The sequence below is a fragment of the Myotis nattereri genome (genome assembly GCF_964212035.1).
Source record: "Myotis nattereri genome assembly, chromosome: 11".
Lineage (NCBI taxonomy): Eukaryota > Metazoa > Chordata > Mammalia > Chiroptera > Vespertilionidae > Myotis > Myotis nattereri.
The window spans coordinates 59,406,305-59,543,322 of NC_138086.1; the positions used below are offsets into that span (position 1 = coordinate 59,406,305).

At 39.5% G+C, this 137,018-nt stretch overlaps 1 protein-coding gene and 1 pseudogene across 3 annotated transcripts; one reads left to right on the forward strand and one right to left on the reverse strand.

Moving 5' to 3' along the window:
* Nucleotides 1–26,918: 26,918 nt before the first annotated feature.
* Nucleotides 26,919–84,897, reverse strand: HYCC1 (hyccin PI4KA lipid kinase complex subunit 1). 2 transcript variants are annotated; one of them, XM_081102190.1, is made up of 11 exons: nt 84,693–84,897; nt 68,304–68,382; nt 58,892–58,993; nt 53,208–53,387; nt 50,896–50,976; nt 50,080–50,195; nt 49,603–49,698; nt 43,272–43,388; nt 41,623–41,710; nt 40,955–41,114; nt 26,919–29,149 (listed from the first exon to the last, which is right to left on the reverse strand). In XM_081102190.1, exons 2-11 carry the CDS (start codon nt 68,352–68,354, stop codon nt 28,575–28,577), a joined length of 1,566 nt encoding a protein of 521 aa, XP_080958316.1. In that variant the 5' UTR covers nt 68,355–68,382; nt 84,693–84,897; the 3' UTR covers nt 26,919–28,574. The 2 variants fall into 2 exon arrangements, with proteins under 2 accessions (XP_080958316.1, XP_080958317.1); XM_081102191.1 differs by lacking the exons at nt 53,208–53,387; nt 58,892–58,993 and having other exon boundaries at nt 26,925–29,149.
* A 4,919-nt stretch (nt 84,898–89,816) lies between these two features.
* LOC308526536 (large ribosomal subunit protein eL24-like) lies at nt 89,817–90,411 on the forward strand (annotated as a pseudogene). The gene has a single exon. The product of its transcript is annotated as a large ribosomal subunit protein eL24-like (transcript).
* Nucleotides 90,412–137,018: the final 46,607 nt, after the last annotated feature.

Sequence of the window (137,018 nt, forward strand, 5' to 3'; positions counted from 1 at the left end):
CACCTGGACTTGTAGTCCAGCTTTCCCTCAGCTAGATGGGCCAGGAAATCTCAAGCTTTGAACTTGGATTAAACTGGTCCCAATGGCCAGTGCCCACTATGCATGCATCTGGTAGAAGAAGCCAATTGAGATTCCCTCTAAAGGAAAATACTATAGTCTTAGGTTTCAAAGTTCTCCTATAATGATTTGAAAATACAATGCCCACCACACAAAGATAACCAGTCACACAAGGAAACGAAGCACATGAGTAAGATCTATAATAAATAACAGACAATAGAGCAGACCTAGTGAGGTGTCAGATATTTCGATGATCAGTCACGGCCTGTAAAACAATAGTGCTTACTAGATTTAAGGAAACGAATGCCAAGTCTGGCCATCTGAGCAGGGAATTGGAAATTATACAAAGTGATGTAGGCAGTTTAAAAGAGAATTAAATAAAAATTCTAGGACTGAAAAATAAAGAAATAGAAGTCAAAATTTAAAATTCCATTGATAAGTTCAATAGAGATTATAATTGAAGAAATATCAGTTACCTATAGATATGCCTTTAAAAAAAACCCACAACAAAACACAGAAAACAAGTTGAGAGAAAAGATGGTAAGGAAGATGAAAAGGAAGAAAAAATATATATGATGAGCCAGAAAATAGAAAACACAAAATAATATGGTAGGTTTAGCTTAAATATCTCATTAATTATCATTACATATAAATGAACTAAATGTTCCTATTAAAGTATAAATATTGGCAAGCTGGATTTAAAAATACAACTAATATTTGGTCCTAAGAGACACATTAAAATAAAAGAACAAGAAAGGTTGAAAGTAAAAGGAAGGAATGATAAACTATGAAAATACTAACCAGAAAAAATCTGTGTCACTGGTATCAAATGGCAAAAAAAAATAAAGAGGGCCATTTCATAACAATAAAGGCTCAATTCATCAGAAAGATATGAAAATTCCTACTTTGTATATACCTAATAAGTGAAAATATATGACTCAAAATGTGTAGAATTAAAAGAAGAAATGAACAATCATTGGGGGAGATTTTAATGTACCACCTCCCTCTTAGTAATTGAACAAGCAAAAAATATTTATATATATTAAATTTATATATAGGGTATCCCAAAAAATGTATAAATACACTTTAAATAATTATAAAAGCAGTGTTTATTAAACTACATTTCATTTTCAAAATTGAGCTATCAGCTGTTAAAGTGTATACACATTTTTTGAGACAGCCTGTATTTGTATATATTTTACATATTATATATATGTGTGTGTGTGTGTGTGTGTGTGTGTGTGGTGTGTGTGTATGTATGTGTGTGTTCCAACTAAATGTTACAGTTTTAAAAAAAGTGTAGCAAACAACTTCAAAATACACATACTTTTAAGTCACAGGAAACATTTGTAGAAATTGACCAGATAATGGATCACAGAGCAAATCTTAACTTCAAAATATTGAGCCATAATGATTTTGGTTCATGTTGACCTCTGACTTCAAGGCAATTAAACTAGAAGTCAATTAGAAAAAATTCAGAAATCCCCTATATGTTTGTAAATTAAGGAATACATTTCTAAACAATTCAGAGGTCAAACTGTCAATCATAATGGAAATTATAAAACGTGTTTAGCAAAGCATATCAACACTTGTCAGATACAGCTAAAGTACTGCTTAAAGAGAAATTTATAATCTTAAATATGTATTTTAGAAAAGAAAGTCTAAATCCATATAGGTAGGAGCTGAGTGTCTATATGGAGAAGTTAGAAAAGGAACAGCAAATTAAACCCAAAGGAAACAGAAGAAAAGCAATAATAACAGTAAGAGCAGAAATAAATGAACTAGAAAAATGAAGGTGCAATAGAAAGGATTAATAAAGCCAAAATCTGGCTCTTTGGAAAACTAATAAAATCAATGGTGGTATATTATACAATGAAATACTGTACAGTAACAGAAAGTATGAAACCAGAGCTGCAACAACAGGGGAATTACCAACACAATGTTGAGTAAAAGAAGCAAGACGATAGAATATGGAAGTTCGGACTTCATTTCTAGAAAGCTCATACCAAACTTGGACTCAGTGAAACTAAATTATATCATTCAGGGATGCTACCCCACTGGCAGCACTGTAAAGAAAAGCAAGGATGTGGATGTCATAAGAGTGAGGCTCATGGCTTCTCGTCTTTGCTGAGGAAGGGTGTGATGGAGAAAGGGGTCCATGAGGGACTTCCTGGGTGCTGGCTACATCCTAGTTTCTGACTTGAGTGGTGGTTGCATGGTATTCACTTAGAATTGTTTGTTACAATTGTTTCTTATACATATTTGTTTTATGCACTTTATTCTATTTGTGCTATAATTGGTAATTCAAAAACACTTCTAACAAAAATACACACACATTTTGCATCAGTTATTTTGAGGCATTCTAATTGTCTATTACACTTCTCCTAACGATCCAAAATACATCACTTTCATTTTGATTCATCTTACCCATATGGAGAAGGCACAGCTTACACAAATCAAAAATCTTGGGCTCATGAGGTAGATCAAAGCTGCTCCTAAAACACATATATACAAATGATAAATGTTATTAAATAGCAGAAGTATATATAAAAAGCAAAATTTACCAGATAACTCAAGAGAAAGTACAATCCCTTTAAGAGGCTTTCAGGAACCCAAAAGGCAGAATAAGACACAGAGGAAGACATCAAAGTTGGACATACCATCTCCTGACCCAGGAGCACTACCCAGCCTCCTACCCCAGAGCTGGAAGACCAGTGTCTTGGGTCTTTCACACCTAGAGAGGTCACCAACCCTGTGACCCCTCTCCAGGGGCACCCCATCCTTTACCATCTCAGCAATGCCTGAGGCATCAGGGGTTTGCAGCCCGCATCACACCCTAGTACTGGACAATTCGTCCAGTGGCAGGCACTGCACTGGAGAGCAGGGTGTCTGGCTGGCATCATAGCCTGATCTGGGCCAGTACCCCTGGCTCTCAGTTGGTATTAAGAACTTATTGGGAGCTGGCCTCTCACATCAGGAATTCCCAATCTTCCATCTGGACTAGCCAGGGTAGAGGGTCTCGCCAGCGGTATATTACCCCCTTCCCGCCCCCAAGTCCCCAGCTGATCTCACTTCAAAGTCACTCACTACCTTTTAGGCTACATCCGCTTCCCCGACTGCAATTTTTATAATAATAACTTTCCCATTATCCCGACTTCTCTCCTGAAATCTTCCTCACTGTTGTGCTGAGCTGACAGCCTTGTTTCCTGTGTCACTAAAGAGATATGAAAGCAGTGGGAGAGGATTGTCTTTGAGTTCCCATCACAGCACTTGCCTACCTGCCCACACCTATGCTCGGCCTTCCTTCCTGTTCTTATGGGTGCCTGTCCACACTCCCTGCAAAGCCAACTCCTCACCATCTCTCTTTCTCCTCCTCTAGGACATTGACCCTTTTGAAAAAGAAAAAAAAAAGTAATATATCCTTATTAAAGTTAAATCAAAAGGAAATGTTTCATATAAAACATTGGAGGAATTATTTAAAAAATACTTATCCTAAGGGTTAACTCTATTTTTGGAGACAGAACAGTCACCTGGTTTCTATCAGCGATAGGACAGCTTCAAGGGGTCATTGAAGGGAGATAGGCCACAGGTGCAGCCCCAATTAGACACTTGAGTCAGGGAGCCTGGTTGTCCTTTTTGACACAGAGGAGCAGGGGGCTCTTGGGCCTGTCCCAAGCCAGTCCTGCAGCTAATCCTCCATGTAGTGATCAGTGTCATAACCAGTCACATCCCAGAGGATACTCAGAAATGGAGCAGCTAGCCAGGATATGTTTGAGCACAATGCCAGCCATCACACCAAATGCTAAGGCATTGGGCAAATGGGCCGTTGGGGTGGGGAGGGACTTCTGGACACTCGAAGACCTTCTGAGACCAGGCCATGCAGTTCTGTGCCTTCCAAGAACACGTGACTATGGCTCCCAGTGATGTTTAGGCGGCTACTACTGGTTTGGGAATTCATTTCACTACAATGAGTGTGCGGCATCTTTCTAAAGGAAAGTCTACTCTTGGATCAAAGGTTAGGGAAGGGGACATAACCAGAGGAAACTCTAGTTATGGCTATTACCTGCCATGATCAATAATTAGCTTTCATTTAAAGAGCCCAGATATTGAGAATATTCAACTATATGGCCTCACACAGGTTGGGGAGAATGTAGAAATTAAAACAGTTGCTGAAAGCTTTTCATATTCTCATTCTTTATTAAGACCAATGACTCAGACTGAATTGGGGATATTTGTGACAGCCAGGCACATTTTTCTTGCATCAACGAGAGAACATGTCACTCACCTTGCATAGAGAGGATACTCCATCAACGGTGGCTAATCCTACGATGAGTACTGGTATATATTCTGTTCTGCTGCATAATGTCCAGCACAACCAGAACCATCTTTAAAAGTAAACTGTTTTTTAGCATGTATTACCAAACTGGAAAGTGAAACAAAAGATAGTTTTCATGGGTGGGTAAAAAGTTTCTATTTCATTGGGCTAAAGAGATCATGGGCAGGAAGACAAGAAACCTAGTCCCTTTGGGCCACCATTCAGCTTCCTGTTAAACAGCCTCATGATAAATATAGTATGGGATGAGTTTTAGCTTCATTTAAAATCATTTCTGCTGGCTAGTTAAAAACAAACAAACAAAAAAAACAGAACAATTCCCTTCCAGAGAAAAAAGGGCATCTGTTTAGCCAATGGAAAGTCGCTACCATTTTGCCTTTTTCTGGTTAACAGAACATCAGTTTTGTTCAGAGTCAGTGCACCCACAGCCCAAGGGGATGAATCACATCTGACGCCATTGCCCAGACTTCCTGTGGCTGGAACTGGCCTCTGACCGTTCTAACCACTGAGGTGTAAGCAGAAGTCTCCTGAGGCTTCTGGGAAAGATTCTGCTTTCTGAGAAAAGAGGCAAGTGGGAGAGGACAGCACTTGGCTGTGGCTCACCCACCCCCTTGCCTCTGGCTGTGGCCGCGATGCCCAGAGCCAGAGCAGCTGCCTCACACTCATGAATTGACAGCTTCAGAGGCCAATTAGCTGAGGGGGACAAGGCAGATGGGCAGAATTAGCCAGGGTCTTGATGGCATCCCTGGGTTGCTGAACCAACCCTGACTTGACACCTTCTGGACTTCTTGTTTGGTAAGTAATGGATGTTAAAAGTTCAGCCCTTGTCTTTTACTTGCAGCCAGAAACATTTCCAAGGTAAGACAGACCTTCAGTTCCTGGTTCAATGACTGCTCATATACCCACTATGTGAATTTGCCTATTGCTACTATTTAACACATTAGCTCTATGTGTATATTTCTATATGTATATTTTCAATCTGTGTAGGAAATAAGTTGTAGACATCATAATACTTTACCCCTTCAGTACATATCTCATAAAATAAGCATGTTTCCCCCCATGATCACAAAGGCATTATCCCTCATAAAAATATCACTCACCCTGCTGGTATGGCTCAGTGGTCATTTGACCTATGAATCAGGAGGTCACCGTTTGATTCCCAGTCAGAGCTGGGGTTTCAGGCTCGATCCCCAGAGGGGGTGTGCAGGAAGCAGCCAACCAATGTTTTTTTTCTCATCATTGATGTTTTCATCTTCCTCTCCCTTCCTCTCTGAAATCAATAAAAAATATATTAAAAAATATTACTCATTCTCTGACATCTGAGAGCTAGTCCTTATTCAGTTTCCCCTATTATCTCCCAAATGTCCTTTTGTGGTTGGAGAAAACTTCCATTTAAATGGTGCAAATGGGATTTGGGGTTTTGTTTCACTTTTTCTTCTTCATTTAATAAGAAAAAAAAAGTATACACCATTTCCTCTTCCTATAATAACAAAATGTCATTCTCCAGCCCATTATGGCTTCAGAGCCCAGGACAGCCCCTCAGAAGATTATATGAATAGAGCTGCAGAGTTAAGATTGTACCAAATCACCAAGGAGCCTCAGCCACACATTTCAGAAAGCATTGTAAGAATCCCCCCAGGCACACAGAACCTAGACACAGAACCTACACAGAACCTAGAGACAGAAGAACTTCGCTGGAGAGAACATGGCAAAAGACCCTGGACAGAAACTGGCCACAGAACCTAGAGACAGAACCTAGTGAGAGAACCTGCCTGAAGAACCTAGAGACAGAACCTGGCTACAGAACCTGGATAGAACATGGCAAGAGAACCTGACTAGAACTTGGTGACTGAACCTGGCTGGAGAACCTGGACAGAACCTGGCTGGAGAACCTGGAGAACCTGGCTGGAGAACCTAGCAAGAGAACATGGACACAGAACCTGGCTGGAGATCCTAACCAGAACTTCACTGGAGATCCTGACCAGAACTTGGCTGGAGATCCTGGCTAGGCTGCTGATCAACTGAATGCTGTCTCCGTGTCATTCCTTCTTCGCCGACTCCGTCCACACCTTTGGGGACCCCTGGACCTGCTGGGGTTGGACCCCGGGAACAATTAATTTTAGAACTTTTCATTACTTGGAAAGGAAACCCATTAACAGTCATTCCCCATATCTCCCTCCCTACAGACCCTGCAACCATGAATCCACTTTTTGCCTCTAAGGATTTGCCCTTTTTGGACATTTCATATAAAAGAAATCACACAACAACAAAAACACGAAACAACAAAAAAAAGAATCCCCCCAGGGAACTTTCTGGGGACCAAGCTCCTGGTGTAGGAATGCTCTTCTCAATTAGATGGGGAGGCAAAGGGCTGAGAACACTTCGTGTGGCCTAAAGCTTCTCTAGTTTGGGGGCCTAACTGTATCCCTTCCCCCCAAAAGGCCCTACATATCCCACTCCGCAATTTACATGTAACAGTCTGAAAAGAAAAAAAAATAGAAGATGACACCTTTTACCCACAGTTGTGGTCATGATAACACTAACGATGTATTTGAAATTGCCAACACTCTTTATAAATGTACCTGGGAAAAAATGAAGATGCACCTACACTCCAGAAGAAAGAGACAGAAAAACAAAGCTCATTGTTTTATGACATTCAAATTAGTGACATCAATTGAAATTTTTGTTAAACCTTGTTATGTAAAAGGACGACTGTTGATTGCCTTTGATTTTTTGAAAACCTCCTGTTTTATTTAATAAAAACCACGCAGCTCAGAGGAGCCGTGCAATGCCAGGCTGCTGATGTGGGCGCAGTAGCAGTGTGCCCCTCGCCAAGCAGAGCTGCTTAATGTCTGGCCAGAGACTCACCCAAAGGACCCTTCTCTCTCTTCATTCGCCGGGCGCTTGCGGTTCCTCTCTGCTTTTTCTCATTTCCAAAAATTGCGGTGTCATTTAATTCTCCCACCATTACTACCTGCTAGGAGAAAAATATTTCTAGTAATAAGAAATGCAATTACACTACTGTAGTACGGCCATAAACTGGAGGGACCAGGGTGTTTTAACTTACTTCCCATTGGACTCCTCTAAACACATTAATATTTTATTTCAACTGCAGAACGTTAATTGTGTCACCTATTATCAGGGCTTTAGTGCATTTGAATGAAGTCCTAGCAGTTGCTATTGACAGACAGAGGCCTGGCATTAATGCTCAAAGCCCATTATTTGGGGGGAAACATTCACCAGCTCTAATCAGAGACACACATTTTTCACACAAAAATTGGCTCAAGATATGTTTTGACTAAATTATCTGTGTTGCCCTACCTGGTTTGGCTCAGTGGATAAAGCTCAGCCTGCGGGCGGAAGGGTCCCAGGTTCGATTCCGGTCAAGGGCATGTACCTTGGTTGCGGGCACATCCCCAGTAGGGGATGTGCAGGAGGCAGCTGATTGATGTTTCTCATCGATGTTTCTAACTCTCTATCCCTCTCCACTCCTCTCTGTAAAAAATCAATAAAATAGCCGAACCGGTTTGGCTCAGTGGATAGAGCGTCTGCCTGCGGACTCAGGGGTCCCGGGTTCGATTCCGGTCAAGGGCATGTACCTTGGTTGCTGGCACATCCCCACTGGGGGGCGTGCAGGAGGCAGCTGATCGATCTCTCTCATCGATGTTTCTAACTCTCTATCCCTCTCCCTTCTTCTCTGTAAAAAGTCAATAAAATATATTTTAAAAAAAAAATCAATAAAATATATTAAAAAAATAAAAATAAAAAATAAGTTATCTGTGTTGCTGTTCAACCCAGGAACAATGGTGTAAGTCATCTGTCCTTCTTTAACGTGTTACTTTTCCCACTTTAATTGTTCTAAAGGGCAGATGTGTTACGCTTGGTATAACGCATGCCCATCATAAATAAAAGCTTCGGCATGCTTTCACAAACATATATCCCCGGGAAGCGAATGCTCACTTCTGCTAGTGGCTATGGAATGTCTCAAACTGGAATATTGTGCTTACCGAACGCAGACAGCGGGGAGGGCTGGGTCTCCCACTGCACTTGGGCCATGCGGATGGATGAATCACAGAGCAGTGCAGTCACCGTGGGCTGCTTTGTGCAAACTTGCTGGAGGGGCAATGTTGCCCGTGGGCTGGAGAGAGAGGTACCAGCATTTTCTGCCACCCGTGACCGGAGGTTGCCACACTGGGAGAAGCAGACACGTCACCTCTCTTGTCTCAGCTTGGACAAGGATGAGAGATGCCCAAAACATCCCAGGGTGGGTGGGTGGGAGGAATCAAACAAAGACCTTGAATGCATATATGCAGAACCTATGAACACAGACCATAGGGTGGTGAAAGCCTGGGGTGGAGGGTGGGGAGCAGGGGCGGGGGACAGGAGTAGGCCAGAAGGGGTCAATGGGGGAAACGGGGGACATATAAAATACTTTCAACAATAAAGATTTTTTTTTAAAAAATGGTCTTCTCTGGGCCTAAAAAAAAAAAAAAATCCGTCTCAAAAACGTAGGCCATGTGTCGAAAGACTTCTAAGGTTCTTAGAGAAGAGAGTTTTATTTTGAGCTTTGCAATATGTCAGAAATCACCGAGGCAAACAAGCGCTGGCCCTCTTCAGAGTTAGGAGGCAACAGGTCCCCAGGTTGTCTTCATACTCACAGTGTCCCCGTAGGGCCCTGGCTCCCAGGCCTGCCCAGGGCAGGGCTGCCCGGCATCCTCCTCTTCCTCCCTGCAGGCTTTGAAGCACTGATGCTCATCCTCGCTGCCTCGCTGCCTCAGGAACCGAGCTGCCCAGCCCCTGAGCAGATGACTCCCTACTGAAGGTTACGGCCAAGCACAATTTCAGAGCTGGCCCTCTTAGGTTGATTGGCCTCCTCTCCAGGAGCAAGGCAGCCTGCCCAGAAGGATTCATCCTCTATGGAAATTTCAGGAATCAGTATTTTCCCTATTGAGTGGAGGAGGGCGGGGTTGAGGACATTCCCAGTCCTTTAGTTCATGACATAAACATAAGGGATAACATTTAGTGGCAGCTGTGGCCCAGCACAACCTGTATTGTGTGTTTTTCTGTCACAAAACCTTAGAGCATTGAGTGAAAAATCCTCGAGGCTCTGGTCCGCTCAGGGATGACCAAAACATTTCTTACAAACAGGCACAGAATCTTGAGACAGCTTTGGTGCTTAGTCCATACTTCCTGTTGCAGTTCCTGGTGACACAGCTAAGATAACAAGGTTTTCACTTGGTAAATGTTCTACCAAAGAAAGCCAGAAAGCCATCCTCAAAGCATTCCACTCGACACATCCCAGATACATCATGTAAGTTTAGCTGCAAATGCTTCAGCCTAAAATAGATGGCTTTGTTTGCAGAAATGTGTTTGGTACCACACATTTGTCACAGCTCCTCATCCACCTGGAGATGCTGCCGTCCTGAAACAGGGAGCCCGGCAGAGTCCTGCAGGCTGGGAGGGTGCAACGTCACCCCGGAGGGCAGGGCTCACATCGGCTGTATTCCCTCTTATCTCAGGCCCCAGGCACCGGGCTGGGCACAGAGCAGGCAGGCAAGACATGAGCCCGTTGGCTGTATGTGTAAGTGTGAAAATAGAGCAATAGCAGGGGGCCCTGAGCTTGGGGCTCAAAGATTGACAAGGACATGTCCTCCACCTTCGATGCACACACGTGTGACACCACGTGGAGAGAAAAGGGTGCAGGTGTTTTTTTTTCCAAAAGGAAAATATTCACAAAGTATATGGAAATATTAACACAACTTTGAAACTGCAGGTGGCTTCCCTAACCAGGATTTGGCAGAAGTCAAAAAAGCGAATTTAGCACTCAAGGCAGAAACTCGATGGTACTTGAGAACGGGAAAAGAACGTTACAGTTCTTCCTCCAACAGTACACACACACACACACACACACACACACAGTCACACACACACACAGATTGCATTGTATTAGAGATTTACATAGATACATAAATATACTGTATATACATAGCAAATGCATACATATATACATAAGTATATGTACATATATTTAAACACACCTTCTGTGGTATATCACAGATGCTTTGGTCATGAATAGAGAAATAATGAAATAATTCCCAATGTTTGGACAGAAGTGGGGGAGGAAAGAAAATGTTCTTATTTGGCTTAAGACAATCAGTTTCCTAAAAAGCACTTTTTCTCTACATCAACTGTAAAAACGACTTCAAAATTTACCACTTTATCTTTCCATACCTGTAAGGAACAAAACTGACAGATACAAATATTCAAAGAAAAGGAATCATTTGTCACTGGCCTCTGGGAAGCCAGCCCATCTCTCTTTTAAAAGAGGTTTCTTGTTGTTATTCTAAGCAGGAGGAACTGGTAATTGGGAAACTGTTGCAAGGCTTGAACATGATGGTAGATGGGTTCTTCCCTCACTGCGCATCGCCTGATAGAATTCTGTACTTGACTGAGTAGCCCAGCGACAACTGAAACCGTAAGCAAGCAGGCTCAGAGGACCACAAGGAGGCAGTGTCGGGGAGCCAGCTCACACAGAAGGTCTCTCCAAGGCATGCATGTTCTAGTTTAGACCGGTTGTGGGCTGGATGCACTCCTCCCACAGACACTGGTGGACAGTGTTTCTCCAAGCACAGGAAATGCTCACCCCTACCTGTGCCCAAGCCCAGGCTCACTCAAACTGCCTGGGTTCAGGTCCACACTCTACTCACCAGACATGTGGCGGCAGTCAGGTTCTCACTGATTTCTTCCAGCCTCAGTCTCTCACCTCTAAAATGGGGACAATCCCAGCACTTACCTCACAGAGTGGTTATGAAGCTTAAACCATGATAATGCAGGAAGGTGCTTAGAAGAGAGTCAGGGGTAGAGTTTAGTGCTCAAAAGAGCATAGCTATTATCATTTATGGTTAGCGGTATTTGCATATTTCATTATTATTATCATCATTATCATCATTATCATTATTATATTCAAGGATTTGGCCTGGCTTGAGGTAAAAGTTTGAAATAACCATTATCATGAGGGAGAAGGCAGTGAGCAAAGTGTGGGAAAGATAAAATTACACCCACAAACACACTCTCTCTCCTTCCCCTCCATGCCAGACTCTTGCCCTGAAAGCTTTGGGATTAATGTAGGCATTCCCCTGGGATTAAGCTAACAAACTGAGTCCCTCTGAACATGATCCACAGAAATGAGCAAAGCCATCAGAGGGACACAGAGGACAAGGAAAAAAATTAGTTTTACTCCTTTTAAATTAATTCTTAAATAATTAATGCATAAATAGATTATCCTCATAAAAATTAATACAAATAAAGACAAACTTTCCCTCGACCATTCTTGCCAATTCTAGAGCCCTCCCCAGAGGTATGGACTGCTACCAGGGTGCAATGCATCCTCCAGACCTTGTCCATAGGAAATATACACTGTTCATTTTGGTTCAGTAGTGTCTGGAGATGTTTCCATGTTAGTATATGTAGATAGTTCTCCCTCATTCATTCTTTTTTTTTTTTTTCCAAACATGTTTTATTGATTTTTTACAGAGAGGAAGGGAGAGGGATAGAGAGTTAGAAACATCGATGAGAGAGAAACATCGATCAGTTGCCTCCTGCACATTCCCTACTGGGGATGTGCCCGCAACCAAGGTACATGCCCTTGACCGGAATCGAACCTGGGACCCTTCAGTGCGCAGGCCAACACTCTATCCACTGAGCCACACCGGTGAGGGCGAGTTCTCCCTCATTCATTCTTTTCCACGTGTATCTATTCCCACTAACTGAATGGATTGTTTTAATAGGTCTGGCGAGAGTCCCTCTCTTGACGCTCTGTTGGGTCCAGAAGCAGTGGCTTTGTGGGGAAACGTTGCTGGCTTGAGAGTCTGCAGATGTGTGCTTTGGTCCCAGCCCTTCTAATTAGAAGTGAGATCTTGAGATAATCATGAAGGCACTCAACTCCAGTTCCCCTCTCGAGTTAATGAGAGAATTGGGTTACATGGTTTCTAAGCTCTGATGCAGCTACAGTAACCAGTGTTCAGCTATGGGAACAGGGAAAGCCGTGAGTGGGCAGGAGCTGATGACTCCTCAGGAGGCTCTTCCCGTGAATAAGTAACTGCTTCCCACAAAGGTAGGTCCGTTCATGACCTATAGTCTGGCTCATTCTTTTAATGCGTGTATAGTATTTAATAGGAAGTGGACTTTATTTAAGTCAAGATTTATTTATTAGTCACAGGTACACAAATTTGTCTGGTAGAAGTTAGTTGAAAATAACTGCTGCTGGGCTGTTTATTGGGGATGGAGGTAGGGTGTTCGACAGCAGATTTGGGGAAGTGAGAGCTAAAAGAGGGGGATCTGAGTGCTCTAAAACGGTTCATTTCATCATTTGTTCAACACTTCCTGAATGACCACTCTGTCTACTGGTGAGGATATTAAAGAACCAAGGCCATTAGTCTGTGTACTTCCACTGACTTAGCCATTGCCTGTTCTCCACCCAAAGGGTGTCCGCATGATGGTGAGACCTGTTGCTCCCCATCCATCACCACGCTGCCTGTGGAGGAGAGTCCAGGTGGAGCCTGTGGAGCTGCTTGTCAGCACGCCTTTTTAGAACGCTTCCCTTGCCCTGACCGGTTTGGCTCAGTGGATAGAGCGTCGGCCTGTGAACTGAAGGGTCCCAGGTTCGATTCCAGTCAAGGGCATGTACCTTGGTTGTGGGCACATCCCCAGTAGGGGGTGTGCAGGAGGCAGCTGATTGATGTTTCTCTCTCATTGATGTTTCTAACTCTCTATCCCTCTCCCTTCCTCTCTGTAAAAAATCAATAAAATATATTTAAAAAAAGACTATTTAAAAATAAATAAATAAATAAATAAATAAATAATAATAAAAAAAAAAATAAAACGCTTCCCTTCAACCCCACCACTCATGCTGTATTCAGTAAGGGGGGGGGGAGGGGTGGGGGGGGTTGGCTGACAATAACCACTTTCTCTTATCAGTATTTCTGAAATATATTTTTAAAATTGTTACTGACACCAAAAAGAAATATTCTCTCAACAGAAAACTGGGACCTATCACGGTGTCAATGAGCAGTGATAAAATCTGGAGTGTGCAGGGAGGTTAAAGGTGAAGGTCGCAGTGATGGATGGGAGGAGGAGACCCAGCAAGTCCCACCTACCTTCTCCCCTTTACCTTCTGAACTACAGTGGGTTGTAAAGACTTGGGGGGTCTGTAGCATGACTGCCCGACACCCCCTGGTGCTAAGCCCTCGGGGAAGCTAACTTCTACTCCTTTGCCCCACATTCTGTTGGACCACCTCACATCCCCAACCATGTTCCCACTATTCCCCAGATACAGTCCCAGAGCTCTAAGGTTGAGGGGCTCCCAAACTTATTTCTCACTTTACTCCCAGGATCAGCTTTGTCTGTGCAGAGTTACAAGCACAGAACCTCCCAGCCCCATCCGACTCTCTAGTCAATAAGGAAGTCCCTTAGCCTCCAGCCCTTAGCCTCCTTGCCTGCTCGCATTAACAGTGACAGTCAAGCGGGCGCTGGAATTAACCCTAGGTTTCTTTTATAGAATGCTAAACGCAAGTCCACCGGGGGCCAAGCAAATCTCCAGGCCCCATCGCCTGCCACCAGCCTCCAGCCTCGCCACACTCATCACAACTTTAGCGCCTGCTGAGATCAGGCTAGTGGTCTTCAGCAGAACTGTAAGGCAGTCCCATTGCTTGTTGTTTTGTTCGCTGGTTGGTTTGCAGCCCCCTTTTCCTACAATGACTTCCTCCTGTGCCCTCCCACTGCCCCTGGATGCCAAGGATCCTGATTCCAGGGCTCCTCACTGTAGGAGAGCCCTCCCAGCTCACCATCCTCAGTGTCCCTTCCAGGATCCTTGTGAATGGTCTGACCCACAAAGACGACGATGGGATAAACGCGTGCATCCTCATCTCCGATGAGCGGCCTGCGCTGTACCTTTCCAAGGAGTGATGCTAAGAGGGTCCCTGGAGGCAACAACACTGTTAAACCTTTGTCTTTTATGGTATATTCAAACTCTACTGGGTGAAAGGAGTTGAAGTTTTTTCTGAAGCAGCTCATACCTCCCCACTTTGGCCTGCTAATAATGGAAATTCATTATTCTGTGAGTTTCCCGAATGCCCCTTTTCATCCTCAAAACTTGAGCGCTGCAAACAGAGAATAAAATTGCCACATGCCTACACTCAGCAAGACAGGGCAGACTACAAGCTATCAATTAACAATTATGTAAGCTGAAGAATAAACTGGCTTGTTCTTGACAATTTCCCTTTTAAGTGAAAATATTTGAATTATCAAAAACTTTCATTTTAGCTAGAGTTAAAAATGCATGTGCATACTGTGTTTAATAACGTAATTTCTTTAGAATTATAATTCATTTCCGCTGTATTTAGGAGCATTCTGGACACAGAATGGTGGAAAGATAAATATGTAAAATTGAATAAGGTCTAACATTCCTTCTTCCCTTTCATTCATTTGTATCCCTCTCTACACCAAGTTCTGTTAAACTTAGTTCTACTTGAGGCATTTATGTGCAAATGTTATCTCGCAGAAAACATCAGCAGAGGTACAGGCAGAAATGTAAAAGCTACGTAAGTAGTAAAAGGAGAGACCTAACAAGCGCTAAAGCCCGTTGGGTGGGCCGTCCCCCTGGTAGCCCAAACCCCTGAATCCCTCGGGATGTGTCCCACCTCAGGGGACCAGCCTTCCCTACCCTACCCTTTTCTCCCGGTGAGCTGCACTTTTCTCCTAACTTCTATGAGATGTTAGGCATTCTTATCATTTTTCCCCTCGCATAAACCTTATTCTGCCCCCGATAGGGAGGCAAACAACCCTGAACATTTTTAAAAGCATCACTTCCACATTACAAGTCATCATATTTCATCTATTGACATCCTTTCATTGCTTCTTAGCTAGTTATCATCATTTAATTTTCCACCACTTAGATCCCTTGTGTACAGTGCTATTTCTCTAAGCAACCACATGCAGGAAATGGTGTTGGGCAAAGATAGCACCAAACCTCAGCAGGGCAAAGAGGCCGTTTTTATTATTGTGGTTTCCTTATATTGTACACACCGTGATAGCCAGCTAGCTGAGCTCTGTGGCTAATATCGTATTTGAAATGAAAATGATTCCACGTTCTTCAAAATCTGCATTCTCAAAAGCTGTCTTCTTGAATTTCTATATGTTAAAAACAATCTTCTAGAAATTAAGGTCGTTTTTAAATCGGCTTTGCAAATTCCAGCAAGAGACTGAGTCCATATCGCTCGAGGGTCTATTCTGTCGAGCTCCCTTGTTTCCCCCTAGCCAAAAAGATAAGCCATTTAAAAACATTGTATAATTACTTTTTAAAAATAAGTTTTAAGTATTCAACATACAGCTAGCCAGGCTCCCTGGGAGTTATGGTGCAGAGGGAGCAAGGGATAAAGGAACGCATGGCAAGAACTGGACGAGGGAAATTAATAAACTGAATAGGACTCTAAAGCAATGGAACAAAGCGAACGTTACTGGGTGGACTGCAATTCTGGTTGAGCTATTTCTGAAGTAACCCGGAATGAATTTGTTCAGTTTGACCCCTGCAGAGCTGGTTGAAGGGCACACAGTTCACAGTTGCATGAATTCCTTTCATATGGCAATTAAGCAGCAAGGCGAAAGCGACTGCTGCCTAGCAAAACGAAGAGCTCAGGAGGAGACCTGGGCTCCGATCCTAGTTTAGCTGCGGACTCCTGACTTAATGAAGTCTCTGAAAGTGTCTGCACCTTAGTTTTGCCTTTTGTTCAATTCTCTTTGGTTATTGCATGGACCTTTTTTTGGGGGGGGGGGAGGGGGGATATGGATCTTATAAAGGTCCACAGAGCCTTCCCTGGCAGAGCGAAGCAAGGCCTGGTTCTGTTCCCATCGCCCACCCTAAGCTTCTCTGTCATCGATTTTTTTCCAAAGAGGAGTCTTCTCTGACATCTGGGAGTCCAGAGTGCAAACCCACCCCTTGTTAGCTCTGAACGTTGGGCAAATGACTTACCTTCTCTAAGCCACTTGCACTCAACAGATACTGAGTTACTACTATATGCCAAGCAGTTTTCTAGGGGGTGAACAAGACAGAGCCCACACTTCCCAAGCTCCCAATCTTAAGAAGTGAGAAACAATGAGCAGGTGGATGAAGAGGCATTTGGTATACTGTCAGGGAACCCTAAGGCAGCCGTGGGCAAACTACGACCCGCAGGCCGGATCTGGCCCATTTGAAATGAATAAAACTAAAAATAAATAAATAAATAAAAAGACCGTACCCTTTTATGTAATGATGTTTACTTTGAATTTATATTAGTTCACACAAACACTCCATCCATGCTTTTGTTCCGGCCCTCCGGTCCAGTTTAAGAACCCATTGTGGCCCCTGAGTCAAAAAGTTTGCCCACCCCTGCCCTAAGGGCTGGGAGGAAAGTAAAGCAGGTGGCAGAAAGAGAGTGAAGGGAGGCTGTTTTAGATGGAGCCTCAGGAACAGACTCTCTGGGTGTGAGGCTGGGTCAGAGACTAAAGGAAGCAAGGGACTGAGCCATACCTGCGGGGAGAACAGTGACTGCAGATGGGAACAGCTCACCTGCACCGAGAATGGCCAGGAGCCAGCATGGCTGGAGCGAGGTCAGTGTGAGGCAGAGCAGGAGATGAGGTCGGGGAGGTCCGAGGGGCCAGTGCCTGGGTGCCTGTGGGCCTTGTGGGCCTTTAGATTCCATTCAGGGACAGGAAGTAGTTGGGGAATTTTAGCAGAGAAGTGATAAGATGTCATGTTATAAAGCTGGCTCAGGCTGATTTATGGAGAATGGACTATCTGGGGGTCACCATGGAAGCAGAAAGGAAGTTATAGTAATGACTGTGGCAAGGGATGCTGGTAGTTCACTAATCTATACCATGAGGATAATGTTAACAACAACTGCTTAGCGCTGTTGTGAGAATTAAATGAGATCATGTAAGTGGCTTACCATAGTGCCCAATACATAGCAATAACTCAATGGGACCATTACTATTGCTATCATTGACTGTTTGGGGGCAAGTCTTCTACCCCAACTGGTAGCACCTTTTCTGAGCTTTGGCACTCCCCTTGCTCAAGGGACTCCAAATACTCATTACTCCTAAAGCAGTCCGACATCCAATATGTGTTTGGTCACAGATGTTCCAAAGGTTTTCTCAAGACTATTTTTGCTGATTGTGGTAGTAAGCCCTGCCATGGATGACAGTAGAGAGGCAACACGGTGGAGAGCAACTGGTTCAGCAGCCCTTCTGGGGGCATCTGGTCATGGGGGGCGGGGTGGATTTCTGAGTGTCACAATGACAGGGGTCAGTGCTGGTGCTTAGTGGGTGAGGTCCAGGGATACTAAATGGGACAGCCCCACACAATGGCTTCCAACTCAAACTGCTCCTGCTGTCCCTCTGGGAAACAGGTAGGTGGCAGGAGAGTCTCCCTCCATGCAGGTGTACACGGCCCACCTCCAGGGAAGTTGTGCAGTGGGGCAGGGAGACCTGGAGATGCTGGTGTAGAGGAAAGAGCATTGGATAGAGGATCAGGTCTCAGTCTCAACTCTAACAATACAAGTCATGTGACTTTAGATATTTCATTCATCCAGCTTCCTATCCATAAAAATGGTAGCCCGGCTGGTGTGGCTCAGTGGTTGAGTGCCAACCCATGCACCAAGAGGTCGCCAGTTCCATTCCCAGTCAGGGCACATACCCATGTTTCTGGCTCGATCCCCAGCAGGGGGCGTGCAGGAGGCAGCCAATAGATGTTCCTATCTCATCGATGTTTCTGTCTCTCTATCCCTCTCCCTTCCTCTCTCATAAAATCAATAAAAACATTTTATAAATGTTTTTTAAAAACAGGAGAATTTTCCTTGAATACCTTTGGAAGGTTAGGGAAATTCACTAAGATAATTCCCGAGTGGGCATTTAATAAAATATTAGTAATCACAAGGCCAAACCGCCTGTCTCTCTGCACACACAAGTCGCTAATGAGATAGAAAAGTCTCTGCCCTAGAGAAATTATAATTCAATCATCATTAACAAAGAGCAGCAAGCTCCCATTAGAGAAGAAAGTAGGAAGTGTGCTTTCAAAATCACAGGCCTCGCTTCCGCAAGCCCAACATTTTATATTTAATTAAACTTTGCAAATGCCAATTATTTTTCCCCAAATTAAGCATATTTTCCCAAGTATATTCATATTGTACTAAAACATATTAAATAAAAGACACTCAAAATGCTATTTGGGCTTTTAAAAACAAAATTACAAGGAAAATTGTTTATGACACACAACTTCTTTTTAAAATAGAAAAGGAAATAATCCAAGGGCAACAGATTAAGCTTTTTCTGTTTTGCCTTGTTTTTGTTTCAATTATGAGTATCTCCTTTATGGCAAAATAGTGTTGTTGGGAGAAATTCTGATCTGCTAGAATAAAATTAAACTAATCTCTTATAAAATTTTTTTTTTTTTAGTCAGAAAATAGCCACTTTGATGCATTCATTCATTATTCATTAATTCACTAACAGATCATAATTATCTACCACAGGCCAGTTTTGCACAAACTTTCAAATTTTATTCTAAAGAGCACTTCTAGTCCAAATAAACGACAGAACAGGAATAGGAGGTAGAGGAGCAACAAACACTAAAACTTTGTGTAATTCTTTGAAAGGGATGGCTTTCTTTAGTTAGTAAAATAAATTATTAATAACAAAAATAATTGTGTTTAAATGTACTGAGGTTAAAAATTTTAGCAAACTAAGTATACTAACTAAGATTAATTACTTTGGCAGACACTGTTTACCCTATATTCACCCCTTCTTTGCTACTAACACTAAATTATTCAGGCAGCATCAGAAATCTATCTCAGCATTAGTTGAATTTTGCCTCCATTTCCAGAATAAAAATCTTAATTTGTCAAACCCAGTCACTCTACCTGTATACAATGATTGCTATGAAGGTGGTGCTAAGAGCCAGTTTTAGCCAATGAGATGTCAATAGACATCTGCTAGGTAGGCTTCCAATATAGCTCTTAATTCACTGTGTTAAAAAGATAGGCTCTGATTAGGGATGTAAATTTTAATTCCTAGAGCAACCACTAAAAAAAATAACACAAAGAGGCATAGCTAAAATGCCAACAGATAAATTAAAATGGAATACTAAGAAAAAATTTTTTAAATAAAACATTGGGAACAGAAGAACAAAAAACAGAGGGTACAAATGAGGAGATGATGAAATGATAAACCAAAATTCAACTGAATCAACAATTACATCTGGTTGATGTTCTAAACACATCATTTAAAAGGCTACAGAAGACATACTTGAAACAAAAAGATACAAATAGGTTTGAAAGTAGTGGAATTTTTTAAATGCTATGAATTCTAAAACAATGTTTAAGCAACACAGATGAAGGCAGAAAAAAGGAAAACAAATAAAAACAGAGGGAACTAACATGATCGTGAGCATATTTCTTAGCAAAAGCATTATGAAGTAATCAAGCTCCCTATCTGATTGCATAAGATATACTAAAAAGAGAAACTCTAACGATACTGAAATTATATGTCCCAAGCTATACAGCAACAAAAAACATGAATTGAAAGTGCCAGAAATGCAAAAAGAAATGGGACTATAAATATAATTTAAAATCTTAACAATCCATTATCAGAATATGGCAAAACATACACACAGACACATTTTTTTCTTAAAAGTTGAATAAAATAAACAATGTAGTAATAACTCCATTAAAAACTTAACAGTAAGGAAGAAAATATATATTCTTTTCAAGTTATCATGAATTTTTCACAAAAAGTAACCATATTTGGGGAAACAATGATGTGACTGGGAGATGCACTAAGGCAAAAATTCTACACGCAGTGCACACGGACCACAACAAAGTTATATATGACAGAACTTAAAAGTGTCCAAATAGACGTATATTTCTATATGCTTTCCAAATGCTTAGCTAAATTACAAAATAACACAACATGCAAATACATTATGTCAACATTTATGGGATACTACAAGGTCAAGCTTGCAAGCAGGCTTTCTAGGGATAGTGTCTTAGGCTTGCTATTAACTCTTTTCTGCAGGCCTTCTCTCTAGGATTTTGGCTCGGGGGGGTCCTAGTTGCCTAAAAGTTTTCCAATGACTTCAGAGTTTTGAAAAAGTTTATCCAATGTTGAAAGGAAGAGGAGCTACACAGTATCTTCTATGCTGCCACCCATTTCCCGGATTGGATTCGTAGTCTATCTAGTAAAACAGATCTTTATTCACCATCATGTGTTAGGTATCATACTAAAACTTCCACAGTGCAAGGGGTCCAGTGAGGGAGACAAATATGTGAAAAGATAACCCCAGTACAATGTGATGAGGATTATATTAGAGCACTTAACAAGTGTGAACCAAGTGTTATAGGGGTCAAGAAGCTTCAGGAAAAAATCTTTGAGATCATCAGTAGAAGCCCAAGTCACAAAAGACATACCAATATGCTATATCTGTAATACTGACCTATACTCTTTGAAAAGGGAGAGATAAACAGAGCTGAAACCATCAGTGTTGATATGGCTTAGATAAAACTGTAGTCCACCTATCAGCATGATTTAGTTGCTTATTCCAGAAAATTTTTGCCCAGGAAAGATAAGATTGTAAGCAAAACAAACAGAAATCATCTCTAATTTTTTGTTTGCATAAGGAAATTCCCATATGATGAAGACAATAATCTGCTTACCTGAGCAAACTGCCAGCTTCTCAAACAGGTTATCAAGACTCTTGAAGACCCTTGCTTGCGGTTTCCACCGATCCTAAACCAGTGGTCGGCAAACTGCGGCCCCTTGAGTGTGGCTCTTCCACAAAATACCACGTGCGGGAGCGCACGTACAGTGTGATTGAAACTTCATGGCCACACCCAAGGGGCCAAAGAGCCACAGTTTGCCGACCACTGTCCTAAACCATTTCATTAACGTTGCCAAAGCCAGTCAGTTCCCCGTTTTCACAGACGTGCCTTAAAGCATTTGGGCACAGATCCCAAAACTCTACAAATATCCAATTTTCAGGTTCTAAGATACAGCTAAGTTATCAAAGTGGTGCACTCTCTTACTGGTTTTAGTGCTTAGTTTTACTTTATTAACAGATTGTCCGATGATCTGTGGGAGAGTTCAACAATGACGTGTTGTTGTTGTTTTGTTTTTTTAAAGGATTGCTCATTTAATTGGTGTGTACTATACAGAAGATCATTTTTCTGTCAGGCCAATTCACCTTTCACTAACAGATCTATGTTGCTGTTAGTCAATGTTAATTGGCTTTATGGTAGGGAGGCCGCATTTGGAATACAAGATCTCTTCAAAAATTTGTCCTTTTTAAAACAACCTAAGTGTCCATGAGTGGATAAATGAATAAAGTGTGGGCTGTTATTCAGTCGTAAAATGGGATATTCAGCCTTAAAAAAGGAAATCTTGCCATTTGTGGCAACATGGGTGGACCCTGAGGACATTATACTAAGTAATGTAAGTTAGAGGCAGGGAGTGGGCAAAATGGGTAAGAAGGTTAGAAGGAACAAACTTCCAGTTATAAAATAAATACGTTATCTTAAAAGTCTCATCACAAGAGAAAAAAAAACCTTTTTATCTCTGTATAATGAATATTAAGTAGACTTATTGTGATCATTTCACAATATATACATTGAATCATTATGTTGTACACCTGGAACTAATATAACCTTATATGTCAAGTATACCCACAAAATTTAAAATCCTTTGTAACTACACACCACCACCAGAGACACGAAGATTCATTGTTGTCATCTACTCAGCTAAGTTTATATAAGAGTCAACCGAGGAACTCGTTAGAAATACAGGTTTCCATGCTTTACTCAGTGATTCTGATTCAGGGGGATTAGCAGAAGGCCCAGGAATCTACTTTTAAACGCACCAGTTTTTCCTTAATTCAGGTTGTCTTTAGATCACACTTAAGAGAAACATATATATATACCCATATTAAATGTTCCACATAGTTCTTAGGAAAATGGGGTTATATTCTTTCTATATATTGTTCGATGATATGCTTTTTTTCAGGAAATATTATTACATAATCTTTTTGAATAATCACAAATCTATATTGTTTTTAATGGCTACATTACATTCCACTATATGCATGTCCCATATGTTATGTAGTCCCCTATTAATGATCATTTAGTTTTTTTGTGTGTTTTTTGTTTGGTTGGTTTTTTTGCTACTACAAGCAATACTGCAATGAATACCGTTACACATTTTGTGCTAACATTTCTGTCAAATATAGAGAGTGGAATAACCATAGAAGAGTAGAATTGCTAGATCAGGTGGTATGTGCACTTTAAAGTTGTTGGGTCCTGCTGAATTGCTCACCAATTTAGTTGTACTGATTTACAGTGCTGCCAATAGTCTGAGACTAATGCTGTCAATGCCAGGATCAATCCTTTTCATCTTTATCTAATTGAAGAGGTAAAATATAAGTAAAATCTTAATTTGCATTTTACCATGTTTTTAATATCAGAATAATCAGCATTCACCGTACCACTGAAACAAAATTATCTAAAATTCTATAAAATATACAATTTATTTTTGGAAAACTGTTATTTTTAACTTAAAACTTAAGCCTATCACTTATAAGATAAATGGGGTGGATTTCCAAATATATGTCCATTACATACTATTTGTTAGTTTTGCCAAGTGATAAAAAAGAAAAGTGAGCCGTGACCGGTTTGGTTCAGGGGATAGAGCATTGGCCTGTGGACTGAAGGGTCCCAGGTTCGATTCTGGTCAGTGGCATGTACCTTGGTTTCGGGCACTTCCCCAGTGGGGAGTGTGCAGGAGGCAGCTGATCGATGTTTCTCTCTCATCGATGTTTCTAACTCTCTATCCCTCTCCCTTCCTCTCTGTAAAAAAATCAATTAAAATATATTTAAAAAAAGGAAAGTGAGAGTCATCAGTCTCATGCTCAAGCCCTAGCTCTGCCATTCAGCAGCTAGGTGACCTTGGCAAGTCGCTTGCTCTATTGAGAGCTTCAGTTTCCTCTTTTGTAAATGGAGATTATACTCATTTTATTGTTTTTGAAGGTTAAATGAGATTTTAATTACAAATATTACAAACACCACAATAACAATTGCAAGGAAAATTACCAAATGACTAGATTTGTATAAGTCTTCCTTAATAATTATAAAATAATTATGTTGGTATTACCAAAGACAGATTCTATTAGATGAGTCAACAATTAATTGGGATTAATAAAGTCACCAGGAGGGTGTATTTTCCACAAAGCTAACATACTGCTTACAAAATCACTGCTCTGGTTGTTCTGGTTCTCTGTGAATACTCCTCCAAATATTTCCTAAATTATGTAATTTCTTAGATTAAATGGAATTATCCAAATATGTAATCAACTACTCATCAAGATTTTTACTTCAAGTTTCTAAGAGGATCCTGTTTCTAAGCACACTATAATGCAATTCAAGTAATGCCACAGAGATTTCCTAGAGCCAATAAATAAAATTCTAAAATTTTACTGTACTACATTGGACACTATATCCTTGATTCTTTCCCCAAACTAACACCAACCTAACTCATTCCTTCATTAAATGTCTCAATACCTAACATGCACCAAGTCCTATGCTAGGTACTTTGGGCATATAACCTGCGCTCAAGAGATAAAGACTCATATTCAAAATAAAAGGGCAAAGCATTACCTAAATGTGCTTGTGCCTTTGAAATGACAAATAACCAGCCAAAGGTAGGTGACCCATGAAACTCACCTTTTGGATGGACACTGATACACTGATGGATATGTCACATTTCTCAACCCTCAGCCATGTAAAACATAAAGCAAGAAATGAGATGCCATTGCCTTATGACTTACTTCCAAAAAGCTCTCTCAATGGCTCAGCTTATCTAAGTCTTCCTCCTTTATTTTCTTCTTCCACATCATGATTTTTACTAAGTTTTATGACGATTTTTTTAATGAGTGAAATTATCTGGAAAAAATATTTTTTCAATTTTTATTTTAATAAAAGTCAACACTGCTGTATAAAGTATTGCATATGAAGACCATTTACACAAATATATACAACTTCAAAAAACTAAACTCCAGTTTATTTCCATAGTGTTAAAAAGTTCGAGAACACATAAAAATATCCAAAATCATAGTTTATTCTTTAGGAATGTAAACTCTGGGAATACAATTAGAAACAGGTATACTTAGTATGAAAATATTAGTATCACTACATAATTAGAAGTAAAGGTAAGAGGTACACAATAAACTTCATTTAAGAGAAAATAACTGTGTGTGAAACAGGATCTTGAATTTACTAGTAGAAACTTCACAGACACAAGTAGATACTCTAGAACTCTACTATAAAAAACCACAAAAACATCTTCCAAATGTTCACTGCTAATCTCTTTAGATATGCACAAGGTACAAAGTATAGAAGACAACATATTTATGTTCTCTGATGAAGAATATAACAACACTAAACATAATTGTGAATAACTCAAAGTATTGAGTAAAATTTTACTAAGCAACAAATCTAAAGTATAAATTCATGCTAATTAAAGGATTAGAGAGGTTTTTTTTTTCCATCCAAAGATTGGGTAAACACTATTATACATTAATTTCTATCTACAATGCTTAGTTTAAGTGTCCATCAAATTATTCCTACTTTTTAAGACTTTTAAGAAAATATTTTTCAGTTACATTATTTAACATACATATTTCCTTGAAGTGCATCCCTGTAATAAACTATACATTTATTGTGCCTATAGACTCAAATTTTAACAAACCTCTTTAAATATTTATTTAAAATTGCCTGAGGGTACATTTTTTCCATAATTTAAATTTAAAGATTTTAACACTTTTATTCTTCCAAAATAGGCAAAATCCCTTAAAACTGAAATTCTTTTTACCTATTTTCATTTAAAAAGTATTTTTCCTTTAATTCAATTTTTTGTTTTTAAATGAGTAATGTTTGCTAAGAAGTTACATCACAATTGAAAGGGCAATAAAGTATTGCTTTTTCAAAATGAACTTTGTCATCATTTAAGGACTGAGAATTTCTACTCTGCAAGTCTACAGAGGTCCTTAAAAAGTTCACTAGTGGTGTACAAAGGACTCCAGGTGCTCACTTGCCCTGGGTCCTCAGGGAAAGTCTTCATTGTTTCTCTCCCCACTTAGATTCCAAAAGGCAAATGCTGGGAACTCAGTTTCAATAGAAGACCACAGGTATTTGGGTATTTGAAGAGTGAGAGGTTTAAAATGTGGAATGGAGCTACAATTTCTGCTCAGATCCTCTGAGCGATGGGGTGTAAGGCTCCAATCTTGTGCAGAATTCTTCTCATGATTAAAAAATATATATTATTCTAGATATGTAGGAATGATGTGACCAAATGGTCACATCAGCATCTTCGTGAGAAAATGACCTATAAAAGCCACCCAACTTTCAAATTTGGAAAGATGAGTGGGAAGAGAATAGTAGGGATAATTACAATCATTATCATATTATTATCCAATATTTATAATAGCTATAAAAATTTTTAGTGTATAATCCTTATTTAAAATAGTACCAAAGGTACTGTAAAAGAATTTTACTGTTAATATATACTCCAGAAAACTAACTGGTGGAAATTACTTGGAGCAAAAATTCAGGACCACCCCACTGAGTAAGACTTCAGAGTTTTCAAAAGAATGTACACGTGCAGATTTGTTGTGCATTGTATAAAAGTGTGGTACTCCTCTGACACTTAAAATTACAGACATCTACAGCTCTGATTCCATTTATGGTTAGTAAGAAAAATATAAAATGTTACATTTTTATTGTAAAATAAATAAGAATCATTAAAATGTAGAATGAGAGGACTTTAAAAGTCCTGTCATTGACACTATTAAACAATTAATTTACCATTAAAACAATGATTATAATGAGCTAGTATCTAACATATTTGATCTAGGGTTGTGAGACCACTGAGACCTCTAAATGTTAGATAAGTGGTTTGTTTGCACTTGATACTGTCCTCTCAAACTTTATCGTATATAAAAATCACTCGAGGCTCTCGCTAAAATGCAGATTATGATTCAGTAGATCTGGGATGACCTGAAATGCTGCATTTTTAACAAGATGCCAGGTGATGTCAATGCTACTATACTTATAGTCCTCAGACCACATGAGTGGCAATGATCTAGAATAATACCAAAATGAATTTTCATTATAACAGTTGAACATTAAAATCTTATCTCTCATTTTGCCAACTAATGTCTCCACAAACTTCATCTGCAATATTTCCTTAACATTTTAACTTGCTTAAACTGCTGATCTTTTAAATTAGTTCTTAAGATTATTAATACTGTTAGTAGCTATGCCTAGGGGAAATTCTTTGTTAAAGAATTACAAAAAGACAGCAGGAAATTCACAGTGACATTTTAAATTGTACACAGGATTCCTATTAAATTAATACTATAGCAACTTCCACTGTCTGCTTGCCTTACTTTTTTTTTTTTTTTAACTACAAGTTATACCAATAGATTACAACAATCAAATTATGCTAAAAACCATATTCTATTCAGAGTTAATAAATGAAAATGAGTTCATGCCTTTTGAATAATTAGATTTAAAATGATAGCCAAAGCAGTTATGGTCAGAACTGCATTTATATCATAAATGTGTTACACTCAGTACACACATTTTTCACATATTTGAGCTCTGCATAAGCAGGTATAAGAAAAAGACTAGTATTTTCTCTGTGTGACCACAGCGAGGGACCATGAATAAGGAGACCACTGTGTACTAACAGTGAAAGAGAACAAGCGGATAGCTCTCTAGGCCTTCTTCCCCAGTCAGCTTACTCTCAGCCTTAGCCTTGCTTTCTCTCTTACTCTGAATTATTACTTATTCTTGATTCATAGGCATCCTCAACCATAGCTGAAATGACCATCACTAGCAAACACCAAACTTTAATGTCCATTTAGAAGTCACACAGCTCTCTACAGCCACACACAAGTTTGCTTAACTTCCATTCTATTGCATTTTTTATATTTGTTTTTCCACTGGGGGTAACTACATTGATTATTCTTTCTATTATAACAAAAACATTAAAAATAGGCCTGTTCATAAAATAAAAAACACATGTAATTTTATTCATATTTTATAACTTTAAGTTTAAGAATACAAACATAAATAACCCTAAATTAGTTAATGATAAATATCCTATCTTAATTTTTTCATATTTTACAGATAAAAATTTACCTAATTTCCTTCATTTGCAGACAAACAATATGGCTGACACTGGCATCTTGAGAGCTGTGTTGCAAGATTTATACAATTTCCAGGCCGCCTTCAATGATGCATGCTTTGAATTATAGGAATCCAAACTAACTAGGATTTTCAAAGTCAAGCGGCATGGTAAGTCAGCCTTATGGCCTATCTTAGAAACTGAAAGGTATTTGTACCTGCTCAGCCCAGATCGAACACTTCAAAACAATACATCTGCTAGCAACATGATTTTTGACATACAAACGTTCCAAAGATAACAATAGAAATTCCTCTGTCCATCCACTGGAATCATATAATAGTCTGTGTACTAAGCCACCAAGCACTTTCTAGTGCTTTATATAAATTCTTCTACTAATCTTAAAGATGGTCTGGTTACAAACATTCTTATCAGGCACTTTTCACATCATTTTTGTTTTTTCACATGCTCGTTTTTCCAAACTGACTTGCTGACTTCCAAGCAGCCAGATGTAGAATTCTCGGAGTTGCACCTCTGTTCCATCCTTCAAAAAAGTTCCCGTACATGGAGGTTTCCTTTTATTCTGAAGGCCACACTTACATCTACCAAAACAGGAGTTATTAGGGGGAAAAAACAACTCACATCCTCACATGAGACGTAACCAATCTGATCAGACCACCTGCCAAAATGTATTGTCACAGTGACAATCTTAGGGCAACAGAAACAAACAGGAGAAAAAAAAACACAGCCAAGAAATAACAAAACCATATTTCAACTTTACTGCAACCTAGACATTATTCCCTTCATAAAGCCTTCAGAACTTAAGACATCAGGGCTCTGTCAGGAGCAGGGATGAAAGACCCTGGCACTTTCATAAAGAAGCAAAGCCATAATTCCAGACTCGTTGGTCACATGAGAAAACTCTTACAAATTAATCTGTGGACAACGTAATGCTAATACTAGGAGGTCTCTGCTGACCTGATTGGTGCTTCATTGGAAGTTCAGTCCTTTCAGAAACATAAATAAGCTTTTCTTCTTGGAGACTACAAGCGGAAAACCTGTTGGCATCTGTCCCTGTCCCACAGCCAACAACAGCTGATGGGTTATGTGGGACTGTGACACCACTGACTTGCTCAAAGGATTTACTAAATACAGTCGCAGCAGTCTTAGCCAAACCATGGCTGTTAGGTTTAGGCAGGGACTGGCTGGTTGTTAACGTAAGTCTCTTCAAAGAGAGAAGCTCAAGATTCTCACTTTGGGCTCTCTGAGTTTGTTTTCGAGCAAAGTGATCTTTGCATGACTCCCCTGTGGTTTCTTTTTCTTTTCCTCCAGTTTTGTTTCCTCCTGACCGTCTCTGAGTCTTTCCTACACTTGTCTTGTTACTAGAATTGTGACTATTGTTTAATAAGCCTGACTGGCTGGTACTAGATGCAGCCCTGGAATAAAATCCCTCGTCAACTTCAGATATATCCATCAGTTCTTCTTGATCTGTTAATTCTGTATTTCCTAAACAAAGAAATAACAAAGATTAATTAACATCAAGTATTTTCAATAATTCTTTTTTCATGATTAATACCAAATCAATTACTTTAAATAATTAAACTTTAGCATAATTAGGTAAAGCAAAAGATTATAGACTAAAATCAAAGAATAAATCTAAACATTCTATAAAACGCCAAAAATAGTTCATTGTAATTAAATAACACTAATTTAGAGTATATAAAACAAAGAGCATGCCATAAACCACACCCCACTGTGTTTTTAGAAAGAATTTTCTTACTATCCATGCAAAGAATCAGAAACAATTAGGAAAAATACCACACAGTAAAGCTAGGGGCAAGCTCTCCTACAGTAACAAAGCAGTAGAAAAATCAAAGTTCTTACCAAAGAACTTTAAAAAAAAATTTATTAAAATATTTTCAAAAAAAACGTTCAAGATTGTATACTATATTGTAGGTTATTTTATAAAGATAAAAATATAGACTATAAGTATCACAAGCTCAAACTTGATAAAATTCTTTATATATATATATTAACCTTCATATCAACGATGGCAAAAATACAATGAACTAAATAACTTCGATCTCAAAACATAAGCAGAAAATTATTTTGGAAGCAATTTTCTGCCTCAGTTTTCATAACAATTTAACTCAGAGAATATATAGGTATAACCATTCCAAAGAGCATTAAGAGTCATTGAGAAATTATGGTGCATAATTCATGCATTTTGATTATTAGATGACATGCAAAATTGTTGTGACTGTACAACTGTTCCTTAAAACATGCAGCAGTGGCCCTTTTCCATGAGATACCTTGGAGTGCAGCTATAAAGTGCTGTGCTAAAACTGCACTCTGCCAGGTGAGTTTATTCCATCCTCCATCAGTTTTCTTACAGATTTTTGCCTCCTGATCTCTGGCAAGCCTTTGCTTTCAGTTCTAGGATCTGTGGCTGTTTCCTGCACACCCTGTATATGCTGAGCATCAATCTCTCCTAGTGTTCTGCCTTTTTCCCCATTCCCGGTTCTCTCTCCGGCCACATTTGTGACACTAATCTCAGGAATGACAAGGATGCCCAATTCAGTAGTATCATTATTGTTGTCAGGTTGCTCTAGAATTGAAGATGATAAGACAAAATGATGGCTGAAAACAAAACAAAATAAAAATGCAAAACAAGAAAAACAAAAGATCCAAAACAAAAACTGGACAACTGAATGTTACAAATCAAGTCAAATATTTGCACTGCAGAAATTTCCATAATTTACAATACTGATGGCACTGAAGACAATAAGTTCATATTGTTTTAAATGACAATGAAGAAACTCACAAAGCATCAATACTTGTTCTGCATTTTTTCACACACATATTTGACATGGACTATGAAACAGAAATTTTTTATAAATCAAACGGGATTTCTATAGTTTTAAGATAATAGTGTGACCACTTGAACCTATTTATAAAGCCTTAGGCAAATATTCAAGGATATACAGCCAAAACTCTAGCTTTTGTCAACAAAAGAAACCAAGCCACTTAGGAATTCCTTTTTGTACACTTAAAATTCTATTTTGTATTAGACTACATTAAAGCTGACTTCATAAATCACAATATTGGAAAAATGCTCATTCACTTATGATATCATAGTTAATAACACTATAGGTATAGTTTTTGTCTCACATACCAATCATCTTTTATATTAGTAAATATTAATGCAGCTGTGATATAACATTCCACAAATTTAGGCCATCTTTTAACAGTTCATTACTAAGCTGGAAAAAAGTAAATAGGATTTGGAAAAACAAATTGTGTGTTGGTCCTTTATCCTTGAAAATGGCCATTGCAATCAAAACAAAGAAATGAACCTCCTAACTAGTTTATACTTGTAGACATTTTATTCTTTTTGTCTTAAATCACAAAGGCATGATTTTACTTAAAGTAGTCAAGGAAATGCCTCTAAGAAATAGAAAAAAGTAGCCTATGTCTACCATGGGCCAGTAATGAAAATTAAAGTTCAAAACAACATAAAACTATGTAAAACATTTTATACTCTTAAAAAAAATGCAGACCACAAATCTTCTTGAGAGACATTACATATTACTTTCAAATGCTTTTCATGATAAGATCATAATGTTCCCACTGATGGTGCTAAAGCATGTGAAACAGTAACAGGTAGTAAAAAAAATGGAGGCCAGAGCCACATATTCCTAAACTTTGGATCCTGACCTTTATGGCACGTTGGTATCAGCTGGGCATCTTGAAGAACTACTGATATCTGGCTCTCACATGAGGCATTCTTATTTAATTAGTATAAGCTATGATCTGGGCACTGGGATTTTTAAAAGCTCCCAGGTATATAATGTGCAGCAAAGTTTGGAAACCACAGTTCTATTCTGATCTTTCACATTTTGAAAACTTAAAAGTTATTATAGATGCCCTGGGTAGCCCATACCCAGCACAATATGCACTTCTGGAATGCCTCAAACCTTCATGTTGCCCTGGGCTGGCTAGCCAGTGTGCTGGTATAATTTCCCATTACCTAGTGCCTCAGAAAAATTTGACTAAAGGTTCTCTAAATGAAATTTTTATTTCCTGAACAGAGCAAAGCATGTTAGTAAGGTAGTATCACACTGCAGCTTCTGGGTGTCCCTACAACACAGGTTTAATGAGAAGAGAAAGTTCCAACCAAGCCTATCCCCCATTACTAACAGCTGTGTTCAAGTCAGGGCAAGTAAAATCTTAGTGAGGTGAATGCCAGAGGCCCCTACAACTGAGAGTAAAATCACAACGACACTGTTGGGAGACAACCAAGACTTATCTATTTACAATGTAGAAGCAGTTTCACAGATATATTAAAGGGACCATCAATCCAAAAAATCATAAACTATGGAAATTATCCAGACATAACAAAGCCAATACATATTAACACAACAAAATTTTTAAAAATAAGTATAGGTGGCCTAACAGAATAGAAAATACTACTATTTGCATCAAATGGCACTAAATCATTTTTTGAGAGTGTTCACACAATATTATTCAATTATATTCTCAAAACAATGTGTTCTAGTGAGCCTCTGAAGTAGGCAATTTACTTCAAACTCCCATTTGCAGACAAGAAAACTGAAGTTTAGAAAGAGCCACAAAACTATTCGGTGGGGAGCTAAATAGAAAAATCTTTTGACCTCAAATACTAAAAATTCTAACTCTTCAATTCATTAAAATCAAATCAAGTTAAATGTTCTCTGACATCCTTCAATTAAGTTTAACTTATTTGTTAGATTCCTAGTCATTTCATAGAAAGCAACTGTGGTGAAAATTTAGAATTCTGCAAGCAAAACTATAAAATGACAAGGATAATAATATAAAGCAGCACTAGGCAACTGAATTGCTAATCGCATTTCCTGTGATAGTGGTGAAGGTCTGCAGCCCAAGAAGCATAATATTAAAAATTTTTAAACATGAAATTAGGTGGCAAGTAGAAAACATAAAACATGATTTTTCACAAGCACAAATCTTTAATTAATGTATGCATATTATCTGGTAAAAATGGAAAAATTTTAACTGCTTAGTAAATTCATAAAGAGAAAAACAGAAAACTGTTAAGAGCCAGAAACAACAGTAATATAATTCTCAGGAAAATTACAGAAAAAGATAATTACGCAATTCCAATAAACATTTGTTACATGATATTGCTCTCCATTATTTTTCCAAGATCTTCTACAAAGCTTTGTGACCCATTCTCCCTACACACACCTTCTTACTGGTCTCATTGTTCCCTAAGCCTGGAATGCTCCTCGCTTGACCATCCCATCAATATTCCCCATATTTCATATACCCTTCTCCCTACTTCTTAGCACTTTATCACTCTCTAACCTATAATTATTTATCTTGTCTACTAGATGTAAGTTCTATGAGGGCAAGGATTTTTGCCTGGTCAGTGCTGTATATACTCAGCACCTGGGAAAGTAGTTTGCATATAGTAGGTGCCCAATAAATATTTGTTTGATGGACTGAAAAAATTTCCTGTTATAAGGTAAAATTATTAGAATAAAACATGCAGAAGACATGAGAAAAGTAGGCTAGGAATGTGTTACTTAAATTTGGAAAAGGAAAAATAATATATAGCTGATATTAGTAAGAATTTTTTAGCTGACAGAGAAAGGCAAAGGCTCTTTGCTTTGGAAAAGTGAAGTCGCCATCTCTAAATGTAAGTTTAGTAAAATACACAGATAATAGGGGGGCGAGGGCATGTGCCGGGGGGTGGGAGGTGGTGATGGCCAGGGAGAGGTCAATGGGGAGAAAGGAGACATATGTAATAGTATATGTAAATCTTTAAACAAAAACAAAACAAACAAAAAACCTGGATGGGGAATAAAAAGATTTTTAAAAATCTATAGTTCATTTATTATGTCATCCATAGGATAACATACATACCTAAAAAGAGGCAGTTAATCCTTTCTTTAAGAAAATTATAGATATGTTTTAAGGGAATATAAATGCATATGAAAACAGAATCTGTTTAAAAGCCCAGAACTTAAAAATCTATGCAAGAGGTGTCATGATTGTTCTATAACTATAAAAGCAATACTTACATTTGACTTCAAATAATTCGAAAAGTTCAAAAAAGGTCCAAAGAGAAACTTCTCAGAGAGTATTTTATTTGTATACTCTCTATAAATAGGTAACCTTCTCTCCATATACAGAAATGAGGAGAGTTAAAGAATACTTTTAGTGGACATTTCCAAATTGGATCTCAAAGGCACTCAAATAATTTCTCCCTACAAAATTTCTTCTGGCTTTGAGGGGGGGAAAGGTGAAACAAATTGCAAACATTATTAAAACTGATCACGAAGAGCTGTGATTTCTCCCCGGTGTAATGTTATAATCCCAAATATCAACTTCATTATGTAACTCGTGAAACTCTTTATCCCAACTTTAGCTTTTATATTTTAAAGGCTGCCCTATTTACTAAAAGTAATCATTTAAATTAAGGAACAATATATTTCTTCATAGAATTCACACAGCTTTGTACTCACACTGCTTTATGAATCTAAAGTAATTTGGTTATAACCAAAGGCACTTACAAAATTTATCAGCAAAAACAATAAAATAAGCTGAAGCTTAAAAAAATTAATCCCCAACTTAACTGTCTACATCGTACAATTTTGACATTAATTATTAAAAGTATTTTAGAGTAAACCCCAAAGAAATTCATATACATTTATTTATAATTTATAGGATATAAATATTTAAAATGCCATAAAATATCTAAGCAACTTCATAATCCTTAGTCCAATCAGTTTAAGTTTATAATTTATCTTATTCAATGGAATAAAATGCTATTTATATTCATTAAGTTATTCATTGCAGTGTTATCTATAATAGCAAAAAATTAGAAACAAATCATTTAACAAATTAAGGGAATAGTTAAGTAAATGATGGAATATCAACTCTATGTGGTATTATGTAGCCATTAAAATAATTGGAGCTATTAGGAGGACTTGGGAAAATTTTTTGTTAACTAAGCAAAAGCAAATTTTTTAAAAATAATATTTTTAAATTTTAAAAGAACACAATTATGAAAAATATATACACATATGAAAAAAATTAAAAGTATAACTCTTTAAATACTGGAATTATAAGTGAATACCCTTCTACCCAGTTTACTATCATGTTGTTATACTGTTTTTCAATACAATGAGAAAAGAAGGAACAAATTGCTCAGTCTATATTACAAATTTATCATTCATTCACTCATTCATGCATTCAACTACTACTTATTGAGCACCTACTATGTGCCAAACATTGTTTTAGCCTCTGGGGACACAATGGTCAACCAGATAAAGACACTGCCTTCACAGAGTTTACACGGTAGAGTGGGAATTAAGTAAACAAGACTATTTTAGATAATGGAAGTAGCATAGCAATAAAGAAAATGAGAATAATGGGAGAGTAAGCAGAGTGCTAGGGGAGAAAGTCTACTTTAGATGGGTGACCTGGGAAACTCTCTTTGAGGAAGGGATATTTGAGTTGATATCTGAATGATGATATACAAAACAATATGAAGGAATTGTGCAATCTGGCACTTTTTCATCATTTAAATTTCAGCTCAAATATCCCAAATGGCTAATAAAATGCCCCTAAGGCAGAAATGGCTTAGTATGTTGAAGGGTTAGAAGGAAGGGTGACAGTAGTCTACAAATGAGGTCAAAGCAGTGGTAGGTAAGACATATCACTAGGGCAACCTGTGACATAGTACAGAGCTTAGATATCTTTCAGATTACAAAGGGCAGACATCTACAGGTACACAGATAAACTATTTGGATACTTTATTGGCATTTTTTAAACAGCAGAAGTCACATTTGTGTAACGCAAAATAATGAGGATGAAGTGTGTCTTAGGTTAGAAAGAACACCATAACAATTCACAGCCTGGGCCAATAATTTGAAGGCATGTTAAAGGAAAGTGAATCTGCCATAGAAACAGAATTAGGTCCTGGCAGTTAAAGGACTACACTATGAGCAAGTACACAAAGACTAAGAAATCTGGCTCTTGAAGCCAAAGGTAGACTTTCCAAATACGAAAGGAGAGGTACACAGAAAAATGCCATCTAAATGATTTGTTTGTAGACACATTGGTTAGGAGCTATACCAGTTTCCTTACTAAAGAAGAGTCAAGTCTTTTTTTTATTTTTTTTTATTTTTTATTGATCTTAGAGAAAGGAAGGAAGTGGGAAGGGGGGGGGGGAGAGAGAGAGAGAGAGAGAGAGAGAGAGAGAGAGAGAGAGAGAGAGAGAGAGAGACATTGATGTGATAGAAAAACATCTATCAATTGCCTCCCGCACATGCCCCGACCAGGGATAGAACCCACAACCTGGGTATATGCCCTGAACCAGAATCAAACCTGCAACCTTTTGGTGTATGGGACGACGTTCCAACCAACTGAGTCACATAGGCCGGTGCAAGAGTCAAGTCTTTAGTTTTTGTTGCATATATAGTAAATGATACAATTCTCCTTCCTGAGGTAGATTCAGTCACTCTCAATAATTTTTGTCATCTTTATTAAGTCTCAAGTTTAAAAAAAAAAAAAATCCCTTCAAGAATTGCAACATGGATGCTGCTGGACCAGGTGAATTCTTCGTGATGATTAAAGATCCTCATAACCAGACAGATCAAAAACAGGTAAGCAACATCTATTGTAAAACTATCTATAAAAGCTTATTTCATCTTCTGTGTGCAGTGTGCAACAAATGCTCCTAAAAGGGGGGTTGGGAGGATGGTGTAGTGCTCAATAATAAGTAACAATAAATAACTTCATTAATGATGGCAAGAATTACATATGATCTCTTTAGTAAAAAATATAAATCAATAATTTACAAACGAGTGTGTTTGCCTAAAACCAATATCTATAAAATATTTTACTTATCTGTATAGACAATTATTTTACTTTTACCTAGACATAGCCTAAAAGTTTTTTGTTTTCTTCTAAAGTTGGCTAAGCCAGAATTCTTTCCTCTTTAAACCTAATGTTCATTTGAGGAAATTGTACCACCATGATATTTAGCTCTTTGGTCAATAGGTCCCTTTTCTTTTAGTCATCTAATATTTCCTAATATTTTATTTTGTCCTTCATGAGTATAAAGTTCCATATCAAGAATGCCAGTTAAAATTCATGCAATGCTATCTTTGGCCAGAAGGAAATGCTTATTTTTGGTCTAAATGTTTTATCATCTATATTGGGAAAGGAAAATTTGTTCCTCAAATAGCATTTTAACATCTGACAATAATGGGGCTTCTCAAAATTATACTAAAATATTTAAACCTTTTTTAAAACTGCTAGTTTTCCTAAATTTTATTAATAAGTATAGACAACTTTTAAGTTAAAAACATAAGCTTTATACATTTCTAATTGCAGATGTAAAATTCCAACCGCCAATTCTTTAAAGTTTGCTACTTAGGGGTTTAAAATGATCATTTCTACATTTTTCAAAATGCTTTTATAACTATTAGCAACTTTGTTTCCACTAAATGATTTTCTCATAAAGTCATAAAATCATATTTACAAAATAAGTGTAGTTTCTATAGTCCTGAAGTACAGTATTCCATTATCTCACATTTATGTTACCATTAAATCGGGATTTTTTAGAATGTTATTTTAATACTTGTTTTCTCGATTAATCCCCACTTATCATGAAAACAGGAGAGATTCACCTTGTATATCTCATTTATGCAAACAGGTAGGTATCAATAATAAAAAGAAATAATAAACCAGATCCTTTCCATTTTTTAAAAAAGAAAAAGTGGAACATTTACAATGGCATATTATTCAGCCATAAAAAAGAAAGAAATCCTATATGACAACATAGATATACCTTGAGGGAATTATGCCAAGTGAAATAAGGTGTCAGACACAGAAAGATAACTCCCATATGATCTTACTTAGATGTGAAATCTAAACAAAGAAAAAACCAAATTCATAGATACAGTGAACAGATTGGTGGTTGGGGAGTACCGGGGGGTATGGGTGAAAGTGGTCCACTGGTCAATAGGTATATATATATCTCCATCCTATATAATTAAAGGGTAATATGCAAATTGACCCTAACGGCAGAATGACCAGTCACTATGGTCAGTGTGCTCCCACAGGGGGAGCTCTGCTCAGCCCCAAGCAGGCTCCTGGGCTGCCAGAGGGATGTCTGACTGCCAGCTTAGGCCCAGTCCTCCGGGGAGCGGGACTAAGCAGGCAGGTGGACATCCTCCAAGGGGTCCCAGACTGCGAGAGGGTGCAGGCCAGGCTGAGGGACCCCGAGTGCACGAATTTTCGTGCACTGGGTCTCTAGTCTATATATAAAGAAAGTCCTAGGGATGTAATGCACATGTACAACATGGCAGCTATATTAATAAAACTGTATTTTATATTTGAAAGTTGCTACAAGAGTAGATCTGAAAATTCTCATCACAAGAAAAAAACATTTGTAACTATGTGCGGCAATGGATGTTCACTCGGTATGTTGTGGTGACCATTTCGCATATATACAAATATTGAATCGTGTTGTGAACCTGGAACTAATATAATTTTACATATCAATTATATCTCAATTAAAAAAATAAATAAAAGAAAAACAGGTTAAAAAGGAGGAAGAAACTCAAGGAAAGGGGATTAAAGGAGCCAACTGCTTTCTTCTTTCCCAGCAGTAACAAAGAAAGAGGCAAGGAGAAAAAGAAAAAGAGTCTTCCTTAAAGTTCATAATTCTCCTCCCTTCTTCTTCCCCAATCCTAATCTCGTAGGCTTACAGTTGGATATTCCATGTCCCTACTGTGTGATACAGTTCAGAGTCTGGGAAGATATCCCTCTTCCTGGGAGGTTTGGTGTGGTAAGGGAGTAGTATGGATATAAGTGAAATAGGAAATGCATTAGAGTTCCATCAAATAAACTCTAAATGTGTTTTCACACAGACATAAACTAAACCTACAGTCTGTAGTACTCTGCTTCAGAAACATTAAGGGATGAAAAGCATTGTTTCTGCAAAAAATAATGTATAAATAAATCAAATTTTATTGTAACTCATATATGTAATTTATATATGAATGTAATATAATAAATATAATTTATACATACATAAATTTAAGTATCCATTTATAACTTGAGAATTATTTATATATGTAAGAACTAGAGCAAAGATATTTTATCTTCCCCATAAGAAGCCAGTGTCAGGTAAAGAGCCCAGAATAATAAGGTGTTCAAGCAGGAATCAGGACTACAAAAATGGAAACAGAAAAGTTTTTAATTCAGCAAAACAAGCTAACAGTGAAAAATATTGCCATAAAAAGGAAAGCCAAGGCTACACTAAAAAACAGGAGAATGCAACCTACCTGTAGAGATAAATAAGGACCTTAGACTAGGAATACTTTAGAGTCCACTGGAAAACGAGAACTCACACTACAGAAGTGGAAAACAAGACAGAGCTATATTCTGTATCTGCTCCATTCACCTGACTTCTTTTTATAGTTCATTCTCTTACTAAATCCTCATCTGTGACTTTTTTGTTACCATAAACAGGAGTGTTAGAGTTGTGAAGGTTGAATAAGTATAAGGGAATAGATGATAAGGAAGGTTATTTTAATGAAGCTGTAGCCCTAAGTGCCAACTACCCAAGTGGAGGCCAACATGTAATCTGGAAAATATGTAAGTACCTAATACATACAATATACCTCAAACACTCTTTTCTCTTGTTTTGGTAATTTATTCCTTTAAAATTATTTCTGGAAAAATGCCTCCTATTTTATTGCAGGGTGCACATCTTTTTCTGTTAAATGCATGCATGGGCACATTCACGCACCTTCTCTTTCTCTCATACACACACACACACAAATACAATTGAGCTTAAATATTTTACATTTTTAACTGAAGGACCCATATTTTTCTTCCTAATTCCCAATATGCCCACTTAAATAGCAAGAAAGGAAAGTAAACAAAGGAATTAAAATTCATTCTTACATTTCCTAAAGTGGTATTTTGGGAGCCATTATGTCCACAATGACCCATATGATCTGGTTCATTGCCTCTGTGCCTGTATTCACCTACTTATGCCCAAACAAAACACTGATCTCTAAGGTACTACCATATCTAATTAAATGACTTTATACCTATAATCTAGTTCCATTCAGTAACATAATTTTCACTGAAGAAACGGAAGTATCTGCTTTTAAATAGTAACGATTTGCCTTGGCAAACATTACCATCGTTTTAATGCCTTCCTAAAGGACTTCAAGAACTGTCACACTACTTTTAAAGAGAAAAAGATTCACAGTGATCATTGATTAAGCTGGAAATTTTCATCATTATTCTTTATTTGACATACTATCTCCTAGTTTCCCTGAGAAAGAACAATGACAACTTTTCTCATCATCAACTTTCTATTTCACCATAAATAATCTCATTCTTCTCACATTTGCATTTCTCTAGAGAGACCCTTGAGACAAATTTAACTAAATATACCAAAAGGAGCTAACATTTTCATCAATTTATAGGAAGAAGAAAATAGAGAACTGATTTTGCTTTACTCCTAATCAATGTTTGCTTAGGGCAAAGAAGTGCTTTTTGCTTCCCACTCTATTATTACCTTCTGAGAAAGGTGACACTGATATTTACACAGATATTTGCCACTACAATAACTTCTAGGTAGAAGGGAAGTTATAAAAAGAATAAGAAATTAAATAAGAAATAATTAATTATAAGAGAAGAGAAATAGAAAGCATTGAGAAGGCCATGGTGAATAAAATGAACTTCTAATAGAATTTTCAAATAATAAAACGAAACGGTCAAGGAAGAATATTAAACAGACAATCTTTGAAGAAAATTAACTTCCAGAAAACAGAAATGTCTAGAGTTGCATCAATACTATGGCATCCTTTACAGGAAATCCAGAAGAAAATGTTAGTCGTTCTACTTCAATATGCAAGTGTAACTGCTAGAAAGTTGAGAAATCAGAAACATTAAGAAATATTTGCAAGTAATTGTGAATAGAAACTCAAAATGTATGAATAATTTTTAAATGTATTTTTCTACTTTTCTATGGAAATATAATTTTAAAACCAATAACAATATTTAAATAAATTTTCATTCATGAATGTAACATAAGGGGCTCTATTTTCCTTATTGCCTGTCACTCATGGACAATAAATTAGAAATTAAAAGTGACCCAATAACTCTTTCTTCCATGCCACTATGATACTGTTTACTAAAGCCAGGAGTTACAGTACAGAGAAAAATGTGATAGACTCAACAATCCTCTAATGTGTAGAGTTTTTTATTTCTTACCATGTCTTTTCCACCGATGACCTCTTATTGACATGCTGGTTACTGCATTTCTTGATATTCTAGAGGAAGTTGGTGTGATTTCAACTTGAATACACCTTGTACCCTCCTTACTAGATTTCATGGCACCATGAGGCAACGAAGCTTTTATTGCATTAGCAACCTAAGAAGGAAACATATAGTTTAAGATTGGTATTAAAAAATAAAAATGTATTATTACACCTTAGATAAAACAAGATGTTAAATTTTAACACGTTTTTAAAAAGAATACTTTCGCCAAGGTATTTCCTATAAGAAAATATATAAATCCTCTGGAATAAAGAGTAAGAGCTCAGAAGAAAACTTATAGTTAAATATGATATGTAAGTGATGAAATTTCAAAAGATTAAATTATATTTCCAAATACCTAATGCTAACTAATAAGTGTAGTTCTAGCATGTTAAGGAGAATATTCTTGTAAGTTAAAAAAGACTATTTTTCAGGTATCCAAGAAGTTAGCCAAATGAAATGGTCAAATTTTATTATATGTGTACCTTTTCAAATAAAAAATTTTCCTAGTATAACAGAAGCATGAATCACTGAGTATTAATGACATATGAATGGCTACTCTTCAATTTATAGTTTGAGAATTTTTAAATTTAAAAAATTGCATAAATAAATGAGGGACTTACCAGCAATGGCTCTGGATATAATTCTAACTGGGCTCTGTAAATAATATCATCCAATGCTTTTTCAGCTAGATCCCATTCTCCATTATAACTATAAAATTAAATAAATAAAATATAATTATTTTAAATTAATTCTATATACTTGAACAAAATATAATGAGAAACTATCTTTACTGAGGAAAATAACTGGTCAAATAAGTACATTGCTTAGCATTATGCTCTCCTTAAATACATATTTTTAAATCTTTCAATTCCTTTCAATTGTATCTGAAAGCCAATTAATAGAAAAGAATATTTTATAGATGTACTTTTCTTCTCTAAAGATATTTCCATTTATGAAACAGATATAAAAATAAGCCAGGCAACCTCAAAGCATTTTACACTTTCAAAGGAAGTCAGAACATAGTAAATTATATACCTTAGACTAATGTTCAGAACACTTTATGGTTAAATTATTCTGTTAACTCCCACGGTTTTTAAAAATATTTTTAAGCCTCACCTGAGGATATTTTTTCCATTGATTTTCAGAGAGAGTGGAAGGCAGAGGGGAAGACAGAGAGAAACATCAATGTGAGAGAAACACATCGATTGGTTGCCTCCTGCATGCACCCTGACCAGGGCCTGGACCGGGGAGGAGCCTGCAACCAAGGTACATGCCCTTGACCGTAATCAAACTTGGGACCCTTCGGTCCCCAGTCCAAAGCTCTTATCCACTGAGTCAAACCGTGGCTAGGGCTCCCATGGTTTTTAATGAGAATCTACAACTACTGTGGCTTGCAATATCCTATGTAGTTACTTCTTTGTATTTTGGTAGTCATTTAGAAGTGTACGTGATGTATGTTGCAAATATTAGCAATATATCAGGAAACAAGTGTGTGTGAGTATAATGGGACAATATTAAAGGTCTAACACAGGGGTTAACTTTTTCTTAAAGGACTAGATAATGAATATTTTTGGCTTATGGCCCATACAGTCTCTACTCAATTCTGTCACTATAGCACAAAAGCAGCCATAGATTACACACACAAAAAAATTTTTTTGAAGCAGGCAGCAGTCCAGATTTGGCCCAAAGATCATAAATTCTGCCTCATTCATGAGGTTTATAATCTACTTCTACTAGGGAAAGTTAAAGTACCAACTGAATATAATAAAAAATATAGTAAGATATGTGTAATAAGAGAATTACCAAGTAAAAGATAAGGTTCAAAGAAAAATACTAGTATATAAGGCATTAAGGCTGAGCATCAATACTAGAAACTAATAATATATTATTTGTGATCAAAGAGGCTTTAAAATGTTTTTTAAGAGTTAAAATCTCTAGAATGGAAAAAGATATTCATTGGGGGGAAAAAGCTATTTGAAAATTACAGCAAAAAGAGTAATGAAAAAAGGAACTGTGCATATATTTAGGTGTTGCTAATTTTCATTCTGTTCTTAAATTTAAAAAAATGAAGTGTTTTAGTTGGATGCAAATTCTTCAGAACATTAAAAGACATTTGAAATACAACTATTATCAAGATCTTGATTGATATTCTTTCACAAATGTAGGCCAATTATTTATCTATTGAGATAAGTATATAGTAACAATAAAACAACAAACTATAATTTTCCAAAAAGATAAAATGTTTACTTTGTATATGAAATAAACTTACAAAGCAAAATAAATCCCTGTTAACATCTGCACCATGAATTCTGAAGAAACTGGTATCCTGCTACTTACACCTTTGTATTTTCTTACATGTTGTCTGGGATATCCACAAACACAGATTCTAGAAAGACCAAAATAAAAATATTTGTAAAATTGGTAAAATTTTAGGTAATTTATTTTTTAACATTTACAAGCCAACAGTATCCTGGGTATGCTCACTTCTCTAAACAAAAGAATCTTTCCAAACAGAATATTGGTCTGTAACATTTTCCTAAGCCAATTAGATTGGGGGAAAAATGCATAAAGCTAGAGGGGTGTTAATATGTAGTAAGTGAACCATATTCTCAGAGTTGATTCACTAATTTTGATCAATTATTAATAATTTTTAGTCACTGTAAAACCTAATACATGGACTCAGCACTATGTATATATATATATATTAGAGAAATATGCTAATTAACCAGGACACCGTAACAGTTGGACTGGACAGGAGGAGGTTGCGCATCAGGGGCGGGGTGGCAGGGGCCTCCACGCCTGCGCTGGGGGAGGGCCTGATCAGCAATGGCTGTGGCTGCTTCAAGGGCCGGAGAGGGAGTGGGCAGCGCCGCGTAATTTCAAATCGCGCGCTGGGCTCCTAGTTTATCATAAAAAAATTCTTTTATTTTAATATATTTTTATTGATATCAGGGAGGAAGGGAGAAGGAGAGAGAGACAGAAACATCAATGACGAGAGAGAATCATTGATTGCCTGCTACACGCCCCCCACTGGGGATGGAGCCCACAACTCGGGCATGTGGCCTGACCAGGAATCAAACCATGGCCTCCTGGTTCATAGGTGACACTCAACCACTGAGCCACGCCATCTGGGCGCTGACAAAATTCTTGACACAAACTGCAGGCTTAAAAAAATACTCTAAAATGACATTCAAACAACATATAGTACATACCTTAATAAACTAAAGATAGATTGAAATTTTTAATGTTACAAACCATAAGAGAAATAAAATAAGCAAATAGTTACATATTCTTTGAATGCCTAAATATGACAACAAAGGTAGATTCCTAGAGAAAGATCAATATATTTTTACCAAAAATTGTTAAAGGAATAAAAGGAAGTATTTATTTATTTATTTTGGTTCTTTACTTTTTTTTTATCTTTAATTTCTTTATTGGCTAAGGTGTTATATATGTGTCCTCATCCCCCCATTAACTGCTGCCCCTCCCCCCGATAGTATTTATTATAGTGAAGAATATTTAAGGTGTACTAAAGTTAAGGAGTACTTATTATAATGAATAGGAAGCCACCTAAAGTCCAATACAGCAGACCAATAATAAATCATTCAGACAATACTATGAAACAATTAAACATGACGTGTGGTTTTTTTTGGCGTGTGTGTATTTTTTTAGTGAAAGCAGTTTTATTACAGAAAAGCTCCCTGCTACAAGGAGGGGACCCAAGCAGGTTGCCCTGATGTTTTGAAAGTCTACTTAAATAACAGGAAAAAACTGTACAAAACCATGCATGTATCCTAATCTGTATAAAAAGATCATATACAAAGTCTTAGAGTTATCTCTGGGCTGTGGTATTATAGATGTACTTTCTTCCCTTTTTTTTTTTTTTTTAAATCCTCACCCAAGGATGCGTTAGTTTTTTTAATTGATTTTTTTTTTTTTTTTGAGAGAGAAACATCAATGTGAGAGAAAAAGAGCAGATGCCTCCACTGCACCGCAACCAGGGATCAAACCCAAAACCTTTTTGGTATATAGTATGATACTCCAACCAACTGAGCCACCCAACCAGGGTAATGTACTTTCTTTTTGATTTATTGTAGAGGCCCGGTGCACAAAAATTAACGCACTTGGGGGGTAGGGGGTGTCCCTCAGCCTGGCCTGTGCCCTCTCACAGTCTGGGACCCCTCAGGGGATGTCCATCTGCCGGCTTAGGCCTGCTCCCCAGGAGATTGGGCCTAAGCTGGCAGTCAGATATCCCTCTCACAGTCCTGGAGCCCTCAAGGGATGTCCAACTGGGCAGGCCTAAACTGGCAATTGGACATCCTTAGTGCTGCCACGGGGACAGGAGAGGCTCCCGCCACTGTCACTGTGCCCACCAACCATGAGCCCAGCTTCTGGCTGAGCGGTGCTCCCCCTGTGGAAGCGCACTGACTACCAGGGGCAGCTCCTGCATTAAGCGTCTGCCCCATGGTGGTCAGTGCACATCATTAGCGACCAGTCGTTTTACAGTTCAGTCTATTTACATATTAGCCTTTTATTATATAGAATGTATTTTCTAAATTTTCTATAATCAGCATGCACTGCTTTTTTTAAAAAAATTAAGTTTTCATTTTCTTTTTTTTATTGATTTTAGAGAGGAAGGGGGAGGGAGAGAAAGATAGAGACATCAATGATGAGAGAGAATCATTGATCAGCTGCCTCCTGCAAGACCCCTACTAGAGATCAAGCTTGCAACCTAGGCATGTGCCCTTGATTGGAATTGAACTCAGGACCCTTCAGTCCGCAGGCTGATGCTCTATCCACTAAGCCAAACCAGCTAGGGCTTTATTTTCAATAAAACAGAAAAGAACTGTTTTCTCATAATGTGCTGTGGTTGATATAATACAACCATTACTTAATATAGTACCAATCAATAGATTGTAATGACTTACTCCCTTCCCCAATGCAATTACTACCTGGAACTTAATATTTCCTCCACTCCAGGAATCTAAACTTTTACTTAAATATGCTCAAGTATACCACAGACCATTTCAAAAATATACTCACGAGGGTATCATTAATTCAAAGCAACTTTAAAGAGTAAGTATACATTCATTTGATATTGAGAGGATCTTAAAATTCTTTAGAACCATGGGTAAAAGGGAGCAGCGATACTTATGGACTGAATGTTTGTGTCCCCCTCAAATTCATGTTGAAGCCCTAATCCTCCAATATGGTAATATTTGGAGATAGGGCCCTTGGGAGTAACTAGGTTTACATAAAGTTATGGAAGTGAGGCACCCACCATAGGATTAGTGTCCTTAGCAGAAGAGGAAGAAAGACCAGAGGTCTCTTCCATGTGAAGGCACAGTGAGAAGGCAGTAGCCTGCAAGCCAGCAAGATGGCCTTCGCCAGGAACCAAATCTACTGGCACCTTGACCTTTAATCTGCCAGACTCCACAACTGTGAGAAATAAATGTCTATAAATGCCACTCAGTCTATAGTATTTTGTTTCAGCAGCCTGAGATGACTAAGACAGAAACTGAAAAAATTTAGCTGGACATGAAATAAAACCAACTTAAATGTTGTTTGCTGTTACAAAAACTTACATCCAAACTAAAATAGACTCCTCTAACTCTTATTATCTAAAAAAACAAACTTAGAACCATCTTACTTTTTATACCTTACACTTTTATGGTATATGTGGAAGTAAATAACAGAGAAGCAATATATGAAAGATAGAATTTTTTCAGTTTATTTATTCATTCAGTAAATACTTATCAAGGTTTGTACTGTGTCATACACTAGGGATATAGATGAAAGCTGTAGCACCCACAGGGAGTCACAATTTAACCATGGAGACTGTGTAGTAAACAAATATTTCAATGAGTAAGTTACAGAAATAATAAAAGGAGAGAGTGGAAAACTCTAGTGGAAGAAGTAGAAAGTCAGAGAAGGTTTCCCAGAAAGCTATTCCTTTGGTCTACCATAACTTATTTAACCAATCTAGTGGCTCATATTAACTTATTTAACTTTTTTTTTCTTTTTTAATCCTCACCCAAAGACTACCATAATTTATTTAACCAACCTAGAGTCTTGAAGAAAAAAGGATGAAATAGCATGACATCAAGTAAACTGGGGAAATTTTAGTAGGATAGAATGCTAGGACGCTAGAAAATAACAGAAAAGCTAAATAGGGGTCAGATCACAGAGTATCTTATACCCTGCTAGGCTTTATCATGTAGGCAATGAGAAGCAACTAAAGGTCTTGTTTTAAGCAAGGAAGTGACATGATCAGCTTGGTCTTTCAATTATATCACATACGTTGTATTGGAAGAGTTCACTGAAACAGGAGAAGAGAGTGTCAAAATATCCCACAAGTGAAATAAAGTGAGCCAAACTAAAGGAGTAAGGGTGGCGTCACATCTGAGAAGTAAAATTGAATAGGAGTATATGATTATTTCTACACTAGTGTGGATAGCAGTCTGGATGGTAGTGTCATTAAATGAACTTGGACAAAGAAGACATACTGTTTTAGAAGATGCTAAGTTTCGGATATATGGTATAGATGTCTTTATCTATATCAGCAGCTGCATTCCTGAGCCCTACTATCTAAGACACTGCTCCAGAGTAGAAGCTGGGCTTTGTAGTCTGCTTTAAGGTCTAAAGGTGAAAGTTGCTGCATCAAGTCACTCCTTAAACTAGTTTTTCTGAAGTGTTGGTCCTTATTCTCATTTTAGTCCATAACAAAGTTTTACTAGACCATAGTGAAATGAGAAACAAAGAAAGCTAAACATCCCGTTTTTAATTTATAAATTATTGTCCTTCCCTTCCACTCTCCCTGCTTTTTGATATTAAAATAGTCTCAGTTTTGTAAAATAATGTTGACGGTAGATATTTATAACATCACTTGGCAAGATAAAAAGTTGGCAACACTATGTAGATATTCTACCCACTCCATCTTTGTTAAAAATTTTACAGATCTTGTAAAATTCAGAAGTCTGGGCACCTGTGACTTTAAAGGATTTAAAACAAGAAACATATTAGAAAAACTCAGTAAGTAGGAAAGATAGCACATTGGTATCATTTTTCAAAGTCTAGGAAATATAATTATGCTAATTTAGGAATCATCTGACTCTCCAATTCTCTTATCTTCTCTTACAAGCCTCTTGCTTTATTACCAACCTTCTCCCTCTGGTCCTGTACAGTTTTATATCTTATTCAGTATCAATTTCTGATTTTCTGTTTGGTTCGTTTTGATTTCTAAGTATTGTTCTATGCACCCTCCCTTTTATTAATTTTCAAAGTTACATTTTCTAAATAAGTCCCCCAAATTTAAATTATTCTACAAGTTTCTTAATTCTCTACTATCTCTATTTACTTGAATTACCAAAGGCATTTTGTATATCTTTTTGTTTTGGTTTGTTGTTTATTTGTTTTTTAAAGGTAACATGTTCATCACAGCACAGCAAATTTAGAAAAGGACAGAAAATCATATAGGAAAACATTAAAATAAACCATAATTCTACCAATCAGAAATAACTATTATATTTTAAATCAATGCTAGAATCATAGCATATACAATATATCAGTAAATACCTTTTTAAATCACAATTTTAAAATGTTTGCATAGTATACCAAGGACTACCATAATTTATTTAACCAACCTAGTGGTTCAATTGTTTTTAAACAAGGAATGCTTAAAAACTGTATCTCTTACTTATTTCTTGGTACCAAATTAGAGCACAACAGAAATAAAAAAATAATTTTCTTAAAGCAAACAAAACAGAAACAACCACATGCCAAACACTGAAAGATTATAATAGCTCCATCCTTTTAATTATATAATAAATTTTTTTTGGTGAAATATTCCATTGAATTGCCATTCAACATTAGCTTCTTTGTTGTATTTTTTGTGACTATAATAACTTTCCATGTGTTGGCTAGGCTGAACTTCATATTAACTTATTTTTCCCATTTTTAATCCTCACCCAAGGATATTTTTCCATTGATTTTCAGAGAGAGTGAAAGAGAGAGGGAAAGACAAATAAAAACTTTGATGTGAGAGAGGCACATCGATTGGTTGCCTCCTACACATACCCCAACCAGGGCCCAGGCCAGGGAGAAGACTGCAACTGAGATATGTTCTCTTGGCCAGAATCAAACCTGGCCCCTTTGGTCCACAGGCTGATGCTCTATCTACTGAGCCAAACCAGCTAGGGTATCTTATTTAACATTTTAAATACCCCTAACTGGTGTGGCTCAGTTGGTTGGAGCGTCATCTGTACACCAAAATGTGGTGGGTTCAATTCCCTATCAGGGCACATACCAAGGTTGCCAGTTTGATCCCTGGTTGGGGCGCATGTGGGAGGCAACTGATCAATGTTCAATTCCGTCATGGCACATACCGAGGTTGCAGCTTTGATCCCTGGTTGAGAGGCAACTAATCAATGTTTCTTTCTCACATTGATGTTTCTCTTTCTCTCTCTCCCCTACCTTCTCTCTCAAATCAATTAAAAAAAGTTTTAAACAAATAATAAAACAAAAATAACTTAGATATACAACAAACTAGCAACCCTAGATTCATATATTTCAATATTTAAAACATTTAAATTTTAATTTACCTTGAACAAATCTGACACAATGATTGAAGAGAAACACTGGGCATATAGGTTAAGGCAGCATTGTAACACAACAAAAGGAATGTCAACACTTCAAACCTAAAGATAAACCAAAAGAATATTTACAAATCTTTAAAATTTTAAGTCAACCATAATTAAATTAAGCAGGCATTGGGGAGAGGTATGTTACAGAATAAACCTACACAAAATAATCACAACAATAATAATACAGAACTCCAAAAAGAAAAAAGAAGGCTTCCCAAGTAACGGTCACATGAAAATTATCTTAAAATTTGATGTTTCCAATGACATCTAAAGCAAAGTATAAGTGGCAAATCGGGACTATGTTTTTTCTCTTGTACAATGACTCTATTTTTAAAAAATTGTTATACACAACTTATTAAACATTATTTATAAGCCTACTGAAATAATGTTTTTAATCAGTGCGGTAGTAGTGTAGGTTATGTCTCTACAGCATACCTATTCTGTGCTGTCAGCATCTCCCTTTGGGGGTGAGGTCCACTGTATACAACTTTTGACAAACCATGCTGGGATAGTGCACTCTCAGTCAGAGCCATGGACCCAATGCTGGAAGGCTAAAAAAAGGACATTTGAATAAAGAAGAAATAAAAACCCTTCTGTTAAAAATGTGATACTTAGAATACATATACCACTAAGAATAATTGCCATGAAATCATATATCTTAAAAATATTCAGACTGTCTACTAAATTTTCTCCTTAAAGAATAACTAACAACTGCCCTAACCGATTTGGCTCAGTGGATAGAGCGTCAGCCTGCGGACTCAAGGGTCCCAGGTTTGATTCCGGTCAAGGGCATGTGCCTTGGTTGCGGGCACATCCCCAGTGGGGAGTGTGCAGGAGGCAGCTGATCGATGTTTCTAACTCTCTATCCCTCTCCCTTCCTCTCTGTAAAAAATCAATAAAATATATATATTTTTAAAAAAAGAATAACAACCAAACTACAAATAGAAATAATAGTTATTCAAAAATTCTGCCATGAAAATACATAATTGCTACCAAAAATAGACTAGTCTTATCCATTGGAAGAAGAGAAAAATATTTCAAAATGAATACTTCAGATTTCTTAAGAATCAGATTTTAGAGTTTAATGATTCTGAGTTCTTATTTCAAATTTGAAAACAGCAAATACTTTAGTGTTTTATACTTACAGTACTAATAAATTGATCAAAAATTTTGTCTCAATAACCAGACCCCAATTTATAGCAACTTCAAATCTTAGCAATAATAAGCATACTTTGATAAAATGTCACTTACTTCATGATATACAGATGGCTTGGATAAAGATGGAATCGTAAAACTCAATACTTTGCTATGTCCCTGTTTGTCAACTATTTCCTACAAAAGTAAAAGTATATTAAAATATTTATGTTTTGCACATAAATTTAAAAGTTAAATTTAAATTGTTATTCTAAAGTATGACCTGAAAAGAATTTTAAAGTCAACTGAAATCTTAAATTATGATAATTCATCATAAATTATTCAGAAATACTTGGAGTTAACCTTCCACTTTTGAAATATAGTAATATAACACTCTGGTTTCTCTTCAGATCGCATGAATCTTTCTCCTTTTAAAATATAAATAACATAAAAAAATTATATATAAGTAACATAATTTTAAGGATGGCTAACATATAAATATAGTCTTAATAGTCATTAATTTTTTTCATGTAGAAAGTTACATTTTCTAAATCAATTGACACAGTTATGAAATATGTCAAAAAAAGTTCTTACTTTTTTTTCCATTTTAAAAAGTAGAAACCTTAAGTATCTAGAATGTCATACTAATTAATATAAAAACACTACTAATAATTCAAACTATATGTTAAATCAATGTTATAAACTCTGGAGACAGTCCAAATTTTACAGAACTATTAGTGGCAGATGTTAGACTACATTTTTTCTCCTAAGCTTTTTGTGAAGGTCACAAACAATTTATAGACAATGGGTTTTAAGTTTAAAAACTTTTAAATTCAATAATGATATTTTCAGATATCTATACAAAAGAAATGGTCTTATTTTCAGTCTTCAGTCAATCCCAAAAGAGTTATTTACATAACTAGAGGCCCGGTGCACAATATTCGTGCACAGGTAGGGTCCCTAGGCCTGGTGGTCAGCATACATCATAGCAAGCGATTGAACTCCTGATCGAACTCCCACAGGGTCACTTTGCATATTAGCCTTTTATACACACACACACACACACACACACACATACATATATATGATTATACATATATATACATACATACATACATGTGTGTGTGTGTGTGTGTGTGTGTATATATTTATTTATATATATATATACTAGGGGCCCGGTGCACAAAATTCGTGCACTGGGTGTGGGGCGGGGGGGGGGGGGGGAGTGTCCCTCAGCCCAGCCTGCCCCCTCTCACATACTGGGAGCCCTCAGGCGTTGACCCCCATCACCCTCCGATCGCCTGATCGGCCCCTTGCCCAGGCCTGACGCCTCCGCCAGAGGTGTCAGGCTTGGACAGGGGACCCCCATCTCCCCCCGATCACTGGCTCTGGCCCCCGCCCAGGCCTGAGGCCTCTGGCCCAGGAATTATGCCTGGGCAGGGGACCCCCATCTCCCTCTGATCGCTTGCTCCACCTCCCGCCCAAGCCTGACGCCTCTGACCCAGGCTTCAGGCCTGGGCAAGGGGACCATCATATCCCCCCAATCCCCGGCTCCGCCCCCCACCCAGGCCTGATGCCTCGGCCAGAGGAGTTGACCCTCATCACCCTCCGATCACCAATCACCCGATCGGCCCCAGGCCTGAGGCCTCCGGCAGAGGTGTCAGGCCTGGGCAGGAGACCCCCAGCTCCCCGCGGTTGCAGGCTCCGCCCCTGCCCAGGCCTAACGCCTCTGGCCTAGGCGTCCGGCCCGGGCAGCGGGGACCTGCAGTGGCAGCAGGGGGCGCCGCGATCGTGGGCTCCGCTTTAGGCCCAGGCAAGGGATCCCTAGCTCCTGGGACTGCCAGCTTCGACCATGCCCAGCTCCCATCGCTGGCTCCACCCCTACTTCCTGCTATCACTGTCCAGGGCGGCAAAGGCGCCTGATTCTCCGATCATGGCTGGGGGGCAGGGCAAAGGCGGCCCCAGGGCCGCCTTTGCCCTGCCCCCCAGCTCTTAGCTCCCCCCTGGGTTTCAGATCACTGTCAGTGGCAGGGGGCTTCTTCCTGCTTTCCCTTTCGCCTCCCTGCATTGTGCCTACATATGCAAATTAGCCGCCATCTTGTTGGCAGTTAACTGCCAATCTTAGTTGGCAGTTAACTGCCAATCTTAGTTGGCAGTTAATTTGCATATAGCCCTGATTAGCCAATGAAAACGGTATTGCCGTACGCCAATTACCATTTTTCTCTTTTATTAGTGTAGATTATATGTATGCCCATATAGACTTCAACCTCATAAAGTTATGTTTGGAAGAATGAGCTGAATCATTTGTTGTACAAAAAAGCAAATATTAGCTTTACAAACATGAAAAGTAGTTGCTATTTGCTTTTGCTGAAAATGTTATGCATTTGCTTTTGCCAAAAAACATTTTGTTAACCACATTAAATACAAACCAAATTGTAAACCCCTAGAAGAAGAGCTTCAATGCATCCACTGCTGTGCACATTTCTGCTGGCTGAGACGGCAAGGTAGCACCAAATCAGTTCTGGAAGAAACTGCAGTGTAAATCGAAGTAACTGCTCCTCTCCACTGCGATAGAATTCAAAGAGCTGGTGACAGACAGGTTCTAGCAACTGGAAGAGGGCAAAATGTTAATTCAAAGATTGGATTGTATTTGAAAGACACTGATATATAAAATATAAAAGTTTTTCCTTGATTGTAACTGCTGAAATATATAAAAGTGTTTCCCATTTTTTTTTTGGGGGGGGGGGAACTACTCATTGCTAAACTATTTAGTAAAACTTTGAACTCTAGTGGAAGGCTAAAGCAAATCAAGTGTATATAGAAGTACTTCATAAACTTTAAAATATTTTATAACTAAGGTAGCATTGTTAGTAAAACCATATCTTTTTAATTTCTTAAAATACCTAGGATGTAAATAGTTTCTCCTTAATATCTTTAATACCCTTTCTTTCTAATTAAAAATAAAAATGCCAATATATAAATAATTGGCTACAGGGTTGGAGAAATTGAAGTGGGAATCCTACGTAGTTACTGTTATCTCCTGAGTTTAGAATTAGGCAGCATTTGTCAATGACTGGTGTGTGAAATAGCTGAATAATTACAGAGCCCTTAGATCTACATCCCTATTGAAACCATGGTTAATTGCCACCGGATAATCTAAACATTGTGGTCATTTTGTTTTAAACATGATTTGGAAATTATCTATATAACCTTTCCTCTCCCACCACAACCTCTGTATAATAGACATTTTTAAAAACAGAAAGTCAAGATAAGAGACCCTTGTAGGTAAGTATTATTATAAAGCACATTCAGTGATCACACAGAGTCATAAACAAATATTTGAAGAGATTCAGAGTAGTCATTTTTCACACCATCAGGCTATAAATATAAGTCAAGTTACTAAACAGATTTTCTACTACCAATAATTATAATGAACAGAAACTAATTTATAATGGATGTTTATATATATACTAGAGCAGTGATGGCAAACCTTTTGAGCTCGGTGTGTCAGCATTTTGAAAAACCCTAATTTAACTCTAGTGCCATGTCACATATAGAAATTTTTTGATATCTGCAACCACAGTAAAACAAAGACTTATATTTTTGATATTTATTTTATATATTTAAATGCCATTTAACAAAGAAAAAATCAACCAAAAAATGAGTTCGCGTGTCACCTCTGACAGGCGTGTCATAGGTTCGCCATCACTGTACTAGAGGCTCAGTGCACAAATTTGTGCACCAGTGGGGTCCTTTGGCCTGGCCTGCGGGATTGGGCCAAAACCGGCTCTCAGATATCCACCAAGGGGTCCTGGTTTGTGAGAGGGCGCAGGCCAGGCTGAAGGACCCACCAGTGCACGATCAGGGCAGGGAGAGACACAGGAGTTTGGCCAGCCGGGGAGGGACCGCGGGAGGGCTCCAGGGCATGTCCAGCCCATTTCGCTCAGTCCCAATCAGCCGGACCCCAGCAGCAAGCTAACCTACCAGTCAGAGCATCCGTGCTCTGGTGGTCAATGCACATCATAGAAACTGGTCGACCGGTTGACTGTCTGCCCCCGGTGGTCAGTGCACATCATAGAGAGCAGTTGAGCAGCCTTAGCATATCATTAACATATTATGCTTTGATTGGTTGAACGGCCGACTGGTTGACCGGACACTTAGCATATTAGGCTTTTATTATATAGGATTAACTTCAGAGAAGAAGGGACAGGGAGAGAAAAATAGAAACACCAATGATGAGAGAGAATCATTGATTGGCTGCCTCCTGCACGACCCTTACTGGAGATCGAGCTCCCAACCTGGGCATGTGCCCTGACCAGGAATCAAAAAACTATGTGTGACCTCCTGATTCATAGGTTGATGCTCAACCACTAAGCCAGGTCAGCTGGGCTATGTTGTCTTTTAAGAATATGGATTACAACATGGGAGAACATATTTGCCAATGTTATATCCAACAAGGTTTTAATCTCCAAAATTTGTAGGGAACTCATACAACTTAACAAAAGGAAGATAAACAATCCAATAAAAAAAAATGAACAAAGGATCTAAATAGACTCTTTTTTAAAAGAGGACATACAGAAGGCCAAGAGACATATAAAAACATGCTCAAAGTCACTAATCATCTGAGAGATGCAAATCAAAACAACAATGAGGTACCATCTCACACCTGTCAGAATGGCTATTATCAACAAATCAACAAACGACAAGTGCTGGCAAGGATGTGGAGAAAAAGGAACCCTTGTGCACTGCTAGTGGGAATGTAGACTGGTGCAGCCACTGTGGAAAACAGTATAGAGTTTCCTCAAAAAATTAAAAATGGAACTCCCATTTGACCCAGTAATCTCACTTCTAGAAATATATCCCAAGAAATATAAACACCAATCAGAAAGGATATATGCACCCCTATGTTCACAGCAGCACAATTTACAATAGCTAAGATTTGGAAATAGCCTAAGTGCCCATCAACAGATGAGTGGATGAAAAAACTGGTACATCTACACAATGGAATACTACACTGCTGTAAAAAAGAAGGAACTCTTACCATTTGCAATAGCATGGATGCACCTGGGCAGCATTATGGTAAGAGAAATAAGCCAGTCGGAAAAAGATAAATATCACATGATCACATTCATTTGTGGGATATAATGAACAACATAAATTGATGAACAAAAATAGATCCAGACCATCCAACCTCAGAGGGAAGGCAGGGTGGGGGGGAGGGAGGGTAAGAGAGCAACCAAAGAACTTGTATGCATGCATATAAGCATAACCCATGGTCACAGACTGTAGGGGGATGAGGGAATATCCTGGGGGGTGAGAACAGCTGGTGAGAGGTCAATGGGGGGAAAAGGAGACATACGTAATACTTTCAACAATAAAGAATTTTAAAAAAAGAATACAGATTACACACTACCTTTACCACATTAATCAGGCAAAAACCATAAAACAAAATTATATGCAAAACCTCCTAAATCAGTGCTTCTAAATGTGTGGCCCATGGACTGAAAACCATCAACAAACTGTTACCAGTCCCCAACAATATAAATACAGAAACTAAAAGGAAGAAACTTTTATAGCAACTTGATATTGCTCCAACATCTAAGTGGGTGATCAGCAGACTTATTCAGAGTATAGATTAGTTAGAGTTTATCAAATCTGTGTGGGACCTCATATGTGATGTGAGTTGCATGTTCACCATGACCATTAGGTATACATATTCTGTGGCATATTGGAAAACTTTTAAAATCTGGTCTTTCATCACAGTTTGAGAAATAGTGCTATGAACGATTAGAGCTATTTTCACTGATAATTTGAATAAAAGAAATGCTATGAACCAAACTAGCCTATCAGAAATTTACCTTACAAACTCTATCCAAAGTAGCCTGGTTAAAACACAGTTCATCAGAAAAATAATTTTTAAGTCTTTTAAAAATATTAAGCACAAAATGATAAATAAGATTTATCATTATAAATTTATAAAATTTTATAAATTTATAAAAAATTATAAAGCACATAGCTATACTTACTCTACTTGGTGAAATAATTCTCAATTAAATATGGAAAACTTTAAAACAGCTTTTACCCAAACATTAAAAACTAAAACTCTTCAAGGAAACAACTTACACATACTATACAAATTAAGATGCTTTGGGGAGGAGGGAGGGGCAAGCAAAATATGAATATTCTATTCAGTTATTCCAGTTAACATTTTTGTCACTATACTCCCTATTCTTTCCTTCAGCACTTAAAATTCATGATGCACTTTATAGCACACTCAGCAGAAGCTGAGTTATTCCAGATCCCCTCCAAAAGAGGGGAACTACTCAAATAACTAAAGACTCTAGTTTTGATAGTTTCATCCCAAAGGCACATAGGTCTATATAGGACTGAACTCCAAAGTATAAGTTATTTTAGCACTGAGTAATAATAATATTCATGGTATGCAGGGGTGGGCAAACATTTTGACTCGAGGGCCACAATGGGTTCTTAAATTGGACCGGAGGGCCAGAACAAAAGCATGGATGGAGTGTTTGTGTGAACTAATATAAATTCAAAGTAAACATCATTACATAAAAGGGTACGGTTTTTATTTCAATAGTTTTATTCATTTCAAACGGGCCGGATTCGGCCCGCGGGCCGTAGTTTGCCCACGGCTGTAATTAGAGCCTATCATGTCTTCTACCAAAATCAAGTACAAAAGAATCACATGCCTCATATTCCTCCCCTCTATTCCCCCTCTTTCCATTCTTTTTTTTTTTTAAATATATTTTATTGATTTTTTTACAGAGAGGAAGAGAGAGAGAGAAAGAGTTAGAAACATCGATGAGAGAGAAACATCGATCAGCTGCCTCCTGCACATGTCCCACTGGGGATATGTCCGCAACCCAGGTACATGCCCTTGACCGGAATCGAACCTGGGACCTTTCAGTCCGCAGGCCGATGCTCTATCCACTGAGCCAAACCGGTTTCGGCCCCCTCTTTCCATTCTAACTGGCACAGCTCAGGTTCTCAACAGCTCCCTCCTTGGCTATTTTCATAGCTTCCTACTCTCTTTTTTTCAATTTTTCCATTCTCCAAATCTATCCTCCACATAGCCACTTTCTTAAAGGAATAATCTAATCAAGTCATCCCTTCAGTGCAAAAAAGTCTATACTGTTTATGACAGATTTCAAGATCCACAATGGCTACAACCCAATCTCTTTCCAGCTTCAGTTCCTACCAGTCTTATCCTCTCTTAACTACTGCATTAGCCTATGTATTTGCTTTTTTTCAAACTGCCATGCCTTTTTATTGTCTACACTATTTCTAACCCTTTTTTATTTCTACTATGAATGGTGGGATTTATAAGCATCAGAATCTGGAATATAGATCATTTTATCACTTTCGAACTAAATTTGCTACCAAGAAAGGAAGAAAAGGAGATGGAAGCAAGAGAAAAGAAAGAAGGACTGGGGAAAACACCAGCCGGTGCTTGCCTTTCCTTAAATGCCTTACATTTTTTCAGGCCTCTGTAAACTATCCCTACAACTTGGAATGGTCTTTTATCTTGCACACCTAGCAAATTCAAGCATATCCAACTAGCATCAGTTAAGAATTGCCTTGGAAGTATGTGTTTACTTACTTTCTACTCCTTCCTCTTTTGAGAGGAATGCTATTCATCTTTGAAAGATGCTACTTATCTTTGATTTTCTATTGCCTAGCATTGCAGCTGGCTCATAGTGAACACAAATATTTGCCAAAGGAGTAGATGAATGTAGTGACCCAGACTTTTCTAGGCTACCTCAAGCAAGATAGAGAGAGAGATAAGGAGAAACATGTTCAGAAATGGCTTTTGGATTTTGGTAATAATTTTATTTATTGGCCTGGGGGTGGGTACACTGGAGTTCATTTTATTATAAATGTTTTTTTACTCTGCCATTTTTGAACATAAAGTATTCTTCTCTTACCCCTTCTACCCCATTTCTCAAAGGCAATAATGTACACTATAGTTGTTTAAACACATATGTTTCTCACTCTTTTATATATGTTATATTTCAAAATAAAAATTTAAAAATCAATCAACTGTACTAGTACAATCAATAGTTCTAATACAACAAAGTGTAAGAGTACTTACCTCACTTTGTGGCTCCTGGATAACTTTATAAAGAGATGAAACTAAAGAACTCTTATCTTTCAAATTTGTGGCATAATTTGGTAAAGATGCTTCTGGTAGTGTCTAAACAAAATAAAAAATACATTTTATTTTTATGAAACGTCCAGAATAGGCAAATCCATAGACAGAATGTAGACCAGTTGTTTTCAGAGATTGGGGGAGGGGAGAGTTGAGAGTGACTAACAGGCATAGAGCTTCTTTTTAGGGCAATGGACATGTTCCTAGAATTAGATGCTAGTGTTAGTTGCACAACATTATAAATATACTAAAAATCGCATTTTCACCTTAAGACAAAAAAAAAAAGTTATGTGAATTATTTCTCAACAAAATAATTCAAAAATAAAACAAAAAATATCTTTAGTCCTCTTATCATCAACGGGGACGTAAATTAACATCAACACTTCATCTTTAATCGCCGTGTATGGTAAAAAATGAGAATACAAACCATGTGTAAAGCCAGAGATACATTTTTCTGTAGCATTATATAAGTTAAAAATCTCATTAGCCATATTGATCCTGCTTTTTAATAAACATTATATTAATAAACATTGTTGTATAAGGATTGAATGTTTCAAACCTGAAAGCTACAGATCATTATCAAAGTAACTCTCCTGGGTTACATATCGTGACTGTTAAATTAGGTAAGGCTGTTTATAAAATTGGGGAGAAATTTTAGACTTCTCAGAACTGCAAAAAAAGGTAGCCACACTACCAACAAACCAGTTTTCCTAATGACATTTAAAATATAGACAACTAATCACAGCTTTCCAGCATCACCCATTCAGAAAGCACACCATGACCATAGAGGAATGAGAAAAGATAAAACTCCAGGAGTAAGTCAAATGGTTTGGGATAAAAGTAGTAGGAAAACCTAAAAAGCAAAAACAGAACACTTCATAACAAAGGATAAAAACCTATCCTCCTAGAAAATACCCCTTCCTTAACAACATGTCTGTCTCCCAAGTCATTACTTCCTTCAAGCAATCAGCAAAAATCCAGCAGTAGAGATAATCTATATATCTATATATATAAAAGGGTAAGTGAGTGACTGACCAACCAACCATCCATCCGACCATCCAACTGACGGGACGGTACATATGACACACATCTTCTTCTATATATATAAAAGGCTAAGTGACCAACCACACGTCGGTCCAACTGCCCAACCAACCGGCCGGTACATATGACGCGCACTGGCAATCTACACTAATAAAAGAGAAAGATGCAAATGACTGTACCTTTGTGATACTCACCAGCCAATCAGGAGTATGCAAATTAACCCAACAAAGATGGCGGGTTACTTTGCATACGAAGGTGTGAGCAGCCGGGGCAGGGCGGGACGCAGGTGTTCTGCCCCTCCCCAGCTGCTCCAGGCCTCTGGGCAGCGTGGGAAGGTGGAAAGGCAGCTCCGGGCCAGAATGAAGGCAGAAAGGTGGCTCCAGGCCAGAGCGAAAGTGGTACCAGCAGCCAGGGGGAGGAAGGCCCATTTTGTGCGTATCTTCGTGCATCGGGCCTCTAGTTTAAAAATAAATGATTCATGCATGCGCGATATTTGTCCCCGTCTGACACTGGCCTCCCATTTAAATTAATTCAAAGACAGTTTCCCATGATGCCAGCATTTGTGACGACTATTAATAAATCACAAGGACAAACTCTAGACAGAGTAGGAATATTTTACCTGAACCTGTTTTCAGACATGGTCATTATACATTGTTTTCTCTCAAGTTCAAAGAGTGTGTAACATTAAAATAAAAGTTGGAAATACTTCATCACAAGAGAAATTAGTCAAGCACTCTGGAAGTGTTTTTAATCTTAATGTGGTATACAGGGAGATAATAGAATAAGTTTAATCAATTTATCAGTCATTGTTTTTATCAATGTTTTTATATCATGTTTTTGTTATTTTATATCATGTTTTTGTTGTTTTTATATCATGTCTTTGTTGTTATATCATGTTGTAATTGTTTATTATTCAATTTATATATTATTTTCATATACATTTTACTAATTTTCTTTCATCTCTGAAACTTCTATTATAGAGAAAGGGCGAATAGTGATATTAAAATATTTCTTCTAATTAATTTCCTTTCAATGTGCACAATCCGTGCACTGAGCCTCTAGTGTCTCAATATATTGCTAACAGTCATTCCAAGATACACTATTTTTTACATGTCCCATATCCTAGTATTTCATGATTTAAAGTGGGTTATGGTTGCCCAGCCGGTGTAGCTCAATGATTGAGCATTGACCCATGAACCAGGAGGTCATGGCCCGATTCTGGGTCAGGGCATATGCCCGGGTTGCAGGCTCCATTCCCAGTGTGGGACATGCAGGAGGCAGCCAATCAATGATTCTCTCTCATCGTTGATGTTTCTATCTCTCTCTCCTTCTCTCTTCCCCTCTGAAATCAATATATTTGAAAATAAATAAACAAACAAATAAATAAATAAAGTGGGTTATGGTTAGTGTACATAGCTGTATGTGTGCATAAATACACATAGAAAATTAAACAGCATAATTTTTATAATAAGGATATCTGATTCATTTTCACTCTACTGTGAGCTCCTTGAGGATAAGAACTATCTTATTGCCTCTCTATCTACAGCACTCAGCACAAAGCCTGGTACTCAAACTTTTGCTGAAGGAATTTATTATAGATGAACTCAATAAGAAATGAATACGGTCACTATTTACACACCAGCAGATTCTTTATAATTAGGTCACATCTCACTTTAGGTTATATAAGTAAATAGATTGTTTTAAAATTTAATAAAATAGTTTTGTTCAGCAGAGTGTTAAGTAAATGTGAACTATCTGGGAACCTTTCACCATTCTCAGGTGTTGGTGGAGGGGAGGAGTTTTACTGCAACTGTCTACATAAAGAGGAGATTAAGGCATTCTTCAATATTTCAAAAGCATGTAACAAAAGATCTCCAGACAACATTTCATTTCCCTTATTTGATCAAGAGTAACCTAATATTGGAGGAATTTATATCAAAGGTAATAATAGTCAAATAAATAGCATATTTCTAATCCCCTGGATGGAAATGAACCTGAATTATATATGCAAAATACATTATTTTATATATGCATACATATGTATGTCTAGCTATAAAATTTTAAATTGAGGGAATTAAAATATAAATCATAAGAAATTAGTGAAAAATATAGATTATATTATATATACTATTTAAACTAAAAATGGATCATTCATTTAAAATGTGAACTATAATTTTTAGTTTATGTGCCAATTAAGCCTCATGAGGTAAAATATTTTCTGTGAAACAGCCAAAGACAAAACAAACAAACAAAAACAGCTCTTTTTAGAAAAGCCAAGTCTAGAAAATACCCTGGACCAAACTACTACTGGTAAAAATGACAGGACAGGTCTCCTAAAAATTAATGCCATGAACTATTGCATTTTATCACAATTTTATTATTATTTCATTTTGTGAATATAGGAGAAGTTAATTTTGTTTATACAAGGGGAGAAAATATAATTGCTGTATTTATGAACAGTGCTTTGAAAAACTTAAGATCTAAAAGATCCTAATGATTTAAATAATGTTATAGCAAATCTTTGTATTTTTCTGCACTATATCAGTTCAAAGGTACTGGCCTTCTTTTCCCCCCCCCCAATAACTGTTTTTTAATTCTTTTTTTATATATTTTTTTATTGATTTCAGAGAGGAAGGGAGAGGGAGAGAGAGGTAGAAATATCAATGATGAAAGAGAATCATTGATTGGCTGCCTCCTGCACGCCTTCTACTGGGGATGGAGCCCGCAACCCGGGCATGTGCCCTTGACTGGAATCGAACCCGGGACCCTTCAATTTGCAGGCAGCTCCATCCCCACTGATTTTTAGAGAGAGGGAAAGACAGAGAGAAATATCGATGTAAGAGAAACACATGGATTGGTTGCCTCCTGCACGCACCTGACCAGGGCCCAGGCCAAGGAGGAGTTTGCAACCAAGGTACGAGCCCTTGACCGGAATCGAACTCGGGAACCTTGGGTCCACAGGCCAACACTCTATCCACTGAGCCAAACCAACTAGGGCGGTACTGGCCTTCTTAAATACCAGTTAAGCTTTCACACTTTTCAGAAGGCAGAACTGGAGACAAAAAAGCAATTATTGGAAATTATGTTGGAAAATTAGTCTTGGTAAAATTTGAAGACAGATGCTTCATAAGAAAGAATCATTTGGGAGATGGTTTTTTTTTTTAAATGTAAGGATGTGATATGGGTTAGGTGGAAGAGAATTAATGAAGATGGACAGATGGGTGGAGAACCAATAAATAAAGCAACTCTGTTCAAAAACGTTACACATAAGACTGGATTTTGAGTTGCACTGAGATTCAGTGATTACCAGAAAATTGGAAAAAATAGGAGTCTGGAAATCTGCTAGATAAATCTATATAAAGCATCAAGAAAAATGATACAATCTGAAAGATAATATGGTACAAGTAAAACTTTGAAAAGCTAGAGGTTGAAATTCATGAAATCTTAAAGTAATGAAGTCCCAACCTAATTATTTTGTTGGTATATAAAGTGTACTGAAAAGGAGAGCCCAAAGCCAGAGTATACACTGAATGGTTCTTCCAAAGGGGAAAAAAAATCACACAGAGAAAACTGAGTTGTCTTTGTACATCTGAGAGAATGCTGAGTGAGGTTATGGAGTTGGGAGTTCAGACTGTGACCATGGAACAGTGTAGAAAGTGCTAAAATCATCTTCACAGACTTCCCAGACTTAAAATTTTCTGATGAGAATAGTGAGACTCAAAGAAGTTATATGATTGGCCCAATATCATAAAACCATCCAGCAGAAGAATTATAATTAGATCAAAGTGTTTCTGACTTCTCAGACCAATATACTCTGTACCACTTTACCAATCATGATGACTTTGGCCATATTAGCACATGGTTATTAAACAACTAACCCCCAGCCGGCATGGCTCAGTGGTTGAGTGTCAACCTATGTACCAGGAAGTCATGATTTGATTCCTGGTCAGGGCACATGCCCGGGTTGCAGGCTTGATCCCCAGTGTGGAGTGTGCAAGAGGCAGCCAATGATTCTCTCTCAGCATTCATGTTTCTCTCTCTTCCTCTCTGAAGTCAATAAAAGTATTTCTTAAATTAAAAAACCCAGCAGAGGCCTTTTCTAAAAGTATATACTTATCTATCTATAAATATAAGAGCCTAATATGCAAAGTGTCCCCTCAGGAGTTCGACCGACCAGGCGTTTGATCGCTTGCTATGATGTGCACTGACCACCAGGGGAGGGCATGGAATGAAGGAAGGCCCCGGCCGGCAGCCACAGGGACCCTACCCAGGCACAAATTTTGTGCACTGGGCCTCTAGTCCTCCTATCTAATAACAGACAAACATGGTAATTGACCGAACCTTCACTACACCTCCCATTGGCTAATCAGCGAGATATGCAAATTAACCACCAACAAAGATGGTGGTTAATTTGCATACGTAGGCACAAAGCGGCAGAGCGAAGACTGAAGGCGTGATCGGAGAATCAGGCACCTTTGCCGCCCTGGACAGTGATAGCAGGAAGTAGGGGTGGAGCCAGCGATGGGAGCTGGGCACGGTCGAAGCTGGCAGTCCCAGGAGCTAGGGGTCCCTTGCCTGGGCCTAAAGCGAAGCCCACGATCGCGGCGCCCCCTGCTGCCACTGCAGGTCCCCGCTGCCCGGGCCGGACGCCTAGGCCAGAGGTGTCAGGCCTGGGCAGGGGCGGAGCCTGCAACCGCGGGGAGCTGGGGGTCCCCTGCCCAGGCCTGACACCTCTGCCGGAGGCCTCAGGCCTGGCCAAGGGGCCGATCCGGTGATTGGTGATCGGAGGGTGATGAGGGTCAACTCCTCTGGCCGAGGCATCAGGCCTGGGTGGGGGGCGGAGCCGGGGATTGGGGGAATATGATGGTCCCCTTGCCCAGGCCTGAAGCCTGGGTCAGAGGCGTCAGGCTTGGGCGGGGGTTGGAGCAAGCGATCAGAGGGAGATGGGGGTCCCCTGCCCAGGCATAATTCCTGGGCCAGAGGCCTCAGGCCTGGGCGGGGGCCAGAGCCAGTGATCGGGGGGAGATGGGGGTCCCCTGTCCAAGCCTGACACCTCTGGCGGAGGCGTCAGGCCTGGGCAAGGGGCCGATCAGGCGATCGGAGGGTGATGGGGGTCAACGCCTGAGGGCTCCCAGTATGTGAGAGGGGGCAGGCTGGGCTGAGGGACACTCTCCCCCTCCCCCCCACCCCACACCCAGTGCACGAATTTCGTGCACCGGGCCCCTAGTATTTATATAAGTATATATCACTCAAAAATCTAATCTCATGTGTAATGTTTTGAACAGAGTTTTTTTATTTATTGGTTCTCCATCCATCTGTCCATCTTCATTAATTCTCTTCCACCCAACCTATATCACACATCCTGACATTTTTAAAAAACCATCTGCCAAACGATACTTTAGTATGAAGCATGTCTTCAAATTTTGCCAAATTTTAAACAAAAATGTAATTAACATCACAAATCATTTCCAAAAACAAGACACTCTAATTTTAAAAGTACTTAAGAGGTTTGTTCTAAAGCACTTTTTTGCACTCTACTACCTCTAGTACACTACTGATTTTGCCTGATAACCTTAATTTTTTTATCCAACATAAAGAAAACCGAATTAAACACACATTAACATAATTCAAAATAATATTCAAATAATTTTCAGGAATCCATAGCAAATTAACCAAGGAATAGGAAATATCTCTTTAACTGGCTATAATACAGACTAGGCAATAATTTAAAACATTTGTTATACCAAATTGACAGAAAATTGGGTAATTTTAATCTTGCAGGATTAGGGGAAATTAAATTAAATTACTTTTTATTTCATGGGGCCCAGGATTTCACTCCTCTCCTTCCCCTGAGTTAAATTTATAAAAATTCTAATAAAATATCACTACCCACATAATACAGGGTCGGGCAAAAGAAAGTATAAAGTTGTATGTGGAAGAGCTTATTCTTGTATTATTATTTATTAATTATTGTATTATTTTCCATACAAACAACTGTAAAAACTACCTTTACCCTATATATGTTATATTAACAAAATATTACTTACTTTATGTCCTAGATCATGGTATTAGAAAATAAGACCTGTGTGCTTGGTGTATTCATTACTACTGGGGTGCCATTGCTTCTTTAGTGAAAAAAAACTAGGAAATATATGTATACACATATGCATGTATATACATATCTAAATATATCATCTACATATTTAGATCCATGAATTCATACTGATTCTCCTAATTTCAATACAACACCTAAGGGTTCTAGGGTTCTTTCTTGCCTTTCCCCATTCCATGTTTCTAATTTCTTTCTCAGACACAGAGAAATCTAACTCCCATTATCCTCCATATTACTTATTTGCTCAAAGTAACCAACCTACCAATGTAACCACTCTGGTTGACTCTTCTACATGCCATCTCTGTAACCCTCCCTCCAAAAAACCCATTTCCTCAAACACTCGGCACATTACTGCCCTTACTGCTATACTGCCCTCTTACCCTCCTCACTGCTACACTTCCCAGGGTATCTATATAGTCAAGGCTGAAGGGAAGGGGAATAACAAATAGAGGTGAAGGGAAGGGACTCAGTCATTATTTTAAATTATATGCCTTAATAGTTGACTCCTCTCCTATACTCCATCTTTCAACATGATATCTTTCCATAACTCTCCTATTAAAGAATGGCTAATTGGCTATATTTGCTTTTGCAAATTTGACTTCACCATTAAACATAAGAATGCTCTAGAAGTGGTACTCAATTGTTAAACTTGACAATTTCCATCAAACTGCAAAAAAAATAAAAATCATGATATAATGAACCATATTGAAACCTCTTGAAGCAGAAAAAAAAACTTAAAAACACCTTGAACACTTAATTCACAAAGACAACATATGCATCAAAAAAGCACATAAAATTTAGTCAATCTATTACAATATGTAAAATTTATACAGTGCACTTTTATAATATTCTAATTTATTTTATAACTACTTAGGGGTTCCATAGAAGGATAGTCAATTCTTGACTATGAAAGGTGAAAAAATAAAAATCTGCTCAGCCATTCATTCATCAGGATGAGGTAACAACGACTGATAAGGCCAGCTGCAAATTTAATAGGAAATATTGTTTCTCTCAAGGACACACGGTAGCCGAAAAGTATCATAACAATCTCCTTTTTTGAGTGACTATTATGTTGTTACTCACTGAGAAATCTTATTGTCTAAAATCAGAAATATCAAAAAAATTGCTGTTTAAACATTCATCAGTAAGAATGAAACATCCCACTTTTGCCTGGAGGAGCTACTTCACCTTGACACAGAGAAGCAGGCTCAATTTCCGACTTAGGTACAAAGGTTCAGAGGAGGGGTTTTTGAACACAACATTCCATGTAAATGTTAACTTTGTAGTTTCCAAGACAACAGGACCCTGGGTCTATTTCAAAGTTGAGACCAGATATTGACCCTATTTACACATAGCTTTGCTTTGTTTTAAGTCTGTCAGAATACAGCTTCATTTAAATTTCATCTGAACTCCACCCTTCCTCTAAATCCTACAACAATTTTATCTTTTCCTTTGGCGAAATGCCTGCCTGGTACCTGTTATATAATCTCCCTCACTGAAACAGGCCAAGAAGTCTGACTTTGTCAGACTATATGTTTGTCCCTGAAGGTCTTGGGGTGGTAGGGCTGAACAAAAAAAGTGACAGTCGCAGCCCAAACTTTTCATTCCTGTTGTTCATGATCATGAAACTCACATAATTATGTGTAACAATGAGACCCAGAAGACAAGGACAAGGTAATTAACTGGTTAAAGCAACACAATTTTAGCTATCATAGACACAAGTCATGAAACAAGAAAACAGGCTTTATTTTCATCATCTAACCAAAAGTTATACACCCCTATATCGTCACTGCGTTAGCCAACTAGAGAAAGATCTACTGGTAGAAAATTGGGTGAATATCCTCTCATTTTTCCTCACTGTTGATCATGCCCACTCCCACGCCCACTGTTGGGAGTTTGATGGTGGTTGAAGAGAGTGACATCAACATCCAGACACTAACCATTCGTTGCAGTGTTGCCATCAAAGGAAAAAAACAAACAAACTGTTTGAACCACTTTTAAGAAAAAAGGAATTGATCTCCTAGAAAAGATTACTATGTGTAAATAATTCCCTATCAAGATTTGTTGGGACATACTTCTGCTTCCACAAATATTTAGCTTTTCAGTCACAAAAAAAAAAAAAAAAAAAAAAAAAGCCACTAGAATTTAAACCCCAGACAAAAGTTCTTTGGTATATAATAATTATATTAAAATAAATTTTACCTTAAACTCTGACAACCATTCCTCCACAACCCCTTTCTCTGAAGTGAACATCTTTCCACATGTGTTCTAAATCTTCAATCTGAAAATTAACATAGAAAATTGTTAAAATTTTAAGTACATTTTCTTTATAGTCAGATTATTATAGATAGAAATGAACCTATAAAATTTAGTTATTTCCTATTAGTAAAAGTAAAGCAATTTCAAACAGAAATTACTGGGTTCATTTCAAAACCAATGTGCACAAACAAGCATTAAAATGCAAGAATTTTGACAAAAGTATAAGTGTCATAATATGATGATATTGGCTCTGCAATTTTCTTTCAGCTTTCATGAATGCCAGCTGCAAAACATACTGAACATTTTTTCCTAGTTTCAAGTGAATAATTTCAAATAGATGATGCATCGCAAGAAAATTGCAGAAAATATTTTAAAACTGTGTTTTCAAAAAGACATGCATTCAAAATTGACTTTATAGAAGGCATTAAAGTAATTGAATTTGCTTATATTTCAGTTATTTATAAGAATAACAGTCTATTAGGCAAGCCACTTGGTTCCCTTAAAGCTTAATATTAATAAAACAAAAGTAAAAGTGGTAATATCCAAGATAATCACTGTATTCAACACTAGTTGATTGGAATTCAGAAGATTGGAATTACTTAAGTATAAAAAGAAAAAAAAGGAAGCTTAGGAAATGAAAAACAAATTTATCTCCAACAAAACTTGTCAGAGTACAATGTAGTTATCTTCACCCACCCATCTATATGAGAGTAGACTTAGAAACTGTTTCTTGAGGAAAAATCTTAGCTCTACCTAAATTTCCTAACCTCCTAATTCAGGTACAAAACCTGCATTAGGCTTCTTAATTTTCATCAGCATTATCAAGTAGTAGAAACTGAGACAGAATTGCCAGAAACTGAATCCTAATTCTATTAGAGGACCCTTCAGTCTGCAGGCCGACATTCTATCCACTCAGCCAAACTGGATAGGGCAGAAGAAAATATTTGTAAAACTAATTTTCATTGGGCTTATCAATGTTTGGTTATTTGGTATGAGTACTTATGGATTTTATTAATTTTGTATTTCTCTCTGTGTCTGGTGACTCTCCTTTTGTCTTGTCATATGTCCTGAAGAGCTTGGCCTTATGACCAGTGAGAATACTTTCTCTCTGGCTTCCACGTGCTTGTGTGTCTCCTGCTCTCTGTCCAGCCACGCTAAGCTCTCAAGGGAATTTTCTATGTATATCCATTTCCTCCCAGAGATGATAAAAACAAGGCCCCTCATTCTTGTTTTCCATTAGTTGAAGAATATATATGCATATGGCAGGCAGCCAAGTAGGATGTGGATTTGACCTTAGGAAATCTAAACACCCAATTCAAAAGGGAGAAAACATGATTCCCCATATTTTGGAATGGCTGTTTCTAACTCTGGGAGTCAACTTTAATTTGAGAGGGTTGCATCTTTTTGCACTCTCCTTTGGCGATGTCTCTTGCATCCAGAATATTGGTTTGAGTAGCTATTAAGATCCTACTCATCAATAGACAAATCCTTTGAATTGGAAAACTTTCTAAATGAAAAAGAAAGAAAACCATTTTCAGAGAGTTCTCATATTGTTATACTAGCTAGTCATTTAAGATTCCTTTAATAAGATGGAGGGAGAAAAATCAAAATAAACTCAGACACCTTCCTATTTGCCTTCAGACATTTGCAGATTAGAGAAAGCAAGACCGGCAGGCATGGCTCAGTGGCTGAGCATTGACCTATGAACCAAGAGGTCAAGGTTCGATTCCTGGTCAGGGCATATGCCGGTTTTGGGGCTTGATATAGTGTGGGGTGTGCAGGAGACAGCCAATCAATGATTCCCTCTCATCATTGATGTTTCTATTTCTCTCTCCCTCTCTACTGTTTTCTGAAATTAATATATACATATTTACAGAAAGAAAGGGGGGAGGGAGGAAAGGAGAGAAGGGAGGAAGGGAGATGGGATATTGGAAATATAACCATTCTGCACTTATGAAGAGAAAAAAACAAAAGGCAAAATCTTATTAAAAGACAATTTATACATTTTTATGTCCTAAGAACTGAGCTTGGTAACTGTCAGGTTGGAAGCTCCAACGTATGGCCAGACAGAAATGTGGGCTAAACTCCATTTATGGCTACAGTCCTACCAAACTGCTGCCAGCTCTCAAGGAAATTATAACCCAAAATTACAATGATTATTATGAGGAATGTTCCAAATAGATTAGATCATTAAAAGCAAGGGCTTCCAAATCAAATAAACAAAATGAGATACCTATATTTTAATACTGATAGAGGTAAAACAAAGAGAAATTTATAGGACTCCTTGACATGAGAATTCCATGAACTATGGGAACAAAAACCCATTGGTGAAACCCTAACTCAGGCTACAATTAGGTTAAAAGAATATAGTAATGTAAGGATTGATACAATTATGAAAACTGGAAGGTTTAAACAGGCTTTATGTTAAAAAGAGTTATGTCAACTTTATCTGAATGTTTTATGGAAAAGGATGTCTGGCAGGGAACAATTCATCTACCCAAAACCTGTTGATAAAGTTCTAATAGAGGCTATAGTTAAGATTTATTTAATGGTTGATGGAGTTAAGATAAAAGATTAGAGGCAAGTTGTTATGTTTTGCACAGGCTTCATGTAAAGTAATTGCATCTCCTTTATCTGATTGTATTGTGGAAATAGACATTGTCTCTCACCAGGAAACATTCCCCTGCCTGCCTGGGACATGAAGGCTGTCAGTTCTTTCTTTTGGCTATCAGAGGGAATGATCTGGAAGGTAATGACCTTTGCAGCCTCTTGAGTCCATGCAATTGTTTAATACGGCCAGAAATATTTACCATTTATTCCAGCTGAAATTTGACAAGCTATTTGAAAAGATTTAATAACTATTTTTTAATCAGAAATTTGGCAAAATTGGAAGCTGAAGATTAAAGAGTGTGATAGGATTTCTTAGAAATCATCCTCTCTCCCCACCCCTCACACTCCACAGGTTTAGCTTAGTTGGTTGAGCTTCGTCCCATATACCAGGAGTTTGCATGTCAGGGCACATGCCCAGGTTTCGAGCTATCCCCAGTGTGGGGCAAACAGGAGGCAGTGATCAATGTTTTTCTTTTATCCATGTTCCTATCTCTCTCTCTTCTCCCTTCTTCTCTCTGAAATAAATGAAAAACAAAACATATTTTAAAAAATACATCCTCCCTATGCTAAATAAAACAACACAAAAACGATGTACCCAGAGGGAAAAAAAGCTAATTAGGGATGAAGTGGCTTGGGAGGAAGGTCAACCAGAGCAATTGTCCTTATCTTACAAAGGACATTGTGAAACCAGAAATGCAGCTCTAGAAGCAGTCCACAGCCCACCTATCTTTATCATCCTCAATTCCTAAATATCTAGATATGGCTAGACATCTAGAAATCTTCTCTACTGCCTGTATTCTGAACTCAGAAACTGGGATTATAGTTTTCTCCAATCATTAACTTTCATTTTTCTTATTGCCATAGAAATGCCTTTTATTAAATACCTGATTTGCTTGCACCATAGGACTAATTTTGGGAGCCCACCTGCATCACCACTTCCTGAAATGAATAACTGTTTAACTGATCTGACCTATACTTAGACTGGTTTAATGAGATATGGAACAAACTCTATCAATCCAACTTCTGGAATATGATACTTCTCTCAGGAAGTTTCAGAGGAGGGAACTGTTGGGGTTCAGAACAAGTCACCCCAAGATGTGTCTCTGCGGTACTCAGATTATTCTGAGCTAAAGACAACTGAGACCCTGTGGGCTCATAAGAAACATCTGTCCCCCTCAACTCCTTTAACCAACTAGAAGAATTTTAGTTAGGGGTATTACCCATAATAAGAGATAATCAGAGACCACGTGTCTTGACCTATCTACCTGGCAGAGCAAACTACTAATTATTGAGCATCTCCTCTTCTTCTTGTCCTGTAATGACCCAACGCAGTACCTCACTGTTAGCTCAAATGCCCTATATACATACCTCATTTTAACTTTCTGTCCCTGAACCTCTCCTCTATGTGGGGTCTTTGACGCTCTCCTACTCACATTCTGCCCACATTCAAGAAAAAAAGGATAAGGAGGAGAGAGAATGCCTTCCACCTAAGGAGACTTCCTTCCCTGAGCTCTTGATAACTTCCATATATAGCTCATTGGCCAGAGTTCAGTATTAATGGCCACACACAGCATTATAGGAGGCTAAGCAAAACAATCTTTAACAGAGTGACACACAGCTAAAAATTTGGGTTCTACTTCTGAGAAAGAAGTGAAAAACAAATAGTTGTGAACAATTAACAGTATGTTCTACAAATGCCTTTTGTTATCTGATAGGGTCTAGTTTATGTTACTATTATAAATGAGCTCTTCTCTTTTTTTTAAACTTTATGTTTTGTTCTTTGTAATTATAATTGCTAATTACAAGTATTTAGGAAAGCAATCCTTTTCCTATGTATTCTGATTATTTCTACCAATCTTAGTGAATTAGTTATTCAGACTTCTAGTAATTCTTGTCTATTATCTTGAATGTTCAAGATAGACAATCAAGTTAATTATAAATAACTGCTCTGACAGTTAAATTTTTTATTCTACTTCAATATTAATCTCCAATTAATCTTACATATAAGAATTTTGTCATTTGATTGTCATGACATATTTTACATTTCAAACATTTTAAACTTACATGTTTGGCTCAGTGGATAGAGCGTCAGCCTGCCCACTGAAGGGTCCCAGGTTCGATTCCGGTCAAGGGCACATGCCCAGGTTGCGGGCTCGATCCCCAGTTGGGGGGCGTGCAATAGGCAGCCAATCAATGATTCTCTCTCATCATTGATGTTTCTCTCTCTCTCTCCCTCTCCCTTCCTCTTTGAAATTAATAAAAAAAATTTTAAAAAAGAAAGAAATCAAGGCACATACAGAGGTAAAATATAAGATCACTCTCCTAGTTACAGAAATATCAGAATCCCCAACTCCTGGATCCTTCCAACTAAACACCATATTGTTATTGTAAATTATAATCAGGAAAAATAAAAGGATAAACCTCTGTATTAATTCACTAACTGAGGTAAATGCAAATACATTAAATAATTTAGGCAGTGGTTCCTGAGTTGATAAGAAAACTATTCAGAAAGATATTAACAGTGGTACTAAAGCTATAAAAAAAAAAAAAAAAAAAAAAAAAGGCGTTCCCCATGAAAATGTAACTATTCAAGAAAGTTAAAGAAGTTTCTTTCTTTTAAGCTTAATCAAAGGACTTTTCAGGGCCTTTATATGTTAAATCTGTGTTATAAGTCTCCAAGAAAGGTGTTTAGAATGAAGTATTTTCCCAAGAGCATTTGACCATGGAATCCTTTACTGTTCAGACACATCTGGCATCATTGGGAATAAAGTCTGGAAAACACTTAGTGTGAGTCAAATGTCTCATACATAGCAATGATGGATGTCCATGGATAATATTATGATAATGACTAATATTCCTCAAGCACTTATGTATCTGGCACCATGCTAAGTGCTTTATGGGAATTTTCATTAAATCCTCACAGTCTTCACAAGTGGTGAATTAATATAATCTCTACTTCACAAAAGAAGCAGACAGAGGAGGAAGAGGAGGAGCAGGAGGAAGAGGAGGAAGAGAAGGAAGATGCAGAGGATGAGGAAGAGGAAGAAGAGGAAGAGGAAGAGGAAGAGGAGGAGGAGGAGGAGGAGGAGGAGGAGGAGGAGAAGGAGGAGGAGGAGGAGGAGGAGGAGGAGGAGGAGGAGGAGGAGGAGGAAGGGAGGGAGGGAGGGAGGGAGGGAAGGAGGAAGGAAGGAAGGAAGGAAGGAAGGAAGGAAGGAAGGAAGGAAGGAAGGGAGGAAGGAGCAGCTGCTGCTAGCCTAAACAAATAACCTATCCAAGGTCACATACTAGTAAGTGGTTGAGTTAGGGTTAGACCCCAAGCAGTCTAACTCCAGAGTCCCCATTCTCAATCACCATTCAATAATCCAATACTCTTTTATTCTTTTTTTTTCTCCCTAATATTTTCATTCCAAATTAAAAACTAGAATATTTTCATTCCAAAATAAATTGGTAGGGAAAAATAAATTACATGGATGATTCTCTTTGGCAGCCAAGTTGAAAATTATAGGGTCATAGAAAAATCATGGTAGGGTACTGGAGTCAGTCTTTATTTCACAGTTAGACCCAGCTCTGGCACCTGTTAGTATGTGACTTTCAGAAAATTCTTGGTTTCAGTATTTTTTTCAATGACTGGAATGAAGAAAAAGAAAAGAGATGAAAAAGTGTATCACTGGTATTTACTATAGTGATCTCAGAAGTGTTAATAAGGATGCTCCCAACTGTGAAAAGTAGTTATCAACATCTGCATTACAGGAATGTCTTAGGTATTAAAAACAATACAAATATTAAACAAAGAACTTATATGCATATATGCATAGCCCCTGGATAAACATTGGTCGGGGAAGGCCTGAGGAGGGGGCAGCAGCAGGATGGAGAGTGTCAAAGGGTGAAGGGAAGGAGGAGGATATGCAATACTTTAAACAATAAAGTTTTTTAAAAGGTAAAAAATAGCCCTAGCTGGTTTGGTTCAGTGGATAAAACATCGGCCTGCGGACTATAGGGTCCTGGGTTTGATTACGGTCAAGGGTACATGCCCGGGTTGCTCGATTGCTAGTCGGGGGCGTGAAGGAGGCAAACTATCAATGATTCTCTCTCATCATTGATGTTTCTATCTCTCTCTCCCTCTTCCTTCCTCTCTGAAATCAATAAAATATAGTAAAGATTATAATAAAAATGCTCTCTTTAAAAAAAAAGGTAAAAAATAATAATACAAATAAAGCACTGGCACACCATAGACGTAAATAATGATAGCTCTCATCATCACTAACAAAATATTTATCAATTTGACAATTGAGAATAAATTTCAGGATCTTACACTTCCTGAAAAGGGATGGAGGGAGAATGAGAGGAAGGCTTTATTAGATTCTAATGCCCTCCAGTTACTGCCATCCTTATTTATGCTTCACTGATTAACTTTCTGATTTAGTAATCTAATCTACTGTCACTGCCTCCAATTATTTCACCACCAATGTATTCCTCACCCCCTTTACAGTATATATTGGTTCTCATCATATATTCTCCATGGTCTTATAAATAAATCAATTGGTTCTTCCTCAATACTCATTCTTTCTCTTTAACCTTGTCACAAGTGTCTTCCTTTCTGAAACTCTACTAAGAAGACATCACTGACTTCAGTATTCTGATTCTATCACCCATGTAACCATCCTTCTGATTTTCTGTACTTCTCTAGTAGTCTAGTTGATTTGCACAGTTCTACCTTTCCTACTTAGTGGATGCTTTCCCCCAACTCATTTTTAAAGTATTTTCACCTTCTTCCCTATTCAACGTCTGGAATGAAGTCATTCCTCTATCAGGACCCACTTGAAGTTTCATAATTTTCCCAAAAAGTCTCTCCCTCTTCTAAACTACAAAAGTGTTTACGTTTTAGGGGCTATGTTGTCACTCTGTCCACCACTGTAATATCTATGGGTTAACAAATGAGCAGGAAACTTAAAATTTAGGGGGGAAGAGGGTGTATATGTGCCTAGCAAGTTTAAAGAGGCCAAATGGGCAACTTGTTATGCTCCACATGGGCAGAGGAGGGGAGTGTAGTATATGTATGTTAATTAGAACCAGTACCCTAACTCAATTAATTAAATGTTATCGACATTGAAAGGGGCAAAAAAAAGAGGGGCTCAAAAAGATAAAAATAGAGTTCATATTGCTTGCCCAATTGTAGCACTTTTAAGGCTTACATTATTCTCTAAATTTTCAAGTCTATAAATCACTCTATAACCTGAAATAATTTTCATAGTACAGTTTAAGAACTCAAATACAATGTTTTCATTAAGTCTTGTGCAAAGAACTAAATGAATCTTTATGCATTTATATGAGAAAGCAGCTAATGTTCATCAGCTAATTACGAGACTTTGTTCAAGATACACACACCAAACAAATATCACTTAACATTTACTACTACAAGGCTACACTGATACAAGCCTCAACAACGGCAAATATTTAAACTACAGTAGGAAAGTACTGTTTCCAAAACTCCTTGATCTTACATCACATTCTTTACAAGGTACAAACGAAATTCAGAAATACAAATTGTTTTTGAACACCAATAAATTAAAATGTGAATTATATAAAGTGCATTATATTGCCCAACCAGCGTGGCTCAGAAGTTGAACACTGACCTATGAACCAGGAGGTCACGGTTTGATTCCCGGTCAGCGCACATGCCCAAGTTGCAGGCTCGATCCCCAGTGGGAACGTGCAGGAGGCAGACAATCAATGAGTCTCTCTCATCATTGATGTTTCTCTCTCTCTCTCTCTCTCTCTCTCCTCTCTGAAATCAATAAAAATATATTTTAAAAAAATAAAGTGCATTATGCAAATATTATCTCATTCCCATTCCAAGATCTTCTACTTAAAGAAAATGCAAAACTATTTTCTCAACATGCTAAAAAAATTGTCAAATGCACAACTTTGAAACCCTAAAATTATTCTTATTTAAATGAGAAACAAGCTAAAGATGTTTACTATTCACTACCATAATTTAACATTATCATAGATGTTCTGATAATTATAATTTTTTTAAAAAGGAATAAGTATTAGATATTGGCAAGAAGACAAAACTAACATGTCCAATGCTCTGCCTTATTACAAAAATATGAAAAACTATTAGAATTAAAAGCTCATAAAATGACCATTTAAGAAAACAGTATACACAAATCACCGACTTTTCTATGTCCACACCTAGAAGATGTAATCCTCTTTGAAATACAATGAAAAAAGATTACATTCACAATAGCAAAATAAGTTTTAAAATATCAAAATTTAACTTTGAAGACAGGCAGAATCAAATGAAGAAAACTATAAAACACTGAGTCATTAAAGATGACTTGGAAAAATTATAATTATATTGTAAAGATATCACAATTACCTCCAAAATATTAATTTAGAAATTCCAATGGGGCTCTTTTAGAATCTTAATAAAATGTTTTCAGTTAAAGGTAATCTGGAAAAATAAATATATGAAAAATGCCAAACATCTTTTGAAAAAGATAATAGGGATTCACACAACCATATAATAAGATATATTAAAAGTTCTAATAATTAGGACTGTTTGAAATTACTGGATCAAAAAATAAAGATCCCAATGAAGCAGAATAAAAGGCCTAGAAAAAATCATATAGATATATATAAACATAATTTGTTATATAATAAAGATGACATTTAAAACCTCTGAGGAAGGATATGAAGAAAAGGGAATCCTTGTACACTGTTGGTGAGAATGCAGATTGGTGCAGCCACTATGAAAACAGTATGGAAGTTACTCAAAAAATTAAAAATGGAACTGTCTTATGACTCAGTAATTCCACTTCTAGGGATTTATTCAAATAACCCAAAACCCTAATTTGAAAAAATATATGCACCCCCATGTTCATTGCAGCATTATTTACAATAGCCAAGATTTGGAAGCAGCCCAAGTGTCCATCAGTAGATGAGTGGATAAAAAAAGCTGTGGTACATTTCCACAATGGAATACTGCTTGTCTGTAAAAAAGAAGGAAATCTTATCTTTTGCAACAGCATGGATGGACCTGGAGAACATTATGCTAAGTGAAATAAGCCAGTCAGAGAAAGATAAGTATCATATGATTTCACTCATATGTGGAATCTAATGAACAAAATGAACTAACAAGCAAAATAGTGACAGAAGCATATATACGGAGAGCAGGCTAACAGCTGTTGGGGGTGAGGTGGGGGGCTAAGTGGCAGGGAAGGGAGGATTGAGCCAAAAAGAAAAGAAAAAAGGAGAAAAAACTCATGGACATGGACAACAGTGTGGTGATTGCTGGGGAAGAGGTAGTTATGAGGGTGAAGGAAGGTGAAGGAGGGTATAGGGCAATAAATGGTGATGGACGGAGACTTGACTTGGGGTGGTGAACATACAATACAATGTACAGATTATGTGTTGTAAAATTGTGCACCTGAAACCTGTATAATTCTGTTAACCAGTGTCACTCCAATAAAATCGATAAAAAGGGGGAAAACTGACTTTAAGAAACAATAATTGTGAAGCTAAAGAAAAAAATGAAATTAAAAATAAATCCTTTGAGGAAAGATAATTGTTCAATAAAAAGTATTAAAATGATGGACTTGCCACTCTACATTAAAATACATCCAAAATAGACTAAAGATGTGCCCTAACCGGTTTGGCTCAGTGGATAGAGTGTCGGCCTGCGGACTCAAGGGTCCCAGGTTCAATTCTGGTCAAGGGCATGTACCTTGGTTGCGGGCCATCCCCAGTGGGGTATGTGCCAGAGGCAGCTGATCGATGTTCCTCTCATCAATGTTTCAAATACTCTATCCTTCTCCCTTTCCCTTCCTCTCTATAAGAAATCAATAAAATATATATTTTTAAAAAAGATGTAAATGTTTTCTAAAACTGTGAAAGTAATATAAGGAAATAGAGGTGAATAGTTATATACTCTGGAAATTCGAGAAGGCTTTCCTAAGCAGGCAGATACCAAAAGAAAAGTTGATAGATTTAACTATACTAAAAATGTTTTAAAATCTGTGTAAAAAGCCCTGGCCGGTGTGGTTCAGTTGGTTGTAGCAATATCCTGTACACCAAAAGGTCTCATGTTCGATTCCCAGTTAGGGCGCATACCTAGGTTTAGGGTTTGATCCCAGGTTGGGTGCATGGAAAAGACAACAGGTTGATGTTTCTCTCTTCCTATCCCTTCCTCTCTCTCTCTCTCTAAAACCAATAAAAACATATCCTTGGGTAAGGATTTTAAAAATCTGTTTAAAAAGAAAAACCTACACCAAAAACAAAATTAGGATGCAGATGACAAACTGGAGAAATTATTTGCAATGTAATTTGACAAAGGTATAATAGTTTCACATACAAAGAGCTCTCATAACTAATTTTTTTAAAATCTCTAATATCTTAATAAACAAAGGACACTAATGGATAATTCACAAAAGAAATACAAATATTTAGTGTCACTAATAAAGAAAAAAAATTGATATAAGATACAACTTTTCATACTAAATGGCAGTTTTTCATTGCTAGTGCTGAATATGAAGAGGTTGTTGGCTTTCTCAAAACAATAAATGTGAATAGTAATTAAACCTTTCTGGAAGGCAATCTATTAATACCTATTTAAAATAATTTAAATATGCATAACTTTTGACTTCAGAATTTATCCTAAGGAAATAAAAATATAATGATTAAACTGTTAAGAACCTAACTGCTACATTATTCACTCACATTTATTGAGAAAAGCTTAAATTTTCAACAATTGAAATGGTGGTTAAATAAATGATGATAAATCCATTTGCTGAATATTATCCACACATTTAAAATAATGTTATATGTTATAAACAAATAATATGTTATTGACTTGGGTAAGCATTCATTCTATTAAGTGAAAATAAGACAAGAAAAAACTCATACCAAAAAATGAAACTATATATGATATGGTTTCTTAAAAAAAAAAGTAAATACCTATTAAAAAGGCCAATAAGACCAAAGTGATAATAATGATTATCCCTGGATGGAGGCATTATAAATGTTACTTATAATTTATGCTTTCCTGAATTTTACAGTATTACTACAATTATTATGTATTACATTAGTAACTAAGAAAATACAGAATGTTTACAATACTGCTGTGACTATAGCTACAATGGTATCCAAAATCAGGGCAACATTGATATTCCCACTCTATTTAGGCTGCACAAAAATCAGGGATGCCAAGCCTGAATCACAGTGAAAGAAATGTTGAGAACTCTAGAAAACAATAAAAAGTTTTTCACTCCACCTTTATGATCAAGTACAATGTGAAAATAATATTTAGATATTAGCCATTCTGCTTTTAGCCTCATGCCAAATGTAAGAATCAAGAGTAAGGAACAACCCCTGGACCTCAAAACCAATAGGACTCAGCTTTTACCTACATTCAAATTGTGAGCCAGAAACTTTTTTCTAAAAAGTGAATGGGGGGAATATAGGTATTATCTTTCTCAGTATAGAAAGCATGGGCCTTCGACACTTTCTAATCACAACTCTTCTCAGTCTCATTTGAGAGACAGAGAAATTATTTTCTCCCCCAATGTATTTAAAAGGCATATATCCTAACGGCAAGCAAGCAGGATTTCTTCTGAGCAAAAATGTTGTAAACAGGAGATTTTCAAATGTTAAATGTTCTCTTTCCTCAGTGCAAATATGCAGCCTAACTCTGCGAGGGCCAAAAAGACTCTGGCTCTCAACAATAAGCAATAATCAAACTGTTAATTCCATCTGCTCCCCTCCAAAAAATGACAAAACATTACACGGTGGTGCCAGGGTCTCAAGCTCCATTTAAGAGGTTTTCTGAAGGGCATCCATTTTCACAATATCAACATGCTAATTTTTTTAGTACTTCGGAAACCAATCCTGATACTATATGATGACAACTTTGATGCTGATAACAAATAAATACACTATCTTTAACATCTTTGTTAGAGATGTTGTTTCCAGAATTATCTTCCTTTCTTATTGGTCAAAGCACTAAATTCCAACCACTTCTATTGTCTCAGGGCCTTAGTTCCAATAAACATCTATCTAATCTTTCCTGAATATCTTATTTCTTGCTTTCCTTAAGAATGTAAAGAAACAAGCATAACATTTCTTCAACCTGAATCCCTTTGTAGTGGTTTCAACATGCCTGCACAGTGGAATTACCCAGGGAACTTTAAAATACCTATGCAGCTAATCTATTGTAACAGAAAGTAGAGCAATAGCTTACAGGGATGAAAGGAAAGGGAGGAGAGAAAACTTTTGGAGGTGATGAATCTGTTCATTATTTTGATTGTGGTGATGGTTTTGTGAGTGTAAACATATGTCAAATAAACTACACACTTCAAATGTGTAGCTTATTAAATGCTAATTATACTTCAATAAAGCTGTTGAAATAAATACTGATGTCTGGGTCCCACCCACAAATTGATATGGGGGCTCCCCTGGAAACTGAAATTCTTAAAAACTCTCCAGATGATTGTAAATGTGCAGCTAAGATTGAGATCCACTGCTCTATATCGATCTTTATCTCCTCTCTCCATTCTTTCAGTTTTCTTGAAATGCCTCATTCAAGCATGTTTACTTTATCATCATCACCCATTCTTTCTCAATTTTCTGAAGACTGGTTTCTGAATCACCACTCAGCTAAAACTGTACTTGTTAAAGTCACCTATGGACTCCTGACAAATACACTGGTTCCTGGAGTCCTCTCCTTACTTGATACTTCTTTACAGCATTCAAAACTGTCCATCCATTCCTCCTCTATGTGAAAATCTCTCCACCCTTAGCATCTCTCCTGATGGCCCTCCCACCTTTCTCTGACTCCACCTTTCTCTCTATCTCTTTCACACTATTCTCCTACCAACATCTCCTCTTTATCAATCAGTTCTCTGCTGCTTTTATCATGCTAAAGGCTTTCCCTGACTTATTTCAACATAACTAAATCAATACAGCTTCAAATTAACCCCCAATTTTCCCTCTAATCCTGATTTCCTTTACAAATTCCACATCCATAGATCCAAACACCTACATCTTCACCTGAATGCTCCATAGCTTGGTCAAATTCAAGAAACAATGCCCTGGTCCAGCCTTCTATCACCCTCACTCACTAGTGTCATCTTCCACCACTTCCCTAACCCCTGCATTCAATGTCAATGTTATTGACTTTAGATTTGTCATTGAGAATGACCTCTCTAATCTATCATGGTTTCTCATGCCTCCTTGCCTTCTCACTTTCTATATTCTCCTCTTGGAAAGTGACTCACTGCACTTGGCAAAATTATATTATACTTCAAAACTCTACTGCAGTGGTTCTCAACCTGTGGGTCGAGACCCCTTTGGGGGTCGAACAACCCTTTCACAGGGGTCGCCTAAGACCATCGGAAAACACATATATAATTACATATTGTTTTTGTGATTAATCACTATGCTTTAATTATGTTCAATTTATAACAATGAAAATACATCCTGCGTAACAGATATTTACATTATGATTTATAACAGTAGCAAAAATACAGTTATGAAGTAGCAACGAAAATAATTTTATGGTTGGGGGTCACCACAACATGAGGAACTGTATTAAAGGGTCGCGGCATTAGGAAGGTTGAGAACCACTGTTCTACTGTGTGCTCCTGACTCTACCTACACCAAGCGTTAGCCATCTCCTACTTTGCTCCCTTACTACACTAGGCATATCACTTACCACATGGTTGTATGATTGTTAATTTACTTACTTGTCTTGTAAATTAGTAAATTCCTTGATGACAATAGCTATGACATTCATTTCTGTATCCCTAGTGCCTAACAGCTTGGGTCAGTATAAAATACATTTGATTGACATAATTTCAATTATTTGCAAAATATAAACCTGATACCCTAAACATGATCTTCATACTAACATTATTTAAAGATTTCTTAATTTCATTATAAAATAAATATCAGGCAACAGGATCCTGAATAAAACAGTCAAATATCTTGACCATAAGATATTTTTAAACTTTGTCAAAATGACACCACTCTAAAAAAATGCAACCAACAGCAGACTTCAAAAAAGATAAATACAACAAAGAAAGGAAGTAGGAATAACATACTAATCTAGCCAATGCTTTATGTGGATGTCCATACCCAGGTACCGTTAAGGCTGATACCTAAGAGGGTTTATAATCCCTCTCTGGTAATAATCAGTGTAAATCAAAAAAGAGTAAGCCAAATCCAGAATTTGTTTTCTAACCATGTGATGGTTTTCTCCCTTACTATTTTGTTTACGTGAATTATCTGAATAACCAAAGGTTTTCCTTTTTTCTTTCTGGCCTTTCCCTGCACTTTAAAAATGTGGTGCTTTGGACTAATACGGATCTTGCAAACCTTAAAATGTTATTAACCTAAAGGGGGGAAAAAATGCTTCTAAGTTGGGGGAGCTTGAGGGGGTAGAGTTTGGATGTTAAGACAATATTCGTAAGGAAAACAAGCCTCCCAGGAATATAACATTGACTCAAAGTGAAAAGAGATCCTTATGACTTTATGTAGATGAGATTTTAAAAGCTGAAAATCTCCAACTGTAAAGGGTTACATGAGCCAAAGAGGTGGGCATACCAGCTCCAAAAACTACGTGTGACTCAAAGGACAAATAATTTGCGAAAGGACTGCGTGGGCCCTGCTGCCTGCAGTCGGGGCTCTGAGATAAGTGGCAGCTGCCAGGCCAGCGGCACCAACTCCCCTACCTGCAGCGGGAGCGGAGCGGCTGGGCTGCCGGGCGGGGGACAGCGTGTGTATCAGACACCGATTCTGTGCCGCCGCCGCCGCTAGGGTTGCAACGTTCAACCTTTCGGAAACGTCTACACTCGGAGTGTACAATGCACACATGTGCACACTGAAGGGCGGACACCCAGCTCGGCCGAGGCGTGCAAACTTGCGGTCTCCCCATGCAACAATGTTCAGACAACACCCAGGCGATCCTCGAGAATGTTAAAAGCGGCCTCGGGGAAGTCATAACTCAAAGAAAAAAGGAGGCAAAGGCTGAAGAGATCTCCCGAGTAATAACCAAGGAAGGAGTCGTGGCTGCTTTCTGAACCCCTACGTCCTGCGGGGGAACCACAGACCCCAGCGAACGCTTCCAAAGAACGAGGGGCCGGAGGGGGGGGGGAGGACGGGGGGGTCGACGGGACCATGTTGGCCGCTAGACTGGACCGAGAGCGGTAGCCTCGCTGGACTGGGAGGAAAGGATGGGAGAGGTCAGGCCGGAGCATCAGCCGCGAGCGGGGGGTAAGGAGCTCCCGGCCCAGGTCGACTCCGCAGGGGGGCGGCCGGCCCCCTCCACCCCCCACCCCCCGCCCGAGGCAGCGGCACCCGGGTCACCCCCGCAGTCTGGACCGCTCCTCGCCGGGAAGAAAGGCTCGAGTCCGCGCGCTCAAGGCTGCCGCCGCCCGGGCAGCAGCAGGAGGGGGAGCCCAACTTCGGGGCGAGCAGCCGCCGATCGCAGCCCCTCACCCGGGCCCGCCGCTCGCGGCCCGCGACGCCCCCCGCGCCCAGCAGGGTCCTGCGCCCACCCGCGGCGCCTCGCGCGGGAGCCGTTACCTCCAACGAAGCCGCCGCCCAAGAGACAAAGTCCCCGTCCCCTCCCCGCCGCCGCCTCGCCCGGCTCCTCCCTGACAAAAAAGTTATCGGTCGTCGGCCGCCTTGGGGGCCCGCCGTGGGTCGTTCGACCGGACTCACCAGAGCGGCTCCCAGACCTCCACTCCCAGAACTTCACTCGTCTGGCTCGAAGCGACAGCGAAGGCGTCGGCTCCTCCTTTTCCCGGGCAGTAGCAGCACCTGCCCCCCTTCTTCCTAGCAAAACGGGTCCCGACGAGCCATCTTCCCCCTCTGCTCACTGACTGACAACCCAGCTCCGAGAGCTGCCACTGCCGCCAGCTACTCTGACGGGCAAGGCTAGGGACCCGTCCCCAAGCAACCAACCACCACCGCCCCACTCCAGTTCGGCCTATGGCCGTCGCCAGGGGCGGGACCAGAACAACTTCTCCACCAATGAGGATCTTCCTCTGCTAGGTCTGGGGCGGAGCCGTGAGGTGGGAGGGAGAGCTACTTCGGTGGGCGTGGTCTCCGCAGTGGGCGTGGTCGGAGCGCCCAAGTGGAGATGATTGACTGTCAGATTTGCGACAAAGAGTGATCCGTGAAGGTCTCTAGACGCTGAGCCGTTAGGATTTATGGCCCGCTCAGAAGAAAGCAAGCCTTTCGGAGTGACGTTAACCATAACCACAGAAGAGAAACTAACTGATATTTTAATTTCTTGATCAGAAGGACTTACTTCCCAGTAATTGGAGACACAAGAATTTATCAAAATTTTACGAAATTCTAAGCCAAAAAAAAAGTACGTTTTTATAAAATGGTAATAATAACTTTTCCCACTTAGCCTAGAAAAAGTCAAATACAATTTCCCAATTTTCTTTCCATGGACTCCTCCCCCACCCCCCACCCCTCCATCTTCCTACTTGCCTACTCTTCTAGACACACATTATTTTGTGTAACGATTGGCACCTGAGCACATCTGAGCCAGCTCCTACATACATTCCCTCTTTTTTTGACCTTGTCAACTCCTCCTACCACATCCCTCTCAAATCCAATCAGAATTAATTAGAAGAAAAATGGACCTTCAACCTGGAAGACAGGAAGTCATTTTAGGTTTTTACTAGAAAGAGGAAAGACTTCTAAAGCAACAAGTAAGCTTTCCAAATATGCCACACACAAATAAGAAAACATATTACTTGATATCAAAAGGGCATTAAGCAAACAATTTTAGGTAATCGTTTGGGCGGATCTATAGAAGAATCAGACAGGATCTCCCAAGAGCATAGCCATGATTGTTAGCAAATAATAACAAAATGCAGTGATAAGGGCAACAGAGCTGGGTTCAAAGAGCAAGGAGAACACACAGGAAGAAATTATTGTGTTTAAGAAAGGGAACTTCACAAGGAAGGTGATGTTTGAATAGGCTCTTAAAAGATAGATAGGAGTTTACCAGGGAATAAAGTCAAAGGGCATTTCAGGAAGAGAAACTGCATGTTCAGAGGCATGGAGTTGTGAAAGGGCACTGGTTGGTTAGGGAACATTGAAAAATGCGTAGGCTGAAAAGTGAGTCGCAGCCAAAAATTAAGCTAGAGCAAAAGGTTGAAATTATAGTAAAAGGCCTCATGAGCTACACTAAGGTATTTAGATGAGCATTGTCCAACAGAGCTTTCTGCAAAGATGGAAATGTTCTATATTTGATAGCCGTTATCCACATGTGATTATCAAATACTTGAAATATGGTTTAGCTGAAGAGCTCAATTTTTATTTGAATTCTAATAACTCTCATATTGGACAGCTCGGATTTAGACTTCATTCTACAATGGCAATGAAGGACCAACAGAATCTTTTAATCATGTGGACAACACAATCAGGTTTCCTTTAAAGGATGAAAAGCCTAAAGCCAGTTTAGAGAGTATCTGTTCTCTTTAAGGGGAATCTTGACAGATCAGGCCAGGGTATTGGTGGAAGATTGGGGTGATAATTTAGATCAGCTGGGCCACAGTCTAGCCAGGGCAAGTGTTTACCCAAAGGATAGGGACAGGAAGATCTAGTGAGTATGTTATACTCTGACATCTTAAAGAACACAAGTAATCAAAATCAGAGAAATTGAATTCTGCTCTCAAGTCATGGCAGAACAGGGAGTAGGAGAGTGAGAGGCCAAAAAGAAAAAGAAATCCAAACCGTCAGTTAGCTCATGAAACAGGGAGAGAGCAAGAGTGAACAGAGGAGTATACACACACGCACACAATCGGTTTTACTGGCCATTATCCATGTGAGCCACCATGTGTTGGCCCGATTTAAAGAGCCAGAGTCTCCAGTGTCAGGAAGACCCATTAGGACTAGGGCAAAACTCCAAGAGAGATGAAGGCCTGAACCACACCTGCGGAAGTAAGGATAGGAGGGAGAGGCAAATGTTTATTGACTTTCTGCACAGTACAAGGCATTCAGCTTGACCAGAATGCAAAGGAATGCTAGAAGCTTACAGTATACATAGCTGGATAGCAGGTGAAAAGTTAAGCGAAGATTAATCATTCGGCACAACAATGAAAGAGATGACACAAAGCAGAACATGACTGATTAATTATTCAGAGGATTTCCTAGGCGATAACCGCTGTGTGAGTTCAGAAGAGGGAGCAAGTCCAGCAGTCAGGGAAAGCTTCACAAGAAGGTAATACTGTTCTGAGTCTTGAGAAATGAACAGGAATTTGAACTGGGGGGGGGGGGGGGGGGGCTGGGGGGATGTGTGAGGAAGAACCTCTTGGAATGCCTAGAAACGGAACAAAAAGGAGAAGCACAAGCAATGGACAGAGGGCATGGAAGGCTATTTGGGCTGGCCAGAGCCTGGCAAGCTAGGTTGGAGATAGAAAATAGAGTGCCTTCAATGCAAATTCAAATGTTCAGATTCTGTCCTTTTGCCTAGTGGCTTCCTGCCTGCTTCTTCGAATTACTTAGGATGCCTTCTAAAAATATAAATGCCCAAACCAAGACACACCAAATAAATCAGAAAATTGGGGTGTGGAGCTTGGATGTAGGGTTTATTTTAAAGGCTTCCCAGTTGATTTTAACCTATACCCAGGGTTGAGAACATAGAAATGGCAGCATAACATTACTAATGCCAACTCGGGACCGTGCATAGGATGGATTGAGTAGAGGGAGAACTGAAGGCTGCCTAGTATATTTACATATCTGTTTCCTTTCTGCAAGAAGACAGGAAGCAGTTGACTGCCTGACTTCACTTCCTGTTGTGCAGTGGTAAGATGACACAGAAGGCATTTTAAGTTGTCTTTCCTCTAGAGTAAAACCCAAACACGAATTTACATTTGTAATCCACTCTCCTTTTTATCACAATTTGTGCATATAAAAATAATTTTCAACAATAACAGTCTGCAGTTAACTGTTACATACAACTATTAATATTTTAGCAACAAACCACCAGAAAGATGCCTGAGAACATTCTGTTTTAAAAGATAAATGCTTTTAACCTACTTTATTAAAGTCAGCATATTCCAGACCTTCCATGGTTGCTAGCCTCTGATAGCAATAGGCACAATTCTACATTAAATATTGAAATGCATTTACCCTCTTGCCAAAATGTTTATTAAAATGTCAGTTTTAAAAAAAAGAAAGTAAAAAATAAACAAACAAAAAAGAATAAAATGTCCGTTGAACATTATAAAGCATAAACATCTTCCCTATGATATTAAATTTCTGGAACTTTAAGGAAATTTTAGCTCAAACATACTTCTGTTAAAATCAGCCAGAAAATCGCTAGGTAACATGACTATTTTTTTTTTCAGCTTTATTGAGATATAAGTGACATATAACATTGTGTAAGTTTAGGGTGTACAATGTGATAATTTTATTTATGTGTGTGTGTGTGTGTGTGTGTGTGTGTGTGTGTGTGTGAATATAGTGAAATAACTCATAAGCTTAGTTAACACATCCACATCCATCACCTCATATAATCACCATTCTTCTTTCTTTCTGTGTATGTGTGTGTGTGGTGAGAACATCTAAGACCTACTCTCTTACCTTTTGAGTATATGATACAGTATTGTTCATTATAATCACCATGCTGTACATTACATCCACAGAACTTATAACTAGAAATGTGTACCCTTTGACTGTAACCTCCCTGTTTCACCCAATCTCTAGTCTTTGACAACCACCAATCTATGCTTTGTTTCTGTGTAACATGACTATTTTAAGTGAAAGAGTCCGGAGAATTTTGACAAAACATGAAAAATATATTACTTTAATGGTCAGTATACTTTTTTAAAAATCAAGATAAAAGAATGTGACTAAGAGGGCGTTCTGTCTTGCTGTGCCAGATTTCCCTTCTTGGAGAGCCTCTCCAGCCAGATCCCCCCTAGCTGAGGCAGCAGCCTATATGGTCTATGCCAGCTGTGGGCAAACTATGGCCTGCGGGCCGGATTCGGCCCGTTTGAAATGAATAAAACTAAAAAAAAAAAAAAAAAAAAAAAGACCGTACCCTTTTATGTAATGATGTTTACTTTGAATTTATGTTCGTTCACACAAACACTCCATCCATGCTTTTGTTCCCGCCCTCCGGTCCAGTTTAAGAACCCACTGTGGCCCTCGAGTCAAAAAGTTTGCCCACCCCTGGTAATGCCCTTCATTGAACAGATAACCAGGCCTAAAAGGTGGCCTGATGTGAACACCAACTAAACAGGGATGATGGGGACTACCTACCTCCATTCTCTTTCAAGAATATGAACTGGAAATGGAAAGAAAAGTCAATCACCGGGTGGGAGTAAGGAACTAGGAAGAAGCCCTGAGAAGCCCTAAGAGGGGCAAGTTATGAGTAAACCGAAGACATTCGGCAGAGAAAAGACATATAAAGTGGAGGATGAAGTCATTGGTAACAAAGTAGGAGAAGCAGAGACAGTACAACGAGTCACTGTCACAAAGATGGGGATCGATGAAGTCCTGCTGTCCAGGGGACAATGAGACAGCTCATTTCCTACAGCGGCACCAGTGTTTGTGTTCAACAAATGTAAGACCCAATGGCAGCTCTTCCCGGAATCCTGTAAGATTCCCCTCTGCCTCACCTAAGATATTCTAAGTGAATTGCTGTACCTTTCACCTTGTATAAACCAATAGGTGGACTTCCAGAATTACAGACCAAGCGAAAGAAGCTGGAAACCAAGGAAGTGTGTGACCTGTTTGCTACCTCTTCTCTCTGGGTGAGAAGTTAACACATAGGAAAAAATCTGGGACCAAATCTCCTGCTCTCCGGCGGCCACAGCCATGAAGGTCGAGCTGTGCGGCTTCAGTGGGTACAAGATCTAGCCCGGACACGGGCGGCACTACGCCAGGACCGACGGGAAGGTGTTCCAGTTTCTTAATGCAAAATGTGAGTCGGCATTCCTCTCCAAGAGGAATCCTCGGCAGATAAACTGGACTGTCCTCTCCAGAAGAAAGCACAGAAAGGGACAGTTGGAAGAAATCCAAAAGGAAAGAACCCGCCGTGCAGTCAAATTCCAGAGGGCCATCACTGGTGCATCTCTTGCTGATATAATGGCCAAGAGGAACCAGAAGCCTGGAGTTAGGAAAGCTCAGTGAGAGCAAGCTGTCAGAGCTGCCAAGGAAGCAAAAAAGGCTAAGCAAGCATATTCTAAAAAGACAGCAATGGCTGCTGCTAAGGCTCCTCCCACAAAGGCAGCACCTAAGCAAAAGATTGTGAAGCCTGTGAAGGTTTCTGCTCCCCGTGTTGGTGGAAAATGCTAAGTTGGCAGATGAGATTCTTAAATAAAGACCTAACTATAACTAAAAAAAAAAAAAAAAAAATTGGAAATATTCAAGGTGATACACAATGAATTGCGGCACTGAATACAACTGACATACTTTGCTTCTGATGCATACCAATGATCAGAAATGGGAGAGATCATGTTTCCACTTGGCCTATGGACTTGGGGATGGGTGTGCAAACGTGAAAAAGAGTGATAAACCAAACCAAGACAGCAAAGGAAAAACTGCCAACTTTTCATGTTCTCCTTTAGCCTGTATTTCAGAAGTTCTTCCACGGGCTGAGCTATTATTATTACTATTCTGGGAGCCAAAGATGACAAAGCACAGTTCCACTTGGAGGTGGTGGTGTCCCTGTTTATTACCGTTATCTTTATATTTTTTCTGTGTTTTCTGTTATCTGAGCCCCCATTTGGAAGAGACAATCTACTTACAAGTTTGTGCTTCTGTATTAAGTACTCACTAGTGAGGTTTTTTTTGCTTCCAGCAGTAACAAGAGCTTCTCTGTAGGATTTCTGAGGGCACTTTACAGAATTTTGTACCATGAATTGACAGAAAGTAAAAGGAAGAGGGTCATTTGGGCAGAATTAACAATAAATGATATGCAGTTTGTAGTCTAGTTTAAAAAATAATGTATACCTCTTTTTTTTTGTTATAAAACTAACTCCTGTTTATCGTAGACCATTTGGTAAGTTAAAAACATATGAAAAAGAAAAGAAACTTCACCCATGATTTCGCCATGCTTACGTGTTGCTTATACAGAGTCCTGACACAAACATTGCTCTGGTCAGTGTGGTTCAGCAGTTAGAGTGTTGGCCCATGCACTGAAGGATCACGGGTTTGATTCCCAGTCAAGGGCATGTACCTGGGTTGCAGGTTTGATCCCCGGCCCTGGTTGGGGTACCTGCGGGAGGCAACCAATTGATGTCTCTCTCTCACATAGATAATTCTCTCTCTCTCCCCTTCCTTCTCTCCTTTCCACTCTCTCTGAAGAGCAATGGGGAAAATATCCTCAGGTAAGAATTAACAACAACAAAAAATTAGCAAAATTGTGACCATGTCATGTATGCCGTTTTGTACCTATCTTTTTCCCAGATCATAAAATATTTTTCAAAAACAGGATTCATAAAAGCTGCATAAGTAGACTCATCAACAATTCTTCTAGAAGACATTGATTAATAAAATGTTTTAGAAGATATATGTGGGTATTTTCATTTCCAATTACTTGAGGGTATCAGTTAGTCATTAGGTTTTCCATACCCATCTACATAGCTTTCTCACAAATATGAACAAAATTGGCTCAACTATTAAAAGACAAGGGAAAGAAGATTTTTTCTCTTAAAATATCTGTTATAAAGATATTAACAAGCACAAGTAATGGGAATGGGTAGATGAGTCTGGGAAGAAGAGCCACACCTCCAAAGAGTTTTGCTAGCACATTCACTCTGGTATGTAATTCTTGGGTTAAGAGAGTCCAGTGTATGAATAATACTTCCATTTTTCACATTTTGTTCTCATGTGCTTAGTCATCATCACCCCACCCTGATATTTATGCCAATAAAAAGTTTCAGTGAGCGATTCAACCTCATCAGCAATGTTCAGTAAGGACGCTGTGCAGCTGGTCTATCTTCATACCCATTATGCTGCAGAACCAAGGAACACCTTCTCAAGACGTCTCTGCTTTCGCTGGGGCAGGTCCTGCGCACAGGCATGGGGTGCATGTCCAGGCCCAGCTACCTTGTTTCATTTAATGGGCACCATTCCAAAACAACCTCCACCTCTATGCCCTGAACCATGATACTAATCTCTAAAGTCACTCTCGAGGATTTCTTTTCCAAATTTGAATTACACCAAGAAGAGAAAATGTCACATCGGTCATCAAAAAGTTGGCAGATATTACATGATTATGTCCCTAACAAAGGAAAAAAAATTGGGTGTGTGTGTGGGGGGTGGGGGGGCGGGTGGCGGGGAAGGAATGTAGATGTCTGAGCCTGACAATATCTAGGGAGGTCTCTCACTCTGGAGACCGTGGGCACTAACAGGAGCTAAGAAAAATCAGGGGGACTTTTGAAGGAAATATATGCTAAAAAGGGTCAAGCAGGGGCAGGCTATGTTGATTTGCACCATTCCTGCCACTCTACATTCTAATTTTGTTTTTAGTTGAAGTATACATATAGAAAAAAGAGAAAACAAAAATATAATTATCTCAGGGGATTGTTACAGATGAACACTACAATCATTGACCCGGGCCAAGAAAAAAAAATTGACAACAATCCAGGAGTCCCATTGGGCCTGCTCTTAATCATTACTTCTTTCTTCTTTCCCAGAAATAACCTCCATTTTGCCTCCTACAGCTTTAATAGATCTATGACTATTAAATTTCATATAAGTGGAATCATTCAGAATATATACTTTTGAGTATGACTTTTCCTCTCCAAGTTATGTTTGTGGAGTCTATCCATGTTTCTTGTTGTAATTATAGTTTATTCTTTTTCATTGTTGCATGGTTGTCTACTATATGAATATGTCACAATGTATCTGACAAGTCTCCAGTTGATGGATGTTTGGGTTGTTTTCAGTGGAGGACTATTACAAACAATGCTGCTTGCAGCAGTCGTGTACATGTATGTGCACTTTTGTGGTATAGTATATCCAGGAGAGGAATTACTGGGTTTAGGGCTAGCATGTGCATCACACTGTCAAATCATTTTCCAAAGTAGTTCTATCACTTACACACTCAGCAGTGGAATATGAGAGTTCCAGCTGCTCAATATCCTTGTCAATATTTATATTTTGAGTCTTTAAAATTCCAGCTATTCCGGTGGGTATGTAATGTAGCTGGTTGTGGGTTTAATTTGCATTTCCCTGAAGAATAATGCAGGCCCTGTCTATGCTCTGCAATTTAGTTATTTTTTTAAGTGGAGGAGGGAGGCAAGAGAGGAAGTCAGAGCAATACAGAATAAGAAGAACTCAGCATGCTGTTGCTGGCTTTGAAAATGGGGAAAGGGAACCACCAGACAAGGAACACAACAGCCTATGGAAGCTGGAAGAAGCAAAGAAACAGATTCTCCCCCAGCACCTCCAGAGAGGAATGTGGTCAGTAGATATGGATTTTAGCCCAGTGACACCCATGTCAGACTTCTGACCTACAGATAAATTTGTGTTAGTTAAAGCAATAAGTTTGAGGTAAATTGTCATGGCTATGATAGGAAGTAGTAATGACATTCAGAAGTATTAATGACATTAAATACTGATTAAAAAAAAAACAACAGTATCCAGTGACACATAATTACTTTATTCATGTTTCAGAATCCAAAGACGTGGTCACATTTATGGGGCAGCAGTCAGGTCTAGAAGAGGGCACGGCTATTGCACACAGCACAGGCACCTTTGAACTAGCAAGGGTTTTGAACTAGCAGGGGTCTATACCTGCTTCTAAGAAAAGGATTTTAATCACGAATAAGAGTGCCAACAAGTGTACCAGCTATACAGGTGGGAGGAAGCCAAGCTCCACTACTGGTTCCCATGTGAGCACCATCGAGAGTGAGTCCAGAACTCATGCTCTGCAACTTTAAACCATTTCTTTGGGTCTGTTTCATTGCAAATTGCTTCTCAGCCACATTTCAATTCAGAATCAATGATCATTTTCTAATTAAAATATATTTGACATATAACATCAAATAAATTTAAGGTGCACAGCATTTTGACTTGACACTTTTATATATTGTAATATGATTACCATTGTAGCTATAGTTGGCACTTCTATCATGTCACATAATTATCATTTCTTTTTTGTGGTTGGAATAATTAAGATCTAAACTCTTAGCAAGTTTGATGATTATAATACAATATTGTTGTCTGTAATCACCACACTGTACTATACATCAGATCTCTAGGACCTGTTTTTCTACACGTTGCAAGATCAACAATCCAATATAATAGAAGGGTAATATGCAAATTGACCCTAACAGCAGAACAACCGGGAACGACCAGTCACTATCACCTGCACTGACAACCAGGGAGCAAATGCTCAATGTAGGAGCTACCTACCCCCTGATGGTCAGTGCGCTCCCAAGGGGGAGCTCTACTCAGCTACAAGCCAGGCTGAGGGTTGCTGACGGCTGTGAGCACAATGGTGGTGGCAGGAGCCTCTCCGGCCTCCTCAGTAGCACTAAGGATGTCCAACTGTGATTTAGGCCCACTCCCAGGCGGGCCTAAGCTGGCAGGTGGACACCCCCCGAAGGGTCACAGGCCGGGTTGAGGAACCCCACAACTGCATGAATTTTCGTGCAACGGGCCTCTAGTAATTTATTAAGTCCCTATTGTGAGCCTGAGACTACATGAGTTAGTTGCCTTCATGTACGTGGCCTGAAGATTTTTCTGGTCTAGGTGAGTTCTGATCAGCCCTGCTGGTTTAGCTCCTGTATACTGTTGTTGACAATGTAGAGAACATTTCTGAGAAAAGAATGTGCCAACAGGGTGAGGGCAGTAGAGAGGGAAAGGGTTTAAGTATAAAGAATAAAAACCAGCTGGGTTTTCAAACTTTACAGCTTGAAAATAGTTACTTACAATTTCTATAACTAAGTAATTTAACCTAAGAGCCATAAAATACGATGGTGATTAATCCTGATACAGGTAACACTAGTCTTTTTTAAAAAAATATTTTTTTTATTGATTTCAGAGAGGAAAGGAGAGGGAGAGAGAGAGATAGAAACATCAACGATGATAGAGAATCACTGATTGGCTGCCTCCTGTACACCCCCACTGGGGATTGAACCAGCAACCCATGCATATACCCTGACCATGGCCTCCAGGTTCCTAGGTCAACGTTCAACCACTGAGCCATACCAGCCGGGCGATAACACTAGTCTATAAACAAAGGGAAAAGTGAATATTGAGAGGTGTTTGATTGTATTATAAAATAAAAATATCCTAGAAAGACCTTTCTTTAAATAACTCATAGACAGAAGAGGTTCTCTGAAAATGTGGGCAAATTTTGATACTGTAATGCTCTCTGAGGGCCAAAGAAGGGTTTAACATAGCCTCAAATCCCATCGGACAGAGTGTTTTCCAGAGCTGGCTGCAAATTACCTTCTTCTGCATCTCAACCAAGAAGTGGTGCTTGGTGACCCTCTCCTCGCCACCGGTTGACTGGAGTATGTGAATATCTCATCGTAGGCTCTATTTATCAGATTGAGATACTGTAAGTGTAGAGACAGTGGCCAGGAATGAGACTATGAGGAGAGTACTTTGGAAGGGTAGCACATGACATGCTAAGTAACAACCTTAAGCAATTAATAAACACACCTTTATTTAGCAGATCTTCTGCTGAAATCTCACTGAAAGGGAAGCCCGAAAGGACAGGTAGACTTCCACAGAGCAAAGGGCCAAGGACAGTCTGAGATGCTGAGCCACATTCAAGACGGTTGGGGGGAGACCAGCTAGCTAGCTCAGGAAGTAACTCTTGGTGATAAGGAATGAAGGGGAGGAAGGAACCTTGGAAGGAGGAGTGGGCATAAAATGACTTAAGGCAAAAGTCAAACATTTTCCAATTCTCCCTAAGCCTGGCACCAAAGTATTAAAACCTAAAGTATCCTGCATTCCCAGGTTGGCCAAAGCCACCATTGAAGCTAATAATAGACCCAGCACTTTGACCACCTTAGTTACTTACTACCTGTGGTGCGTTTGGAAGGATGGAGTTGACCTCTCCTGGTGAGCCAGTTTTCTCTTATTCATCCAGATTGCCCAAAGAGATGCAGGTGAGCCTTAATATAATCACATTTTCATGTCTGTGCAATTTGCACCTTATTCAGATAAATAGCCTAGTGTTGCTGGCATACATCTCCTGGGGAGAAAATTTTCATCTCTCCTTTTCCTCTCTAGGAAACACAGAAGATCTAGAAACTGAATATTGAGGTAGACCCAGAGGGTCTAAAAGATGCAGAGTGGGACAGGGGCAAAGACACATTGTGGAACTAGAAGTCGGGATTAAGCTGAAACCTCACTCTGATCTTGTAAGATGTGTGACTTTGAACAAGCTCTGTGGAGCTCAGCTTTGTCATCTGTGAAATGAGGGGATTGAACTCTGTTCCGAAAATAAAATGTCCCCTTAGTTGACATATTGAGGTTTTGCTCAAAGTTTGTCCCCAGAAGTTAGGAGTGTGGCTAAAGAGACTGGTTATTGTCCATCTGGTCCCTGAGAGGCTCACTACTCACATTGCATCCCCTGGGCTCCTTTGATTTCTGGATTTCTGGTTCTGTCTGGCTTGAGCCAGGGGGAGATACCTTCAGGAGAACTGAGGGGAGGGAGGAGAAAGAGAGAGAGAGAGAGACTTCTTTCCTGCTTTGATGTCCTGCATCTACAAGTCCAATCTCTAGGGAGTGGACCCTTCTCCAGCTGCTAACCCCTTCGTTCTCCTTGCCTCCTCAGACCCACAATGGTAATAGCTTCCCACTGTGGCTAGTACCTCAACATCCTTGCTGGCTCCCTTACCCATGCCCTCATCTCTGTAAATAGTCCTTTTACTAATTAATGCCTCTTCCATGGAATGACTTGGAGTGGAGAATTCATTTTCCTATCAGGATTCTGGCTCATACAAAAAAACCTTCTGTTCAAAAGGAAGCTGTGAATTACAGAACTACCTTCATCCTCCCCTCCCCACTTGATGTTAGCTATTACTCCTTTTCTCATTTGCAGAGGATGATGAGGTCTGAGGATGTATTGGAAGAGGAAAAGGCATACAGAATTAAGAGTTTTATTTTTTCTTATTATTACTTATTGTTTTCTAACTGGACTTCGTCAGAACAGCAACTCACAACAATATACAGGCACACACTTTACACAAAAGAAGTCCAGGTTTGGAGATGGTTAAATTATTTGGCTAATATAAATGCCAAATTACAGGATCCACGTTCCAAAGACCATTCCCTCCCTCTCCACACGTTTTCTGATAAGAATTATTGGACTTGACTTTGAAACATAAGCAGATTGAGCAGGCAGTTTCCAAGGTTTCCCTTTCACTTTTGCATCCAAGATATCATGATCCATGACTTTAATTTTATGCATTTTGGTTGTTAGTCAGGAGTTGAATGTTTTTTAGAACTTGGCTGTACCAAGCTTCATTTATTTACTGACATTTATATATTTTTTTCTTCCGGATCAAAACCTTCCTCCCCATATCCTCTTCTTCCCTCCTCCCCCAGTCATCATGGATCGAGGCCACCATATCATCTAAAAATACAGGGATTTGAGAAGCTTAATGTCTGTTGTCGCTATCTCAGATGTGACTGGAAATGTCTGTGATGTCTGAGAACTAGATGGGTTGTTGATGCAGGAGATTGGCAGGGAGGTGGGGACTTTGCAGCTGTGGAGAATAACAATTGGAGCTCTTAGAGCCCTAGGGAGCTGTGAAGTGGAGGGAGGAATGGAAAAGCTTTCAAAAGCAAAAATAGCTTCCTTTCCCGAGGTGTGTGCCATAGAACCCTAACACTGTACCTCCTGTGGGGGTAGAAATGGGGGGGGGGGGTTATGGTAAAATAAGTTTGGAAAATACATAGTGCAGAGTGCAGCACCTTCTTGGAGAGCCCAAAAGCACCTTAAAGGCACTGAGAACTCCTGTAGTAGAGAATTCTGTTTGCACTACCCGTGGTCGGCAAACTGCGGCTCGCGAGCCACATGCGGCTCTTTGGCCCCTTGAGTGTGGCTCTTCCTAAGCCTTAGGAGTACCCTAATTAAGTTAATAACAATGTACCTACCTATACAGTTTAAGTTTTAAAAATTTGGCTCTCTAAAGAAATTTCAATCATTGTACTGTTGATATTTGGCTCTGTTGACTAATGAGTTTGCCAACCACTGCCGCCGGTTTGGCTCAGTGGATAGAGCATCGGCCTGCGGACCAAAGGGTCCCAGGTTTGATTCCAGTCAAGAGCACGTACCTTGGTTGCAGGCTCCTCCCCAGCCTGGGCCCTGGTTGGGGTATGAGCAGGAGGCAACAGTTGTTGTGTTTCTCTCGCATCAATGTTTCTCTCTTCCACTCACTCAAAAAAAAAAAAATCAATGGAAAAATATCTCGGGTAAAGATTAACAAACAAAAAGACTTCTGCTTAATGGTTGAATCCCCATGTTACCCCTCAAAATTTTTAGTCATAGAAACATTTTTTTTAAATATTTTAAAATTGATTTCAGAAAGGAAGGGATAGGGAGAGAGAGAGAGAAACATCAGTGATGAGAGAGAATCATCAATCCACTGCCTCCTGCACACCCCCCATTGGGGATTGAGCCCACAACCCAGGCATGTGCACTGACCAGGAATCAAACTGTGACCTCCTGTTCCATTGGTCGATGATCAACCACTGAGCCATACTGGCCAGGCTAGTCATAGAAAATTTATAAATTACCTATTATCATTCTCTTGTGGAAATATCAAGAAATAAACTTTGAAAAACACAGCACACCGTATTGGGAGCAGAAACTCAGGGAATAAAAAGGAGAGAGCGTGACTTCTATCTTCTCCATCGCCCACCTCCTGAGCAATATGGCTCTTGCCCTGGGATCCCAAATTAGACTGCTACTCTTCCCCGCCCTGAGGAGCATTCTAGCTCAGAATGGTCTGTAGAACCAGACTGGCAAATGCTATGTGTTCCACAATGTTTGTTGAATGAGTTAATGGTTGGATAAAATGAGATAATCCCTGTAAAGCCCTTAACATAATGTCTGACACAGAGTACTAACTAGTAATAGATGTTGTTATTACTACTTATTATAATTTTTGGTAAAAACTCAAAACTTGTTATTGGCTCCTTCCAAAATAACTGAAAAGGTTAAGTAGGTTCTGTCCTCAGGTAACATAAAGAGAAACTAATGTTCACACCACAATAAAATGGCCTTTCACAGAGAGAAGTCTTACATGGAAATGTATCAGAATCATGGACAAATATGTGCTCGCTTATAGTCATAAAGAATGAATGGCATGTTTGTACATGGAAGAAATGAACTGGATAAACATATGCTTTTTTTTTTTTCAGTTTTGTGGTGCAAGAAGAAAGAGCAAATACATTGAGAGTTTTTGCTTTTTTATTATTTATATCCTTCTCATAGTTGCAGTTATTTAGGTAACAATATGAAACATGAAGGAGGTAAAGTAATTTATTTCACTTATGCTCCTACCTGACTTACAAAACAGAATGGAGGCTCTGACAAATGGCAATTAAGATGACGTGGATCTGCTTCTTTAGAAGGAATTTGTCTTGTCTAAAACTTTCAAGTGCTTCCTAATTTAGAAATGTACTGGATGGAATATGTTTCTCACTGACAACTCCTAACTAATGACATTGAATCTTTTGAAAGAAAATTGTTTTTTCTGCTCACAGTACATTGTGAAAGCATTAAGAATAGGTGTGTGCTTTTATTGAGTACTTTCAGTGATTGAAAGCATAGAAATGGATTATTATTTATATAGGTATTATCTCATTAATGAAAGATAACATTGTCAATTATTTGGGAAAGAAAAGACTGGTATTAAATTTAAATGATACTCATTTTAAATACAGGTATGTTGCCCCGGTCGGGTGGCTCAGTTGATTGGAGCATAGTCCTGATAACACCAAAGTTGTGGGTTTGATCCGGGGTCAGGGCACATGCAGGAATTAACCAATGAGTGCATGGATGGCTGGAACAACAAAAATTTCTCTCTCTCTTTCAAGTCAATAAATTTTTTTAAAAATACATGTATTTTCATTTTATTGAGTTTAAGACACATTTGACATTATGTAGTTAGTTACATGTGGCCAAAGTAACAGAAGCTCTGATTTAAAGTAGCTTAAACAAGGAAATTTGCAAAATCTTACATACCAGGAGGTGCTTGGTTGGTTCAGTGGCTCAATAACGTCATCAGAGGGTTGGACTCTGTCCCTCTCTCTATTCTGCCATCTACAACACTGGCTTATTAGCGAGGGTGGTTCTCTCCTCGTGGCAATAAAATGGCTGCCAGCAACCAGCAATTGTCCCCTGTTCTTCTACATCACAAAAGAATAACCCCCCCCCCCCCATCAGAGGAATGACACTGTTGTTCTAAACCAGTGATTCTCAAAGTGCAGTCCCCGGGTCAGCAGTTTAAGCTCCTGAGAACCTGGAAATCTGTTAGAAATGCACATTTTCAGTCCTCACTCTATTGAACAAGAAATGCTGAGGGTGAGGTCCAGCAATCTGAGTTTTAATAAGTGTTCCATGTATTCTGACGTTTGAAGACCACTGCCTTAAAATAAAGGAATCCACCCCTGGAGATGGGGAAGGATGGATACCCAGACCAAACTGGGGTTATGTTAGGAAATGAAAAGAGAAAGTTATGCCTTTTGAGATACTAAGAGTATACACATCCTGGATTTTTCAAGAACAGTACTGGTTTCAAATATTCCATTCCATGGGGTTTTCAAACAAGGTCATTATTAAGAGGACTATCTCAAAAACTCTCTTGAAATCCTCTTTTGAATATACTGTCTTGGAAATTATATATATCAGGACTCAAAAGAGCTGAGCTGCAATTCTAGTTCTGTCACTGATGAATTCTATGTCCTTGAGAAATTCACTTAGACTCTCTGAACTCCAGCTTTTACTTCTGTAGAGTGTTGGCAACAGAAGGTCTTTAAGTTCCTGAAGATCAAAACAATTATAACCAGCATTTATTAAGAACTTACTATGTGCCAGGCACTGCCAAGGATTTTATTTAGTGCACTATCATTTAAAACTTAGAATAGCCTCTATGAAGTATGTAACTTTCCCAAATTTACTAGGCTGCTGAGTGAAGAATCTGGGATTCAGGTCTATCTAACCCTACAGTCCATGTGCTAAGCCTCCGCTCTATACTGGCCCACTCTCTTCCACTCCCACCCCCATCACACTAACTCTTCGTGATTCTATAATGTATTTGGTTTCATATGGTTTAGGTCAGCATGCTTCTTCTTTTTTTGAGAGTCATCAACAGGCTTTAATGATGAAAGAATACACAAAATGTGGTCCACCTACACAATGGAATATTATTCAATCATAAAAAGAAATGAAGTACACAAAAAAAAGAAATGAAATATTGACATATCACAATATAGATGAGCCCTGAAAACATGACACTAAGTGAAAGAAGCCAGACACAGGTCCCACACTGTATAATTTCCATTTACATGAAATGTCAAGAATAAGAAAATCTATAGAGATAGAAAGATTAGTGGTTGCCAAAGAATGAAGGGGAGTTAGGAGGAAATGAGGGGTGACCGCTAATGGGGGGATTCTTTTGGGGCAATGAGAATATTCTAAAATTGATTGTGGTGATGGTTACACAATTCTGAATATACTACAACCACTCAATTTTACACTTAGATTGGTGAATTATGTCTAATAAAGCTGTTATTTTTAAAATGGCATTATTGACCCTAAAGATGGCCAAAGTCCAGGGATTCCCTATGCAGAGGGTTCCAGAGCTTCTTTCTTCAGCCAAAGTGGGATCTGGCCGCTCTGATGGTGCCATTAGCACAGCCCTTCTCAAAACAAACTTGCCCTCATCCCAGAATGGCTGGAAGCTCAGGTGAAAGATATGAGTCCTAAGCATGTGGGTTTAACTGCAGCCAGGAGCGGGGACTGTATATCCAGCAGCTGCTACAGATTTTCACTCTACACAGCAGCTTGGGGCGGGGGCAAGGAGGGGAGAGAGAATATAGATTGTTCTCATTTTTAATCTTACATGTTTCTAAAATACTATTCTTCTCTTTGGACAAATGATGTATTCATTTCCCATTGCCATGTAATAAATTTCCACAAATTTATTGGTTTAAAATGGTACCTGTTTATCATCTCATAGTTTAGGAGGTCAGAAAGCCAGGCATGGCATGGCTAGGTTCTCTGTTCATGGTCTCACCAGCTGAAATTAAGGCATCAGTTGTAGCTTCGATTTCATCTGGGGTTCTGATCCTCTTCCAAGTTCACTGGATGTCGGCAGAATTCAGTTCCTTTTGGCTGTAGAATGAGGTCTCATTGGCTTGCTGGCTACTGGCTGGGGTTGGCTCTCAGCTCCTAGAAGCCATCCTCAGGACTTTGTGCCCTGGCTTCCTCCATCTGAAACCTCGCAGCCAGAGTGGCAGAGCCGACTTGCACACCTACCCACCATGCTACAGGGGAAGGAAGGTGGAAGAAGCAAAGTTCACCAGCAGGTAAACACATGTCTGTGTGCCAAATCCAAGGCAGGAGATGAAAGGCAGCCTTGGTAGAACATGGAGCACATCTGGGGCTTGAGCTATGCATGACCCTTGATGGAAGAATCAGCAACATTCACTGTGGGATAGCACTTGGCAAGGCTCTGCTCAGTTGACAAAAGCTGGAAAAAGCTTACAGCAGGCCTGCTCTCTGCCCCCCCTTTCCCAGAGGCCTCCAAGAGGCTCAGAATACTCTGGGCACCAGTTTCTTCTTCTGAGAAGCCCCAAGCCTGGGTTCCTTCCTCTCTGATTCACCCCCAGATTCCAGGGTTCTGTGCTGGGGGCGTAGGCACCTCTCCTGCGTGCGGCTCCGACATGCACCCGTGAGGTCGCATCCAGGGCATGCCAGCCGGAAAAAGTCATCATGCTTTTTTTTTTTAAATATATCTTATTGATTTTTTTACAGAGAGGAAGCGAGAGGGATAGAGAGTTAGAAACATCGATGAGAGAGAAACATTGATCAGCTGCCTCCTGCACACCTCCCACTGGGGATGTGCCCGCAACCAAGGTACATGCCCTTGACTGGAATCGAACCTGGGACCTTTCAGTCCGCAGGCCGACCTCTATCCACTGAACCAAACCAGTCAGGGCAATCATGCTTTTTTAAAGACAGTTTGGTACAAGGAAAAGAATGTGGACATTGAATTCAGGCGGCAATTTGAACCTTGGCTTCACCACCCTCATGATCTATGACTTCAGGAAAATTACCTAGCTTCTCTGAAACTTAAATTGTCTATCTATAAAATAATATTTTTGTTTGGTATTTGTAAGGATTAAAGGAGATGATACATATGAAAGTGCTTAGCACAATGCCTGAACTATAGCTGGCATTCAATAAATGTGCATTTCCTCCCTGCCTACTGCCTGTTGGGAAATGTCATTTGCTAAATAAGGAGAAGAGGGTTGTAGAACATTTATTTATTTGTTTATTTGTTATTTATTTCCCAAAATATTTCCATTCCTTAATGACCTTACTGAGCAGCACAGGGGATGGAAAGACTACCTGTGACTTCTTGGCTGAAACTTTTCTAAACGTAAGAACCCAGACAGAGAAGCTGGTCCAGGACAAGAACAGCCTAGAGCAGCGGTTCTCAACCTGTGGGTCGCGACCCAGTGGTTCTCAACCTTCCTAATGCTTCGACCCTTTAATACAGTTCCTCATGTTGTGGTGACCCCCAACCATAAAATTATTTTCGTTGCTACTTCATAACTGTAAATTTGTTACTGTTATGAATCATAATGTAAATATCTGATATGCTATATGTGTTTTCCAATGGTCGCAACCCACAGGTTGAGAACCGCTGCGTGGGGGGTCAAACGACCCTTTCACAGGGGTCACCTAAGACCATCGGAAAACACATATATAATTACATATTGTTTTTGTGATTAATCACTATGCTTTAATTATGTTCAATTTGTAACAATGAAATTGGGGGTCACCACAACATGAGGAACTGTATTAAAGGGTCGCGGCATTAGGAAGGTTGAGAACCACTGATGGCCTAGAGCTTCCTTCAGCCTCCCCTCCCCTCATGCAAGCTCTCGTAGCAATCTCTTCCCCGAGTGTTTTCAAGTAGGCTGTGTAGGTCTACATTTGAATTTGGGAGACCATTTCCAAATTGCAGTATTCCTCTTAACCTGTGTTCATCTCAAAATAGAACAGTCACTGTGGGGTAAGGATTCCCCTCTTTCCTTTCACAGCCTCCCTTGCCACGAAGGGGTAACAGCACCCACAGGCAGAGCTTTGAGAAGGTTATTAGGCTCATGGCAACAAAGGCCACGGCTCCCTAGGAAAGAACCTTCCCTTGAAGCAGCTACATCAACAAGGGACAAATTTTACCCTCCAAGACCACAGTGTGTGCTGTGAATATATCATGACTCACTTCCATGGGGTTTAAAGGATTGTTTATGCCAATTGCTTTATGGCTCTAGCAACACATGATTTTTAAAAGCTAAAAGGTAATCAATTTAGGAAACACACACCTTTCAAATACTTAAAAAGTAAGAAGCTCTTATGTTTGCTTTAAATTTTAATGTTATAGTTGGTTTGAGCTGTTTAATTTTGTCATCTTGAAGAATAATGGACTTTTAAAGTAAGTTTACAATAAATGGCTCCTGAAGTTATTTAGTGCTTATACTTTCTTACAACATTATTCAAGCAGAGTGGACATTTACAGCCTTGTGATTTTCCAAGGCCATGACCAATACCCCTTATAGTCATATTGAGAAGCAAGTACTTGACATTTGAAATTCATTCAGAGACTAACTCTCTAAAATGTTCTTTATTGAAATCAGGAAGCAGTAATAGATCATAAAGATAAATGTATGTGATTATCCCTCTGGTTAACATAAAAAACACAAAATGAAAAAAAGGTTGTTTTGCATCTCTCATTATCTAACACAATGCCAAGGAAGCCTATGGCCATATATCTTGTGTCTTCACGAGCAGAAAAGAATATAAAATTGGGAAACAGCCAAAAATGTCATTATTGATAGTCATTCTTAATACTTCAACTTCATAATTGTGCCAAGTTTTCCTATAAAGTTTTTATTTATAATATACATTTATTACATATATGAGTATATGTATAGTTATATAATACATAATTGTTCTGATGTTACAATATAGAGAGCTGGGTTAATGGCCAAGAATCTTGCAACTCTATGAGGTGAAACCCAGACACAAGTATTTTTTAAAGCTCCCCAGGTGATCATAATGTGCAAGCAGAGTCAAGAGCCATTCATCCCAAAGGTTCTACCAACCACACATGAACATGCACACATATGCTTTCTTAACTTCACTGGGAACACCTACTACTAGTAATAAAATCTCATAGTACAGACAAGTTCAAGAGCCTTGCTGCTTGCTCTCTGCCTGCTCCCTCTTTCCATCATCCCTCTTTAATTTCCCCTTGAGCAGAATATCCAAGACTGGTTTGGGGTGTGTGTGTGTGTGTGTGTGTGTGTGTGTGTGTGTGTGTGTGTGTGTGTTTAGCAGCAAAGCCCTGTTCTTTTGCCAAATTGTATTTCCCCCAGACTCAACAAATGAACCTGAGCACAGCAGAATTTACAGAATGGAAGTGGATTAGCTCAGGCCCCTTCTGCTCTCCGATTCCTTTTCCATTATCATTGAAATTCAGGGCTTCCAAGAGCACCATGTGTTTGTTTGTTTGTTTGTTTATAGTACCATTTAAAAACCTCCCATTCAGACACTAGAGAATGTGCCAGAAGAAGGCTAATCTCAAATGTGAGAGAAGAGCCCAGAGCAATCTGCTGAATTATACAATAAGCAGCTCCATGCAGGCAGGTCCTGGATCGACCTCTACTTGCCCAGGACCACACCATGAAATACCAGTAATTGTGGATTTTTAGAAGATTGTTCTCCTCCAATGATTGGTTTGAATAGTTCTAAGTAGGGCTTTTTCTACTGGGTAGTGGAGTGACGCAAACCATACCTGTTCTCCCCGCCCTGCTGCCCCCCTGCATGGAATTTAGGTCTCAGGGAATGTCCCAAGAGACCAGAAAAGTGACCACCAGTCATGAATGAGCAGTATGCAGCCCAAAAGGGGTGTACCCTCTTTGCTTTGGTAATTTCAGGAAGTAGTTGTGGGCAGGTAGCATAAGAGTCTTGGTCTATTTTAAAAACAAAACAAAGAAAGGCTGGTTGCCATCATGTCCTCTCTCTGGCCACCTCTGAGTCTCTAACACTGGCCTTTGTGAACCTCCCTGCAGGGCTTTAGACCTGGACTAATCATTTTGATTCACGAAATAGAAGAGGGCTTGGCTGAAGCTGCTGCCTGAAAGTTAGAGGGTGCACAAATGTTCTGTGACTGCAACAACCCAAAGGTTAACCTAATACCAACGCTTAGAGAAGTTAACCAACCTGGCTAAGGGCACGAAGTAGTAGAGATGAAATTCCACTCCACACTTGTCTATCTCCAAAGCCCACCAGCTTTCCACTGCATTTCCTTGTCCTTGGGGCAAGAAGTTTTGATCAGAGGATGGTTGAGTCACGGTTCGATTCCTGGTGAGGGCACATGCCTGGGTTGTGGGTGCCATCCCCAGTGGGGGGTGATTCTCTCTCATCATTGATGTTTCTATCTCTCTCTCCCTCTGCCTTCCTCTCTGAAGTCAATAAAAATAAATTTAAATTAAAAAAAAAATGAAAGCCCTGACCAGTTTGGCTCAGTGGTTAGAGCGTTGGCCTGTGGACTGAAGAGTTGCAGGTTTGATTCCGGTCAAGGGCATGTACCTTGGTTGCGGGCACATCCCCAGTAGGGTGTGCAGGAGGCAGCTGATGGATGTTTCTCTCTCATCGATGTTTCTAACTCTCTATCCCTCTCCCTTCCTCTCTGTAAAAAATCAATAAAATATGTATTTTTTAAAAAGATGAAAAAGACTGGCTGAGTTAATAATTGAAGAAGCTGGATGAAGGGAGCATGGAGTTTCATTATATTATTCCCTCTTCTTTTGTTTATGTTTAAATTTTTTATTTAAAGTTTTGTTTTTCTGTATATAGATCTAATCAGTGTGACATAATGGAAATGTCAAGGGCTTTGGAGTCAGGTAGACCTGAGTACAGGTACTGATTCTTTTCACCAACCAGTTGAGACTGGGCAAGATTCTTAAACTCACAGAGCTTCTTCTTCATATTTAAAGTGGTGAGACTAACTTAATATACCTTATAGGTATATTAAGATTTAAGAAATAATATCACCAAAGCACGTAGTGCAAAGCCTGATACATGGTAGACACTCAGTAGCTATTGTTATAATTACATATTGTATATTGAAGAAGTAGGCATTTCAAAGGAACTTGGAATATCATGTTTGGAGATTTCAATGGAAATAAATCTCAAAGCGGAATGAAATGAACTACCAAAGAGGAAGAGGTGGTACCCTATCCCAGAGAGCCTGAGGTTAGAACTTATCTTCCTAGGCAACAAGACAATTATTTGGAACACAAAAGGGAACAAGTTTTGTTTATCTCATCTCTAAGGTAACCATTGTATCACTAGTGAAATAGCTCAGGCATAAATTGGACATGGTTTTCAAGGTCTCAGATTCCATTCCGTTTCCGTATTTGAATGAGAAGGAGCAAAGAAATGTCCTTGACTTGGGGAAGAGAAAAATAGGATCCATAATTCTTTTATCGACATTTTTCTCTAACTTAAATTTGTACTTTTATGTGAAAATGGATTACTAGACAATTGTGTTTAAAATTTGCTCTTTCTTCTATAATAAATTAACCAATTAATGGCTTTACCATTCAGTTACTCAAACCAGAACTCTGACATACATACTCAATTCTCTTTTCCCTCTAACCCAGCTGTGGGCAAACTACCCGTTTGAAATGAATAAAACTAAAAAAAAAAAAAAAAAAAAAAAAGACCGTACCCTTGTATGTAATGATGTTTACTCTGAATTTATATTAGTTCACACAAACACTCCATCCATGCTTTTGTTCCGGCCCTCCGGTCCAGTTTAAGAACCCATTGCGGCCTTCGAGTCAAAAAGTTTGCCCACCTCTGCTCTAACCTCTTCTCTCCCTATATACTTTCAATTAATCCCCAAGTCCATCAGCTTCACTCTCACATATCTTTTGAAAGTGCCCCTTAATCTAGACTTTCAATGTCACTGCCTTAGGCCAGGGCCTCAGCACCCCGCAATTCAATTTCTGCAGCGATCATCAAACTGGCTTCCCTCTCTCTAGTTTCTTCTTTCTTCAAATCATATTACAAAATGCTAGCAAAACGGTATTTTTACACTCAAGTCTGATCATGTTATTACTTTATTACTCTAGGTAGAATATTTCCGTAGCTCCCAACTGTCTACGGAGGTCCAGATCCCTGAGTGTGGCACACAAAGACCCTTTGCCCACTTTTCTAGCCGCATGTCCTCTTAGTCTACGCATTTACAGGCACCTTGTCCCTCGTCCTCTAGCCGCACTGAGTGGCTTGTCATTTTCTCCGAGTGCATGTTCTCTTCTGCTGCTATCTGTATTCCCCCTGCCTTGCAAGACGTTAGTCCCCAGTCTATTTGAAAAGCCTTGCTTCTACTTCATGAGCCAGCTTGAATGTCCTTCTTGGGTCAAGTTTACCCTGTTGCTCACAGCCACCATATTGAGTTAGACCCTCTAGTCTCTGAGCAACATGTATATGTATGCATATATCTCTATTTTAAAATCTTTTAACAGTAACATCTGTGTGTGGTGTGGTGTGTGTTGTGTGTGTGTGTGTGTGTGTGTGTGTGTACTAGCCCATGAGCTCCTGGAGAACAGAAATGACAGCTTATTTGTGTGTTGTTGTTGTTTTTTTAAAAAACACAAACACTTTTATTGATTTCGGAGAGGAAGGGAGAGGGAAAGAGAGATAGAAACATCAGTCATGAGAATCACTGATCAGATGCCTCCTGCACGTGCCCTACTGGGGATTGAGCCTGCAACTGGGGCATGTGCCCTTGACTGGAATCGAACCTAGGACCCTTCCGCCTGCAGGCCAATGCTCTATCCACTGAGCCAAACCAGCCAGGGGGGATCCATTTATTTTTGATGAATGTGCTGAGGTTATTCAATAGAGAAAGGATAAACTTGAAGTACATGATAAATAAGCTGTGGCCCTGTATAATTATGTTAATTATTTGGCATTAACATAATTTACTTAATGAATGGATGAGCACTTTAAAAATTAAAACAGGCTTTTTTTCTTGTACAAAATTTTTCTTATATCAGAACAGAATAGTCTCTGAAACAACATAGAAAAGGCTAAAATTTAAGTCTTTCAAACTGCTACTGGAAGTATTCAATTTGTCTTTGTTTTTTTATAGGGAAAAAATCTTGATGTTATTGAATAAAAGTAATGGTTATTGTTAGGTTTTTGATATATGGAGGCTTTAAGTCTCCATTATCATGTTGAAAGGTTAACAGTCTCAAGTTGCCTGCTATGTTATATTTCAGGAGTTATAATAGAGTTGAATATATATATATATTCCTTTTGTAGAAATGTGTCTTAGTTAGGCTTTGAGATCTCCTTTCACTTTCAAAATAACCACGATTTTACACTAATACTAACTTTGTGTGTGTGTCAGTAAGAGAAAAAAATTACATGATGCCTTTTTAGTATGTATGTGCGTCGTGCATCAAGACAAGAAAAATAAAACATTTTTTTAATTCCATGCCTTCAGGCTAGCTGATCAGTTATCTGGCCTACACTACAATGACATCTACTGGCGCAACCAGGACTGAACACCCAGAGGTAATGGGAACTGACAGAGCATCTTTGGGTCCACAAGTCTGACTTACTTAAGAACAAAGATCATGTTTGTTTGACATCTGTACCTCCAGTGCCTAATATTGTGCTTGTCATCTTAAAGATGCTCCTGAAATGTATTAGATGATCATGAATGTAACTGCCTGTAGTCTAAGCTTTTAAAAAGCCTGGTGTCCAAACAATACTATAAAAGTGACTTAAATTTTAAAATAATAATAAAATGCACTAAAAGAGAGGCTCTTCACCTTTGTGAGATAAACTTCTTTTAAATTCTAATAATGAAAATGTCCCACATTCCAGAAAAACCATACACAATTTTACATACAATATCATGAAAGTCTTAAACCTTATCTCTCAAGTCTAGAGCAGGAGGTAGCAATATGTTTTTAGACACTTTAGTTAATTTATTTTTTTGGTTAATCCTCACCGGAGGATATTTTTCCCATCGATTTTGAGAGAGAGAGAAATATCAGTGTGAGAGAGCCACATTGATGGGTTGCCTCCTGCATGGAGCCAGGGATGGAATTGGCAACCCAGGTAGTTGCCCTTGACTAGGAATCAAACCTGTGACACTTCAGTGTGGGGGCCAACTCTCTATCCACTGAACCACACCAGCCAGGGCTGTTTTGACCCTTTAAAATGCATGTGGACAAATTTAAACAATGAAATATCACTACATACTTATTGGAATGGCTAAAATCTAATGGCTAAAATCTAAACACTAAAGGCTGGCAAATATGTGGAACAACAGGAACTCTCGTTTATGTGCCCCTTTGTAGTCAATCTCCAGCCTATGTCTGTCCTTATAGTTTTAACTTTTCCAGAGTGTCCTATGAATGGTGATGGGAATGTAAAATGTTGCAGCCACTTTGGAAGATAGTTTGGCAGTTCCTTACAAAATTAAGCATATCTTGCATATGACAGAGGAATCATGCCCCTTATTTTTACCAAAATAAGTTGAAAACTTATGTCCACACAAAAACTGGCACGTGGATGTTTATAGCAGCTTTAGTCATAATTGCCAACACTTGAAAGTAGCCAAAATGTCCTTTAGTAGGTGAATGGAAAAACAAAGTGTTGTGCATTCATACAGTGAAATATTCAGCAATGAAATATTTTCCAGCAATAAAATAAATAAACTATCAAGCCATAAAATGATATGGATGAACCTTAAATGCATATTGCTAAGTGTAAGAGCCAATCTGAAAAGGCTATATACTGTATGATTCCAACTATATATGACATTCTGGAAATGTCAAAACAAAAAGTTCAGTGGTTGCCAGGGGTTAGTGGGGGGGGGGGAGGGGAGAGATGAATAGGTGTAGAATGAGGATCTTTAGGACAGTAAAGCTATTCAATATGATACTGTAATGGTAGATACATGTCATTATACATTTGTTCACACTCATAGAATGTACAACACAGAGTGAACCCTAATGTAAACTATGCACTTTAGCTAATAACAACATATCAATATTGGTTCATCAATTGTAACACATATCACACTAGGGCAAGATGTTAGTAATAGGAGAAACTGTGAGGAGAGTGGTATGTAGAAACTTTCTGCTGAATTTTTAAAAGATTTTTCTTTTATTGATTCTTTTTTTAAATATATTTTATTGATTTTTTACAGAGAGGAAGGGAGAGGGATAGAGAGCTAGAAACATCAATGAGAGAGAAACATTGATCAGCTGCCTCCTGCACACCCCCTACTGGGGATGCACCCACAACCAAGGTACATGCCCTTGACTGGAATCGAACCTGAAACCCTTGAGTCCGCAGGCCAATGCTCTATCCACTGAGCCAAACCGGTCAGGGCTCTTTATTTGATTCTTAAAGAGGGAGGAAGGGAGAGAGAGAGAAATATCAATGTGAGAGCAGAACATCAATCAATCAGCTGCCTCCTGCATGCTCCCCACCAGGGATTGAGCCTGCAACCTGGGCATGTGCCTGAGAATCAAAGCAGCAACCTTCCGCTGCACAGGACTATGCCCAACCAACTGAGTCACACCAGCCAGAGCTCTGTGCAATTTTTATGTAAACCTTAAACAGCTCTTAAAAACAGTCTATTGACTTTCTTTTTAATTAAAAAGGTAAACATCTATCATATTGAGACATTGTAGGATCTATTTGCTATAGTAAAAAAAAAAAAAATGCAGTCCCACAAGAAATGAATAGGCTTATATTCCAATGTTTTTCCCTACTACATTTTAAATGATACATCATCTATGCCAGAAGTTTATTTTATAAGTGCTCATGTAATCAGGTCTAACAGAAGGTTATTTTGCTGTTATAAGCCCAAAGGAGAAAAAGGCTTTTTACTTAATCCTTGGGTTGATGAAATTAAACACTTCATTTGGTGTGCTTTTCATTTTGATGTCCCTTAGGACTGAGAATTGCCTTTCTCAAAAAGTAATATAAATCGACTATGAATTGCTGGAGTGAGAGAGGGAAGAAGGGCGATTCTATTATAGCTCCTGCCAAGAGCTCTCAGGCACATCGAGCAAGCTGCTGCCAAGCAATGTTTAATAGTGCAGCAGGGAGTTCTACTCCCTGGATCCTTGTGAAAAACTGAAAATTGCTTTTGGTCTGTCAGTTTCATTATAAAAAGCCATAGGCTTTAAAATGGATTACCATTTTATCTCAGAGAGCAGAGTGGCAGCCCAGCAAATCATTCCTATAAGTCCTCACCTGAACTCCTAATACTTATGTCGGCGAGAGAGAAAATGCCTGCCTCCTACCCTGCTTTATTTCTTATGGCTGGACTAATAATAAAATAATAAAATTGACACAGTAACAAATTAACAGGAGGAAAAAAAACCTATTTAATACATGCACACGGAAAAATCACAATATGATCAAACCAGGCATTTAAAAAATACTTTTTAGACAAAGAAACAATAAATCTGTTAGAAATTGGCAAGACAAAAAAAGTTAGTGCTCATTAGAAAGGACTCTAAGCAAGGTTTGGGCTTGGCAGTAAATTAGTAAAGGCGTTACAAGGTTTACTTATACGGGCTTTTTTGACTCTGAATGTTTTTTAACTCTTTTTTTGGGGGGGGGAGGGGAGGGGTGGGCATGGGGGATTGAATCTGCAACCTAGGTATGTGCCCTGACCAGGAATTGAACTCTCAAATTTTTGGTGTGTGGGATGACACTCCAACCAACTGAGCCACCCGGCCTGGGCTTTTTTAAAAAACCTCTTGTGATGAGGTTGTCTCCCAGCCCTGAGGAGCAGGGAGGGTATCACATGGAGATTTATTTCCTGCTTTTAGAGAGACAGAGGAGAGTCAAACAGCTCCTCCCACTCCTGCTGCTTCTTCATTGAATTTAATTCAAAGTGATCAGTATGCCATTGTGGGATATCTTGGGGTGGGCTGCCCTGCACCCCCACACTTACCAAAGAGGAAATATTTTGGGGCCAGCTCCATAAAGCTCAAAGGGAAGTGGACATTTGGGTAATGGTTGAACAATTTCAGGGCAGCGATTTGTCCTGGCTTGAGCTATTTGGAGTTTGGGTCTGTTGTAATAAAAATTTTACAGAATAATTTTTTGCCTTCACTACTGAGAAAGCCTAACCTTAACTAACAGGAAAAAAATAAAAGCTGATACAATAACTGTTCGTATTATCCAGGTTTAAAGATATTGCTTTGGCCTGAGGTTAGTAAATGTGCTATACTGAGGTCTAAGGAAAATACCCCGCCACAAATGAAGATGTCAAATCTCTGCATCCCTGAGTCCTGCCTTGCGCTTAGCTTGCTCAGGGTGTAACGGTGCACATACTAAGGTCTAGTCCAGTGACGGCGAACCTATGACACGCGTGTCAGAGGTGACACGCAAACTCATTTTTTTGGTTGATTTTTCTTTGTTAAATGGCATTTAAATATATAAAATAAATATCAAAAATATAAATCTTTGTTTTACTATGGTTGCAAAGATCAAAAAATTTCTACATGTGACACAGCACCAGAGTTAAGTTAGGGTTTTTCAAAATGCTGACACGCCGAGCTCAAAAGGTTCGCCGTCACTGGTCTAGTCCAAGAGGACTCCGGGACCTTTCTGACTGAGAGGGTGGACCACGGGAGATGTGAGGGGCCTTAGAGTCTCCGATTCTACAACTTCTACATAAACTCCTGTTAGAAATGCGTTTCTGTATCTTCCTTTGTAAGTGGCAGTTCTGTCCCTTCACTCACTGTAAATGGCCGTGATCAGGGCCCTGACACTAATGGGTGAATTCACTTGTCAGGTTTCCCTCTTCTGTAGCATTTGGCCAAGAACATGGCCCTGAGGCAATTATATAATCTGATATAACTGTTGAAGATATAGAGGAGGAATAATTTGGAGAGAAGAAAGTATGGGGGCACTGGTGTGCCTAAATGCACTGTACTCTAGCAGCAACACTCTGCTTCAGTGTATTTACTACAGCTTTGCCTTCTACTCAGCATCCAGATTCCTTTGCTGAGAATTTCAGAGGATAAAATGCCTAGTGGATAACTGTTATCACCTTTGCTAACATTTGCCCCTTCTTATAGTACTAAATGTTTTACGTGTTGTGGCACTCTTTTGGCCAGATGTTAATTTGAGAAGCTATACTGAGGTCTAGATATCTTTAAGGTAGGGGAATATGAGTTGCTATACTCAAAGCAGCACCAACCTGATATTAATAGGTCACATGGTATCAATCAGACCTATCAATATAGAATTATGATGACAGGGAAGGGGTGATGTTGTAGACATACTATTATAACAGGTCATATTCTTTTTTAAAATATATTTTTATTGATTTCAGAGAGGAAGGAACAGGGAGAGAGAGATAGAAACATCAATGATGAGAGAGAATCATTGATCGGCTGCTTCCTGCACACACCACACCGAGGATCGAGCCCTCAACCCAGGCATGTGCCCTGACCGGGAATCAAACCGTGACTTCCTGATTCATAGGTTGACACTCAACCACTGAGTCACACCGACTGGGCAAAACAGGTCATATTCTTAAAACTTATTTATTAACACAGTCATATGTTAGGCACAGAGAGTCTAGCATTTTGGCCCAAGTCACCCAGATGTTAAGTAACAGTTAGGATTCAAACCTTAGCCCATCTGATTCCAGGCCCACATTATTTCCACATCCTCTCAATGACTCATTAGGTTCCAGCCACTGTTTTAAGCGCTTTGTAGCCATTAATTCATTTAATCTTCTCTATAGATTTGTGAAGTCAGTACTATTCTCCCAAGTTATACATGAAGGCATGAGCAATGACAGCTGAAATAATTTGCCCAAGGTCATGCAGCTAGTAAGTGGCAACGCTTGGATTTGACCCCAGCTAGCCTTGACAGTATAATAGTGCTTGTCTAAAACTATAACTCGAGATTTTCCTTCTTACAAATGAATGTTGAATGCTTCCCCCATGGTGGTCAGCTTTCATTATTAGAAACATCGTCCTTCCCTTTCTCTTTCCCCGCCCTGGCTCTTCCTCGGCAGCAGGTGGCAAACATCCTGAGCTTACTGCAAGCCGAACACCATACTCATTCAGGAAGCTTACTCTGAGCCAGTCCGCAGGAGTCAAAGCCTAGATCTCAGCCCTATCGACAAGTCCTATAACCTCTCTCTTAGGTCTCCCATCTGTAAAATGGGGATATGCAACCCAATCTCATGGATATGTTATGAGGATTAAAATGTATGTTTGTATAAATATTCTCATTCCAGTAGTTGACACCATTCGATACATGGTAGTTATTATTGTTATCATTATCATTACTGTTGCAGTTATATTACTGTGTTATTAGTATACCAGGGGCACAAAAACATGAGAGTGCTTGCCATTTTTAGTTATACATTTCTGTGCTATTTCCAAAGGGAGGTACTCACATTTCCAATCCTGTGAGAAATGACTCATTGTTCTTTCTTCAAAAACATTTGAAGCAAAGCAATAAGAGTTTGGAATAATAATGTGCTTTATATCAAAACACCATGTACCCGAGAATGGCAGCTATTTCTCACAAGTGCAAAGCCAGAAACTTGAACCCAACTATTTGCATTTAGCCATGGGGCAAGGATGACAGAGAGGAATCAGTTATTTGGAAGATCTCCAAAACACAAGCACAGTGACTCAGCTTGTGGCCCTGCCCACACAGGTCCTCTGTTAGGAGCCTTTGGCATAGAATCCTGCAGCAGACACTGTGGATCTAACTGCCTGTCTTTCCTTCTCCATCGCTACTAGAATGCCAAGTTTGTTCAAGTACCAGGCAACAATCTGCTCAGGGGAAGTCCATCCTGCCTCTGGGAATTCATCATAATTGGCCTAAGCCAGTCATGGCATTTTCATTTCCCTTTACTTACAATGGTTTAAGAATGAAAGGGGCCCAATCAATTATAAGGAAAATCAGCTGAGGGTTATTAAAAAGATTTTCTTCCCTGATAAAAGAGAAAGTCATATGAGAACAAAATCCTTTCTTTTTGCTGGTATTATTAGATGAGGGTGCGATGCTTAGAGCAGTGGCAGCTATCTTGTGACCACGAGGAGAAAGCCAAGAGAATTTCAGCCTAGCTGACCAAGAGCTCAAGTATCATTAAACCTTCTGGAACTTCCTACCTCTAGACTTCTTTTTATGCAAGATAATAGACCCCTATTGTTTAGCAATGTTTAGTCAGATATTCTGTTACTTGTAACCAAAAGCTTCCCAATTAATTCAAACCTAAACTAAAATCATTGATGTGTGAAGTTAGGAGAGTTCCTAAAGCTCTCTATGCAGGCATATATTATGGGGAAATAAGCATTACACAATTTAACTAGGCTCATATTAACATTATGTTGTCACACACACCCCAAACCCTCATACGGTAGGATGAGAAAAGAATGAAAAGAAGATGAGCTTTAGGATGCGACAGGTATGGATCTGAATCTTGGCTCTGCCACTTACTAGCTGTGTGACCTTAAACAAATTATTTAACTTCTCTGAGACTCACTTTTGAAATGTGTCAAATGGGAAGTCCAAGCCTTACCTGGTAGCACTGGTGGTAAGGATCACCTAGAAATACATAGAAAGATTCTCTTGCTTAATCTCTCTTTAAACTCTGCAGACCTGGCACATAGGAGGGCCTTAATTCAGTGACTGTGTGATTTGTTGCTTAAACTGGGAGTGATCCAGGCAACCAAGACATAGTCATCCTATGTTAATACATGCATTCCCTTCCTTACCCCCAACTCACTCTCTCTCTCTCTCTCTCTCTCCTCTCCCTTTCCCAGTTTTTCAATTTTAAAATAATATTATTTAAAATCCTCATATTTCTATGTAATGCCCATTATGGCCGGAGGCACCCCAGCCTCTCATATCTCTTGCCACTTCCTGGCCAAGGGGAAAGTTTGAAGGCCTCTCCAAGATTTCAGTGAATTAGCACCTTGGAACCCCTCAGCTCCAGTCACCCACGTCCTCTGGAGCTGCTCTGGCCCCACAGTCCATTACCTCTCATGTCAAACTTGGGACAAACGTCTTCAGTTTCTGCAGCATCAAAACCAAAATCACTCACACCTAACATTCCAGAAGGAAGCAGATTCTCCTGCAGATTTCATGGGAAACAGGGAGGATTTACACTCAGGTAACAAGCACTGTCATTCTCAAAAGACCCTTTGGTCAGGCTGTTACCATGTTCGTTCACTGGCTTTGCCTAATCCCGGCCTCTATCTTGCTGGCTCTTTTCTCCACTTACTTTTTTCTCTCTCCCCTTGCCTTTCCTTATCCTAGTATGATACCACTCACCCACCAACCCCTAAATCTGGACCTTATGCAATATCCAAACCCTCAGCAGGACTTACCTTCTCTCCCAAATGTGGCAGCCAGCATCTCTGGGATGGTCCTCATGACCCCACCTCACAGTGTTTATAATACTTGTATAACCCCCTCCTGCTGCATGTGTACAAGACCTGCGACTTGGTACTAATCCATAGAATGAGACCAAGGTGATGGGATGTCACTTCTGTGACCATGTTACATTATGTCAGACTTTGTCTTGCTAGCACACTCCCTCTAGACCAGCGGTTCTCAACCTGTGGGTCGCGACCCCTTTGGCGGTCGAACGACCCTTTCACAGGGGTCGCCTAAGACCATCCTGCATATCAGATATTTACATTACGATTCATAACAGTAGCAACATTACAGTTATGAAGTAGCAACGAAAATAATTTTATGGTTGGGTCACAACATGAGGAACTGTATTTAAAGGGCCAGAAGGTTGAGAACCACTGCTCTAGAGACTCTCCTTGCTAGCTGGATGAAGTACGCAGCCATATTGGGAGGTCTCCAAGGCAGGCAACTGCGGGCAACTCTAGGAACAATACGGTTTCTGGGAGTTGAGGACAGCCTCCAATGGCAGCAAGAAGCTGGGGCCCTCTCACTACCAATGCAAGGAAATGAATTCTGCCAAAACAATCTAAGTGAGCTCAGAAGTAGTTCTTCCCCAGTCAAGCCCCCCAATGAGATCACATCTGGATTGCAGTTAAATGAGTCCCGAATCAGAGGACACAGCTAAACTGTGCCTAGACTCCTGGCGCACAGAAATTGTGAGATAATAAATGTTATTTAAAGCTGCTAAGTTTGTGGTGATTTGCTACACAGCAATAGAGACTTAAAACACCAACTATTTAGCCAGGTGTTTTTCCAAGTGAAGATTATTCTCTTGCTTTCCTGATGACCAGGAGCAGGTTGGGGATGGGATGCTCATCTAAAGCCATAAACTGAGACAGGATGTCTATACCCTGGGGATCTGAACGCATAACTTTAGCTCCACTGGCCTTGTGCTTGTGCTGAGTTCATATTGTAGAGAGCGGTGAGTAATACAGTAATGGTCCCTAGAATGCTGTTTCTCTCTTTGCTGAGAATGGTTCTAAAATATTTACAACTCTCCTCTTGACTAGATAATCAACCTGACAGTTTAGATTTTCCCATAAAGTTTATATCAATATGATTTTGAATTTTAAAGGGATTTTAAAGACCCAGGGGTATATATGAGGGAGATAGTATCTTCTACTGAGAAGGTTGTAACTCTTAGAGTATCACTCCACAGGGCATGATGCTATCAGTGTTTAGTTATCAAGGTATCTCTGCTAGTCCTACATGCCAGCACAGTGATAGAAGAGAAGCAGTAGATGTGGCCTTCCCCTCTCTTTGGAGAAATCAGTTCATCTCCCAGATCATAGCAAGTCCTGATGAAGTTGGGGATTTGTTTCCAATCTCCTCTAGGAGACTCTACAGAACTCTACTCCGGAGAGGATTCGATAAGCTGAACACTAAGTGGGAAGTGGTTTCCGTTTCTTAAAAAACCTGAAGAGCAGGGGCAGCATTCATTCTGTGAGTTACACTCCTGTTAGAATAGTGCTCCTGATCTTCCCAGGCCACTGTCAAGAAGAGCTGGCGTCTCCCTCTGAGGTGCTGAATGCCACAGGCAGTAGCTTATTGTCCGAAAGTTGAATATCCCAGAATCTGGCCACAGAGAGAGGGTGAGGGGAATTATGACAATGCATGTCTTCTTTTGATCAGAGATTAAAGGTGGGTGATATACCTGACAAGGATTCCTATTGCCTAGCCGGTAATGACGGATAATTTGGAGATGACCCATTTATTTTTATTTCTTATTTAGGTAGTCCCCACCATCCCAGCCCCTCAAATGCACACGGACATAAAGTTAATGGCTGTTTACAAGTGGATGTCAACCTTCATGTCAAGTATGTCCCAGATTGCTCTCCACAGTGTTGCCTAAGGAAATCCCTAGACCTAACAGTGGAACCAAATCTGACTTTCTGAACTATTACTCAACTTGAGCCCTGACAAATGCAGTGTCAGTGTACCAGCGGCAGAACTCTGAAGAATCCACATGTTTTTCTCTTTTGCTTTTCCTAGTCGTGACTTTCTCTTTACAATTCTAAAAGCACCCATCTCTGTGCCTGTCAAGGGGGAGGATGGTAATTAGGAATGAAAAAAGTAAGCCAGCTTCTGACATATAAACTAGGATTTTGCAGTGAGAAACTGTCAAAGTGAAAAAATTTTTTCTACATCACTTTGGCTCCCAGTTAATATGTTAGGAGCTAGACTTGGCAAACCAAATCACAGAGCTTTTCCTGTTTGCCTATAACACTATGCCAAGAAACACCTACTCTGTGGTAGAAAGAGGATGTGATAGAAGTAAAAGTAAACTTTCCCACTTGTAGCCCAGGGGATGGTGAGAAGGAAAGGAGCGATCAGAGGAAGGGAAAGGCGAACCGTGAGAAACTCATGCTCTGAGGTGGTCATCTGGACCCTTTCTGTGAGATTCTGGGATAGCTATGCTGAGCGGCTTAATCTCAACACGAGTGTGAGTGTCCCGGCATGATTAGGAGACTGGAGTGCTGAGGTACCTGAGAGAGGGGCGGGGGGCGGGGGGGAGAAGGAGGGAGAGAAAGAGAGAAAGGCTGAGGGGGAGAGAGAACACACCTCAATTGTACTCCCAAGCCTCCCTTGGTGACACAGAGTTGAGAGCCAGCAGCCTGCCATGGCCCTGTTGTGTCCATGGGGGAGATGACCTCACAGGATGAACAGCCTGGCCAGGGGCTGAGTGGAGGGATGCGTTTAAGGGTCTGCAGCCAGAAAGAGCAGAAGGGGCCCAAGTCAACAAGGAAGGGTGACTAGACCTTGACTGAACCAGAAAAAAAAAAGAAGATAATTTTAGCAGCCACTGAAGTCTATAGCCAAAACTTGGATGAACTGAGCAGTACACAATCAAGAACCAAGAGAACACTACAGGGGCCCCTCTCCCCTCCCCATATCTTCAGAATACAGTAATCTATACTCTTCAAATAAGAAGGCAGTGGGGTGTGAAAATGTGGGAAATCCAAGAACCTGAGAAATTACCTAACGAGGTGGTTTAAATTACTAGGTCAGAATACATTTTAAACCAGATTAAATTGAGTTTGTTTTGATTTTGTCCTTTCCAGCTACCTACCAGGTCACAAGACCAAATCAGCTATAGACAAAATAAAGAAACTAAACCCCTCCTAAATTTCTACATCATGAGTAACTTTGCAATCCTGCTACAAAAACACTAAGATCAAATAATGTTAAGTTCTCATCATATTGCATTTGACCCCACAAAAATAAATAGCCTTTCACTACCCAGAAGCTGGCTATAGAAAGTCTTTAATTTATGAGAGGCTTTTGTGCATGGAAAATAATCACTGCTATTTGTGCTTCGGTTACTATCCAATATTTTGATCTCAGGGATGTACTGAGTGTGGTAGATTGCTTTATTTGCTCACGATTCTTCCTTCCCTCCCCCACTTTGCTGTGGTTCAAGAATGCAGGTAGAGCCGAAACCGGTTTGGCTCAGTGGATAGAGCGTCGGCCTGCGGACTGAAGGGTCCCAGGTTTGATTCTGGTCAAGAGCATGTACCTGGGTTGCGGGCACATTCCAGTGGGGGGTGTGCAGGAGGCAGCTGATCGATGTTTCTCTCTCATCGATGTTTCTAACTCTCTATCTCTCTCCCTTCCTCTCTGTAAAAAATCAATAAAATATATTTTTTTTATAAAAGAATGCAGGTGGAGCATTTTTCCCTACCTTTTTGATGTGGGCCTTGACCATGTGACTTGCTTTCGAGATAATGGAATGTGGACCAAAAAGAAAGCCTTCCAGTTTTGAGCCAAGGAATCAAGGCAGTCACATGTTTCCACACTCTTCTTTTGTAATTCTGCCATCTGCCTTGTGAAGAGCCCTGAGTAGCCACTGGTCCCACAATAGAAGCACATGGAGCATACCTAAACTCAACTCACAGTCTAACGGAGAGCCTCCCCAGACACCCGCTGGCCATGAATATGAAATATGTGATTTGGAGGTTGCATTTCATGCATCAGTATTGCACAAGAAACTTAACTGATGTATTAAACAATTAGCATTTATCTAAATACTAAACAATCAACATTATCCTAAATATTCATATACTAATCATATAGCTGATACACCAAATCACAGATTTACTAGTAACTACTTAAAATTTCCCAGATAATTAGTGATTATAAACTTACTTAATTATATGCTCTCGATAATTACTTAAAATCACAAATTTAACCTATCAGGTTTTTATAAATATTTTAAACAACTTATAATAGAGACAAACACACTCACAATATTATATTGATTACCAGCACTGCAGAGTTAGGGGAGTCAAATGATTGCTACTCAGCTGGATTTGGAATCTGATCACAGCCCAAAATGATTCTACCCCATACCACTAAGTTATTAAATTAAGCCTTTATTTTAGTTAAAACTTACTTTTACTTTTAACTAGTTGCCTTTCCTATAGATATTGATTTTTTCTTTATAATCCTCACCTGAGGATATTTTTCCATTGATTTTTAGAGACAGTAGAGAGAGGGAAAGACAAAGAGAAATATGGATGTGAGAGAAACACATTGATTGGTTGCCTCCTGTACGCGCCCCACCCAGGGCCCAGGCCAGGGAGGAGCCTGCAGTGGAGGCACATGCCCTTCACTGGAATCAGACCCAGGACCCTTTGGTCTGTAGACCAAGGCTCTATCCAAGGAGACAAACCAGCTAGGGCTAGATATTAATTTTGATACATGGTTTTTCCTCTATAAAATCATACACTCTTTCACGTATCCTAGGTCTGGCAGTATCTAACCAATAACCTTACCACTGTGATATAATAGTCTGACCTGAAAGCACAATAAAAGACTCTGGACAAGATTTGAAGATGGCGGTATAGGTAAACGCCTGTACTCACCACCTCCCACAACCACATCAAAATTACAATTAATATACATAACAACCATGATCCAGAACCACCAGAAAGCTGGCTGAACGGAAGTCCTACAACTAGAGAAGAAGAAAGCACCCTGAGACAGGTAGGAGGTGCAGGGGTGCAGAATGGGCTGGCCCAGCACCCACGTGTGCCGCCTTTTTAATCAGGAGGGAGATCGTCTCTACGAGGAGCAAAGGGTCCTGGAGGAGCAAAGGGTCCAGCCCCACAACAGACCCCCAGCCCAGGCTCCCAGAGCTGGGAAAAGAAGTCTCTACGGGCAGTAAGAACTACGGGCTATAAAAACCAGTGCAGATGTAAAAATCAGTGACACAGAAGCTACTGGAGACCCAGCTGTTCCTCTGAAAAGGCCAGCACCACAACCTGAACTTACAAGGTCCTGCTTCCTCTGAGCTCCAGCACCAGGACGAGGCTCTGGGGGACACAGACACATGAGGAGGAACTGGATTGTCTGGCATCAAGGCAGGAACTTGGGGGCGGCTTTCTCCCAGACGAAGGTGCTCACAGAAACCATTGTTCCTATGCTGGGAGCTCCTTCGTCAGGTGGCAGAGCTGACTGGCAGCCATTTCTGTTTGCTCCTCCCTCGTGATTCCCTAAGACCCTGCCTCATCCAATTTACAACCCCACCCAAGCTGTTTGCAGCAGCTTTTGCAAATGAGTGACCTCTCCTTGCTTAGGGTAAAATCTGTCAAACAAGCTGCAGCTGGGTCAGAAAGCCCCAGACCTATTAATAAAAGGCCCAAGACCCGGCACCAGCAACAGCCTGCCTTGCTGCACAGAGGTAAGAGGCCAACCGAAGGACTTGTATGCATGCATATAAGCATAACCAATGGACACAAGACACTGGGGGGCGGGGGGGGGGAGATAAGGGCATGTGCCAGGGGGGCAGGGGTGGGGGGAGACGGGTGAGTAGGGGAGGCCAGGGGAAGGTCAATGGGGGAAAAAAGGAGACATATGTACTACTATTTGTAATACTTTAAACAATAAAATAAAATTTATAAAAACACACACACACACACAAAAAAAACACCCAACCAGAAAAGCAAAAAGAAAAAAAAAAATCCAAAAATATGAAGATAGTGTAAGAAACCTCTAGGACAACTTCAAGCATACCAACATTTGCATTATGGAAGTGCCAGAAGAAGAGAAACCCTATTTGAAGAAATAATGACAGAAAACTTCCCCTACCTGGTGAAAGAAATAGACTTACAAGTCCAGAAAGCACAGAGAGTCCCAAACCAAGACTTACTAATTGAGACTAACCAAGACAGACCTAATTGCAGATTCAGCCTCTCCCTTAACTGTCACCTTTATTATTTTTTTTTATTAATTTCAGAGAGGAAGGGAGAGGGAGAGATAGAAACATCAATGATGTGAAAGTATCATTGATCAGCTGCCACCTGCATGCCCTCACTAGGGATCGAGCTCACAACCTGGGAATGTGCCTTGACCAGGAATCGAACCATGACTTTCTGATTCACAGGTCAACCCTCAACCACTGAGTCATGCCGGCCAAGCATAACTGTAACCTTTAGCCAGTTTATCTATAACGAGTGGTCCCGTGCACAGATTCATGCACATTAAAAGGAAATTAATTAGAAGGTGGCTGGCAGGACGAGACTGGGCAAGAGGGGCCGGACACACCCTGGAGCCAACCTCCTGAGGTCCCTCCCCGGTCGGCCACACCTGGGGCAGTGCCGGGGCTCAAAGGGCATCTGCGGAGTGAGCAGGGTCCCTCCGGCAGGTGGGGTCCCTCGGTCTGGCCTGCGGGGATCAGGCTGAAACCAGCTCTCCAACATTCCCCGAGGGGTCCCAGAGTGCAAGAGGGCACTCTGTAAATTTGCTGTCACTGGGCAGTTCCTGCATTGAGTGTCTGCCCCCTGATGGTCATTGCATGTCATAGATACCAGCCGGCCAGTCAATTAGGCTTTTATATATATAGACTAGGGGCCTGGTGCACGAAATTCGTGCACTGGGGGTGTGTGTGGGGGGGGAGTGTCCCTCAGCCCAGCCTGCCCCCTCTCACATACTGGGACCCCTCAGGCATTGACTCCCATCACCCTCCAATCGCAGGATCGGCCCCTTGCCCAGGCCTGATGCCTCTGACAGAGGCGTCAGGCCCGGGCAGGGGACCCTCATTTCCCCCCATCACTGGTTCTGCCCCCAGCCCAGGCCTGATGCCTCTGGCCCAGGCATCAGGCCTGGGCAGGGGACCCCCAAACCCCTCCGATTGCTGGCTCTGCCCCTTTCCCAGGCCTGATGCCTTGGCCAGAGGCGTAAACCCCCATCACCCTCTGATCGCCTGATCAGCCCCTTGCCCAGGGTTGGCGGCGTGAGTGGGGCGGACACCGCAGCCGCCCCGCCGGCCCGCATCCGGATCTGCCAGTCGGATCGGGTCCGGGCAACCGCTGGCACTCACGCCCCCTACCCGCTCTCTGATGGCGCTGTACCATCCTGCCTGCAATATGCAAATTAGCCGCCATCTTTTTTGGCGGTTAACTGCCAATCTTAGTTGGCAGTTAATTTGCATATCTCACTGATTAGCCAATGAAAAAGGTATCGTTCGTACGTCAATTTCCATTTTTCTCTTTTATTAGTATAGGACTAGAGGCCCAGCACTCAAAATTGGCGCAAGACCCAGACCCCCCCCGCCCCCCTCCGTGCTGCAGGATCCCAGACTCCCTCCTGCTGCTGCTACGGGACCCCAGACTCCCTCCCACCACCGCCACAGGACCCCAGAGTCCCGCCCGCTGCAGACGCCGCGGGACCCATCAATGCACTTCCTGGTGAGTCCCATTGTTGGTCATTACGGCGTTATGGCCACAGGCCTTTAATAATATAGATTACTGGTCAGCACAAGTGAGGTAATCTACCTGATAGACCCCTTCTATCCCCAAAAAAAGAGAGACCTTGCCTAAAACAATTCACTCTTTGCTAGAGCAAAGTCCTTGCCCTGCCTTCTTCTGCTTATAGAAGTTTTCCATTTTGTACAGCTCCTTGGAGCTTCTTTCCATCTGTTACATGGAAGACTGCCCAATGCATGAGTCATTAAATAATACCAATTACATCTTTAAATTTACTCAGTTGAATTGTATTTTAATAATATCTACATGTGAGAGCCATATAAATATAACTAGAGGCCCAGTGCACAAAAATTTGTGCACTGGCAGGGGGGGAGAGGGGGTCCCTCAGCCCGACCTGTGCCCTCTCACAGCCTGGGACCCCTCAGACTGTGAGATAACCAACTGCTGGCTTAGGCCCGCTCTCTGGGTGGCAGATGGCAGGCCCGATCCCATGGTGCCTGCCCCGCCTCCCCGGGTCACAGATGGCAGGCCCGGATCCCATGCTGGGTCACAGATGGCAGACCCGGATGGTGGCGGGGCATGTGGCGGCTCACGCTGTCCTGCCCCACCTGCAGTATGCAAATTTAACGGCCATCTTTGTTGGGTTAATTTGCATACTCTTCTGATTGGCTGGTGGGCATAGCGAAGGTACAGTCAATTAGCCTCTTTGTCTTTTATTAGTGTAGATGCCCTCTTTTAAAAATTATTCTTTAATAAGGCATAAATTGAAAACAAAAAACTATCTCATTTCATTAAGTAAACATTGAACAAACATATTCATAGTCACCATTCTTTTGTCTCATATCCACTTTTTTGCTTACATTTTAACCTTGCTCTTTGTCAACATCCAAAATATTTTTAATGACAAGCTAGGATCTGGGGTTTTGTAGCTGTGGCTGGCCCCTTGGACCCTGGCGCAGGCAGGGTTTGGTGTGGTTCCAGGAGCCTTGGTGAAATCCCCGGACAGCTCTCCGCCCTTGTGAGGACCAGAAAGCAGGACCGTGCCACAGCCCTTCGGGGAGTCCAGGGCCAGCTAGTTGAGGATGAGGATCTTGTGTCTGGCCTTGAGGATTCGGCTCCAGCGTGGCTGCTCACACCTTCAATTTGGGCACCTCCTTGATGCACGTCATGGTTTATTGTCCCTACAACTACAGCGGTTTTGCCCTCCCCCACCCCCCTCCCCCACTCCACCCCACCCCACCCCCAGCCAGGAAGCATCATCTTTTGGATCATCCGGGAAAGGAACAGGGGCAGCCGGTAGGTGCCATTCCTGAACCTCTTCTATACGACTTGTAAGGTGAATTGGCTCATCTGGCCCAAAACCTGTACAGTGTTTTCCATCCAGCCTCAGGTGGATGTCCTGGCTCGAGGGCTCCTAGCGCCAAACCTTTTGTCTTCGTTGTGGGGGTGTCCACTCCCATGATGGCGCCTCCTGCTCCATCTAACTTTTTGCTTTTGAGTTTCATTATGAACTTAAATAGTAAAAATAATCGTTTGATTCTTGTGATTTTTTCAAAAATTTAGTCAGTGGGAAGACCTTTAATGTGCTCCTTTTGCCCTGCCCGCACCAACTTTACTGTATTTTTAAAGAATCCTCGTTTTCTGGCAACAGAAGGACATTTCCTGCCCGTTTAACCCCCCCGCCCCCCCCCCCCCCCCCCCATTTCTAATCTTGGAAACTGCTACAGTCGGAGGAGTCCAGGCTCCTTCTAGTGGAGAAAAGCATCAAAGACCCGAATGTGAGCATTGAGAGTTTGTGGTGAGTGCGTGCCGCTTCTTGCTGGGGCAGAGCTGGGAAACACGCCTTTGGTAAGTCTTGAGTTTATACTGACTTTTCCAAGCCGATTGAGTTGCTATGTCCTACTTTTCTTAGAGGCTGGAGGTTTTCACTGACCTCTGAGACTTTCTACCATGCTTCTACTAAGGAAAAGATACTCATATGTAGAAAAACACAGACATAAATTTTCAGGTGCCAAGCAGGGTTTGAGAAAGGGCTGCAAAACAAAAATGGGTATTTTAATTCTAATTTATTTTCTTGCTTTAATCTCTTATGGATATTGATTGACATATAACCAGAAAAAGGAAGAGGATGGGAAACCACAAGGATTTGGGGAAATTGTTTTAAAGGCAGAAAGAGGACAAGATATGAACCAGGAGCAAGAAATCAAATATTCTGCCTCAGATAATCTCTATTCCTCTGAGGTTAAACAGGGTTCCCAAATGGATGAAGTAAAATATTCATTTTCGCCTCCTCCTGGGCAGCAATGGGGAAGTCAGTGTTCTCCAAGGGCACTGTAGCTGTGGCTTGTGATCCTCTAGCAGTGGTTCTCAACCTTCTGGCCCTTTAAATACAGCTCCTCATGTTGTGACCCAACCACAAAATTATTTTCGTTGCTATTTCATAACTGTAATGTTGCTACTGTTATGAATCGTAATGTAAATATCTGAGATGCAGGATGGTCTTCGGCGACCCCTGTGAAAGGGTTATTTGACTACCAAAGGGGTTGCGACCCACAGGTTGAGAACCGCTGCTCTAGAGCTTTCTCTAAAGCAGGAAATACACTTTTTCCCATTGTGGGGTTTTTCCTTTGCCTGTGACAATTAGGTATCACTTGATTCTAAGGAGTTCTCTTACTAGCTCATCCCCTTACTAGTTCCTCCCCTTAGCTGCAGTTTTCATCAGAGCAAATGGCATCCTGCCCCACCCAGAGGACAGGAACCCTGGCTAATGTCAGATTATTGGATCTGAGCATTACATACAGCCACTCGGAGGTGGAGGGTCCAGCCTTCTCCCAGTGCCGTTGTGAGGCAGCCAGAGGGCGGAGAGAGAGCACGTTCTTGTCCCATGGATTTGTTATGCCTTCGCACAGAGTTCATGTGAGCTCGGCCCAAACTCTCTCTAAAAATCTAGATTGTTTCTCAAGCAAAAATCCTACATAATAAAGCATAGTATGCAAAATGTCCCCTTGACCAGGAGTTGTCCAGGAGTTTGACCAGGGGGCAGTGCCGGTCGGGGGAAGGGAGGGAGGCCCCAGCCAGCAGCTGGCAGCCGCTAGGGACCCTACCAGGGCACGAATTTCATGCGCTGGGCCTCTAGTAATCAAATAAACATTTAAACACCTCTCTCTCTCTCTCTCTCTCTCTCTCTCTCTCTCTCTCTTCTCTCTCTCTCTTCTACACACAAACACACACACACACACACACATGTGTAAAATGCTGTTGTGTTACAAGATTCTTCCTAAGACTATATCACAGATTACCAGATAAAGAATATGATTTTTATCCACTTTGAGGGAATACTATAGAATCTGTCAACTGATGTTATTATATTTCAGTCTTGAAAACTGCTTTTTCCCTGCTTGTCTGAAGCAAGTAGCAGCTAATGCCAAGTGAGCAAGTAGCAACAAGTGCTGTGTTCATGTCCAATCACTGAGAAGCTCATAGTGCCCCAAAGAAGAGGAGTTTTCCTTTAAAAATCATAAATGAACCAAATTTTGGGACATAGTTAAGTTACTATATCTGTTGAAGCATTTATAAGAGAGAGAAAAATTAGCAGGAGGATGAAGAACTGTATATAAGATTTTCTTTTGCTTTTAAATCTATTTTATTGATTTCAGAGAGGAAGGGAGAGGGAGAGAGAGACAGAAACATTAATGATGAGAGAGAATCATCAATCTGCCACCTCTTGATGATTTTTCAATAAAAAAGAACCAAAAACAGTTTTTTCCTTAAAAAACAAACAAACAAAACATGCATGTGAGTTAACAGGATACCTGATTGCCTTGTTTTCTGAAATGATACTGACATTTGAACAGGCATTTCAGAAACCCCATTTATCCCATTTCATCACATTCCAGCACTAGGTAACGTTCATGGACGAACAGTATTTATAGTCTGGTGAAGTTTGTAATGCTTACTTCATTTACTGAATGTGCCATGTTGGGATAAGAATTCCAAGATAAGGAGAACAAATAAATCCCTGCCATCCACAAGATTTCTCTTGGTCCTGGTTTTATAAACAGTTCTCTGACTCTTGCATCCAGGAGAAGCAGCAGTGGCTGTGAAGGCAGCTAGAAAGGGGACTGTTTTTTTGTGGGGTTTTTTGTTGTGTCTTTTTGTTTGTTTGTTATTGTTGTTGTTTTGCCTAAATAGAAGTCCATGGGCAATTAGCTGGTGAACAAAAGAGGTTTCTGAGTAGCCAAAACAGATTTCACACAAAACTGAAAGTCATGGGCTACATCTCTAAGTATGCCTCCTAGAGCCTATTTATTCCTACTTTTTTTTAAAAATATATTTTTTATTGATTTTTTTATAGAGAGGAAGGGAGAGCGATGAGAGTTAGAAACATCGATGAGAGAGAAACACCCATTAGCTGCCTCCTGCACACTCCCCACTGGGGATGTGCCCGCAACCAAGGTACATGCCTTTGACCGGAATCGAACCCGGGACCCTTCAGTCTGTAGGCCGATGCTCTATCCACTGAGCCAAACTGGTTAGGGCTATTTATTCCTACTTTAAACACAATTCTAGCAATGGCGGTACAGGAAAGTACCGGCTCCCTTACAAAGATTAATGTTGGGAACTTTCAAAGTTAATACTGGAAGAAAGACTGAGTGGAACTCTGCAGTCCCGATTTACCCTCCTCCCATTCGAGTGGGTACGGCCACTTTGTTTTCAAAGTATATTTGACTAACAATCCCCAACTGATAAAAGGGAAAGTGGTGCTACTGCCCTGTGAAGTTAGAGGTTACCCTGAAGGCTTTGATAAGGTGTTATGATTTTACAGCCTTCAGAGAAACCAGACCCAAAGATGTTATGGTTTTATTGCCCTGTAGAGTGTTCACCAGTTTTGTAGGGAAACAAAGAAGGAATAACAGAAATAGTGAATATAAGGAAGTTATAAATGTTTTAAAGTTCTTTCAGTAAAGGCCCTTGGACCCATTTTTTCTTACACAGAGCTTTGGTATTTTAGGATAGTGAGATGGTTATAGTGAGTTGTATTTAAAAGTCCAGGTCATGTCCTTCATGGGGGCAGGCAGCTGATGAGAGGCTGGGAAGGACAAGTCCAGACAGCTGCTGCAAGGAAGAAAAAAAAAGAAAGAAAGAAAAGAAAAGAACTTTAAAAATCATATATAGAGATATATAGAGAGATATATAGATATATATATGTCTCACAACCTCAAAGGCATCAAAACTACAAAGAAAGCAATACCCTTGGGTGCATATAAGGATGGCTCCCTTCTTCTATACACAGGTAGGAGCTAAGAAGAAAGTGACATAGGACAAGTACCTGGGAACTTCTGTGTTTGAAGGGCAGGTAGGTATCTCAGATAATGTGTGGAACAGTACAGAGCTTTAAAGGCAAAATTCTTTTAAAAATATGTTTTTATTGATTTTAAAGAGAGGAGCATGGATGAGAAACATAGATCGGCTGCCTCCTGCACGCCCCCAACAGGGGATTGAGCCTGCAACCTGCCAGCAACCTGGGCCTGTGCCCCAACCAGGAATCCAACTGGTGACCTCTTGGTGCACAGGATGATACCTAACCAACTTAGCCACACTGGCCAGGGCTAAAGGCAAAATTCTTGGATAAAATTACTTGTTAAAATAATTTGTTTTGTCTGATTTTTTATTGAACACAGTGAGGGAACCAGAAATTACATAGTAAGACAAAAGATTTTTTTTTCCCCTTAAATGCTTACACACACAGACACACACACACACACACAGACTTTCCCAACAGATTTTGAATGTTGGTACAGCAATAGTTGGGGATTGTGTTCAACCTATTTGGGGGATTTAGAAAATCATCGTTTGTAATTTTTCTGTGTGTGTTGTCTATTTTTAGAAATGCTTGTGGAGTGTGGGGAAAGGTATGGGAAATGTAGAGGGAAATAGGATAGAAAATAAACCTAGAGAATCTGGGAAGAGTTACCTAGAAAGTCTGTGAGAAGGAAGTGGGGGGAGGCAAAATTCCACTGATTTTACAGAAGGCTCTGATGTGAGTGTTTGTGGGATAGGGGGAGGGCAATGAGGAAGAACGAAGATAAATATAAGCTCAGGAGAATACATCTGTCCTTAAAAGGGTGGGACAGGCAGCAGATGGATATTCAAGATAAACTGGAGAAAGACGAAGCTCAGTGGGAAGGAATTCAGAAAGAGCATGTTCTTTCGCCAGCCAACTTGACCTGAGTTCAGAGGCAGAACGAACGCCTTGGGCTGAAATCCTTTCATGGACGGATTCATTGTCATGTTGTCTTCTTAACTAAAACAGCATTTTAATTACAAGCTACGGTTACAGGGAATTAGTGTATGACCCACGGGCAAAGCAGTCAATTAAGCAATTATAAAAAATGTTCCATGGGTTTCCTCTGTGTTCCAGATAATTCCTTGAAGGTATTTGAAGTATTGTCTTTCATGCCGAGTCTTTTTCACAGAGCATCTATGTACATAATTCATCTTTTAAGCTGAGGATGTGACTAAATTATCATATTTTTAAAAATATAGTTTTATTGATTTGAGAGAAAAAGGGAGGGGAGCGGAGAGAGAGAGAGAGAGAGAGAGAGAGAGAGAGAGAGAGAGAGAAACATGAATCACAACACCCAACCAATTGAACCACACCAGCCAGGGCTAAATCATCATCTTTTTTCCCATGAGTATGGAAGACTAAGTATGTTTGGCATTTTAATTGGGAACACACACACACACACACACACACACACACACACACTATATTTCCGGGCATGGCCACTTGACATATTGGTACATGGGCTGAAGACCACCACCTTGTCCCTTTCCATCACATTTCAAAGAATATTGACTCCTCATTATACTTTCAGTATCAGATTTTTCCCTTTGAGATTTAGACCAAAAGTGAATGGTTTTGAAAGACATTTTCTAGCCTTCTTGCCTAGATATGAATTGCTTTTGTAATATAATATTGGGAAAGTCAAGGCAATCTAATCATCCAGAAAACCTCAGACTTGAGATATGAACAAAAAACTTACTGCCTGGCAATGGAATAACTCAGTTAGGAGTTCAGAGCAGAGCCCCATTCTTCTAGCTTCTTCTTCTCGTGTTCAAGGTTGTTTTGTTTTTGTGTGTGTGTTTTTTGTCACGTCTAGGTAAGAAATGAGAATAGATATGTAGAAAACATGGGAAATAAGTTCCCACTCCTCCAGAAAAGGTATTTTTGCAGCAAATAAATCAATAACAACATACAAAACTTTTGATTACCTACTAAGTGCCAAACACCATTCTAGGTGCTTTAATCCCCACAACAATTCTGGAAGACATACATTATTTCTCCATTTCCTAGCTGAGGAACCTCAGGTTTTGAGAAGTTAAGTAACACACACAGCATTTCACAGCTAGTGAGAAATGGAATCAGGGATCAAATCAAGTGGGTTAGATACTATTATGCTACTTTACCTCTTAAACGTTAAAACAACAAAATAACTTTTTTTTACAAAGTTTTGCCTAAGATCAGGGATGGGTCCAGGTTTTGCAGAGCCTGAAGTTTTTATAAGTGGGAGGAGAGAGCTTTGAGAAAAAGAATACAAAAATATCTACTTTTGCAAATGTTACAAAAAGATATGAGCTTATAAATACATTCTGAGGCTCCTCACTGGGTAGGGACCTCGTAGAAAGCTCACCTCTGCTAGGGGTCCAACATTTTGGGTAACTTTGCCAGGGTAAGAGAGTGAGAAAGGTGCTGATGTGATGCAACTGGATTTTTTCTTTATTTTTCAATTTCAGTTGACATTCAATATTATTTCGTATTGTTTCAGGTGCACAGCATAGTGGTTAGACAATTACATACTTTACAAAGTGTTCCCCCCCCCCCGATATTTCTAGTACTCCCTGACTCCGTCCATAGTTATTACACTATTATTGACTATATTCCATGCTGTACTTTATACCCCCATGACGATTTTGTAACTACCAATTTATACTTCTCAGTCCCTTCACCTTTTTTACCTGGTCCCCCAACTCCCTTCCCTTCTGGCAACCATCAGTCTGTTCTCTGCGTCTATGAGTCACAACAGAACATTTGGATAGCACTCTCCCACCCCAAACAAATGCTGCTGGGAATGAGAATGCATTGGTCAGAGCCCTCAACACATGATGGTGCTCTTGGGAGGAATGGAAGTGAGAACTTGTCTCTTTCCCTCCCAAGTTCAAATGAATCACAATTGTTCGATGGACTTAAATTAGGCGACAGAAAAGAACAACAAGATCCCTAGGAGATGATTTACCATGAGGACGGGTGGAGATAGGTGAGGCAATCAACTAGGAAACCTGAATCCTGGCCTGGATTCATCAGTGGATCTGCCCCCCACACAGCCACCCAGAGGCAGGCAGGGGCCCCAGAGAAGTGAGTGTGAATCGTAACAGTTTGAAGGTGATCAGGCTTGGTCATATTTTATGTAGATCCCATTTGACAACACATTGTGCATTTCTCTTCTGTACTATAAAGAATAATCATAACCTGGGTTAGGATCTGCAATATCCCTGGTGGCACAAGTAGAGCCATAGCGGTTTGCTTGGCCTGGGTCAGCAGATGACAACCCCGAGGTTCAGCTTCAGCAGTAGTGGCGATAGTGCACATGGTCAGCGGGCAAAGAGAACCTGGCCTGGCCAGGGCTCGGGTCTCAGGGGGGGCAGTGCAGGGAGTGTCTTAGTCAACACTGCATCGGTAGCACATTCTGGAGTTACACCATCAGGGAAGCTCTGTGGCATCCTCTAGCCTCAAGGGGGCACACTGAGTTTTGGACTTGCTAAGAAAAAATAATAGCTAGGAGGACAAACATCTGGACATGAATCAACACCCCTGGGGCTTCTTGGGGAGTAAAACTCAAAAAAGACCGGACTCCCTGCAGGCATGCAGCCCACACTAAACTGTGTAGTAAAAGAACGTCGGCGGCTAAGGGTCACATGAGGACATGTTTTTCTAGGTCACTCTGAATACTGTTTTGCCTCTGCTGGATCCTTTTCCTCCCTGAGCTATGAATCAGTAATGTGCTTTTGCTCATTTATACTCTTTTCTTGGGACCTCATCCTGAGTTTTCAATGCTTACTGGACATTTTTCTCACATCTATTATCTAAAACTCAACTTGCCTAAAACCTGCCTCAAGAAAGAATGCTTACAAATCAATAAGGGGGGAAAAATGAAAAGAAAAAAAGAACAGAGGACATAAGCAGGCAATTCATCAATGGCCAATAAACATATGAAAACATGCTCAGCCTCATTAGACATTTTTTAAAATAACACTGAAAAACTACCTTTTGCCTGTCTTATTGATCAATGTTTACAAGACCCAGGGTTCCACTGTCATAATCCAGATCTAAAGCTCTTTTTAAAAATATGATCCCAGCCCTGGCCGGTTTGGCTCAGTGGATAGAGCGTTGGCCTGTGGATTGAAGGGTCCCAGGTTTGATTCCCATCAAGGGCACATGGCCCGGTTTCTTGACTCCATCCCCAGTGGGGGGCATGCAGGAGGCAGACCATTGGTGATTCTCTCTCATCATTGATGTTTCTATCTCTCTTCCTCTCCCTTCCTCTCTGAAATCAATAAAATTAAAAATATATATACTAGTGTATATGATCCCAGCCCTGGCTGGTTTGGCTCAGTGGATAGAGGGTTGGCCCACTGACTGAACGGTCACAGGTTCAATTCCGGTCAAGGGCATGTACCTCAGTTGCATGTGTCTCTCTCACATCAATATTCCTCTCTCCATGTCTGTCCCCCTCCCTTCCACTCTGTAGAAAATCAGTGGAAAAATACCCTTGAGTGAGGATTAACAACAAAAAATCTGATATCAGAGTATCCAAATTTGTTACCACCTTCTTTTATCCACTGGGAACTCTTCCCTCCAGGTGAATGATCTCAGTTATCTTCACAAAAGGAGCAAATGGAGGTCTTTTGACATTTAGAAAAGCTAAGAAAACAATATGGGCCTGATATTTATAACTGGAGACCTGTGGTAACTCTAAAGGCCAGGGAAATGTTTTCCTTAAGTTACTAATGTAGCCCCAACTGAGGATTGTGCAACTTTTGTCAACTGTACTAAAAACTGTTTTAAGCTTTCAGCAGGCGTGGAGGTGAATTGCAACACCACCACTAATGTACCTTATGCCTTTGGTCACATCAACTTGCCTGCAGGATTGTCTCTAATATATGGAAGGACTGTTTATTCCTGTGTTCCAGCAAACAGTTCCAGGGGACCATGCTCTCTAGAAGACTGACGGGCTCCAAGGGAGCTTCCCATGCACCTGATTGTAACAGTGATTTGCTCCTTTCTTGCCCCGCTGAATATATTTTTATGTGTAATGCCAGTCATGGTAACCTCATTGAATACAGAAATAAGTAGATCAGCCCGCACTGTGGTAAAGGCTTTGAATGCCAACTTTCTAGCCTTTAGTGCCATCAGTATCAGTCAAGAAGTAGGACAAGTTAGGGAAGTGTTAATAGAAAATCAGGCAGCTATAGACTGCCTCCTTTGAGCACATTGCGGACCAGTAGTTTTATTGCTAGCTTCACCCAGTGGCCAGATAAGTTTCTACTGAATGAGTACAAAAAAACATTTTTCATAAATGTTAAAGGCACACTTTAAAATTAAATACCCGTTGCATTTTGAAGTTATTTATTGCATGTTCTTACAAGCTAATATCTTTTTAAAGTATGATACTTTGTAAAACACTGTGTAATATGAAGTGGAACTAAACAAAGCTGGCAAATGTAATGCATTTCTCTTCTCTTACCATTACTTTTGCATACTTTGCAAACTTTAGTAGGATATTTCTTTTTATGTAAAGTTTCTGCAATTGAAACGCTATTGTAATAGTTATCTTGGTATATGTGATGCCCTAATTCCAGATACGGCAGAAGTAGTGAAGAATAGAGTCATTCAATTTTTTTCTTTCACTTGTGTTAATTTCCATATTGCAAATATACCCAGTCTCACATACCATTCTTACAAGTCAACAATATTTAATAATTTTAGCTGGGTTGTAAGTTTGAAATAGAAGACGTCCCCTCCAGGGAATCATGCCTTCATCTAATGATAATTCTCACGTAGGTTTGTATATTGTTTGAAATTTACTAATAAAATGGTCGAGTACCGATTGAGTTTTAAATAGCCCGGATGAATATTTAGTCATGTTTGCATTGTCACTGAAATGCCAATAAGTCCATATTTGTTCAAAACGATTTCGACTGATCATCTGAGGAAATATTGAAACAGTTAGAACTGGATTTGTAGACCAATATTCTTTCCAAGTATCCTTTCGAGTACACCCCATTAGCAGTGTAAGTCCTAAAAAAAATTTTCATATCTGTTGGAGTAACAGGAGACCACTTTATTGCTTTCGAAATTTTGTGCTTTCCCAAATTTTGGTTATAATATATGTTCGATTGATGACAAAATAGTTCAAACAGATCGCCATCAAAAATCAGGTTGGTGACTTCAGTGATGTTCTTAGAATCAGATGGTATAACTGTAATGCCAGAATTACCTTCAAATTTTTCCAAATTGGGTTGAAAGTCCTC

Bases quoted from the DNA above. Each gene is read 5' to 3' on its own strand.
- HYCC1 (XM_081102190.1), bottom strand. From the start codon at position 68,354: ATGTTCACTTCAGAGAAAGGGGTTGTGGAGGAATGGTTGTCAGAGTTT. The intron at 50,196-50,895 runs GTAAGTGACATT...TCCTTTTTTTAG, and splicing joins AGCCATCTGTATATCATGAA to CCTTCCAGCATTGGGTCCAT. The intron at 41,115-41,622 runs GTAAGTCCCTCA...TTTCCTTCTTAG, and splicing joins TATATCCAGAGCCATTGCTG to GTTGCTAATGCAATAAAAGC.